At 45.1% G+C, this 144,179-nt stretch overlaps 3 protein-coding genes across 4 annotated transcripts; all 3 read left to right on the top strand.

Annotated features, from left to right (window-relative positions):
- The first annotated feature begins 14,331 nt into the window (after positions 1-14,331).
- LOC138666269 (uncharacterized) lies at positions 14,332-19,183 on the top strand. Its single transcript, XM_069754497.1, has 3 exons — positions 14,332-14,447; positions 14,715-15,390; positions 19,163-19,183. Exons 1-3 carry the CDS (start codon positions 14,332-14,334, stop codon positions 19,181-19,183), a joined length of 813 nt encoding a protein of 270 aa, XP_069610598.1.
- Positions 19,184-24,065: 4,882 nt separating this feature from the next.
- Positions 24,066-48,618, top strand: LOC138666268 (uncharacterized). Its single transcript, XM_069754496.1, has 3 exons — positions 24,066-24,181; positions 24,449-25,124; positions 48,505-48,618. The coding sequence occupies exons 1-3, from the start codon at positions 24,066-24,068 to the stop codon at positions 48,616-48,618; spliced, it is 906 nt and encodes a 301-aa protein (XP_069610597.1).
- ZC3H12B (zinc finger CCCH-type containing 12B) lies at positions 47,368-130,588 on the top strand. Of its 2 annotated transcripts, none has more exons than XM_069747200.1 (6): positions 47,368-47,664; positions 120,775-121,568; positions 126,468-126,607; positions 126,955-127,189; positions 127,858-127,964; positions 128,319-130,588. In XM_069747200.1, the coding sequence occupies exons 2-6, from the start codon at positions 120,922-120,924 to the stop codon at positions 129,749-129,751; spliced, it is 2,562 nt and encodes an 853-aa protein (XP_069603301.1). In that variant the 5' UTR covers positions 47,368-47,664; positions 120,775-120,921; the 3' UTR covers positions 129,752-130,588. The 2 variants fall into 2 exon arrangements, with proteins under 2 accessions (XP_069603301.1, XP_069603300.1); XM_069747199.1 differs by lacking the exon at positions 47,368-47,664 and adding an exon at positions 111,422-111,524.
- The last annotated feature ends 13,591 nt before the right edge of the window (positions 130,589-144,179 follow it).

Genomic DNA, 144,179 nt, shown 5'->3' with positions numbered 1-144,179 from the left:
ATAATAGCAATGACCTGTAGAATCATGTTGTCAGGTAATTTTTATCATAAATAAAAAATTGTGGAACTGTGATTTTTTTGTTGTTGCAATTTTGCTGCATTTGGAATTTTTTTCTCGCTTTCCAGTACATCATATGATAAAATGTTTGATGTCATTCAAAAGCCCAACTCATCATGCCAAAAAAGAAGCACTCATACTGTAACGACTCTGCTGGCATCACGGCATGGCCTCGCATCTCTCACACTATCTTACCCACTGCTCCAGGTCATGATGTGGTTTCTGTTTCATGCCAGCTCCATGTTCTGTGTCTCTGCTGTCTGCATGCTTCATGGCTATGTGTATAGGGGGCCGGCGCCTGAACTCTCTGGTTCTTATAGGAATCAGGTGCATCTGTCTAATCTGTTCCTGACCAATTACCAAGAGGCCTCCAGTATATAGTGCAGCTCCACCCTGTGTTCTGGGCCTATGCAATGTGTTAGCTCAGTTACTGTTTAGCTTCTGAGTTTGCCTGGCCTTGCTCTGAGTTACTCCCTCTCTGGAGGCCTTCTCTGTGCTATTGCCTTGATCTTGTTGTCCACCCTCCAGGAGGCAGAATATCCTGGTCCCTGTGTCTTTGTCCTTGTGTCTTGTTCCAGTGCCTTGTCTGTACTTTATCCTATCTCGGTCTCCTTGTCTGTGGCTTCCTTCCCTGCTGAGTCTTTCCTTGCGTTCTCAGTCTGCTTACGCTCTCCACTCTTGCGGCTCTGCCTGCTCTGTACCTTTTTGGCTTCATCTCTACTCCGCACTCCTGCGGTTCTACTCTGCTCAGCTCCCGTTGCTGCAGAGACCTCTTGCTGCAGCTCCTCTCCGCAATCCTTGCGATTCCACTCTACTTAGCCTCTGCAGTATCTCTTGCTGCAGCTCCTCTCCACATTCCTTGTGGCTCAGCTCTGCTTAGCTTTTGTTGCTACGCTATCTCTTGCTGCTCTTCCGCTCCTATCTGCAGTCTTGCACGTCTCTTCCTGTGTGAACAGGTCCCAACCTGTTCCATCATGCTCTATTCCTTCTGGCTTGTTTCCGTACCTGCATCTCCTGTGTGAACAGGTCCCAACCTGTTTCTTCATACTTCATTCCTTTCTGCTTGTTTCCTTTCCTGCACCTCCTGTGTGAACAGGTCTATTGTGAATTCTGTGGGCAAGCTCCCTCCTGTGGTCGTGAGTGGTACTGCGGCTGGTTCTGTTTTAAGCTTCCTTTGGTGGATGAGAGTGGTACTGTGGCTTCTGAGTTTCCTTCCTCAGGTGATGAGGTTAAGTCGTTAGGTGCTGCTCTATTTAACTCCACCTGGTGCTTTGATCCTGGCCTCCAGTCAATGTTCTAGTATTGGTCTTGCTTCCTCCTGGATCGTTCCTGTGGCCTGTCTATCCTGCATAAGCTAAGTTCTGCTTGTGTTATTTTTTGTTTGCTATATTTTCTGTCCAGCCTGCTATATTGGTTTTTTCTTGCTTGCTGGAAGCTCTGAGACGCAGAGGGAGCACCTCCGTACCGTTAGTCGGTGCGGAGGGTCTTTTTGCCCCTCTGCGTGGTTGTTTGTAGGTTTTTTGTTGTGAATTCTGTGGCAGAGCTCCCTCCTGTGGTCACAAGTGGTACTTCGCCTGATTCTCTCTGTGAGCTTCCGTTGGTGGAGGAAAGTGGTACTGCGGCTTCTGAGTTTCCTTCCTCAGGTGATGTGGTGAAGTCGTTAGGTGCTGCTCTATTTAACTCCACCTAGTGCTTTGATCCTGGCCTCCAGTCAATGTTCTAGTATTGGACCTGTTTCCTCCTGGATCGTTCCTGTGGCCTGCTGCTCTGCATAGCTAAGTTCCGCTATGCTATTTTGTTTGCTGTTTTTTTCTGTCCAGCTTGTCTATTTGTTTTTTCCTGCTTGCTGGAAGCTCTGGGACGCAGAGGGTGTACCTCCGTGCCGTTAGTTCGGTACGGAGGGTCTTTTTGCCCCCTTTGCGTGGTTTTTGTAGGGTTTTGTGTTGACCGCAAAGTTACCTTTCCTATCCTCGCTCTGTTCAGAAAGTCGGGCCTCACTTTGCTAAATCTATTTCATCTCTACGTTTGTCTTTTCATCTTAACTCACAGTCATTATATGTGGGGGCTGCCTTTTCCTTTGGGGTATTTCTCTGAGGCAAGGTAGGCTTATTTTCTATCTTCAGGCTAGCTAGTTTCTCAGGCTGTGCCGAGTTGCATAGGGAGCGTTAGGCGCAATCCACGGCTGCCTCTAGTGTGGTTGGAGAGGATTAGGGATTGCGGTCAGCAGAGTTCCCACGTCTCAGAGCTCGTTCTATGTTTTTGGGTTATTGTCAGGTCACTGTATGTGCTCTGACCTCTATGTCCATTGTGGTACTGAATTACCTTATCATAACAGTACTGGAGGCCAAAAGTACTAATGATTCTCAATAGAGGGAAAAAAGAAGTTCTGAGACCATTTTTTTTTCTCTGCACTGTGTTTTGCCTTTTTTTTCCCCTAGACATTTGGGTGGTTCAGGACACAGGTGTAGCAATGGACATTGAAGGTCTGTCTTCATGTGTGGATCAGCTCACGGCAAGAGTACAAAATATTCAAGACTTTGTGGTTCAGAATTCTATGTTAGAACCGAGAATTCCTATTCCTGATTTGTTTTTTGGAGATAGAACTAAATTTCTGAGTTTCAAAAATAATTGTAAACTATTTCTGGCTTTGAAACCTCGCTCCTCTGGTGACCCAGTTCAACAAGTTAGAATCATTATTTCTTTTTTACGTGGCGACCCTCAGGACTGGGCATTTTCTCTTGCGTCAGGAGATCCTGCATTAAGTAATATCGATGAGTTTTTCCTGGCGCTTGGATTGCTGTACGATGAGCCTAATTCAGTGGATCAGGCAGAGAAGAATTTGCTGGCTCTGTGTCAGGGTCAGGATGAGATAGAGGTATATTGTCAGAAATTTAGAAAGTGGTCCGTACTCACTCAGTGGAATGAAAGTGCGCTCGCAGCTATTTTCAGAAAAGGTCTCTCTGAAGTCCTTAAGGATGTCATGGTGGGATTTCCTATGCCTGCTGGTCTGAATGAGTCTATGTCTTTGGCCATTCAGATCGGTCGACGCTTGCGTGAGCGTAAATCTGTGCACCATTTGGCGGTATTACCTGAGCTTAAACCTGAGCCTATGCAGTGCGATAGGACTTTGACCAGAGTTGAACGGCAAGAACACAGACGTCTGAATGGGCTGTGTTTCTACTGTGGTGATTCCACTCATGCTATCTCTGATTGTCCTAAGCGCACTAAGCGGTTCGCTACGTCTGCCACCATTGGTACGGTACAGTCAAAATGTCTTCTGTCCGTTACCTTGATCTGCTCTTTGTCATCGTATTCTGTCATGGCATTTGTGGATTCAGGCGCTGCCCTGAATTTGATGGACTTGGAGCATGCTAGGCGTTGTGGGTTTTTCTTGGAGCCCTTGCAGTGTCCTATTCCATTGAGAGGAATTGATGCTACGCCTTGGGCCAAGAATAAGCCTCAGTACTGGACCCAGCTGACCATGTGCATGGCTCCTGCACATCAGGAGGTTATTCGCTTTCTGGTGTTGCATAATCTGCATGATGTGGTCGTGTTGGGGTTGCCATGGCTACAAGTCCATAATCCAGTATTAGATTGGAAATCCATGTCTGTGTCCAGCTGGGGTTGTCAGGGGGTACATGGTGATGTCCCATTTCTGACTATTTCGTCATCCACCCCTTCTGAGGTTCCAGAGTTCTTGTCTGATTACCGGGATGTATTTGATGAGCCCAAGTCCGATACCCTACCTCCGCATAGGGATTGTGATTGTGCTATCGATTTGATTCCTGGTAGTAAATTCCCAAAAGGTCGACTGTTTAATTTATCTGTGCCTGAGCACGCCGCTATGCGGAGTTATGTGAAGGAGTCCTTGGAGAAGGGGCATATTCGCCCGCCATCATCGCCATTAGGAGCAGGGTTCTTTTTTGTGGCCAAGAAGGATGGTTCACTGAGACCTTGTATAGATTACCGCCTTCTAAATAAGATCACGGTTAAATTTCAGTACCCCTTGCCGTTGTTATCTGATTTGTTTGCTCGGATTAAGGGGGCTAGTTGGTTCACCAAGATAGATCTTCGTGGTGCGTATAATCTTGTGCGTATTAAGCGAGGCGATGAATGGAAAACTGCATTTAATATGCCCGAGGGCCATTTTGAGTATCTAGTAATGCCATTCGGACTTGCCAATGCTCCATCAGTGTTTCAGTCCTTTATGCATGACATCTTCCGAGAGTACCTGGATAAATTCCTGATTGTGTACTTGGATGACATTTTGATCTTCTCGGATGATTGGGAGTCTCATGTGAAGCAGGTCAGAACGGTGTTTCAGGTCCTGCATGCTAATTCTTTGTTTGTGAAGGGATCAAAGTGTCTCTTTGGTGTTCAGAAGGTTTCATTTTTGGGGTTCATCTTTTCCCCTTCTACTATCGAGATGGACCCTGTTAAGGTCCAAGCCATCCATGATTGGACTCAGCCGACATCTCTGAAAAGTCTGCAAAAGTTCCTGGGCTTTGCTAATTTTTATCGTCGCTTCATCTGCAATTTTTCTAGTATTGCTAAACCATTGACCGATTTGACCAAGAAGGGTGCTGATGTGGTCAATTGGTCTTCTGCTGCTGTGGAAGCTTTTCAGGAGTTGAAGCGTCGTTTTTCTTCTGCCCCTGTGTTGTGTCAACCAGATGTTTCGCTTCCGTTCCAGGTCGAGGTTGATGCTTCTGAGATTGGAGCAGGGGCTGTTTTGTCGCAGAGAAGTTCTGATTGCTCGGTGATGAAACCATGCGCCTTCTTTTCCAGGAAGTTTTCGCCTGCTGAGCGAAATTATGATGTGGGCAATCGAGAGTTGCTGGCCATGAAGTGGGCATTCGAGGAGTGGCGTCATTGGCTTGAAGGAGCTAAGCATCGCGTGGTGGTCTTGACTGATCATAAGAACTTGACTTATCTCGAGTCCGCCAAGCGGTTGAATCCTAGACAGGCTCGTTGGTCGTTGTTTTTTGCCCGTTTTGACTTTGTGATTTCGTACCTTCCGGGCTCTAAAAATGTGCAGGCGGATGCTCTGTCTAGGAGTTTTGTGCCCGACTCTCCGGGTTTATCTGAGCCGGCGGGTATCCTCAAAGAGGGAGTAATTGTGTCTGCCATCTCCTCTGATTTGCGGCGGGTGCTGCAAAAATTTCAGGCTAATAAACCTGATCGTTGCCCAGCGGAGAAACTGTTTGTCCCTGATAGGTGGACGAATAAAGTTATCTCTGAGGTTCATTGTTCGGTTTTGGCTGGTCATCCTGGAATCTTTGGTACCAGAGAGTTAGTGGCTAGATCCTTTTGGTGGCCATCTCTGTCGCGGGATGTACGTACTTTTGTGCAGTCCTGTGGGATTTGTGCTCGGGCTAAGCCCTGCTGTTCTCGTGCCAGTGGGTTGCTTTTGCCCTTGCCGGTCCCGAAGAGGCCTTGGACACATATCTCTATGGATTTTATTTCAGATCTTCCCGTCTCTCAAAAGATGTCAGTCATTTGGGTGGTCTGTGATCGCTTCTCTAAGATGGTCCATTTGGTACCCTTGTCTAAATTACCTTCCTCCTCTGATTTGGTGCCATTGTTCTTCCAGCATGTGGTTCGTTTACATGGCATTCCAGAGAATATCGTTTCTGACAGAGGTTCCCAGTTTGTTTCGAGGTTTTGGCGAGCCTTTTGTGGTAGGATGGGCATTGACTTGTCTTTTTCCTCGGCTTTCCATCCTCAGACTAATGGCCAGACCGAACGAACCAATCAGACCTTGGAAACATATCTGAGATGCTTTGTTTCTGCTGATCAGGATGACTGGGTGTCCTTTTTGCCTTTGGCTGAGTTCACCCTTAATAATCGGGCCAGCTCGGCTACCTTGGTTTCGCCGTTTTTCTGCAACTCTGGGTTCCATCCTCGTTTCTCTTCAGGGCAGGTTGAGTCTTCGGACTGTCCTGGTGTGGATACTGTGGTGGACAGGTTGCAGCAGATTTGGACTCATGTAGTGGACAATTTGACCTTGTCCCAGGAGAAGGCTCAACGTTTCGCTAATCGCAGACGCTGTATGGGTCCCCGACTTTGTGTTGGGGATTTGGTTTGGTTATCTTCTCGTCATATTCCTATGAAGGTTTCCTCTCCTAAGTTTAAACCTCGTTTCATTGGTCCGTATAGGATTTCTGAGGTTCTTAATCCTGTGTCTTTTCGTCTGACCCTCCCAGATTCTTTTTCCATACATAACGTATTCCATAGGTCATTGTTGCGGAGATACGTGGCACCTATGGTTCCATCTGTTGACCCTCCTGCCCCGGTTTTGGTGGAGGGGGAGTTGGAGTATATTGTGGAGAAGATTTTGGATTCTCGTGTTTCAAGACGGAAACTCCAGTATCTGGTTAAGTGGAAGGGTTATGCTCAGGAAGATAATTCCTGGGTCTTTGCCTCTGATGTCCATGCTCCCGATCTTGTTCGTGCCTTTCATATGGCTCATCCTGGTCGTCCTGGGGGCTCTGGTGAGGGTTCGGTGACCCCTCCTCAAGGGGGGGTACTGTTGTGAATTCTGTGGCAGAGCTCCCTCCTGTGGTCACAAGTGGTACTTCGCCTGATTCTCTCTGTGAGCTTCCGTTGGTGGAGGAAAGTGGTACTGCGGCTTCTGAGTTTCCTTCCTCAGGTGATGTGGTGAAGTCGTTAGGTGCTGCTCTATTTAACTCCACCTAGTGCTTTGATCCTGGCCTCCAGTCAATGTTCTAGTATTGGACCTGTTTCCTCCTGGATCGTTCCTGTGGCCTGCTGCTCTGCATAGCTAAGTTCCGCTGTGCTATTTTGTTTGCTGTTTTTTTTCTGTCCAGCTTGTCTATTTGTTTTTTCCTGCTTGCTGGAAGCTCTGGGACGCAGAGGGTGTACCTCCGTGCCGTTAGTTCGGTACGGAGGGTCTTTTTGCCCCCTTTGCGTGGTTTTTGTAGGGTTTTGTGTTGACCGCAAAGTTACCTTTCCTATCCTCGCTCTGTTCAGAAAGTCGGGCCTCACTTTGCTAAATCTATTTCATCTCTACGTTTGTCTTTTCATCTTAACTCACAGTCATTATATGTGGGGGCTGCCTTTTCCTTTGGGGTATTTCTCTGAGGCAAGGTAGGCTTATTTTCTATCTTCAGGCTAGCTAGTTTCTCAGGCTGTGCCGAGTTGCATAGGGAGCATTAGGCGCAATCCACGGCTGCCTCTAGTGTGGTTGGAGAGGATTAGGGATTGCGGTCAGCAGAGTTCCCACGTCTCAGAGCTCGTTCTATGTTTTTGGGTTATTGTCAGGTCACTGTATGTGCTCTGACCTCTATGTCCATTGTGGTACTGAATTACCTTATCATAACAGTTTTTGTGTTGACCGCAAAGCTATCTTTCCTATCCTCGGTCTGTTCAGTAAGTCGGGCCTCACTTTGCTAAATCTGTTTCATCTCTGTGTTTGTATTTCATCTTAACTCACAGTCATTATATGTGGGGGGCTGCCTTTTCCTTTGGGGAATTTCTCTGAGGCAAGGTAGGCTTGTTTTTTCTATCTTCAGGGCTAGTTAGTTTCTCAGGCTGTGCCGAGTTGCATAGGGAGCGTTAGGCGCAATCCACGGCTACCTCTAGTGTGGTGTGTTAGGATTAGGGATTGCGGTCAGCAGAGTTTCCACGTCTCAGAGCTTGTCCAATGTTTTTGTTAAATGTCAGGTCACCTTGTGTGCTCTGAACTTCAAGGTCCATTGTGGTTCTGAATTACCTGTTCATAACAGTACTGGAGGCCCAAAGTACTAATGCTTCTCAATAGAGGGAAAAGAGAAGTTCTGAGACCATTTTTTTTTCTTTGCACTGTGATCTGTCTTTCTTTTCCCCTTTACATCAGGGTGGTTCAGAACACAGGTGTGGACATGGATATTCAGGGTCTGTCCTCTTTGATGGATAATCTCACTATAAGAGTACAGAACATTCAAGATTTAGTGGTTCAGAATCCTATGTTAGAACCTAAAATTCCTATTCTTGAGTTATTTTCTGGAGATAGAGCTAAGTTTTTGAATTTTAAAAATAATTGTAAACTGTTTCTGGCTTTGAAACCCCGCTCCTCTGGTGACCCAGTTCAACAAGTTAAAATCATTATTTCTTTATTACGTGGCGACCCTCAAGACTGGGCATTTTCCCTTGCGCCAGGAGATCCTGCATTATGTAATATTGATGCGTTTTTTTCTGGCGCTCGGATTGCTGTACGACGAACCTAATTCAGTGGATCAGGCAGAGAAAAATTTGCTGGCTCTGTGTCAGGGTCAGGATGAGATAGAGATTTATTGTCAGAAGTTTAGAAAGTGGTCCGTGCTCACTCAATGGAATGAATGTGCTCTGGCAGCTATTTTCAGAAAGGGTCTCTCTGAAGCCCTTAAGGATGTAATGGTGGGATTTCCTATGCCTGCTGGTTTGAATGAGTCTATGTCTTTGGCCATTCAGATCGGTCGACGCTTGCGCGAGCGTAAATCTGTGCACCATTTGGCGGTATTATCTGAGCATAAACCTGAGCCTATGCAGTGCGATAGGACATTGACCAGAGCTGAAAGGCAAGAACACAGACGTCAGAATGGGCTATGTTTCTACTGTGGTGATTCCACTCATGCTATCTTCGATTGTCCTAAGCGCACTAAGCGGTTCGCTAGGTCTGCCACCATTGGTACGGTACAGTCGAAATTTCTTTTGTCCGTTACTTTGATCTCCTCTTTGTCTTCCTATTCTGTCATGGCATTTGTGGATTCAGGCGCTGCCCTGAATTTGATGGACTTGGAGTATGCTAGGCGCTGTGGGTTCGTCTTGGAGCCCTTGCAGTGTCCTATTCCATTGAGAGGAATTGATGCTACGCCTTTGGCCAAGAATAAGCCTCAGTATTGGACCCAGCTGACCATGTGCATGGCTCCTGCGCACCAGGAGGATATTCGCTTTCTGGTGTTGCATAATCTGCATGATGTGGTCGTGTTGGGGTTGCCATGGCTACAAGTCCATAACCCAGTATTAGATTGGAAATCTATGTCTGTGTCCAGCTGGGGTTGTCAGGGGGTACATGGTGATGTTCCATTTCTGTCTATCTCATCATCCACCCCTTCTGAGGTCCCAGAGTTCTTGTCTGATTACCGGGATGTATTCGATGAGCCCAAGTCCAATGCCCTACCTCCGCATAGGGATTGTGATTGTGCTATCGATTTGATTCCTGGTAGTAAGTTTCCTAAGGGTCGACTGTTTAATTTATCTGTACCTGAGCACGCCGCTATGCGGAGTTACGTAAAGGAGTCTTTGGAGATGGGTCATATTCACCCGTCATCGTCGCCATTGGGAGCGGGTTTCTTTTTTGTGGCCAAGAAGGATGGTTCGCTGAGACCTTGTATTGATTACCGCCTTCTAAATAAAATTACGGTCAAATTTCAGTACCCCTTGCCGCTGCTGTCTGATTTGTTTGCTCGGATTAAGGGGGCTAGTTGGTTCACCAAGATAGATCTTCGTGGTGCGTATAATCTTGTGCGTATCAAATGGGGCGATGAATGGAAAACAGCATTTAATACGCCCGAGGGCCATTTTGAGTACCTGGTTATGCCATTCGGACTTTCTAATGCTCCATCAGTGTTTCAGTCCTTTATGCATGACATCTTCCGAGAGTACCTGGATAAATTCCTGATTGTATACTTGGATGATATTTTGGTCTTCTCGGATGATTGGGAGTCTCATGTGAAGCAGGTCAGAATGGTGTTCCAGGTCCTGCATGCTAATTCTTTGTTTGTGAAGGGGTCAAAGTGTCTCTTTGGTGTTCAGAAGATTTCATTTTTGGGGTTAATTTTTTCTCCTTCTACTATCGAGATGGACCCTGTTTAAGTTCAGGCCATTTATGATTGGACTCAGCCAACATCTCTGAAGAGTCTGCAGAAGTTCCTAGGCTTTGCTAATTTTTATCGTCGCTTCATCGCTAATTTTTCTAGCATTGCTAAACCGTTGACTGATTTGACCAAGAAGGGTGCTGATGTGGTCAATTGGTCTTCTGCTGCTGTGGAAGCTTTTCAGGAGTTGAAGCGTCGTTTTTCTTCTGCCCCTGTGTTGTGCCAACCAGATGTTTCGCTTCCGTTCCAGGTCGAGGTTGATGCTTCCGAAATTGGAGCAGGGGCTGTTTTGTCGCAGAGAAGTTCTGATTGCTCGGTGATGAAACCATGCGCCTTCTTTTCCAGGAAATTTTCGCCTGCTGAGCGAAATTATGATGTTGGCAATCGAGAGTTGCTAGCCATGAAGTGGGCATTCGAGGAGTGGCGTCATTGGCTTGAAGGAGCTAAGCATCGCGTGGTGGTCTTGACTGATCACAAAAACTTGACTTATCTCGAGTCTGCCAAACGGTTGAATCCTAGACAGGCTCGTTGGTCGCTGTTTTTCTCCCGTTTTGACTTTGTGGTTTCGTACCTTCCGGGCTCTAAAAATGTGAAGGCGGATGCCCTGTCTAGGACTTTTGTGCCCGATTCTCCGGGTTTGTCTGAGCCGGCGGGTATTCTCAAAGAGGGGGTAATTATGTCTGCCATCTCCCCTGATTTGCGGCGGGTGCTGCAAAAATTTCAGGCTGATAGACCTGACCGTTGCCCAGCGGAGAAACTGTTTGTCCCTGATAGGTGGACGAATAAAGTTATCTCTGAGGTTCATTGTTCGGTGTTGGCTGGTCATCCTGGAATCTTTGGTACCAGAGATTTGGTGGCTAGATCCTTTTGGTGGCCGTCTCTGTCGCGGGATGTGCGTTCTTTTGTGCAGTCCTGTGGGATTTGTGCTCGGGCTAAGCCCTGCTGTTCTCGTGCCAGTGGGTTGCTTTTGCCCTTGCCGGTCCCGAAGAGGCCTTGGACACATATCTCTATGGATTTTATTTCGGATCTCCCCGTCTCTCAAAGAATGTCGGTCATTTGGGTGGTTTGTGATCGCTTCTCTAAGATGGTCCATTTGGTGCCCTTGTCTAAATTGCCTTCCTCCTCTGATTTGGTGCCATTGTTTTTTCAGCATGTGGTTCGTTTACATGGCATTCCAGAGAACATCGTTTCTGACAGAGGTTCCCAGTTTGTTTCGAGGTTTTGGCGAGCTTTTTGTGCTAGGATGGGCATTGATTTGTCTTTTTCCTCGGCTTTCGATCCTCAGACAAATGGCCAGACTGAACGAACCAATCAGACCTTGTAAACATATCTGAGATGTTTTGTTTTTGCTGATCAGGATGACTGGGTGTCCTTTTTGCCTTTGGCTGAGTTCGCCCTTAATAATCGGGCCAGCTCGGCTACTTTGGTTTCGCCATTTTTCTGCAATTCTGGGTTCCACCCTCGTTTCTCTTCAGGGCAGGTTGAGTCTTCGGACTGTCCTGGTGTGGATACTGTGGTGGATAGGTTGCAGCAGATTTGGACTCATGTAGTGGACAATTTGACTTTGTCCCAGGAGAAGGCTCAACGTTTCGCTAATCGCAGGCGCTGTGTGGGTCCCCGACTTCGTGTTGGGGATTTGGTTTGGTTGTCATCTCGTTATATTCCTATGAAGGTTTCCTCTCCTAAATTTAAGCCTCGTTTCATTGGTCCATATAGGATTTCTGAGGTTCTTAATCCTGTGTCTTTTCGTTTGACTCTTCCGGTTTCTTTTTCCATCCTTAACGTGTTCCATAGGTCATTGTTGCGGAGATACGTGGCATCTGTGGTTCCATCTATTGATCCTCCTGCTCCGGTTTTGGTTGAAGGGGAATTGGAGTATATTGTGGAGAAGATTTTGGATTCTCGTGTTTCGAGACGGAAACTCCAGTATCTGGTTAAGTGGAAAGGTTATGGTCAGGAAGATAATTCCTGGGTCTTTGCCTCTGATGTCCATGCTGCCGATCTGGTTCGTGCCTTTCATGTGGCTCATCCTGGTCGGCCTGGGGGCTCTGGTGAGGGTTCGGTGACCCCTCCTCAAGGGGGGGTACTGTTGTGAATTCTGTGGGCAAGCTCCCTCCTGTGGTCGTAAGTGGTACTGCGGCTGGTTCTGTCTATAAGCTTCCTTTGGTGGATGAGAGTGGTACTGCGGCTTCTGAGTTTCCTTCCTCAGGTGATGAGGTTAAGTCGTTAGGTGCTGCTCTATTTAACTCCACCTGGTGCTTTGATCCTGGCCTCCAGTCAATGTTCTAGTATTGGTCTTGCTTCCTCCTGGATCGTTCCTGTGGCCTCTCTATCCTGCATAAGCTAAGTTCTGCTTGTGTTATTTTTTGTTTGCTATATTTTCTGTCCAGCCTGCTATATTGGTTTTTTCTTGCTTGCTGGAAGCTCTGAGACGCAGAGGGAGCACCTCCGTACCGTTAGTCGGTGCGGAGGGTCTTTTTGCCCCTCTGCGTGTTTGTTTGTAGGTTTTTGTGTTGACCGCAAAGCTATCTTTCCTATCCTCGGTCTGTTCAGTAAGTCGGGCCTCACTTTGCTAAATCTGTTTCATCTCTGTGTTTGTATTTCATCTTTACTCACAGTTATTATATGTGGGGGGCTGCCTTTTCCTTTGGGGAATTTCTCTGAGGCAAGGTAGGCTTGTTTTTTCTATCTTCAGGGCTAGTTAGTTTCTCAGGCTGTGCCGAGTTGCATAGGGAGCGTTAGGCGCAATCCACGGCTACCTCTAGTGTGGTGTGTTAGGATTAGGGATTGCGGTCAGCAGAGTTTCCACGTCTCAGAGCTTGTCCTATGTTTTTGGTAAATGTCAGGTCACCTTGTGTGCTCTGAACTTCAAGGTCCATTGTGGTTCTGAATTACCTGTTCAAAACACAGGTCCCTACCTGTTCCTTCATACACCACATCAATCAGTCCTGTGTTCTCTGCCGTGCCTTCCAATCCAGTGGTCCTGCCGTTCTTGCCGTGCCTTCCAGTCCTGTGTCCCTACCGTCCTAGCCAGCCCTGTGTTCTCTGCCGTGTTCCCGCCAGCCCTGTGTTCTCTGCCGTGTTCCTGCCAGCCTTGTGTTCTCTGCCGTGTTCCTGCCAGCCTTGTGTTCTCTGCCGTGTTCCTGCCAGCCCTGTATCCTCTGCCGTGTCTCTACCAGCTCTGTGTCTCAGCCGTGCCAGCCTACTCGTCTGAATCTCATCCGTGCTCATCTGCTAGCCCTGCCTGATGCCCGCACCAATCCTAGTGTTCCCGTCTCCCAAGTGGGATCAGCAACCACAGCCAGACACCACCCTGGAGTAGCACCTGGCAGCTGCCTGCTGCACAAGCCTGACCTCACCATCAGAGGCTCCAGTGAAAACCCAGGCAGCTGTCATAGTCACGCCCTTTCCAGGGTAGTCTGGTTTGTGGCACAGTGGGGCCACAAACCCCCCGAGCTCACGCCCACCAGTCAGGCCGTGAGCGTGACACATACGGCTATGTGGACAGAAAAAATATGAAGGTTAGGATTCTTGGAAGAAGGAGGAAAAAAACAAAAGCAAAAAATAGTCAGGAAGGAGTTAATGTAGCCTCAAAGATTAACAGTCATTACAATTTTTATCACACATTTTTTTTAGCTTCACATTTTTAGTTTGTGTAAGGGCTAATAGGAATAAATGGATCACAAAGTTTCTTGTGCAATTTCTCCTGACTGCTGTTCTCCTACATCTACCAGGAACTACTTTTGAGGCACAGTACAAAGCTCAGAAGGGAAGGAGTGCCACATTACAGTGCAGATTTCACTGTTATGGTGAAATGGTTTCACTGTCACTGTTAGGCCGGCGTCACACTCGGCGTAAGACAATACGGTCCGTATTTTACGGCCGTAATACGCGCGTAATATGCCAAAATGTCCCTGCCAAAATGTCCCTGAAATCTATTTCCGTAGTTAATGCGTTGCCTAGGTGTGGTCACGTATTTTGCTCATGTACTCTTCCGTGTGTAATCCGTATGTGATCCGTATGGCGTATTTTTCACGCAACATGCCAAAATGGACATTTAACGGTTTTCTGGCCTGCAAATCATTTAAATTAGCATTAACCACACTATTTAAGCCCTCGACAACAGGTGGAACCCTCCCATCTGCCCTATTTGTGCTTGCGCTTATTTTGGCTGTGTTGGTATTACCTTACAAACATGTCTGACCATGTGTATTTAAGCACAACTCAGCGGGTGTTGCTTCACTGGCTGTTGTCGCGTCGCTTTGGTCAGCCATATCCGGTGAATGTTGATCCGCGAAGGAGGAGACGAAGATTGTGGGTGCATCCTCTATTGACCCAACGCCAGAGTAAAGGACATTTTCAGAGGCTATATACAGCTTTGAGGTCACATCCTGAAAAGTTCTACCTGTATACTCGCATGACCATCAGGACCTTTGATATGTTGTTGGAGATCATACGTCCAGGTATCACGTATCAGGACACAAGGAGGCGAAAAGCCATCTCTGCTGAGGAGCGTCTTCTCCTAACCTTACGGTATGTTTTCTACATTCTCACAAACTGTATGTTGATGATATTTTTTTTTTGTGTTGTGTTCTAGCATGTTTTTTTTAAGTATAGGTGGACATTATGGCACAAGCACACAAACAAAACTGTGGTTATTGTTTGAGTAAAGTAACCAAGGGAAATTTTACTTTTAATATTTTCAATAATGTGTTTGAAAATATAGTATGCACTTGTGCTTCATCATGTATTATTTTTACTCATTTTTTTTAAATAATGTTATCTTTATTTGTCTTTCAGCTTCCTGTCCACAGGCTTGTCCTATGCGGGACTACACCTTGAATTTCTGATTGGGCGTTCCACAATTTCTGGCATTGTTCGTTCAACCTGTTTGCAAATATGGGAGAAACTTCATGAAATTGTTATGCCTGAGCCCAAACAGGAGGATTGGCTCAAAATCGCCAGTGGATTCAAAAACACTTGTGACTTCCCTAACTGCATTGGAGCTGTGGATGGGAAACATATCAGGGTGCGTAAGCCGCCGAACTCTGGCTCCCAATTCTACAATTACAAGCAGTTTTTCTCTGTAGTTCTGTTAGCTGTTGCTGACAGTAACTACAGGTTTGTAATTGTAGACATTGGGTCCTATGGACGAACTGGAGACTGTAGGGTCTTCAATGCGTCCATTATGGGTCGGCGGCTACGTGACAACCAGTTAAACCTCCCACCACCACGACAACTCCCAGGCTCCAATGCGGAAGCAGTGCCTTTTGTTTTGGTTGGAGATGAGGCTTTTCAACTGACGAGGCACGTCATGAGGCCTTATCCCAGGCGCAACCTGGACCACTGGCGGAGGGTATTTAATATGAGACTTTCCAGGGCGCAGAGACTGGTGGAATGTGCCTTTGGGATTCTTGTTGCCAAATGGCGTGTTCTCCAGTCTGCCATTCAGCTCAGTGAGGCTACAATCAATGAAGTAATAAAAGCCTGTGTTATTTTGCACAATTTTACCCGCATACATGATTGTTCCTCACATAATATTGTTGATCACCTGATGGACAATGTGATTAGGCCTACCCCATATGGCCGTCCTCCGCGGCGTCCCCTTTCTGGCCTCAAAGTTCGTGATGTATTCACAAATTATTTTGTGTCTCCTCAAGGTGCCACTCCCTGGCAAGAATATGCAATTTTTCATGTGTAATGTTCCTTATTTATAAATATTTTTTGAGAAATCAAAAAAATCTTTCTGTTGTATTTAATTAATTTACATATGGTTATGAGCCTAGCATGTGTGTGTGATGTAATAATGATTGATTGACAGACAAGTTTTTTTGGTTTTGGAACGTAGTTTTTACTCAAACTTCTTTTTTTTGTTGAGGTTAGTTTTTGAAACTAAACTTTTTGCCATAACCTCTTGTATGTCAACATTTTAAACTGCCAATATAAGCATTAAATTAAAAAAAACCGCCAAAGTGCTATGTCAGCACAAAGAACATCAAGATAGAGAATAAAATATTATATAAACAAATCAGCAAAATTTACAAAAAAATAAAAAAATCACAAATCTTGATATGTTGGCGGTGGAGATGTCCTCATCAGGTGGCCTTTGTAGGCCCAATTGTCCTTGACCCTGTGAGGATGTGGTACTGGCTGGAGGAACATTAGGCATGTTCTGATGTTGGGCAGTAGGCAAATTTAGAAATGGATTCTGACTAAACCCATGATGTTTCTGAACATATGGCCTGGAATCATACCCCAAACCAAAATGGCCATGTTGTCCAAAGCCAGGTTGGGACCAGCCTCCAGCACTGGGTCTGGACAAGTGGCCATATTGGGATGGTTGATGATATCCAGCCATATGGTACTGAGGTTGCCATGGTGGGTTTTGTGTGGGTTGGGGTTGAGTTGTCGGCTCATGTGGAGGGGGTGCTTCAGATCCCTGTTGAGCATGCACCTGTTGGAATCTTTGAGGCCACAGGATATTTTGTGGTGACATCTGCCACTGTTCTATCATCTCCATAAGCTGGTATGGGTTATTTGGGGGGGTGCATGCATCAATAAGGATCTGAATGCACCCTCTCGCACGAAGCCTCAACTCACGCTCTATGGGCCTCAAATATCGTGCCAGGCTCCTTGTAAAGCCCTCCTCACCATCATCCTCACGGACCCTTGCCAGGTAGCTCAACACCCCAGCATCAATATTTCTCCTACTTTGTAGGAGCTCTCTCCTGCGGCGAGCACGCTGGGTAAACAATCCAGCCTGTGGTGAGCGCTCAAGGGCAACTGTAGGGCTGCTGCTGTTTGCTTGCTCATCCTGGCTCGGTGGTTCTGCTGCTGCTGCTCCTGAAGATGGTGGTGCCTCTTCTTCTTGGGCTGCTGTTGATTCTGGAGCTGCCTGGGCAGATGAGGAGGATCCTGGAGGGATGGAGCCTGAGGGATCCGAAGATGGTTCAGCCACCTCTTCTCCTTCCCCAACTGGGTCAATGAGTAACTCAGAATCTGACCCTGTCTCCCTGTCAGTGAGGTTAGACTGTGTTCTGTAATGTAAAAATATTTTGAGTACAAAATTGCTTTTTAAAAAAGAAAATCAATTTAAAAAAATAAATAAATGTGTTGTGAGGTTTCTACTTACGTCCTGAGGTCCATGCTGGGGTTCAAGAAATATAATCTATCAAAATAGATGTATTTCTTCTTTTCCGGAGGTGCATCTGCCCCACTTTTTTCCTGCTGCTGCCTCTCCCTCCTGTACTGATCGCGGATACTCCGCCATCTTGTTGAAACATCACCCACTGAAACAAAAAACATGAAACAAAGATATTAACCCATTATGCACAGTGGTCACACAAGGTGTAATTGACTACACAGATTTTAGTGTAGCATACGCATATGCATTTGTGGAATACATTTATTAGTAACTTTGTCCAAATAAGACAATTTGAATGTAAGGCCACAAGGACAGAGTCCGCTACCCTCTATCCAAGAAAGAAACATATTAGAAAAACATTGTTAAGGGATAAATGTTAAAAACATTATTGTAATCCGTTTATCATGTACAGCACCATGTACGTACTGGGGGGCTTTCAATTAAGTTATATACTAATTAATAAATTAATGATTACAAATTCAAAGTACTAATGTACTACTGATTCACAATTAAATTACATTACAAACATGAGTGTACTTACTTATTTGCCTCTGTGCCTCACGTGGCTGCTGCTCATAATGTGGGAATAAGGCCCCACACACACTCCTCCATGCTGCCTCTTTTTGGGCCCTGTTGGCATAGTTTGGATCTCTTTGATCCCATAGAACTGGCCTTTCTTGGACCAAAATAAGCAGCATGTCCACATTAATTAGGTGAGACATGGTGGATCTCACTCCGTGGAGGCGTGCAGCAAACTTCCGGGTTCACTGTCTGGGTTTTTGAGCTAATTAGCATGTCTCTGCTTCCTGATTGAGCCATTTGGATAATTCCTGACACCTGCCTGAGTGTAGCGTATTTCTCGCAAGTCACACGCATGGTCCGTACGCATTCCGTATTTTGCGCACACCCATAGACTTTCATTGGCGCTTTTTTTGCGCAATACGCTGACAAACGCAGCATGCTGCGATTTTCTACGGCCGTAGGAAGCCGTATAATACGGATGCGTAATATACGGCTGATAGGACCTGACCCATTGGGAATAATTGGGACGTTTGTTAGGCGTGTTTTACGGACGTATTTTATGCGCTCTTACGTCCGTAAAACTCGCTAGTGTGACGCCGGCCTTATAGTTTAAGAGGCCATAACCCACTGGGAGAGCCCTTGAGGTGTCAGAACAGCAGAATCCCCCCCCCCCCCAATAAGTGACTCCCAGCCAGTGAACCTCTGTTTATCGGTGTCCTTCTTTTCAAAAGTGCACAAAACTGTGGTCGACCGTGCTTTTATGCACGCCTAAAAAAACGGACCTTGCCGAATCATAGGCCAGAAGGCGTCAACAGTTCCTACATTTGCCTAATTATAGGGAATCTTTCGCCCGTTGAACCATCTGAATTTTTAAAAGATTTACACAGAAACCTGGTGTAAGCGCTTAACGTAGAGCTCAGGATAAATGTGTGCCGAGCATTACTGCGATCTTTGGGAGACAGAGTGAAAAAATCAGTAGTAGGACAAGATTTTATTTTTTACGTCTTTCCTCGATTTTATTCTTCTGGTTGGTGTGATTACAGCAATACCAGATTTATATATTTTTTATGTTTGGTTCCTGTCACACATTAAAAAACACTTAAAAAAAACAACAATTTTTTTAATCGCCAAATCTTGAGCTATAATTTTTTCCATACTTCTGTCGAAAATCATGTGAGGGCTTGTTTTTTCCCGTTTTTATTTGCCGTTGTTGCCGTTTTTATTTGGTACCACTTTCGGGCACATAACGTTTTTTTGATCACTTTCTGTTACAAAAAAACAATTCAGGAATTGTTTTCTGTTTTTATATGCCGTTTCACATGTGGTAAAATTGATAAGACAGTACGGTTACAATTCCTCATTTATATAGTTTTTCATGTTTTGCCGCTTTTACACAATAACTTTTATAGAAAAAATAATAATTTTTGAATCATTATATTCTGAGAGCTGGAACTTTTTTATTTTTCCTCTGATGGCGCTGTATGGCGCTTGTTTTTTTTGTGGGACAAGATGATGTTTTCAGCTATGCCATTTTTGTTTACATTTGCCTTTTTGATCACGTTTTATTCCACTTTTTTTCCAGCAGTATGATGCAAAAGCATAGTTTGCCGTATTTTTTTTTTAATGGCGTTCACTAAAGGGGTAAACTAATGTGACACTTTTATAGGTCGGGTCGTACCAGATGCCGCAATACCAAATATGTGTACTTTTATGTTTATATATATATAAAAATGTGTATTTATTAGTGTCATGTACTTTTTTTATTATTTTGTAATTTTTTAAAAATATTTTACAATTTTTTTTACTTTTTTCACTTAGTCCCTCTATGGGACTTTCACTTTGATCTCAGTTATAATGCATTGCAATACAATTTGAGTGTCTGGCCCTGTGGGGTGCACTTACAGTACATAGTGCTGTGCAGCCGTCAGATCTAATAGTATAGGCATCACTAAGCTGTAAGCCAGACGGCTGCCTTTTTTCTCTGTTTTTGTTTTTTCTTAATTGTATGTCTTTATCAGTGAGTTGCTTTATATATGAGTTAATGAGATTACATCACCAAACTCTACACACATAATAAAATAGTTAAAGGCTTATACAAACTTTGTTAGAAATATACCGGTAATAATAAAAAAAACATAAATACATAAACGTGTGTGTGTGTATGTGTATATATATATATATATATATATATATATATATATATATACATATATATATATATACACAGTACAGACCAAAGGTTTGGACACACCTTCTCATTTAAAGATTTTTCTGTATTTTCATGACTATGAAAATTGTACATTCACACTGAAGGCATCAAAACTATGAAATAACACATGTGGAATTATATACTTAACAAAAAAGTGTGAAACAACTGAAAATATGTCTTATATTCTAGGTTCTTCAAAGAAGCCACCTTTTGCTTTGATGACTGCTTTTCACACTCTTGGCATTCTCTTGATGAGCTTCAAGAGGTAGTCACCGGGAATGGTTTTCACTTCACAGGTGTGCCCTGTCAGGTTTAGTAAGTGGGATTTCTTGCCTTATAAATGGGGTTGGGACCCTCAGTTGTGTTGTGCAGAAGTCTGGTGGATACACAGCTGATAGTCCTACTGAATAGACGGTTAGCTGCTTTTTTCTTGCCATAATACAAATTCTAAGTAAAGAAAAATGAGTGGCCATCATTACTTTACGAAATGAAGGTCAGTCAGTCCGAAAAATTGGGAAAACTTTGAAAGTGTCCCCAAGTGCAGTGGCAAAAACCATCAAGAGCTACAAAGAAACTGGCTCACATGAGGACCGCTCCAGGAAAGGAAGACCAAGAGTCACCTCTGCTTCTGATGATAAGTTTATCCAAGTCACCAGCCTCAGAAATCGCAGGTTAACAGCAGCTTAGATTAGAGACCAGGTCAATGCCACACAGAGTTCTAGCAGCAGACACATCTCTACAACAACTGTTAAGAAGAGACTTTGTGCAGCAGGCCTTCATGGTAAAATAACAACTGCTAGGAAACCACTGCTAAGGACAGGCAACAAGCAGAAGAGACTTGTTTGGGCTAAAGAACACAAGGAATGGACATTAGACCAGTGGAAATCTGTGATTTGGTCTGATGAGTCCAAATTTGAGCTCTTTGGTTCCAACCATCGTGTCTTTGTGCGACGTAGAAAAGGTGAACGGATGGACTCTACATGCCTGGTTCCCACCGTGAAGCAGGGAGGAGGAGGTGTGATGGTGTGGGGGTGCTTTGCTGGTGACACTGTTGGGGATTTATTCAAAATTGAAGGCATACTGAACCAGCATGGCTACCACAGCATCTTGCAGCAGCATGCTATTCCATCCGGGTTGCGTTTAGTTGGACCATCATTTATTTTTCAACAGGACAATGACCCCAAACACACCTACAGGCTGTGTAAGGGCTATTTGACAGTGATGGGGTGCTATGCCAGATGACCTGGCCTCCACAGTCACCAGACCTGAACCCAATCGAGATGGTTTGGGGTGAGCTGGACCGCAGAGTGAAGGCAAAAGGGCCAACAAGTGCTAAGCTTCTCTGGGAACTCCTTCAAGATTGTTGGAAGACCAACTTTATAAATGGCCCACCCAGGTGTATCCATATAAATGGCCCACCCTGTATATATATATATATATATATATATATATATATACACAGTATATATATATATATATATATATATATATATATATACAGTATATATATATGCATATATATATATATATATAAACACTACAAAAAATAGAAAATAGTTGGATTATTCACAAAAATAAAAACATATTAGAAATAATTGGTAGCGTGTCCTTTTAACACATTCATTTAACCATTTGGGTGTGAGTATACAGAGCTTATAAATAAAAAAAAATATCTATTTTGGAATATATTCCTGAAATCTCTTTGAATTGCTACCGTAGCGTGAGCAATTGAGAATCCTTTAGAATTTTTAAGCTCTGTACACTCAGTCCCGAAGACCAGTCACCCCTAATACACTGCAGAGGTGTCCGGTAACTTAAAGGGGTTGTGTCATGATCCGTTCCAGGGTTTAATCCTGTCTGCCCTTTTTTCCGGGTGGATCATGTCAAGAGTTAACTTTGCTCTGCCTCATTCTGGGTTCAGGTTTGCTAATTAGCTCCCATGCATTCTGCTGGTGGTGTCAGCTATAGTTCTGCCTTCGGCGTGTGAACCTGACTCTGGTAGCTCTTGGTTTGTCCTGCTGTGATCCCTGACTTGCCCCGTGTCTGTTGACTCCCTCTGTCTGCCTTTTCCCAGCGTTTCCCTGTGTTTCGGTTTTGATTCTTCTGGCTTCTGACTTGGCTTGTATTCGGACACTCTTCTGCCTTCTGACTTTGTCTTATCTGCCTCTGACCTTTGCTGAACCTCCTGGCTTGCTCCTGAACACATGTATTGCTGTTCCCTTTAGTACTTCTGCCTATTGTTGTTTTTTGACTGCTATATTGGTTTTTTCTTGCTTGCTGGAAGCTCTGAGACGCAGAGGGAGCACCTCCGTACCGTTAGTCGGTGCGGAGGGTCTTTTTGCCCCTCTGCGTGTTTGTTTGTAGGTTTTTGTGTTGACCGCAAAGCTATCTTTCCTATCCTCGGTCTGTTCAGTAAGTCGGGCCTCACTTTGCTAAATCTGTTTCATCTCTGTGTTTGTATTTCATCTTTACTCACAGTTATTATATGTGGGGGGCTGCCTTTTCCTTTGGGGAATTTCTCTGAGGCAAGGTAGGCTTGTTTTTTCTATCTTCAGGGCTAGTTAGTTTCTCAGGCTGTGCCGAGTTGCATAGGGAGCGTTAGGCGCAATCCACGGCTACCTCTAGTGTGGTGTGTTAGGATTAGGGATTGCGGTCAGCAGAGTTTCCACGTCTCAGAGCTTGTCCTATGTTTTTGGTAAATGTCAGGTCACCTTGTGTGCTCTGAACTTCAAGGTCCATTGTGGTTCTGAATTACCTGTTCAAAACACAGGTCCCTACCTGTTCCTTCATACACCACATCAATCAGTCCTGTGTTCTCTGCCGTGCCTTCCAATCCAGTGGTCCTGCCGTTCTTGCCGTGCCTTCCAGTCCTGTGTCCCTACCGTCCTAGCCAGCCCTGTGTTCTCTGCCGTGTTCCCGCCAGCCCTGTGTTCTCTGCCGTGTTCCTGCCAGCCTTGTGTTCTCTGCCGTGTTCCTGCCAGCCTTGTGTTCTCTGCCGTGTTCCTGCCAGCCCTGTATCCTCTGCCGTGTCTCTACCAGCTCTGTGTCTCAGCCGTGCCAGCCTACTCGTCTGAATCTCATCCGTGCTCATCTGCTAGCCCTGCCTGATGCCCGCACCAATCCTAGTGTTCCCGTCTCCCAAGTGGGATCAGCAACCACAGCCAGACACCACCCTGGAGTAGCACCTGGCAGCTGCCTGCTGCACAAGCCTGACCTCACCATCAGAGGCTCCAGTGAAAACCCAGGCAGCTGTCATAGTCACGCCCTTTCCAGGGTAGTCTGGTTTGTGGCACAGTGGGGCCACAAACCCCCCGAGCTCACGCCCACCAGTCAGGCCGTGAGCGTGACACATACGGCTATGTGGACAGAAAAAATATGAAGGTTAGGATTCTTGGAAGAAGGAGGAAAAAAACAAAAGCAAAAAATAGTCAGGAAGGAGTTAATGTAGCCTCAAAGATTAACAGTCATTACAATTTTTATCACACATTTTTTTAGCTTCACATTTTTAGTTTGTGTAAGGGCTAATAGGAATAAATGGATCACAAAGTTTCTTGTGCAATTTCTCCTGACTGCTGTTCTCCTACATCTACCAGGAACTACTTTTGAGGCACAGTACAAAGCTCAGAAGGGAAGGAGTGCCACATTACAGTGCAGATTTCACTGTTATGGTGAAATGGTTTCACTGTCACTGTTAGGCCGGCGTCACACTCGGCGTAAGACAATACGGTCCGTATTTTACGGCCGTAATACGCGCGTAATATGCCAAAATGTCCCTGCCAAAATGTCCCTGAAATCTATTTCCGTAGTTAATGCGTTGCCTAGGTGTGGTCACGTATTTTGCTCATGTACTCTTCCGTGTGTAATCCGTATGTGATCCGTATGGCGTATTTTTCACGCAACATGCCAAAATGGACATTTAACGGTTTTCTGGCCTGCAAATCATTTAAATTAGCATTAACCACACTATTTAAGCCCTCGACAACAGGTGGAACCCTCCCATCTGCCCTATTTGTGCTTGCGCTTATTTTGGCTGTGTTGGTATTACCTTACAAACATGTCTGACCATGTGTATTTAAGCACAACTCAGCGGGTGTTGCTTCACTGGCTGTTGTCGCGTCGCTTTGGTCAGCCATATCCGGTGAATGTTGATCCGCGAAGGAGGAGACGAAGATTGTGGGTGCATCCTCTATTGACCCAACGCCAGAGTAAAGGACATTTTCAGAGGCTATATACAGCTTTGAGGTCACATCCTGAAAAGTTCTACCTGTATACTCGCATGACCATCAGGACCTTTGATATGTTGTTGGAGATCATACGTCCAGGTATCACGTATCAGGACACAAGGAGGCGAAAAGCCATCTCTGCTGAGGAGCGTCTTCTCCTAACCTTACGGTATGTTTTCTACATTCTCACAAACTGTATGTTGATGATATTTTTTTTTTGTGTTGTGTTCTAGCATGTTTTTTTTAAGTATAGGTGGACATTATGGCACAAGCACACAAACAAAACTGTGGTTATTGTTTGAGTAAAGTAACCAAGGGAAATTTTACTTTTAATATTTTCAATAATGTGTTTGAAAATATAGTATGCACTTGTGCTTCATCATGTATTATTTTTACTCATTTTTTTTAAATAATGTTATCTTTATTTGTCTTTCAGCTTCCTGTCCACAGGCTTGTCCTATGCGGGACTACACCTTGAATTTCTGATTGGGCGTTCCACAATTTCTGGCATTGTTCGTTCAACCTGTTTGCAAATATGGGAGAAACTTCATGAAATTGTTATGCCTGAGCCCAAACAGGAGGATTGGCTCAAAATCGCCAGTGGATTCAAAAACACTTGTGACTTCCCTAACTGCATTGGAGCTGTGGATGGGAAACATATCAGGGTGCGTAAGCCGCCGAACTCTGGCTCCCAATTCTACAATTACAAGCAGTTTTTCTCTGTAGTTCTGTTAGCTGTTGCTGACAGTAACTACAGGTTTGTAATTGTAGACATTGGGTCCTATGGACGAACTGGAGACTGTAGGGTCTTCAATGCGTCCATTATGGGTCGGCGGCTACGTGACAACCAGTTAAACCTCCCACCACCACGACAACTCCCAGGCTCCAATGCGGAAGCAGTGCCTTTTGTTTTGGTTGGAGATGAGGCTTTTCAACTGACGAGGCACGTCATGAGGCCTTATCCCAGGCGCAACCTGGACCACTGGCGGAGGGTATTTAATATGAGACTTTCCAGGGCGCAGAGACTGGTGGAATGTGCCTTTGGGATTCTTGTTGCCAAATGGCGTGTTCTCCAGTCTGCCATTCAGCTCAGTGAGGCTACAATCAATGAAGTAATAAAAGCCTGTGTTATTTTGCACAATTTTACCCGCATACATGATTGTTCCTCACATAATATTGTTGATCACCTGATGGACAATGTGATTAGGCCTACCCCATATGGCCGTCCTCCGCGGCGTCCCCTTTCTGGCCTCAAAGTTCGTGATGTATTCACAAATTATTTTGTGTCTCCTCAAGGTGCCACTCCCTGGCAAGAATATGCAATTTTTCATGTGTAATGTTCCTTATTTATAAATATTTTTTGAGAAATCAAAAAAATCTTTCTGTTGTATTTAATTAATTTACATATGGTTATGAGCCTAGCATGTGTGTGTGATGTAATAATGATTGATTGACAGACAAGTTTTTTTGGTTTTGGAACGTAGTTTTTACTCAAACTTCTTTTTTTTGTTGAGGTTAGTTTTTGAAACTAAACTTTTTGCCATAACCTCTTGTATGTCAACATTTTAAACTGCCAATATAAGCATTAAATTAAAAAAAAACCGCCAAAGTGCTATGTCAGCACAAAGAACATCAAGATAGAGAATAAAATATTATATAAACAAATCAGCAAAATTTACAAAAAAATAAAAAAATCACAAATCTTGATATGTTGGCGGTGGAGATGTCCTCATCAGGTGGCCTTTGTAGGCCCAATTGTCCTTGACCCTGTGAGGATGTGGTACTGGCTGGAGGAACATTAGGCATGTTCTGATGTTGGGCAGTAGGCAAATTTAGAAATGGATTCTGACTAAACCCATGATGTTTCTGAACATATGGCCTGGAATCATACCCCAAACCAAAATGGCCATGTTGTCCAAAGCCAGGTTGGGACCAGCCTCCAGCACTGGGTCTGGACAAGTGGCCATATTGGGATGGTTGATGATATCCAGCCATATGGTACTGAGGTTGCCATGGTGGGTTTTGTGTGGGTTGGGGTTGAGTTGTCGGCTCATGTGGAGGGGGTGCTTCAGATCCCTGTTGAGCATGCACCTGTTGGAATCTTTGAGGCCACAGGATATTTTGTGGTGACATCTGCCACTGTTCTATCATCTCCATAAGCTGGTATGGGTTATTTGGGGGGGTGCATGCATCAATAAGGATCTGAATGCACCCTCTCGCACGAAGCCTCAACTCACGCTCTATGGGCCTCAAATATCGTGCCAGGCTCCTTGTAAAGCCCTCCTCACCATCATCCTCACGGACCCTTGCCAGGTAGCTCAACACCCCAGCATCAATATTTCTCCTACTTTGTAGGAGCTCTCTCCTGCGGCGAGCACGCTGGGTAAACAATCCAGCCTGTGGTGAGCGCTCAAGGGCAACTGTAGGGCTGCTGCTGTTTGCTTGCTCATCCTGGCTCGGTGGTTCTGCTGCTGCTGCTCCTGAAGATGGTGGTGCCTCTTCTTCTTGGGCTGCTGTTGATTCTGGAGCTGCCTGGGCAGATGAGGAGGATCCTGGAGGGATGGAGCCTGAGGGATCCGAAGATGGTTCAGCCACCTCTTCTCCTTCCCCAACTGGGTCAATGAGTAACTCAGAATCTGACCCTGTCTCCCTGTCAGTGAGGTTAGACTGTGTTCTGTAATGTAAAAATATTTTGAGTACAAAATTGCTTTTTAAAAAAGAAAATCAATTTAAAAAAATAAATAAATGTGTTGTGAGGTTTCTACTTACGTCCTGAGGTCCATGCTGGGGTTCAAGAAATATAATCTATCAAAATAGATGTATTTCTTCTTTTCCGGAGGTGCATCTGCCCCACTTTTTTCCTGCTGCTGCCTCTCCCTCCTGTACTGATCGCGGATACTCCGCCATCTTGTTGAAACATCACCCACTGAAACAAAAAACATGAAACAAAGATATTAACCCATTATGCACAGTGGTCACACAAGGTGTAATTGACTACACAGATTTTAGTGTAGCATACGCATATGCATTTGTGGAATACATTTATTAGTAACTTTGTCCAAATAAGACAATTTGAATGTAAGGCCACAAGGACAGAGTCCGCTACCCTCTATCCAAGAAAGAAACATATTAGAAAAACATTGTTAAGGGATAAATGTTAAAAACATTATTGTAATCCGTTTATCATGTACAGCACCATGTACGTACTGGGGGGCTTTCAATTAAGTTATATACTAATTAATAAATTAATGATTACAAATTCAAAGTACTAATGTACTACTGATTCACAATTAAATTACATTACAAACATGAGTGTACTTACTTATTTGCCTCTGTGCCTCACGTGGCTGCTGCTCATAATGTGGGAATAAGGCCCCACACACACTCCTCCATGCTGCCTCTTTTTGGGCCCTGTTGGCATAGTTTGGATCTCTTTGATCCCATAGAACTGGCCTTTCTTGGACCAAAATAAGCAGCATGTCCACATTAATTAGGTGAGACATGGTGGATCTCACTCCGTGGAGGCGTGCAGCAAACTTCCGGGTTCACTGTCTGGGTTTTTGAGCTAATTAGCATGTCTCTGCTTCCTGATTGAGCCATTTGGATAATTCCTGACACCTGCCTGAGTGTAGCGTATTTCTCGCAAGTCACACGCATGGTCCGTACGCATTCCGTATTTTGCGCACACCCATAGACTTTCATTGGCGCTTTTTTTGCGCAATACGCTGACAAACGCAGCATGCTGCGATTTTCTACGGCCGTAGGAAGCCGTATAATACGGATGCGTAATATACGGCTGATAGGACCTGACCCATTGGGAATAATTGGGACGTTTGTTAGGCGTGTTTTACGGACGTATTTTATGCGCTCTTACGTCCGTAAAACTCGCTAGTGTGACGCCGGCCTTATAGTTTAAGAGGCCATAACCCACTGGGAGAGCCCTTGAGGTGTCAGAACAGCAGAATCCCCCCCCCCCCCAATAAGTGACTCCCAGCCAGTGAACCTCTGTTTATCGGTGTCCTTCTTTTCAAAAGTGCACAAAACTGTGGTCGACCGTGCTTTTATGCACGCCTAAAAAAACGGACCTTGCCGAATCATAGGCCAGAAGGCGTCAACAGTTCCTACATTTGCCTAATTATAGGGAATCTTTCGCCCGTTGAACCATCTGAATTTTTAAAAGATTTACACAGAAACCTGGTGTAAGCGCTTAACGTAGAGCTCAGGATAAATGTGTGCCGAGCATTACTGCGATCTTTGGGAGACAGAGTGAAAAAATCAGTAGTAGGACAAGATTTTATTTTTTACGTCTTTCCTCGATTTTATTCTTCTGGTTGGTGTGATTACAGCAATACCAGATTTATATATTTTTTATGTTTGGTTCCTGTCACACATTAAAAAACACTTAAAAAAAACAACAATTTTTTTAATCGCCAAATCTTGAGCTATAATTTTTTCCATACTTCTGTCGAAAATCATGTGAGGGCTTGTTTTTTCCCGTTTTTATTTGCCGTTGTTGCCGTTTTTATTTGGTACCACTTTCGGGCACATAACGTTTTTTTGATCACTTTCTGTTACAAAAAAACAATTCAGGAATTGTTTTCTGTTTTTATATGCCGTTTCACATGTGGTAAAATTGATAAGACAGTACGGTTACAATTCCTCATTTATATAGTTTTTCATGTTTTGCCGCTTTTACACAATAACTTTTATAGAAAAAATAATAATTTTTGAATCATTATATTCTGAGAGCTGGAACTTTTTTATTTTTCCTCTGATGGCGCTGTATGGCGCTTGTTTTTTTTGTGGGACAAGATGATGTTTTCAGCTATGCCATTTTTGTTTACATTTGCCTTTTTGATCACGTTTTATTCCACTTTTTTTCCAGCAGTATGATGCAAAAGCATAGTTTGCCGTATTTTTTTTTTAATGGCGTTCACTAAAGGGGTAAACTAATGTGACACTTTTATAGGTCGGGTCGTACCAGATGCCGCAATACCAAATATGTGTACTTTTATGTTTATATATATATAAAAATGTGTATTTATTAGTGTCATGTACTTTTTTTATTATTTTGTAATTTTTTAAAAATATTTTACAATTTTTTTTACTTTTTTCACTTAGTCCCTCTATGGGACTTTCACTTTGATCTCAGTTATAATGCATTGCAATACAATTTGAGTGTCTGGCCCTGTGGGGTGCACTTACAGTACATAGTGCTGTGCAGCCGTCAGATCTAATAGTATAGGCATCACTAAGCTGTAAGCCAGACGGCTGCCTTTTTTCTCTGTTTTTGTTTTTTCTTAATTGTATGTCTTTATCAGTGAGTTGCTTTATATATGAGTTAATGAGATTACATCACCAAACTCTACACACATAATAAAATAGTTAAAGGCTTATACAAACTTTGTTAGAAATATACCGGTAATAATAAAAAAAACATAAATACATAAACGTGTGTGTGTGTATGTGTATATATATATATATATATATATATATATATATATATATATATATATATATATATATACATATATATATATATACACAGTACAGACCAAAGGTTTGGACACACCTTCTCATTTAAAGATTTTTCTGTATTTTCATGACTATGAAAATTGTACATTCACACTGAAGGCATCAAAACTATGAAATAACACATGTGGAATTATATACTTAACAAAAAAGTGTGAAACAACTGAAAATATGTCTTATATTCTAGGTTCTTCAAAGAAGCCACCTTTTGCTTTGATGACTGCTTTTCACACTCTTGGCATTCTCTTGATGAGCTTCAAGAGGTAGTCACCGGGAATGGTTTTCACTTCACAGGTGTGCCCTGTCAGGTTTAGTAAGTGGGATTTCTTGCCTTATAAATGGGGTTGGGACCCTCAGTTGTGTTGTGCAGAAGTCTGGTGGATACACAGCTGATAGTCCTACTGAATAGACGGTTAGCTGCTTTTTTCTTGCCATAATACAAATTCTAAGTAAAGAAAAATGAGTGGCCATCATTACTTTACGAAATGAAGGTCAGTCAGTCCGAAAAATTGGGAAAACTTTGAAAGTGTCCCCAAGTGCAGTGGCAAAAACCATCAAGAGCTACAAAGAAACTGGCTCACATGAGGACCGCTCCAGGAAAGGAAGACCAAGAGTCACCTCTGCTTCTGAGGATAAGTTTATCCAAGTCACCAGCCTCAGAAATCGCAGGTTAACAGCAGCTTAGATTAGAGACCAGGTCAATGCCACACAGAGTTCTAGCAGCAGACACATCTCTACAACAACTGTTAAGAAGAGACTTTGTGCAGCAGGCCTTCATGGTAAAATAACAACTGCTAGGAAACCACTGCTAAGGACAGGCAACAAGCAGAAGAGACTTGTTTGGGCTAAAGAACACAAGGAATGGACATTAGACCAGTGGAAATCTGTGATTTGGTCTGATGAGTCCAAATTTGAGCTCTTTGGTTCCAACCATCGTGTCTTTGTGCGACGTAGAAAAGGTGAACGGATGGACTCTACATGCCTGGTTCCCACCGTGAAGCAGGGAGGAGGAGGTGTGATGGTGTGGGGGTGCTTTGCTGGTGACACTGTTGGGGATTTATTCAAAATTGAAGGCATACTGAACCAGCATGGCTACCACAGCATCTTGCAGCAGCATGCTATTCCATCCGGGTTGCGTTTAGTTGGACCATCATTTATTTTTCAACAGGACAATGACCCCAAACACACCTACAGGCTGTGTAAGGGCTATTTGACAGTGATGGGGTGCTATGCCAGATGACCTGGCCTCCACAGTCACCAGACCTGAACCCAATCGAGATGGTTTGGGGTGAGCTGGACCGCAGAGTGAAGGCAAAAGGGCCAACAAGTGCTAAGCTTCTCTGGGAACTCCTTCAAGATTGTTGGAAGACCAACTTTATAAATGGCCCACCCAGGTGTATCCATATAAATGGCCCACCCTGTATATATATATATATATATATATATATATATATATATACACAGTATATATATATATATATATATATATATATATACAGTATATATATATGCATATATATATATATATATATAAACACTACAAAAAATAGAAAATAGTTGGATTATTCACAAAAATAAAAACATATTAGAAATAATTGGTAGCGTGTACTTTTAACACATTCATTTAACCATTTGGGTGTGAGTATACAGAGCTTATAAATAAAAAAAAATATCTATTTTGGAATATATTCCTGAAATCTCTTTGAATTGCTACCGTAGCGTGAGCAATTGAGAATCCTTTAGAATTTTTAAGCTCTGTACACTCAGTCCCGAAGACCAGTCACCCCTAATACACTGCAGAGGTGTCCGGTAACTTAAAGGGGTTGTGTCATGATCCGTTCCAGGGTTTAATCCTGTCTGCCCTTTTTTCCGGGTGGATCATGTCAAGAGTTAACTTTGCTCTGCCTCATTCTGGGTTCAGGTTTGCTAATTAGCTCCCATGCATTCTGCTGGTGGTGTCAGCTATAGTTCTGCCTTCGGCGTGTGAACCTGACTCTGGTAGCTCTTGGTTTGTCCTGCTGTGATCCCTGACTTGCCCCGTGTCTGTTGACTCCCTCTGTCTGCCTTTTCCCAGCGTTTCCCTGTGTTTCGGTTTTGATTCTTCTGGCTTCTGACTTGGCTTGTATTCGGACACTCTTCTGCCTTCTGACTTTGTCTTATCTGCCTCTGACCTTTGCTGAACCTCCTGGCTTGCTCCTGACCACATGTATTGCTGATCCCTTTAGTACTTCTGCCTATTGTTGTTTTTTGACTCAGCTTGTTTGACCACTCTCTCGCCACTTGGTGGTGCCTATGCTGCTGCTCTGTGGTGCGTCTCTGTGTACGCAGTCTCACTTCCCCCTCAAGCTCCCTCTGGTGGAGGATGCGTTATACTGCACTGCAGCAGCATGACAGGTTGTCTGGGACTTTAACATTGATGGCTCATCCATATGATTGGCCATCAATGTCTGATGGGTTGTGGTGCAATACCCGGCACCCCCGCCAATCAGCTGTTATCGGAGTTGGCATCGACTACCAGCCGAAAGTACTCACTTGCTGAGCTGCTCCATATTCCGGCAGTGGCTGGGGTTTGTTACTGCACATCCACCTCCCATTTAAATCAATATAAGGGGGATATGCAGTAACAAGCCCTGGCCACTACTAGTAGATGGGGCGGTGCTGGGTGTCGGACCCCTGACGATCAGACATTGATCACTAATCCTAAGGCCATCAATGAAAAAGTAGTGTATAACCTTTTTAAAAAGATAAAGCAACCCCTTTAACCCCTTCCCGACCTTTGACGCATACGCTGCGTCATGAAAGTCGGTGCCATTCCGACCCATGACGCAGCATATGCGTCATGGAAAGATCGCGTCCCTGCAGGCCGGGTGAAAGGGTTAACTCCCATTTCACCCGGCCTGCAGGGACAGGGGGAGTGGTAGTTTAGCCCAGGGGGGGTGGCTTCACCCCCTCGTGGCTACGATCGCTCTGATTGGCTGTTGAAAGTGAAACTGCCAATCAGAGCGATTTGTAATATTTCACCTAAAAAACTGGTGAAATATTACAATCCAGCCATGGCCGATGCTGCAATATCATCGGCCATGGCTGGACACACTAATGTGCACCCACCCCACCCCTCCGATTGCCCCCCCAGCCCCCGAACTGTGGTCCGCTCCCCTCGGTCCTGTGCTCCGCTCCCCCGTCCTCCTGCCCGCTCCCCCCGTGCTCCAATCACACCCCCCGTGCTCCAAACAAACCCCCCCGCACTCCGATCCCACCCCCCGCACAGCGATCCCCCCCGCACAGCGACCCCCCCCCCGTGCTCCGATCCACCCGCCCGCACAGCGATCCCCCACTCCGTGCTCCAATCCACCCCCCCGTGTTCCGATCCACCCCCCCGTGCTCCGACGCCCCCCCCCCTTGCCCTGATCTCCCCCCCCTTATACTTACCTGGCCTCCCGGGGACCATCCGTCTTCTTTCCTGGGCGCCGCCATCTTCCAAAATGGCGGGCGCATGTGCAGTGCGCCCGCCGAATCTGCCGGCCGGCAGATTCGTTCCAGAGTGAATTTTGATCACTGAGATATAACCTATCTCAGTGATCAAAATAAAAAAAAAAGTAAATGACCCCCCCCCCCCCCCCCTTTGTCACCCCCATAGGTAGGGACAATAAAAAAAATATTTTTTTTTTTATTTCCACTAAGGTTGGGGTAAGAACTAGGGTTAGGGTTAGGGGTAGGGTTAGGGTTAGGGGTAGGGGTAGGGGTAGGGTTAGGGTTAGGGGTAGGGTTAGGGGTAGGGTTAGGAATGTGCACACATATTCTGGTCCTCTGCGGATTTTTCCGCTGCGGATTTGATAAATCCGCAGTGCTAAACCGCTGCGGATTTATCGCAGATTTACCATGTTTTTTCTGCGCATTTCAATGCGGTTTTACAACAGCGATTTTCTATTTGAGCAGTTGTAAAACCGCTGCGGAATCCGCAGAAAGAAGTGACATGCTGCGGAATGTAAACCGCTGCGTTTCCGTGCAGTTTTTCTGCAGCATGTGTACAGCGATTTTTGTTTTCCATAGGTTTGCATTGAACTGTAAACTCATGGGAAACTGCTGCGGATCCGCAGCGTTTTCCGCAGCGTGTGCACATACCGTTAGAATTAGGCTATGTGCACACGGTGCGGATTTGGCTGCGGATCCGCAGCAGTGTTCCATCAGGTTTACAGTACCATGTAAACATATGGAAAGCCAAATCCGCTGTGCTCATGGTGCGGAAAATACCGCACGGGAACGCTGCGTTGTATTTTCCGCAGCATGTCAATTCTTTGTGCGGATTCCGCAGCGTTTTACACCTGTTCCTCAATAGGAATCCGCAGGTGAAATCCGGACAAAAAACACTGGCAATCCGCGGTAAATCCGCAGGTAAAACGCAGTGCCTTTTACCCGCGGATTTTTCAAAAATGATGCTGAAAAATCTCATACGAATCCGCAACGTTGGCACATAGCCTTAGGGCTAGGGTTGGGTTGGAATTAGGGTTGTGGTTAGGGTTAGGGGTGTGTTGGGGTTACGGGTGTGTTGGGGTTAGGGTTGTGATTAGGGTTACGGCTACAGTTGGGATAAGGGTTAGGGGTGTGTTGGGGTTAGTGTTGGAGTTAGAATTGAGGGGTTTCCACTGTTTAGGCACATCAGGGGGTCTCCAAACGCAACATGGCGCCACCATTGATTCCAGCCAATCTTGTATTCAAAAAGTCGAATGGTGCTCCCTCACTTCCGAGCCCCGACGTGCACCCAAACAGTGGTTTACCCCCACATATGGGGTACCAGCATACTCAGGACAAACTGCGCAACAATTATTGGGGTCTAATTTCTCCTGTTACCCTTGTGAAAATAAAGAAATGCTTGCTAAAACATCATTTTTGAGGAAAGAAAAATGATTTATTATTTTCACGGCTCTGCATTATAAACTTCTATGAAGCACTTGGGGGTTCAAAGTGCTCACCACACATCTAGATAAGTTCCTTTCGGGGTCTAGTTTCCAAAATGGGGTCACTTGTGGGGGGTTTCTACTGTTTAGGCACATCAGGGGCTCTGCAAACGCAACGTGACGCCCGCAGAGCATTCCATCAAAGTCTGCATTTCAAAACGTCACTACTTCAATTCCGAGCCCCGGCATGTGCCCAAACAGTAGTTTACCCCCACATATGGGGTATCACCGTACTCAGGAGAAACTGGACAACAAATATTGGGGTCAAATTTCTCCTGTTACCCTTGGGAAAATTAAAAAATTCTGGGCTAAATAATTATTTTTGAGGAAAGAAAACGTATTTATTATTTTCACGGCTCTGCATTATAAACTTCTGTGAAGCACTTGGGGGTTCAAAGTGCTCACCACACATCTAGATAAGTTCCTTTCGGGGTCTAGTTTCCAAAATGGGGTCACTTGTGGGGGGTTTCTACTGTTAAGCCACATCAGGGGCTCTGCAAACGCAACGTGACGCCCACAGAGCATTCTATCAAAGTCTGCATTTCAAAACGTCACTACTTCACTTCCGAGCCTCGACATGTGCCCAAACAGTGGTTTACCCCCACATATGGGGTATCAGCATACTCAGGAGAAACTGGACAACAACTATTGGGATCCAATTTTTCCTGTTACCCTTGGGAAAATAAAAAATTCTGGGCTAAATAATTATTTTTGAGGAAAGAAAACGTATTTATTATTTTCACGGCTCTGCATTATAAACTTCTATGAAGCACTTGGGGGTTCAAAGTGCTCACCACACATCTAGATAAGTTCCTTTCGGGGTCTAGTTTCCAAAATGGGGTCACTTGTGGGGGGTTTCTACTGTTAAGCCACATCAGGGGCTCTGCAAACGCAACGTGACGCCCACAGAGCATTCCATCAAAGTCTGCATTTCAAAATGTCACTACTTCACTTCCGAGCCCCGGCATGTGCCCAAACAGTGGTTTACCCCCAAATATGGGGTATCAGCGTACTCAGGAGAAACTGGACAACAACTTTTGGGGTCAAATTTCTCCTGTTACCCTTTGTAAAATAAAAAATTGCAGGCTAAAAGATCATTTTTGAGAAAATATTTTTTTATTTTTTTTTCATGGCTCTGCGTTATAAACTTCTGTGAAGCACTTGGGGGTTCAAAGTCCTCACCACACATCTAGATTAGTTCCTTTGGGGGTCTAGTTTCCAAAATGGGGTCATTTCTGGGGGATCTCCAATGTTTAGGCACACAGGGGCTCTCCAAACGTGACATGGTGTCCGCTAATGATTGGAGCTAATTTTCCATTTAAAAAGCCAAATGGCGTGCCATCCCTTCCGAGCCCTGCCGTGCGCCCAAACAGTGGTTTACCCCCACATATGGGGTATCAGCGTACTCAGGACAAACTGGACAACAATATTTGAGGTCCAATTTCTCCTATTATCCTTGGCAAAATAGGAAATTCCAGGCTAAAAAATCATTTTTGAGGAAAGAAAAATTATTTTTTATTTTCATGGCTCTGCGTTATAAACTTCTGTGAAGCACCTGGGGGTTTAAAGTGCTGAATATGCATCTAGATAAGTTCCTTGGGGGGTCTAGTTTCCAAAATGGGGTCACTTGTGGGGGAGCTCCAATGCATAGGCACACAGGGGCTCTCCAAACGCGACATGGTGTCCGCTAACAATTGGAGCTAATTTTCCATTCAAAAAGTCAAATGGCGCGCCTTCCCTTCCGAGCCCTGCCGTGTGCCCAAACAGTGGTTTAGCCCCACATATGAGGTATCGGCGTACTCGGGAGAAATTGCCCAACAAATTTTATGATCCATTTTATCCTACTGCCCATGTGAAAATGAAAAAATTGAGGCGAAAAGAATTTTTTTGTGAAAAAAAAGTACTTTTTCATTTTTACAGATCAATTTGTGAAGCACCTGAGGATTTAAAGTGCTCACTAGGCATCTAAATAAGTTCCTTGGGGGGTCTAGTTTCCAAAATGGGGTCACTTGTGGGGGAGCGCCAATGTTTAGGCACACAGGAGCTCTCCAAACGCGACATGGTGTCCGCTAACGATGGAAATAATTTTTCATTCAAAAAGTCAAATGGCGCTCCTTCCCTTCCGAGCCTTAACATGTGCCCAAACAGTGGTTTACCCCCACATATGAGGTATCGGCGTACTCAGGAGAAATTGCCCAACACATTTTAGGATCCATTTTATCCTGTTGCCCATGTGAAAATGAAAAAATTGAGGCTAAAAGAATTTTTTTGTGAAAAAAAAGTACTTTTTCATTTTTACGGATCAATTTGTGAAGCACCTGGGGGTTCAAAGTGCTCACTATGCATCTAGATAAGTTTCTTGGGGCGTCTAGTTTCCAAAATGGGGTCACTTGTGGGGGAGCTCCAATTTTTAGGCACACGGGGGCTCTCCAAACGTGACATGGTGTCCGCTAAAGAGTGCAGCCAATTTTTGATTCAAAAAGTCAAATGGCGCTCCTTCCCTTCCAAGCCCTGCCGTGCGCCCAAACAGTGGTTTACCCCCACATATGAGGTATCAGCGTACTCAGGACAAATTGGACAACAACTTTCGTGGTTCAGTTTCTCCTTTTACCATTGGGAAAATAAAAAAATTGTTGCTAAAAGATAATTTTTGTGACTAAAAAGTTAAATGTTCATTTTTTCCTTCCATGTTGCTTCTGCTGCTGTGAAGCACCTGAAGGGTTAATAAACTTCTTGAATGTGGTTTTGAGTACCTTGAGGGGTGCAGTTTTTAGAATGGTGTCACTTTTGGGTATTTTCAGCCATATAGACCCCTCAAACTGACTTCAAATGTGAGGTGGTCCCTAAAAAAAATGGTTTTGTAAATTTCGTTGTAAAAATGACAAATCGCTGGTCAAATTTTAACCCTTATAACTTCCTAACAAAAAAAAATTTTGTTTCCAAAATTGTGCTGATGTAAAGTAAACATGTGGGAAATGTTATTTATTAACTATTTTGTGTCACATATCTCTCTGGTTTAACAGAATAAAAATTCAAAATGTGAAAATTGCGAAATTTTCAAAATTTTCGCCAAATTTCCGTTTTTATCACAAATAAACGCAGAATTTATTGACCTAAATTTACCACTAACATGAAGCCCAATATGTCACGAAAAAACATTCTCAGAACCGCTAGGATCCGTTGAAGCGTTCCTGAGTTATTACCTCATAAAGGGACACTGGTCAGAATTGCAAAAAACGGCAAGGTCTTTAAGGTCAAAATAGGCTGGGTCATGAAGGGGTTAAATGGAACCTGTCAGCAGGATTGTGCACAGTAACCTACAGTGTCAGGTCGGCGCCGTTACACTGATTAAAATGATACCTGGGTTGATGAAATCCGTCTTGTGGTTGTTGTTTAATCTTTATTTGTAGCTTTCAGTTAATGAGATTCTCATACTTTCCGTTTTTGCATTTCGTTTTTTCCCCCTTCTTCCCAGAGCCATAACTTTTTTATTTTTCTGTCCACATTGACATATGAGGACTTGTTTTTTTTTCCAGGACGAGTTGTACATTTGAATGACACCACATACTGTACTGGAAATCGGGAAAAAAATTCCAAGTGGGGAGAAATTGTGAAAAATAAAAAATTCTGACGTTGTTTGGGAATTGTTTTTATGGTGTACATTTTGTGGTAAGAAATTACCTCGCAATATGATTCTGCTCATCAGTACAATTACAGTGATACCAAAGTGTTTATTTTTTTTTATTATTATTTTAGTGGTGAAAAAAAATTCAGAATTTTTTCCTCAAAAAATGTTTGGGTTGTGTCGCCATATTCCAAAACCTGAAACATTTTTATTGTTTGGTCGATGGAGCTGTGTGAAATTGTTTTCATTTATACCATTTTGAGATAGATGTGACGTTTTTGATTGCTTGTCTCAGTATTTTTTGTGTAATTGCAGAAACCAAAAAAATTAAATTTTGGTGCTCTTGATTTTTTTTTCATTTACTGTTAGAGTTAGTTATTTTTATATTTTTATTGGGCTTTTCTGAATGTGGTGACACCACATTTGTATTTTTTTAAAAATATATTTTTTTTTAATGGGGAAAAGGGTTGACTTGAACTTTTCATGTTTTTTTTTTTTTTTTTTCATATTTTGTAAAACATTTTTTTTTACTGTTCTTAATAGTCCCCTTAATAGACCCCATCACAGTGACTAAAAACCCCAATACTTGATAAACATGGCAGCACTTGGGCTGTGCCTCTCTCTTCTCTCCTTGCAGTTGATCCGGTGTAACAGGCCAGTTTAACCCCCCGCCCAGAATATACCCGGGGTTAAAGTGGCCTAGGCCAGATTATACCCCGGGTATATTCTGGCCTAGCCCAAACTATACCCCGGGGTATAAATTGGACTAGTCCAGATTATAAACCTCCAGGTCAGAATATACCCCAGCTGCTGTAGATCAGGCAGCGCACAGGGCCCCAGGCAGAACACGGGGGCCCAGACAGCGCACAGGGGCCCCAGGCAGCGCACAGGGCCCCAGGCAGCACACGGGCCCCAGGCAGCGCACATGACCCCAGGCAGAGCAGGGGGCTCCAGGCAGCGCACACGGGCCCCAGGCAGTGCACATGGCCCCAGGCAGCGCAGGGGGCCCCAGGCAGCACACGGGGCCCCAGGCAGAGCACAGGGGCCCCAGGCAGAGCACAGGGGCCCCAGGCAGCGCACAGGGCTCCAGGCAGCGCACACGGCCCCGGGCAGCCCACAGGGGGTGCCAGATAGCGCACAGGGGGGCAGAGACAGTGAGCAAGGGGGTAAGAGATAGCGCGCAAGGGGGGGAAATAGACAGAGTGCATGTCCCCTGTGCGCTGTCTGGGCCCCCCTGTGCGCTATCTGGGACCCACTGTATGCTGTCTGAGACCCCCTGTGCGATGTCTGGGGCCCTGCTCTTGAGTATATCACTCAATCCTAGTTTCACATTTGTGTACAGCCGTGCGCATGCGTACGCTCTCAGTGAAGCCTTGACCACTGCTGCGCCCCGCCGGTTAAGCTCCGCCGACGTTCTATTGACAGTGCTGCAACCTGCGGCGAAGGCAACAAGTTGGATTTTCTTGCGTTTACCGAATCGTCAAAACAACGCATGCGGACGCAAATGCAAACATCCGCAGGGCCTGCGCACCCAATGATAAATGATAGGGTACGCAGGCCGCATGCGGCCGCATGTGCACCTGGGCGGAGCTTAATTGGTGGGCATGAAAATGGGTGGGGCTTCACTGAGAGCGTACACAGCCGTGCGCAAATATGAAACTAGCTTAAGATGTCTAGGGCCCCTGTGCGATGTGTGGTGTCTGGGGGCCCCTGTGCTCTGCCTGGGGCCCCATATGCTGCCTTGGGCCCCGTGCTCTGCCTGGGGCCCCGTGTGTTGCCTGGGGCCCCGTGTGTTGCCTGGGACCTGGTGTGTTGCCTGGGGCCCGTGTGCTGCCTGGGGCACCGTGCGCTGTTTGGGGCTCCGTGCGCTGCCTGGGGCCCCTGTGTGCTGCCTGTGGCCCCTGTGTGCTGCCTGTTGCCCTGTGCGCTGCCTGGGGCCCCTGTGGGCTGCCAGGGGTCCTGTGCGCTGCCTGGGGCCCTGTGTTCTGCCAGGGGCCCCATGTGCTGCCTGAGGCCCCTGTGCACTGCCTGGAGCCCTGTCGGCTGTCTGGGCCCCTGTGTGCTGCCTGGGGCCCCTGTGTGCTGCCTGGGGCCTGGTGTGTTGCCTGGGGCCCCGTGTGCTGCCTGGGGCACCGTGCGCTGTTTGGGGCTCCGTGCGCTGCCTGGGGCCCCTGTGTGCTGCCTGTGGCCCCTGTGTGCTGCCTGTTGCCCTGTGCGCTGCCTGGGGCCCCTGTGGGCTGCCAGGGGTCCTGTGTGCTGCCTGGGGCCCTGTGTTCTGCCAGGGGCCCCATGTGCTGCCTGAGGCCCCTGTGCACTGCCTGGAGCCCTGTCGGCTGTCTGGGCCACTGTGTGCTGCCTGGGGCCCCTGTGTGCTGCCTGGGGCCCTGTGCGCTGCCTGGGGCCCCTGTGCGCAGCCTGGGGCCCCTGTGGGCTGCCTGGGCCTTTGTGCGCTGCCTGGGCCCTGTGCGCTGCCTGGGGCCCCTGTGGGCTGCTAGAGGTCCTGTGCGCTGCCTGGGGCCCCTGTGCGCAGCCTGGGGCCCCTGTGGGCTGCCTGGGCCTTTGTGCGCTGCCTGGGCCCTGTGCACTGCCTGGGGCCCCTGTGCGCTGCCTGGGGCCCCTGTGCGCAGCCTGGGGCCCCTGTGTGCTGCCTGGGCCCCTGTGCGCTGCCTGGGGCCCCTGTGCGCAGCCTGGGGCCCCTGTGCGCAGCCTGGGGCCCCTGTGGGCTGCCTGGGGCCCTGTGGGCTGCCTGGGGCCCCTGTGGGCTGCCTGGGGCACTGTGTGCTGTTTGGGGCTCCGTGTGCTGCCTGGGGCCCCTGTGTGCTGTCTGTGGCCCCTGTGTGCTGCCAGGGGCCCCGTGTGCTGCCTGAGGCCCCTGTGCGCTGCCTGGAGCCCTGTGGGCTGCCTGGGGCCCCTGTGGGCTGCCTGATGTCCTGTGCACTGCCTGGGGCGCTGTTTGAGGCTTCCTGCACTGCCTGGGGCCCCTGTGTGCTGCCTGGGGCCCCTGTGTGCTGCCTGGGGCCCCTGTGGGCTGCCTGGGGCCCTGTGCGCTGCCTGGGGCCCTATGCTCTCCCTGGGGCCCTGTACTCTGCCTTGGGCCCTGTGCGCTGCCTGGGGCCCCTGTGTGCTGCCTGGGGCCCTGTGCCCTGCCTGATCTACAGCAGCTGGGGTATATTCTGACCTGGAGGGGTATAATCTGGACTAGTCCAATTTATACCCCGGGGTATAGTTTGGGCTAGGCCAGAATATATCCGGGTATAATCTGGCCTAGGCCACTTTAACCCCGGGTATATTCTGGGCAGGGGGGTTACTCTGGCCTGTTACACCTGGAGAGAATGTCCAAAATGGTGAGATGCAGAGAGAGGGACGAAGGAGCTTACCACGCTGAGAATGTGTAGCTGGAAATTAGCCTGGAGTTCCTCCAGAGAGTGCCGTTCCCACTGGTGATCACAGGAAAGTAGATGAAAAACGGGAAAGGATTCTGGCACAACCATCCAGGGATAAAATTAATTCTTTATTGAAGCGGAGTTAAAACATTAAAAGGTAAGGCCTCGTCTTTTAATCTTTTATCTACGTTTCAATAAAGAATCCATTTTATCCCTGGATGGTTGTGCCGGAATCTTTCCCTGTTTTTCACCTATATTACGTCCAAGTACTGTCCTGTCAGTGAAGAAAAATTCATAAAAAAAAAAAAGTTTCTAGCTCCAGTTCTGTAAATCCGTTCGTAATCTCCTAATCACCCCCCAATTTTTTTTTCAAATAATTTATATTTTCTGTTTAGTGGACCCCAGTAGAGGGGCGTTTTATTAGGTAATAAAAGGGATATTTTTTTTATCATAAAACACATTTTACCCCATTTCACAATTAATTCCTGGACTTGGTCAATCACATACCAAACTATTATTCAGACAAATTCTCGTCCACATACCCACGTCTGTATAAACCAGAATGTGGACCCCACAATGTTCTTGAAAAGTGAGGTCATCTGACAATTAATTCCAGGATCTGATTACTCACATAAACATTTTTGACCATTCATCTTATGACTGTTTTTATGACTATGTTTTGCTAGACAAAACTTTTGTTTCCATTTATATTACTTATATATTTATGTAGGTGATCTGGGCATGATCATTTTATTGGAGGGTCTCTAATGATGAGGCTGTTCCATAATTATACACTATGGGTTTTACTGCATGGTTCTTGCCGAACCTCCTGTACCAGACAATACCTTCAGGACTCTTTTGGGGATTGGTTGTTTTGTGCATATAGCGGTTCCCACTTTGGCGGGCGGGAGCCTGCTATGGTGGACTACGTCTCTCAAATAGGGATTGATGGAGCTAAATGGACGATGTACGACCAGTCTCTGAAAATCTGTCATTCTGGCCCTGCTGGTGTCCTTCATCTTTGGCACAACTCAGCTTTGCCACATAGTTGGCTGCATTTTCCTCCACATTTTGCCCTTCATTCCAGTACAGTTTATTCTTCCTGCTATAATATTTGCAATTACAAGACAAATATTTTGTTAGAAAGACCAAGTTGTATAATCATCAAATGTGTTTTAGGCGCATGCCCCCCCCTGTGGGTCATAATTCCTGGAAGGATTTCCTTCTTTGGTCGCTCCAATGTCTCTAGAAGCTTTGAATGGGTCCTGGAATTCCATCATTTTTACCCGAAAGACCAAATGGTGCACCGTCTATTATTATAGGCACAGCCGTGTGTCCAGTAGTAACATTGGTGCCATATTGGATGTATATCTGAAAACTGGAAAACTAGTGCAATCAAATCTGAGGTGTGTTCCTCAGAACATAAAAATGGTGGTATCGAATTACAGTACTTACTACCTCCCTACATAAATACATTAGAGGGTATGATTTACAAAAAAGACATTTTTATGTAATTTCTGTTGCTCTTGAACCACACAGGCTCTGCAAATATGACAATCTATTCCAAATAGAACTAAATTTGTGCTCCAAAATTGCTGATTTACCACATACGATCAGCCTGGTAACGAGCACTGATTTACCACATACGATCGGCCCGGTAACGAGCGCTGATTTACCACATACTATCGACCCGGTAACGAGCACTGATTTGCCACATACGAACGGCCCGGTAATGAGCGCTGATTTACCACATATGAACGGCCCAGTAACGAGCACTGATTTACCACATACGATCGGCCCGGTAACGAGCGCTGATTTGCCACATACGAATGGCCCGGTAATGAGCGCTGATTTACCACATACGAACGGCCCAGTAACGAGCACTGATTTACCACATACGATCGGCCCGGTAACGAGCGCTGATTTACCACATACGAACGGCCCGGTAACGAGCGCTGATTTACCACATACTATCGGCCCGGTAAGGAGCGCTGAGTTACCACATACTATCGGCCCGGTAACGAGCGCTGATTTGCCACATATTATCGGCCCGATAACCAGCGCTGATTTACCACATACGAACGGCCTGGTAACGAGCACTGATTTACCACATACGAACGGCCCGGTAACGAGCGCTGATTTACCACATACTATCGGCCCGGTAACAAGCGCTGATTTGCCACATACTATCGGCCCGGTAACCAGCGCTGATTTACCACATACGAACGGCCCGGTAATGAGCGCTGATTTACCACATACGAACGGCCCGGTAATGAGCGCTGATTTACCACATACGATCAGCCTGGTAACGAGCACTGATTTACCACATACGATCGGCCCGGTAACGAGCGCTGATTTACCACATACCAACGGCCCGGTAACGAGCGCTGATTTACCACATACTATCGGCCCGGTAAGGAGCGCTGATTTACCACATACTATCGGCCCGGTAACGAGCGCTGATTTACCACATACGAACGGCCCGGTAATGAGCGCTGATTTACCACATACTATCGGCCCGGTAATGAGCGCTGATTTACCACATGCGATCGGCCCGGTAACGAGCGCTGATTTACCACATACGATCAGCCCGGTAACGAGCGCTGATTTACCACACGCGATCGGCCCGGTAATGAGCGCTGATTTACCACATGTGATCGGCCCGGTAACGAGTGCTGATTTACCACATGCAATCGGCCCGGTAACGAGCGCTGATTTACCACATACGAACGGCCCGGTAACGAGTGCCGATTTACCACATGCGATCGGCCCGGTAACGAGTGCTGATTTACCACATGCAATCGGCCCGGTAATGAGCGCTGATTTACCACATACGAACGGCCCGGTAACGAGCGCTGATTTACCACATACGAACGGCCCGGTAACGAGCGCTGATTTACCACATGCAATCGGCCCGGTAATGAGCGCTGATTTACCACATACGAACGGCCCGGTAACGAGCGCTGATTTACCACATGCGATCGGCCCGGTAACGAGTGCTGATTTACCACATGCGATCGGCCCGGTAATGAGCGCTGATTTACCACATGCGATCGGCCCGGTAACGAGCGCTGATTTACCACATGCAATCGGCCCGCGCAAAAAACACGCAAATAAACGCATGCGGATTTCATGTGGAAATCTGGCAGAAATGTACGGATTTCCACAGGAATTTTCTGCATGAATTCCTGAACGTGTGCACATAGCCTTACACCGGCATAGACACAATCACCAGGACAATACAGGCGCAATTGGCGGGTGTTGACATCAGCTGATAAGTGGGTGGCAGGCAGCACTTTTCCCCTGTTATGGGCTCACCGCTGGTCCATAGCTGCCAGGCTCTGCTCCATACAGGTCCTTCTCAAAAAATTAGCATATAGTGTTAAATTTCATTATTTACCATAATGTAATGATTACAATTAAACTTTCATATATTATAGATTCATTATCCACCAACTGAAATTTGTCAGGTGTTTTATTGTTTTAATACTGATGATTTTGGCATACAACTCCTGAAAACCCAAAAAACCTGTCTCAATAAATTAGCATATCAAGAAAAGGTTCTCTAAACGACCTATTACCCTAATCTTCTGAATCAACTAATTAACTCTAAACACATGCAAAAGATACCTGAGGCTTTTATAAACTCCCTGCCTGGTTCATTACTCAAAACCCCCATCATGGGTAAAGGTACCGTCACACATAGCGACGCTGCAGCGATACCGACAACGATCCGGATCGCTGCAGCGTCGCTGTTTGGTCGCTGGAGAGCTGTCACACAGACAGCTCTCCAGCGACCAACGATCCCGAGGTCCCCGGTAACCAGGGTAAACATCGGGTAACTAAGCGCAGGGCCGCGCTTAGTAACCCGATGTTTACCCTGGTTACCATCCTAAAAAGTAAAAAAACAAACGCTACATACTTACCTATCGCTGTCTGTCCTCGGCGCTCTGCTTCTCTGGTCTGGCTGTGAGCGCCGGGCAGCCAGAAAGCAGAGCGGTGACATCACCGCTCTGCTTTCCGGCTGACCGACGCTCACAGCCAGAGCAGGAGGAGAGCAGAGCACAGCGCTGGAGGACAGACGGCTGTAGGTAAGTATGTACTGTTTGTTTTTTTACTTTTAGGATGGTAACCAGGGTAAACATCGGGTTACTAAGCGCGGCCCTGCGCTTAGTTACCCGATGTTTACCCTGGTTACCAGTGAAGACATCGCTGAATCGGTGTCACACACGCCGATTCAGCGATGTCTGCAGGGAGTCCAGCGACGAAATAAAGTTCTGGACTTTCTTCCCCGACCAACGACAGCACAGCAGGGGCCTGATCGCTGCAGCCTGTCACACTGGATGATATCGCTAGCGAGGACGCTGCAACGTCACGGATCGCTAGCGATATCGTCTAGTGTGACAGTACCTTAAGACTAGCGACCTGACAGATGTCAAGAAGGCCATCATTGACACCCTCAAGCAAGAGGGTAAGACCCAGAAAGAAATTTCTCAACAAATAGGCTGTTCCCAGAGTGCTGTATCAAGGCACCTCAATGGTAAGTCTGTTGGAAGGAAACAATGTGGCAGAAAACGCTGTACAACGAGAAGAGGAGACCGGACCCTGAGGAAGATTGTGGAGAAGGACCGATTCCAGACCTTGGGGAACCTGAGGAAGCAGTGGACTGAGTCTGGTGTGGAAACATCCAGAGCCACCGTGCACAGGCGTGTGCAGGAAATGGGCTACAGGTGCCGCATTCCCCAGGTAAAGCCACTTTTGAACCATAAACAGCGGCAGAGGCGCCTGACCTGGGCTACAGAGAAGCAGCACTGGACTGTTGCCAAGTGGTCCCAAGTACTTTTTTCTGATGAAAGCAAATTTTGCATGTCATTCGGAAATCAAGGTGCCAGAGTCTGGAGGAAGACTGGGGAGAAGGAAATGCCAAAATGCCTGAAGTCCAGTGTCAAGTACCCACAGTCAGTGATGGTGTGGGGTGCCATGTCAGCTGCTGGTGTTGGTCCACTGTGTTTCATCAAGGGCAGGGTCAATGCAGCTAGCTATCAGGAGATTTTGGAGCACTTCATGCTTCCATCGGCTGAAATGCTTTATGGAGATGAAGATTTCATTTTTCAGCACGACCTGGCACCTGCTCACAGTGCCAAAACCACTGGTAAATGGTTTACTGACCATGGTATTACTGTGCTCAATTGGCCTGCCAACTCTCCTGACCTGAACCCCATAGAGAATCTGTGGGATATTGTGAAGAGAAAGTTGAGAGACGCAAGACCCAACACTCTGGATGAGCTTAAGGCCGCTATTGAAGCATCCTGGGCCTCCATAACATCTCAGCAGTGTCACAGGCTGATTGCCTCCATGCCACGCCGCATTGAAGCAGTCATTTCTGCCAAAGGATTCCCGACCAAGTATTGAGTGCATAACTGAACATTATTATTTGATGTTTTTTTTGTTTGTTATTAAAAAACACTTTTATTTGATTGGATGGGTGAAATATGCTAATTTATTGAGACAGGTTTTTTGGGTTATCAGGAGTTGTATGCCAAAATCATCAGTATTAAAACAATAAAAGACCTGACAAATTTCAGTTGGTGGATAATGAATCTATAATATATGAAAGTTTAATTGTAATCATTACATTATGGTAAATAATGAAATTTAACACTATATGCTATTTTTTTTTAGAAGGACCTGTACAGTTACATGTGAAGTTTCTGATCTCTGCTGCTGCCCCGCGCCCGCACTGTGCGCTGCTGGCTGGGCAGGAGCAGTTCCCGGAGCCGTGCACTCCCACCTCCCCTCCATAGATGGCGCTGTGCGGCAGGTTTCGCAGGCCCGGCCGCCCGCCGTTGCTAGGAGACCTGGAGCGGGCGGTGAGTGGGCAGCTGCAGGCAGCGCTGGGGAGCTGATGCCGCGGGCTCGGGCTGCTCGCTGAGGTGGAGGAGGGACGGAGGGAGCTGCAGGGCCCGGACCTGGATGAAGGCCGCTCCCGGCGTGTGCCCTCCTCTCCAGGGTCTGGCTGAGGCCTTGCCGGCCTGTGTCGTGCCTCGTAGTGCGCTGGTGGACGATACGGCGCCCTCATGTACAGCCGCCCGGCGCCCCGCACTGGTGTCCGCCGTCCGTCTACACCGGGGATGAGGAGCAGCGCAGACAGGCCGTGGTGAGTGTCAGTGCCGTGTGTGAGAATGCCCTGTGCCCTGCTCTGCCCTGTTTGCTCTGCAGGCTGCCCCACACATGCCTGCTGCTATGCACTAGAGAGGTGACATGCCAGCCGGTGCCAGCAGCAGACCAGTCACCTGAGGTCAGTGGTCCCCTTCCCCTATGACACCTGACCTCTAGGATGAGGCCCATCCCGGTGCCCTCCTCCGTCACATCACACTGGTATAAAGTCAGGTCCGGCCGCTGATGGCGGACAGCGGGGTGCCCCTGTGCAGCTTGTGAGACCCCACATTGCAGAAGGGTAGAAGGAAAAAAGTTTGTTGAAAATATGATCAAGTCTTCAGGTGCTTTCCAATAAACGCATTTCAGCACTCTATCCTCCAGTGCGGCGGGCTCTGGTGGCCCCCAACTGTTCATATACAAGTGTCCAGTGTGCCACCCTAGTGCTGGCATCATGGCACACACGGCGGTACCACACCGTACCAGTGCGGCTGTCACAGGTAAACAGACACTGATTGATGCATGGGTCAGTGGAGGATAACACGGTGATGAATGCTTCTCATTTAGATTTACGGGATGTGTTGGTGATTTAGTTAAAATTTGTAATTGTTTTTTAAAGAAATTTGATACCTAAATTGCCAGTAGCATGATGTTCACCCTCATGGCCATGCTGTGGACTGCTGGTGAGTAGGGATGAGTGGATCTGTGGAAGTTCTGGTCCCTCGCCAAGCTTTAATCCAAAGTTTTGTTCGAGTACCAGAACTGTATCCGAAACCCATTGAAATCAATGGAGATGTAAACTTTGGAGATGCAAAATCTCTCTCTGTCTCTTTCTCTCCAGACTCCCGAACTGCAAAACGGACTTCCAGTAGAAGTGTATGTTCCTTGTTCAGTACTGGTCCGGTCCGGTACGAACCCCGAACTTTACAGTTTGGATTCACTCATCTCTGAATGAGGCCTTACTCCATTTCAAAGACATTCAGACGTCCGTTCTTTTTACATAGGAAAAAAACAGGGATTCAGCAGCAGTTTTCATCAGTGTCATCTGACTTTCATCAGTTTTCTTAAGTTTTTGTCATATGTTGGCACAGTTTTTTTTCCCACTGCGTTAGTAGCAGCCCGTTCAACACACGGGCTGCTGTAACGCAAGTGCCGACGTTTGCATTGCGCTAGCGCAGATAGAGCATCTGCTAGCTCTATCTGCGCTTGCAGTGACGGACCCGGAAACGCTGCAGCCCGTGTCTCAGGGTCCGTCACTCAATGACGGCACATCCCTAGCGCATGCCCATTGTGGGCGTGCGCTAGCGAGGAGTCCGACATTGCTTTCAATGGCGGCATTAACGGACTACGTTACATCGCGTTATGCCGCGGTGTAACGTAGTACATTTAACGGACCACCATAACGCAGTGTGAACCAACAATGCATGAAAATTGCACCGCACTCTCATGGTATCCAAGTCTTGTCCAATTCTTTTCACAGAACCATAAACTTGCATTGTCGATTGTCAGCCGACATTCAGATCAATATCAGACTGGTGTGCGCAGTTTTGCACGGTCCACAAAATATCACATATAGAAAGCAATGAAACGCTCACTGTATTACCCTGGTGCTCAGAAGTAAAAAACGTAGATGAGTAAAATAGCAAACTTCGCACACACAATTAGAATTTTTTTTTTTTAAATTATTTTTATAATTGGTGAGGCAGAAGATGGATGAGTTAGATCCCAATGAATACAGATATAATACGCTCAACGTTTTTACAATTCCTCCATAGGACATTTCATGTAGATCTAATTATGTGGTTCTCCTCCATATTGTTATACACAAATTGCACAATGAGATGACTTTATATGTATAGACACTAGTTTGATTATGATTATTTTTATTCAGTCTACTTTAATATGTTTATGTTTTTTATACACCGATATTTCTTGAAAAAGGCTATGATGGGCCGAAACGTTAAACCTATTAAATCTGTATTTATTTGGGTCTAACTCATCCTACTTCTGTCTCACCAATTATAATAATAACTAGATGGTGGCCCAATTCTAATGCATCGGGTATTCTAGAATATGTATGTATGTATATAGCAGCCACATAGTATATAGCACAGGCCACGTAGTATATAGGAGCCATGTTGTATATAGCAGACAAATACTACGTGGCCTTTGCTATATACTATGTGGCTGCTATATACATACATACATACATACATACATATTGTAGAATACCCAATGCGTTAATACAGGCCACGCAGTATATAACACAGCCCACGCAGTATATAGCAGCCACGCAGTATATAACACAGGCGACGTAGTATATAACACAGGAAATCCGTGACGTCACTACACAGGCACAGCTCTCCGGCACCCCCTTTGTCTCTCAGGCCAATAAGGGAACTGCACCTAGATAAAATGGCCGCAGGGGAGACTGCCCTGTTACCCACGCTGGGTACTCTAAGATTTGCAATCAGAATAAAAGGATCAGCCCAAAATTAATTTATGGTTTAATTGCCTTAAGGGCGCACTAGGTAATTACAAGAAATATACAGTAAAAATATATCAAGACTTACAGTCAGAGTAAAATATAACAATACTAGTACAAGGCTTAGAGGTATAAAGCTGGAGGTCAATTTACCAGGTTGAAGGTCGCTTGTGGAAGCCGGAGGGCTCTGCGTTCCACAGGTACAATACTTAGTTGCCGGGAAGCCCCCAAAAAGCACGTGCTTGCTCCCCTCTGGCTGGCATATGCCCTCTTCCTTAGTTCATCGTCATCTTCTTCTGTTGAGTGTGTCACACTCTCCATGTGTCCTCAGCTCTTAAACCTTCTGTGTCCCTCCCCCCTGAACCTGGGTGGGCTATCTTCACCCCTCAGCTTCCCTACAAGATCTGTATCCAATATCTAATATATGGAATAACTGCGCTCTGGATGATCGGATCAGTACACAGGCGGTACCAGCGCATGAGGTTTGTTCTGCCGGTCGTACAGGGATCAAACCTGGACCCATTCGGTCGCTGTGGGAGGCTGATCTCTATATCTCAGGTTCCAGAACTCCCACAGACCCGGGAGTGGCACCGTCAGATGCGCAATTTCTTTAGGGCGATGAGGATAAGGTCAGACAGACTTCCCTGCACTCCTGACATCCCGGGTGTGGGAAACTCCTGCCCTGGGGTCTTACCTGGTGTCTCCTCTCCCGGGACGCCCCCTCCGCCCATGGCCTTTTCCTCTTCCTGACGGGGCCCTAGACTCAGCAGGCTTGATTCACTTAGGGCCCTACACTGCCCATAGCAGCACCTCCCTCCACCTCTGAGCTCTCCCCTTCAGTCTCCTCACCTGTCCTCACAGAGAGCCCTGTGTGTGGGGTGACAGTGCATGGATTACCATCAGGTTTCACTCCCTCCCCCACTGTTGGAGGCACATTCAACACATCAACATCCACAGTAGAGTCATGACATTCTTGGGGAGCCGAACTTGGGGGTTCAGTGGCCACATACTGAGACACTAGCCGCCCCAAATCGGTCCCAAGTAACACATTGGCAGGAATATTTGGCATTACTCCCACCTCCCGCATTCCCCTCCCGACGCCCCAGTCCAAAAACACCTTTGCGACAGGCAGCGCCGATTCCCCGCCTCCAATTCCGGGGACGGAAAGGGTTTTCCCCGGTACCAAGTCTTGAGGGGACACCACCTCAGGACGTACCAGGGTTCGTTCAGCGCCTGTGTCCCGCAGTCCCATGACCGCTCAGCAGCCGATGGTAACGGGTTGGTAATTGTTCAGGGACCTCCCACACATAAAACAGTGGACGGTTTCTGGGACAGGAATGGGGCCTTATGTCGCTGGGGACACGCAGCTTTGAAGTGTCGCGGCTGGTTGCAGTGATGACAACATCTGGGTTCTGCGCCTGGCCTGGAGAGGGCAGCAGGGGAGTACACCCCTTGCACTCTGGGGGCTGGGGAAATGGGCAGGATTGGGCTTACCCCCTCTCCAGGTGCTGCTGGCAGGCTTCTTCAGCTCAGGCGCCCTATTATTGGCATACTCGTCTGCCATGGCGGCTGTAGCAGAAGCCCCCTTCGGTTTCCGGTCACGGAGGAACTGCTGGAGGTCCTCTCTGCAGTTCCACAAGAACTGCTCCGTGACGAACAGTTCCTGGACCTCCTGGCGGGTGGTGAGCGCTAGACCCGAGGTCCAGTGCTCTGCAGCTCTCAGCAACGCCCGCATGTGGTCGGTCCAGATGTCCTTTGGGCCCCGCTGCAGGCTCCGGACCTTTTTGTGGTAGGACTCTGGGGTGAGGTTGTAGTGCTGGATCAGGGCCCGCTTGATGCTGCTGTAGTCCTGTTCCGCCCCGGCAGGTAAGTCCCCCAAAACTTCCAGGAACTTACCCCTCAAACAGGGGGTCAGGTATCTTGCCCACTGTGATGGGGCCAGATGGTGTTGGAGGCAGGTCCTTTCAAAGGCCAGCAGGAAGGAATCCAGGTCTCCATCCATCTCAAGCAGAGGGAAGTCCTCGGCCTGGACTTTGGAAGCCCTGGACTCTGGTGGTGCTGGGGCGTCCAGCGGGAGCCTATGTTGAGCCATCTCCAGTCGGTGCCGGCGCTCCGCTGCTCTCTCTGCCGCTGCTTGCTCCGCTGCCCACTCTGCAGCTTTCTGTGCCCACTCCGCTGCTTCACGGCGTTCTGCATGCTCGACCTCTGCTGCTCTCTCCGCAGCCGCCATGAGTTTCACATAGGCGTCTTCATTACCCGCCTCGAGACGTGCCACTGCTGCTGCAACAGTGGTCGCTGATGTGGACAGGCTGGGGCGGGTAGGTGGTGGGTAGTCCCTTGCAGGACTAAGCACGGGTGGCTGGCTCCTTGGGGAGTCCTGGCTGAGCTCCCCCTCGCCTTGAACGGTACCGTCCACCACCACCTCATAGACCATAGCACTGGCCTGGTGCCATCCGTCATCTTTGGAACCTCTGGTTACTGACATAGCTGTAACCCTGACCTTTCACACAACTTATTATATCTATATATATCACTGCCCCTTGTAACCAAGCATGCAGCAGCTTTCATTTTGTATTAAAGGAGTTGTCCAAGTGTGCAATATCCCTTACAACTGGCACAATGTGCATTGTCCGGATTCTCCAGGAGTGAGCGGTTATGTCATTACAAGTATGCGATATGCATACTACCCGCCACAATCCGAATAGAAGAGTTATATTTTCTGTATCAGTCTGAAACATTTGTTTCTTTATCAAATAAAAATGTTTTTGGTTACAAAAAAAAGAAAAAGCGGGACATTGCTCAATACAGGTGCTCACGTCTAGTCAGCATGTGGCCAGAAGTATGCATACATGCGGTCACATGACCACCCGTTGCCGATATCAAAGGATCCTGACAGGGAGCAGTGTCTGCTCTGTGAGGACTGACAAGTCTACTGTCCCATAAAGTGACTGGAAACTTTCATGTCGAACCTGGACAACCCTTTTAATACAAAATGAAAGCTGTTGTATGATTGGTTGCTATCAGCAGCAAAGACAGTTTTTCTTTTAGACTGTTTTATAAATCTGCCAATATTCATGCTTTACATAAGAGAACAATGATACAAGATAAAGATTCTGCTATGTACATTCCATACTATACATTGAGACTGCTGTATACATCCCATAGGATGCAATGAGGGCCTACCATATACATCACATAGGAAAAACTAATACTCATCTGGGTACATCCCATAGGATACACTGAGACTGCAGTATACATTACATAGAATACGCTGAGGTCCTGCTGTATACATCACAGAAGATACAATAAAAGCAGACCTTATACATCACATAGGATATACTGAGTACATCTTGTAGGATACACAGACTGTGGTGTGCATCTCATGGGGTACGCTGAGGCTCTGCTGCATGCAGCCCATGGGGTACGCTGAGGCTGTTCTGTGTGTGCAGCTCATGGGGTACGCTGAGGCTGTACTGTGTGTGCACCCCATGGGATACGCTGAGGCTGTTCTGTGTGCACCCCATGGGGTACGCTGAGGCTGTTCTGTGTGCACCCCATGGGGTACGCTGGCGCTCTTCTGCGTGTACACCCCATGGGATATGCTGAGACTGCCTTATACGTTAGGGGGCAGCAGATCTAAGTCACTGATCTATCACATTCTGCCGTTTAAAGAGGAGCAGTCTGATGAGACTTTGCCATTATGGGAGATTAGGAGAACATTATCCGAGTGGAAGGAGTAATCAAGATGGCAACCCAAACCTAGCACATGAGGTAACACAGAAATACACAAGAACCTCTGCCCACCACCTCCACTATCTGCATGCCCATCTTGCCCTTAAACAAATAGAAGCACTTTGCACCGGAGACTGAATCATAGTCACGCTCATTGAATATATAACCCAATTGTGCGAAGTCACAGATTCTTGTCCTCTTACAACTTATGTGGGTGGCAGGGAGGAGGAAGCAGACAGAGAGGGCTGCAATAAGCTGCACAGACTTGAGACCCAGGATGAGACGATTAACTCATTACTTCCTGGGAGGTCAAGCTGCTTTGGACAAAATGGATTAAATGAGTGACAGGTATCTTTATTGTTCTGAGTTATTACGATCTACAAGTTTATTTCTCTCAACTGAAGAAACAAAATATTTTCAATTGGATAACTGAAGTAATAAATTTGATGTGAAACGGCAAGCTTTCCAAGCTATGGTACTTTGGTATCTTTGTCAGGTATGGTGTAACAAAGTATCCAAAGTGATTCACAGGTCATTCAGTAAGAGTAAAGGTACCGTCACATTAAGCGACGCTGCAGCGATATAGACAATGAGCCGATCGCTGCAGTGTCGCTGTTTAGGTCGCTAGGAGACGTCAAACACGGCAACAGCAGAACGATGCAGGAGCGATCCAGTGACGTACTTATCGTTCTCGCTGGTTGTTAGCTCCATGAAAAAACATTGCAGGCATCGTTGCTTTTGCTGTCAAACATGACGAATCACGCCGACCTGACGACCAAATAAAGTTCCTGGACTTCTAGCTCCGACCAGCGATGTCACAGCGGGATCCTGATCGCTGCTGCGTGCCAAACACAACGAGATCGCTATCCAGGACGCTGCAACGTCACGGATCGTTGTCGTTCTCGTTGGAAAGTTGTTCAGTGTGAAGGTACCTTAAGTCCCACATATTTCTGATAAGAGCTTTCTATCACAGAGCAGAGTGGTGGTGCTGCTGTACTTACATCTCCAAGATGGTAAGGCTCTGATGAAGAGTCAATGATCAGCAAGCTTCTGGGAGAATTGGACAAATAGTGTAGGAGAAGAGATGGACTGACTATTTTTAGATAGGGGTCATCATTTAGTTTGGCAGAAGTCAGGGACTGATCAAAGTCTTTTACAGCGTTGTAAGAATTGGCATTACTTGATGTTGCGGCCCAGAAATAGAGAGGAGGATAAGATATCAATATGTAAGGCCTAGACAGTCCCTTTAATAGGGCTTGCATGAATCTTTAGAGCAAGCCAGAGTAATCCTATTAAGATGTATGATACTGATTTTCATTTGTATGAGGTTGCTCTTTCCAAAAGAGCTTGCAAGTGCTGTTCCGAAGTTCACTGGATCTTGTCAGCTTCATTGTTTCTGTGCTCCCACTATGCTACAGAGGGAAGGTTCCCTCCGCTTGTAGTTTTTTCAGAATGCATAGGTTCAATCTATCACTCGTTCAGGAACTCGCTGTTCCCCAGCAATCCGGACGTGTGGAGGAACCTGTGCGCTCCAGAAAATTTAAGCTTGAGACACCCACTTTAAAAAGTTAAGACACTTTTTCACTAGACACTTTTACAAAGAGTCTGGAAAAGAGTTTGTGGCTAAATGTGCCTGTAAAATACAACAGATTTACTAAAGGTATGCTCCAGTTTTTTAGTTCAAAAAGTGATAAAAAATTAAGCCAACTGCTCAGTGATAAACTTGGGCTATACGGTCTGAAAGAATGCACCAGATGTATCCTGCAACATGAGCTACTGTGATAAATGTGGTGTAATAGTCTAAGGCCATATGCACACGTTCAGGATTTTTCGCTATAAAAACGCGAAAAAAACGCTAACATATGCCTCCTATTATTTGCAGGGTATTCCGCATTTTTTGTGCAAATGTTGCATTTTTTTCCGCGAAAAAATCGCATTGCGGAAAAAAAGCAACATGTTCATTAAATATGCGGAATTGCGGGGATTCCGCACACCTAGGAGTGCATTGATCTGCATACTTTCCGCATGGGGCTGTGCACACCATGCGGGAAGTAAGCAGATTATGTGCGGTTGGTACCCAGGGTGGAGGAGAGGAGACTCTCCTCCACGGACTGGGCACCATATAATTGGTTAAAAAAAAAAGAATTAAAATAAAAAATAGTCATATACTTACCCTCTGATGGCCCCAGGAGTGTTCCCGCCTCTCCGGTGCATGCTGCCGGTTCCGTTCCTTTAGATGGTCTGTGTGAAGGACCTGCGATGACGTCGCGGTCTTGTGATTGGTCGCGTGACCGCTCATGTGACCCCTCACGTGACCAATCACAAGCCGCGACGTCATCGAAGGTCCTGCACACACAAACCATCTATAGGAACGGACGCCGCCGAGATCGGCTGTCTGCAGGTAAGTATAACCATTTTTTTTAATTTTTTTTAATTATTTTTAAACATTCTATCTTTTACTATTGATGCTGCATAGGCAGCATCTATAGTAAAAAGTTGGTCACACTTGTCAAACACTGTCAGTCAGTTTTCCAAGCGATGCTACAGATCGCTTGGAAAACTTTAGCATTCTGCAAGCTAATTACGCTTGCAGAATGCTAAAAAAAAAGCGAAAAAAACGGGGAAAAAAACGCAAAAAAAAATGCGGATTTCTTGATGAAAATTTCCGGTTTTCTTCAGGAAATTTCTGCAAGAAATCCGGACGTGTGCACATACCCTAAGGCACATTTTAGATGGCTAATTATTGGGGAACAAGTGTTTAATTATCGACCCATCAAACAGGCCGGTAATCATCTGACAAAATAGCTAATCACTTGTTTATCAGGTGCAATCATTTTTACGCTCGTCCACAGCACATATCCCTCCCCCCATGTAAAAAAAGGTGATGTGCTGCTGATACACGTTAATTCTATGTTCACAAAACCATCATCTGCCATGTAAACAGGCCACTAAACGATAAATGTGAAAGGCTATGTGCACACGTTGCGGATTTTGCTGCGGATCTGCAGCTGTTTTGCATGTGTTGTACAGTACCATGTAAACGTATGGAAAACACAATCCGCAGTGCACATGCTGCGGAAAAAAACGGGCGGAAACGCAGCTGTATTTTTTTCTGCAGCATGCCCATTCTTTGTGCGGATTCCGCAGCAGTTTACACCTGCTCCTCAATAGGAATCCGCAGGTGGAAACCGACGCAAATCCGCAGGTAATCCTCAGTGCGGTTTACCTGCGGATTTTGCAAAAACAGTGCGGAAAAATCCGCACACCAATCCGCAACGTGTTCACATAGCCTTAGGGTATGTGTCCACGGGCCGTATTACATCCGGAATAGCTGCAGATTGAACGCTGTGTAGAGCCGCAGCGTTCAATCCGCAGCGTCCAGATGTTACAGCATAGTGGAGGGGATTTTATGAAATCCCATCTCCACTATGCATGCGAACACACACCCTATGGCCCTGCGTTTCCGGACATGGGGCACGTCTTTTTAGAACGCACCATGTCCGTTTACCTTGTGTCGATGCTGCGCCGCCGCAAGGTAAAACACAGGGCCCTATGTGTGGGGTGCGATGATTCGGATGTGTGCAATGAACACATCCGGAATCACCGCATCTACAGAAGGGGGCGGCGCTTTGGGCAGAGCGAGTTTTCCGCGCCTGCCATCCTGAACGTGGACACATACCGTTACAGGTTTACAGTGACTTAGTATAGTATATTAGTAAATCTGCCCCAGTCTGTGGACAGGTGAGGCACTGTCTTTTGGATAAAACAAATGTAAGGCATATTTACATCAAACTTGTTTTTGCAGCTGATTTTTAGATTCTTTATTTTTAAATAATGTTTGGCTAAAAACACAAAGCAAAGCCAAAGCAATTTATGGTTAAATCTTGTTTGATGCGTTTTTTTAATTATTAACTACAGCTATCGCCACATAATCAAAAAGTATCATGCCCTGTGCAAGTGTTATAAGACTTAGGCCATGTTCACACAGTGCGTTTTTTACTGCGGAACCGCAGCGGTTTTGCCGCTGCGGTTCCGCAGCTGTTTTCCATGCAGGGTACATAACAATGTAACCCTATGGAAAACAGTCACTGCTGTGCACATGATCCGGAATTTCGTTTAAAAAGCCGCGCAGAATAGCTGCTGCAAAAAAGAAGGAGCATGTCACTTCTTTTTCCTGAACCGCAGCGGTTCTGCACCCATAGACCTCCATTGTGAGGTCAAAACCGCAGTAAAACCCGCAGATCAAAAATATATCTGCGGGTTTTACTGCGATTTGATGTGCAGAACCGCTGCAGCAGGAAGTGCGGGGGAGCGGGCGGAAGTGCGTGGGCGGAGTGTGGCTGCCCCCCCGTGCTCCGATCCCCCCCCCCCCCCGTGCTCCGATGCCCCCCCCCCCCAGTGCTCCGATGCCCCCCCCCGTGCCCTAATCTCCCCCCCTTATACTTACCCGGCGTCCCGGTGTCCGTCCGGCCGTCTTCTCCCTGGGCGCCGCCATCTTGCAAAATGGCGGGCGCATGCGCAGTGCGCCCGCCGAATCTGCCGGCCGGCAGATTCGCTCCAAAGTGCATTTTGATCACTGAGATAGGTTATATCTCAGTGATCAAAATAAAAAAATAGTAAATGACACCCCCATTGGTAGGGACAATAAAAAAATTAAGAATTTTTTTTTTTTTTCACTAAGGTTAGAATAGGGTTAGGGGTAGGGTTAGGGTTAGAAAACTGCATAAGAAAAAAGGATCAAAAAACGCATCAAAAAAACGCATCAAAAAAGGACCAAAAAAAGGACCTGCGTTTTCTGCCAAGAGCTGCAGTTTTTTAAAAAAACAGTCCTGAAAACAAAAAGGATGGAAATCCTGAACGTGTGAACATACCCTTACTGTTATCACATGTGGGCTGTCCTTGTGGCACGCCTTTGTTGTTGGGTGTCCCAGGACCAGGGATTCCTTCCCTGTCCGTAACGCTGGGGGTGCCCTAGCTCACCCTGTTCCCCGGATTACTTCTGATGGTGAAGATGCTGGGGCCACGAACCTTGCCTTAGCTTCTGAATACTCCCTCAGTCTGTACCCTTCCCCGCACCCAGGAAAGAGGGGAGTAGTAGTCTACCGTAATACACCAATCAGACTAACAAGGTAACATGGACAGGGATAACAAAAAATACCAAACATACAAATATACTCAGACAACAGCGGAATGCATTGGGAAGTGGAGGATGGGGTTAAGCCAAAGTAGAAGAAAGGGAATTATCACACACTCAACAGTCACAGATAAATCCACCAAACGCCTTCATCAACAACAACCTCCAGCCATGCAGCATAAGCTAACTCTGACAATGACTGCTAGCCAGGGCCCACATTATGTGGGAGACTGTGCATAATGCATAACACTGCGGGGCAGGGATTCAGTAACAGGGTGGCCGCACTGCCCGCACAGGCGCAGTCAGGAACCGGCATCTGAGCTATGACTGCCAATTCTCAATGCGCCTGCCCCAGGCAGGCAGGCACAGCGCAGGCGCCGGATTTAAGAAGAACAGCGCGCAGGGGGCGGGATCATCGCCCCAGAAGAGATGAGTGACGGCAGTTGGGCGCTTCACAGAGGAGGCTTCAGACCCGCCTCCGTGGACAAAGATAGGTATTTTTGAAAAGTTTCAAAGCGCTTTATTTTAGTAACACATGAACACAAAACTAAAAGAGCCACCTTGTTAGAATGCAGCATTACTGCTGCACAAGATGGCTCTTTTAGTTTATAACGGCTGGAGGGGGTGACAGTGGCCCTTTAAACCATTTCATATGAAGGTCAAGTGCTTCTAATCAGTGCAGGAGTAGGAGTAATCGGAGGCTGTGGTCTTCTGGTTCCTCTCTGTTGTGGTAAACCTGTGACACTTTGCTAATCTCCAGGGCTGCTTTTTGGTAAGTTACGTAGCTGAAATAAAAATGCAAGCAAACAATTAGTCTGACTGCATAATACCTATTGGGCGAGGGCTACATAGCAATCTTGACAAAACGCCTGTTGCCTGGCTAAAGTCTTCGATGTGTCATGACTCATTACTGCATTACAGTGCCATACAAGTCAATAGGGGAGGAGGTTGCACTTTTTGTGACTAGTTGCAGTCCACTTAGGACTGCAATGCCACCTCATTGACTTGTATTGCTGTATGATATAGCTGCAAAGATTCATCTAAACTAAAAGCTGAGATCATTAGATCAGAAACAGAACAGACCTTTATAGGACATTTCATAACGTTCCCAAATTCTTATGAAAACATTTACAGCACAAACTGCATTGTACTACTGTACCCAATTTACTATTTATTTTAGGAGTCGGTCCACCAACATGGACTCCGACACCACAGTGCTGGTCACTACTGAGCATGTACATAAAGTGCAGCACAGATTCATCTCAACTAAAACCCTGATCCTTAGAACAGAACAGACATGTATGGACAGTTCATAACTTTCTTAAATTCTTATGAAAAATATTCAGAAGAAACTGCAATGAACTACTGTACCCGATTTATTATATATTTTAGGAGTCAGTCAATTTTATTCCGACACCCACACCATGACTCTGACTTCACAGCCCTGCCTCCAAATATGTATTGACAATTTTGAAGTGTTGGTAGGTCATAGTATGCCGAACTTCATATGTAAAGTGCGCTAATCATGAGAGGGAGTAAGGAAAAGAGTCTTGGGTCAGGTAGTAACTGCACCTGTGCCCACTGATGGGCACCTATTTGTAAGGGGTATGGAAGCCTTGGCATCATCTATCCACCATAGTAATGCACTTTCTATACAGTATAACAAACCACAAGGAGATGCATATCTGCCAGATGGAGGCTAGAAGAACTCACTTTTGGTCTCTCACTGGTGAATAGGGTACCTGTTGGAAATTAAAAATAAATCTTGGGAAAAGCTGATTAATATTGTAGGCTCAGACTCAGGGGGTACTAAGGATAACATGTCTAGTTGAGCCAAATTTTTTAACATGCTCCTTTTATCATTTTTTTTCCATTGATTTTGCCATTTACTGCCTTTTCATTCATCAGTAAGGTTCTTTGGTTATGTTGCCATTTATTTTCTCTGTTTACTTGAGCGAGAAAATTTTTTTTTTTGCAAAGTGTCACTGATTGTATTATAATAACAGCATGTATCTGATAATAGAGAGGATTATCTTAAGGCCATGTTCACACGTTCCTGATTTCCCTGCTGTTTTTTCTGCACTAAAAACCGCAGCTCTTGGCAGAAAACGCAGGTGCGTTTTTTGGTGCTTTTTGATGCGTTTTTTGATGCGGTTTTTAGTGCAGTTTTTTATGCAGTTTTCTCTGCAGAGTCTGTGTGTTTTCTAGGAAGTTTTTTTTAGGGTTAAAATGGCTGAAAATACCCTACCCCTAACCCTACCCCTAACCCTAACCCTAACCCTACCTCTAACCCTAACCCTAGTTCTAACTGTAGTGGGGGAAAAAAAAAAAATCTTTATTTTATTATTGTTAAAACCTATGGGGGTGATAAAGGGGGGGGGGGGGGCATTTACCTTTTTTTAATTTTGATCACTGTGAGGTTATCACAGTGATCAAAATGTGCCTGGAACGAATCTGCCGGCCGGCAGATTCGGCGGGCGCACTGCGCATGCGCCCGCCATTTTGGAAGATGGCGGCGCCCAGGGAGAAGACGGCCGGACGGACACCGGGAGGCCAGGTAAGTATAAGGGGGGGAGATTAGGGCACAGGGGGGGGGGGTGGGGGGGGGCGTCGGAGCATGGGGGGGTGGGATTGGGGCACGGGGGGACAGCCACACTCCGCCCACGCACTTCCTGCTGCAGCGGTTCTGCACCACAAACCGCAGAAAACCCGCAGATATTTTTTTCGTCTGCGGGTTTTACTGCGGGTTTGACCTCACAATGGAGGTCAATGGGTGCAGAACCGCTGCAGTTCCGCAAAAAGAAGTGACATGGTACTTCTTTTTTACCGCAGCTATTCGGGATTTTCCGCAATGTGGCCACAGCAGTTCCTGTTTTCCATAGGGTACATTGTACTGTACCCTGCATGGAAAACAGCTGCGGACCCGCAGCGGCAAAATCGCGGCGGTTCCGCATTAAAAAAAAAGTTGTGTGATCATGGCCTAACACTGTATAATAGCGTTTTTTTTACCAGCTTGTCACAAGTTTAGTGGGCCAGTTGTGTAGCTTATTATTTCATTATCCTCTCCAACAAGACAACACATCTGGGCATGACAAGCCAATATCTGCATTTCTGAGCATCTTCTGTGTGCTGGTGCCAGCATACAAGAGAATGAATGGTGCAATTGTGCAAATGCACTTTGTAATCTATGTAATTCATTTATAGTGCTGAGGCAGTCATACGCTTTTTTTTTTTTTTTTTTTGTGGCTCTTTTGCTGGATTCACACATCTGTAAATCACAATCTGAGGACGGCCTGGCTGTGGGTCTCCTGATCCAAACTCGTCAGCCATGAGGCACTTAGAGATCGGATCAGGAGACCTTCTGCCACTCCGCGGCCAACGGTCTGTACTTTGACCATGATTTGCACATTTACTAAACCTGCCATGTGCATATGTGCGCCACCTTTGGGAGACTACCCCCCAAAAAAAACATTTACCTCAATAGTAATAATTGGAAAAGTGTTGATCAGCAGTGAAATGGTGTACAGCTTTTAAAAACTTTTAATTTTAGACTTTACATAGGAAAGCAAAATCTCAGGAGTAATTCTGTTTGCAATCACCCAGTTTGTGTGGCAGTGGCTCTTTTTGGCCTGGACATGACTATGGACTATTTTCCTCCCCTTATATTGTTGCTGGTTATTTTGTGTTGCTGAGAATCTTCTCCAGCTATCATAGATCCCCAGCACCCCCACACACAGAAATCTCCCAGCATGCAGATAATACTGTGAGTCATCGCCTTGCTGGTCCTTACTACCTGACAGATGACTCATTTCTGCACTGGAGCTCAGGTGGCAGCTTTTTCTGGCACAATAGATATTTTACATGTTTTACCTCCAATGTGTAGGTAAAAAAAAGTACGGTAGTCCTCCATTTCTAGTTACTGTCCTATATGATAAGTAATAAAAATAATCTTCCAAATGCTGATTGTTAAATGTGTTTTTTTTTTTTTTTTTTTAAGAAAATGTCTCAAGCCAAAAAACTAAAGCATGGTGTACCTTGGCTAAAATATAGGAGGGGAGGGAAATTCTATTGTTTAATATCCTAGTAGGAGGAATAGAACCATGGGAAGATTTCAGATTCTCAACTATTACTATGTAGCCAGTGAAGATGCCACATTGTGCTGTGAATGAACAATAATGCACCAGTCTGTACCATTTAGGTATCTAAACCAGGGCAATCCGTCAAAAAAAAAAAAAAGCAACGTACCATAAATAGCCCAAATGAATCCGGAACACGAAGAAATGTCATTGCCAGGGACAGAAGCAATGATAAAGTACCGTAGATCTACTTTTTCAATAAAACTATGCCAACAAAGACAACTATGAAATAAAATCCAGCAGCCGTCCAGCATCAGGACATGTGGAATGGACAGAGTAGGCAAGTAGCCGTGTACAATTACCGTACATCTACAAGTGCATTAGCAATGCAAAAACGAAACAGAAGTTACGGTAGTTTATGTGAAAAACCTCATCTTACCTGAACAAAAAGATATAGGAAAGAAAAGCACAAGACAGGACATAAAATGAAGGTAAAAGACCAGAAGAAAAGGGGCAAGAACAGGAAGATGCGGTATGGTCAATCCTCCTATAAAGATGGAGTTACTCTTACTGTCAACCAGGATGAGAACGCCTGACAGTTTACCTTTAAAGGGAACCTGTCACCCCCAAAATCGAAGGTGAGCTAAGCCCACCGGCATCAGGGGCTTATCTACAGCATTCTGTAATACTGTAGATAAGCCCCCGATGTATCCTGAAAGATGAGAAAAAGAGGTTAGATTACACTCACCCAGGGGCGGTCCCGCTGCAGTCTGGTCCGATGGGCGTCGCGGTCCGGGGCCTCCCATCTTCTTACGATGAAGTCCTCTTCTTGTCTTCAGGATGCGGCTCCTGCGCAGGCGTACTTTACCTGTCCTGTTTAGGGCAGAGCAAAGTACTGCAGTGCGCAGGCGCCGAGAAAGGTCAGAGGGGCCTGGCGCCTGCACACTGCAGTACTTTGCTCTGTCCTTTAATAGGGCTGGCATAGAGATGGATGAGGCCTCCAATTCTTTTTTTTTTTTTTTTAAATTTGCTGGAAGTCCCGTCTCCTCTAATGCTATCATGCTTCTGTTGGTAAAGGAGTGATTCAGGGAATTGCTATATACTGTATTAGGGAACTGCGATAATTGGAATTCTCTTAATGCATAGGAAATGGTTCTGCTGTGATTGCCACCAACATATGTAATGTACCCCTAGACCAGTGTTCCCCAAGTCCGGTCCTCAAGAGCCACCAACAGGTCATCTTTTCAGTATTTCCTTAGTATTGCACAGGTGATGGAATTATTGCCTGTGCAATACTAAGGAAATACTGAAAACATGACCTGTTGGTGGCTCCTGAGGACCGGACTTTGGGAACAATGCCCTAGACTAAAGTGAAGGGATGGAAAATGCTGTCCTTCTGATTTGTAGGTTCAGCTGTTTGTAGTAAGGCTGGCCACTAACCAGTATGGCTGATGTCAGGCGACGCCAATCTAATAAGGCCTCATTCAGACAGCAATGTTTTTTCTCTTACACAAAAGTGGACCAATCTTTCATCACTATGCTAAATCAGATTTTCAGGATAAGAAAGGAGGAGACAACAAGCGCAGTAGGGTCTTATCTAGTAGGCAAGTGACAGGTGAAGGAACATTTATCCTCTCACCTGAGGAATCCAGACAAGAAGCAGCTGCTGCAGCCGCCCAGGAGAGGAAAACCTCACCTGTGTAGCAAATGTGTGGAGGATGGGAGGGGTGATCTGCACTAATGAGATTTCCCAATAACCTCAATTCTTACAGTACGCCCTCTTTATTGAGAATTTCTCCTCGGCAGCACAGGTCACCTCCCCAATCCTCCAAACAAATCAGATTTTCATACATTTTTGGTCAGTGTCTCCTTTTTTTACCATCAGAGCCTTATCAGTTTTCTCATAACCAACAAAGACCGATTGAGGTTTTTCTCAAGCTTCTCCTAGCAAGAAGAAAATGACAGCACTAGGGTACAATGAGGATGGCGTCCAAGTGCTGTACGTTTTAGTTTTTTTTTTTTTGCAGAGCCACAGACTTAAATTTGATCTGCGCCTAGTATTTAAAAAGATATGTCTCTACTAAAACTGTGTCCAGTTTTGGGCACCGGTGCTCAGGAAGGATATAATGGAACTAGAGAGAGTACAAAGGAGGGCAACAAAATTAATAAAGGGGATGGGAGAACTACAATACCCAGATAGATTAGCGAAATTAGGATTATTTAGTCTAGAAAAAAGACGACTGAGGGGCGATCTAATAACCATGTATAAGTATATAAGGGGACAATACAAATATCTCGCTGAGGATCTGTTTATACCAAGGAAGGTGACGGGCACAAGGGGGCATTCTTTGCGTCTGGAGGAGAGAAGGTTTTTCCACCAACATAGAAGAGGATTCTTTACTGTTAGGGCAGTGAGAATCTGGAATTGCTTGCCTGAGGAGGTGGTGATGGCGAACTCAGTCGAGGGGTTCAAGAGAGGCCTGGATGTCTTCCTGGAGCAGAACAATATTGTATCATACAATTATTAGGTTCTGTAGAAGGACGTAGATCTGGGGATTTATTATGATGGAATATAGGCTGAACTGGATGGACAAATGTCTTTTTTCGGCCTTACTAACTATGTTACTATGTTACTATGTTACTAGATGGTGGCCCGATTCTAACGCATGGGGTATTCTAGAATATGCATGTCCACATAGTATATTGCACAGCCCACGTAGTATATTGCACAGTCCACGTAGTATATTGCCCAGCCACGTAGTATACTGCACAGCCCACGTAGTATATTGCCCAGTCACGTAGTATATTGCCCAGTCACGTAGTATATTGCCCAGCCACGTAGTATATTGCCCAGCCACGTAGTATATTGCCCAGCCACGTAGTATATTGCCCAGCTACGTAGTATATTGCCCAGCTACGTAGTATATTGCCCAGCTACGTAGTATATTGCCCAGCTACGTAGTATATTGCCCAGCTACGTAGTATATTGCCCAGCTACGTAGTAACATAGTAACATAGTTAGTAAGGCCGAAAAAAGACATTTGTCCATCCAGTTCAGCCTATATTCCATCATAATAAATCCCCAGATCTACGTCCTTCTACAGAACCTAATTGTATGATACAATATTGTTCTGCTCCAGGAAGACATCCAGGCCTCTCTTGAACCCCTCGACTGAGTTCGCCATCACCACCTCCTCAGGCAAGCAATTCCAGATTCTCACTGCCCTAACAGTAAAGAATCCTCTTCTATGTTGGTGGAAAAACCTTCTCTCCTCCAGACGCAAAGAATGCCCCCTTGTGCCCGTCACCTTCCTTGGTATAAACAGATCCTTAGCGAGATATTTGTATTGTCCCCTTATATACTTATACATGGTTATTAGATCGCCCCTCAGTCGTCTTTTTTCTAGACTAAATAATCCTAATTTTGCTAATCTATCTGGGTATTGTAGTTCTCCCATCCCCTTTATTAATTTTGTTGCCCTCCTTTGTACTCTCTCTAGTTCCATTATATCCTTCCTGAGCACCGGTGCCCAAAACTGGACACAGTACTCCATGTGCCCAGCTACGTAGTATATTGCCCAGCTACGTAGTATATTGCCCAGCTACGTAGTATATTGCCCAGCTACGTAGTATATTGCCCAGCGACGTAGTATATTGCCCAGCGACGTAGTATATTGCCCAGCGACGTAGTATATTTCCCAGACACGTAGTATACAGCACAGACACGTAGTATACAGCACAGACACGTAGTATACAGCACAGACACGTAGTATACAGCACAGACACGTAGTATACAGCACAGACACGTAGTATACAGCACAGACACGTAGTATACAGCACAGACACGTAGTATACAGCACAGACACGTAGTATACAGCACAGACACGTAGTATACAGCACAGACACGTAGTATACAGCACAGACACGTAGTATACAGCACAGACACGTAGTATACAGCACAGACACGTAGTATACAGCACAGACACGTAGTATACAGCACAGACACGTAGTATACAGCACAGACACGTAGTATACAGCACAGACACGTAGTATACAGCACAGACACGTAGTATACAGCACAGACACGTAGTATACAGCACAGACACGTAGTATACAGCACAGACACGTAGTATACAGCACAGACACGTAGTATACAGCACAGACACGTAGTATACAGCACAGACACGTAGTATACAGCACAGACACGTAGTATACAGCACAGACACGTAGTATACAGCACAGACACGTAGTATACAGCACAGACACGTAGTATACAGCACAGACACGTAGTATACAGCACAGACACGTAGTATACAGCACAGACACGTAGTATACAGCACAGACACGTAGTATACAGCACAGACACGTAGTATACAGCACAGACACGTAGTATACAGCACAGACACGTAGTATACAGCACAGACACGTAGTATACAGCACAGACACGTAGTATACTGCCCAGCTGACGTAGTATACAGCACAGAACCACATAGTATACTGCCCAGTCACGTAGTATATAACAGTGGCCACATAGTATATAACACTGCCTATGTAGTATACAGCACAGAGCCACGCGGTATGTAACACAGCCCACATAGTATACCGCAGTGTGGGCACCATATCGGGCGCAGTGGGAGTGTGACACCACAGTTCGTGTAAGGTCACATTTACACCTTTAGTATTTGACTTCAGTATCAGTAGTTGAGCAATTAGAGGAAAATAAATGGATACACGTCACCACTTTTGGATTGCTCACCCACTCCTGGATTTAGCTTACGAATACCGATGTAAACTACTGATCAAATACTGGATGAACGTGGCCTAATTCATGAGAAGCTGTGGCGTTCCCTATTCCAGAAATATCACTCCAGTACCTGACTGGAATGAGAATTCTGGTGAGGCGCACGCAAATCGTCAGGCGCTCACGTTTCATGGCGGGTCACCTCTTCATGAATAAGGAGCATCTGACTCCAGCACGTCCCCACATCAAGACGGGTCTTCATGAATCGGGCCCTAAGTGATTGCAAACTGTAAAATGACTACCGTGGCACACAGGACCACTACGGGTAAAAGCTGCAGCGTGACTGCTGCTTGTGAATGAAGCTTAATAATAAAGGCTATTACTAGGTCTCTGCTGTGGTGCATTTCTTATTACTAGGTCTCTGCTGTGGTGCATTTTTTATTACTAGGTCTCTGCTGTGGTGCATTTTTTATTACTAGGTCTCTGCTGTGGTGCATTTTTTTTATTACTAGGTCTCTGTTGTGGTGTATTTTTTATTACTAGGTCTCTGTTGTGGTGCATTTTTTATTACTAGGTCTCTGCTGTGGTACATTTTTTATTACTAGGTCTCTGCTGTGGTGTATTTTTTATTACTAGGTCTCTGTTGTGGTGTATTTTTTATTACTAGGTCTCTGTTGTGGTGTATTTTTTATTACTAGGTCTCTGTTGTGGTGTATTTTTTATTACTAGGTCTCTGCTGTGGTGCATTTTTTATTACTAGGTCTCTGTTGTGGTGTATTTTTTATTACTAGGTCTCTGTTGTGGTGTATTTTTTATTACTAGGTATCTGCTGTGGTACATTTTTTATTACTAGGTATCTGCTGTGGTACATTTTTTATTACTAGGTCTCTGTTGTGGTGTATTTTTTATTACTAGGTCTCTGTTGTGGTGTATTTTTTATTACTAGGTCTCTGTTGTGGTGTATTTTTTATTACTAGGTCTCTGTTGTGGTGTATTTTTTATTACTTGGTCTCTGCTGTGGTGTATTTTTTATTACTAGGTCTCTGCTGTGGTGCATTTTTTATTACTAGGTCTCTGTTGTGGTGTATTTTTTATTACTAGGTATCTGCTGTGGTACATTTTTTATTACTAGGTCTCTGTTGTGGTGTATTTTTTATTACTAGGTCTCTGTTGTGGTGTATTTTTTATTACTAGGTCTCTGTTGTGGTGTATTTTTTATTACTAGGTCTCTGTTGTGGTGTATTTTTTATTACTTGGTCTCTGCTGTGGTGTATTTTTTATTACTAGGTCTCTGCTGTGGTGCATTTTTTATTACTAGGTCTCTGTTGTGGTGTATTTTTTATTACTAGGTCTCTGTTGTGGTGTATTTTTTATTACTAGGTCTCTGTTGTGGTGTATTTTTTATTACTTGGTCTCTGTTGTGGTGTATTTTTTATTACTTGGTCTCTGTTGTGGTGTATTTTTTATTACTAGGTCTCTGTTGTGGTGTATTTTTTATTACTAGGTCTCTGTTGTGGTGTATTTTTTATTACTTGGTCTCTGCTGTGGTGTATTTTTTATTACTAGGTCTCTGCTGTGGTGCATTTTTTATTACTAGGTCTCTGTTGTGGTGTATTTTTTATTACTAGGTCTCTGTTGTGGTGTATTTTTTATTACTAGGTCTCTGCTGTGGTGCATTTTTTTTTTTCTAAAGAAAATGATTGTGGTGTGGAAATGTAATTATCCCTGGACGTTTATTTTTCTGGTTGTTTAATATAAAAGGACCTTTTGAACTATGATTAATGTTTGATATTTTACTTTTCCTCGCTGAACGTGACCTAAAACTTCTGTTCTTTGTTTTCTTTGGAGATAATTTAATATACACTTAGTCTCTTTATTGCTATGTCATTTCTGCCAGGTAAAACAAGTGATCTGATGACATCAGGAATGTGATTTCTGTAATGATGAGTAATAACCACAAGGTTGTGCTTCAGGATCGCTTCTCGGCAGGGCTGTCCTCTGACAAGGAAATGATAGTAGCTGTCTCTCTCTATTTTTTTTGTTCCCTGGAACCCATGTGTCAGTGTTATCATTATATACTGTAAATTAATGTTTCCTCCAGATAAAAGCATGATAATGAACGATTTTATGTATACAGTGCACTAGACTTGGTAACTTAGAACATGACCACCTTCTTCCTGCACCTCATTCTTCATATCTTCCAGTGTCTCTAGTAGTACCCAGTTAAAAGCATATTCCCATCATCATAAATGAGTCTTGTTGAATAGTGCTTGTAAAAGCATACACTTTTGAAATTTACTCTTTATTAACATTTTTAACTGTTCTTGAGACATTATATTTACTTTTGTATACAGCTCGTTTCTTAGGTGACCGGCCACCACTCTGGTTTAACATCAGTGGCCGAACATGTACAATGGTTTCAAGCCTTTTTTTCTACTGCCCTTGTTAGCACTGCTTTGAAACTGCCAGGTTCACTGGAACGCACTGCTATTTCCTAATTCTGCCCCACTTTAAGTCCACAATGTACAAGCAAGACAACAGCAGTGGTCAGTCTCCTAGGCAACGAGCTGTAAACAACATTTTACTAAATCAAGAACAGTTGCAAATGTTGCCGTCATTCTTGCGGTAGCTTTTCTGCCGGCGTCTTTTACTCTATATTTCCAAGCATGTAAATTTAGGTGGTTCACACCCAAAGAATGAGCAGGTCACTTCTTTTAACCGTTTCAGGGTTTCCGAACTCTGAAGTGGTTAAAAGACGTGACATAAGGAGGAACTTTCACACAGCAGTGTTGTTTTGACATCGCTGTGCATTCTGTTCATTTTAGGGGACGGTTTCTCATAGCTTTTTCAGGCGTGTGCAGACCGCCACAAAGTTGCCTTCTGCACTTACTAAAATGGTAAAAGTAAAAACTTCAGCCCTGTCAAAAAAAACCCCAAACCCTCATATGTTTACAGTATAGTGATGATGGAGGCTATTGGAAATGTTCACACACAATATTGTGGAATTTGCTGTGGAACCGTAGCAATTAGTCTCAAATTCTGTGTGTTTTTGGAATGTGTTGCAGATTTTTCTGTGAATTTGCAGCTGATTGAACTAATGCATAAAAAGGGTGAAATTTGCATTATAACTGAACCCAGTGAATATTGCAGATCCTCTCCACATGTCAGGTTCTGTGCTGTATTACACTTATGCAATATGCTGGACAGAAAATCTGCAGTGCATCCGCTATAGGGTATGTTCACAGAACACACGCACACAAAGGTAGCCATATACTGTATTCCTGCCACTGCAGTGTTTTTTTTTTTAATATTACTACTTTTCACTGTAGATCTTGCTAAAATTATTCTCTAAATTCAATACTTTCCCTGCTCTTAACAGCCAATATTGTAATTTAATCGAGCACACCATCTTACATTATGTCAATAACTGACGACATTTCCATATTGGAAGAAAAATAAATAGGATCGAGCAAGAGAAATCCTTTACTGAGTAAATTGATCCCATCAATTATTAAGCACAAATTCCTTGAGAGTTGTCATCACCTTTAAATCTGCAGAGTTTATTGCCAACTCTTGAAGAATCAGATTAGGTCCCTTCATCCCACACTGGAGACCAGAAATCGATAGTCTTGCTGTATGGACCCGTGTTCCTCCTAAATCCATGGGCAAGCACATGAAAACACTCACGGCACTGTTCCAACAGCTTGTAAATTAAAGCCACACATAAAGGTGGGAGCAGTGGAATTATATTCTTTCCTTTTAAGATTGAATGGACATATAAAGATCAGTAACATAAAGATATTGGCCCACATTTATCAAAAATGGTGTAATTTGTGCAAAATCTCGAGTCTGCCATTGTATATTTCTGAAATGAGATCAATTGTAAGGCTATGTGCACACGTTCAGGTTTTTTCGCGCTAAAAACGCTATAAAAACTCCTTAAAAACGCATGCATTCTATCATTTAGAATGCATTCTGCATGTTTTGTGCACATGGATGCGTTTTTTTCCACGAAAAAAACACATCGCGGTTAAAAAAATGAGCATGTTCATTATTTTTGCGGATTTTCTGCGTTTTTCCCGCAATTCTATGCATTTGGGAAAAACGCACAGAAAACGCGTGAAAATTGTGGTAAAATCGCGGTAAAAACGCATGCGGATTTCTGGCAGAAATGTCAGTTTTTTGTCAGGAAAATTTCTGCAAGAAATCCTGACGTGTGCACAAACCCTAAATGTTGTACAAATTACGCCAATGCAACTTTTTAATCTTGATGGTACACTTCCCAATATTAGAAAAGATTGCGAAGAATTTGCCAAATGTTGCACGTTAATGTTGACTTTTGTGACAATTGCAACTTCTGCATAACTACATCAAAGTCTTTGTTGATGATGGAAGGTAATGAGCGCCTCTTTCTCATTAGTTCCGCTAAAGGTACTTAAAAACGGTGTATTAACCCCTTCATGACCCAGCCTATTTTGACCTTAAAGACCTTGCCGTTTTTTGCAATTCTGACCAGTGTCCCTTTATGAGGTAATAACTCTGGAACGCTTCAACGGATCCTAGCGGTTCTGAGATTGTTTTTTCGTGACATATTGGGCTTCATGTTAGTGGTAAATTTAGGTCAATAAATTCTGCGTTTATTTGTGATAAAAACGGAAATTTGGCGAAAATTTTGAAAATTTCGCAATTTTCACATTTTGAATTTTTAGTCTGTTAAACCAGAGAGTTATGTGACACAAAATAGTTAATAAATAACATTTCCCACATGTATACTTTACATCAGCACAATTTTGGAAACAAAATTTTTATTTGCTGGGAAGTTATAAGGGTTAAAATTTGACCAGCGATTTCTCATTTTTACAACGAAATTTACAAAACCATTTTTTTTAGGGACCACCTCACATTTGAAGTCAGTTTGAGGGGTCTATATGGCTGAAAATACCCAAAAGTGACACCATTCTAAAAACTGCACCCCTCAAGGTACTCAAAACCACATTCAAGAAGTTTATTAACCCTTCAGGTGCTTCACAGCAGCAGAAGCAACATGGAAGGAAAAAATGAACATTTAACTTTTTAGTCACAAAAATTATCTTTTAGCAACAATTTTTTTTATTTTCCCAATGGTAAAAGGAGAAACTGAACCACGAAAGTTGTTGTCCAATTTGTCCTGAGTACGCTGATACCTCATATGTGGGGGTAAACCACTGTTTGGGCGCACGTCAGGGCTTGGAAGGGAAGGAGCGCCATTTGACTTTTTGAATGAAAAATTGGCTCCACTCTTTAGCGGACACCATGTCACGTTTGGAGAGCCCCCGTGTGCCTAAAAATTGGAGCTCCCCTACAAGTGACCCCATTTTGGAAACTAGACCCCCCAAGGAACTTATCTAGATGCATATTGAGCACTTTAAACCCCCAGGTGCTTCACAGAAGTTTATAACGCAGAGCCATGAAAATAAAAAATAATTTTTCTTTCCTCAAAAATGATTTTTTAGCCTGGAATTTCCTATTTTGCCAAGGGTAATAGGAGAAATTGGACCCCAAATGTTGTTGTCCAGTTTGTCCTGAGTACGCTGATACCCCATATGTGGGGGTAAACCACTGTTTGGGCGCACGGCAGGGCTCGGAAGGGAAGGCACGCCATTTGGCTTTTTAAATGGAAAATTAGCTCCAATCATTAGCGGACACCATGTCACGTTTGGAGAGCCCCTGTGTGCCTAAACATTGGAGATCCCCCAGAAATGACCCCATTTTGGAAACTAGACCCCCAAAGGAACTAATCTAGATGTGTGGTGAGGACTTTGAACCCCCAAGTGCTTCACAGAAGTTTATAACGCAGAGCCATGAAAAAAAAAAAAAAATATTTTCTCAAAAATGATCTTTTAGCCTGCAATTTTTTATTTTCCCAAGGGTAACAGGAGAAATTTGACCCCAAAAGTTGTTGTCCAGTTTCTCCTGAGTACGCTGATACCCCATATGTGGGGGTAAACCAGTTTGGGCACATGCCGGGGCTCGGAAGTGAAGTAGTGACGTTTTGAAATGCAGACTTTGATGGAATGCTCTGTGGGCGTCACGTTGCGTTTGCAGAGCCCCTGATGTGGCTTAACAGTAGAAACCCCCCACAAGTGACCCCATTTTGGAAACTAGACCCCGAAAGGAACTTATCTAGATGTGTGGTGAGCACTTTGAACCCCCAAGTGCTTCACAGAAGTTTATAATGCAGAGCCGTGAAAATAATAAATACGTTTTCTTTCCTCAAAAATAATTATTTAGCCCAGAATTTTTTAATTTTCCCAAGGGTAACAGGAGAAATTTGACCCCAATATTTGTTGTCCAGTTTCTCCTGAGTACGGTGATACCCCATATGTGGGGGTAAACCAGTTTGGGCACATGCCGGGGCTCGGAATTGAAGTAGTGACGTTTTGAAATGCAGACTTTGATGAAATGCTCTGCGGGCGTCACGTTGCGTTTGCAGAGCCCCTGATGTGGCTTAACAGTAGAAACCCCCCACAAGTGACCCCATTTTGGAAACTAGACCCCGAAAGGAACTTATCTAGATATGTGGTGAGCACTTTGATCCCCCAAGTGCTTCACAGACGTTTACAACGCAGAGCCGTGAAAATAAAAAATCATTTTTCTTTCCTCAAAAATGATGTTTTAGCAAGCATTTTTTAATTTTCACAAGGGTAACAGGAGAAATTGGACCCCAGTAATTGTTGCGCAGTTTATCCTGAGTATGCTGGTACCCCATATGTGGGGGTAAACCACTGTTTGGGCACACGTCGGGGCTCGGAAGTGAGGGAGCACCATTTGACTTTTTGAATACGAGATTGGCTGGAATCAATGGTGGCGCCATGTTGCGTTTGGAGACCCCTGATGTGCCTAAACAGTGGTAACCCCTCAATTCTACCTCCAACACTAACCCCAACACACCCCTAACTCTAATCCCAACTGTAGCCATAACCCTAATCACACCCCTAACCACAACCCTAATTCCAACCCTAACCCTAAGGCTATGTGCCCACGTTGCGGATTCGTGTGAGATTTTTCAGCATCATTTTTGAAAAATCCGCGGGTAAAAGGCACTACGTTTTACCTGCGGATTTACCGCGGATTTCCAGCGTTTTTTGTGCGGATTTCGCCTGCGGATTCCTATTGAGGAACAGGTGTAAAACGCTGCGGAATCCGCACAAAGAATTGACATGCTGCGGAAAATACAACGCAGCGTTTCCGCGCGGTATTTTCCGCACCATGGGCACAGCGGATTTGGTTTTCCATAGGTTTACATGGTACTGTAAACCTGATGGAACACTGCTGCGAATCCGCAGCGGCCAATCCGCTGCGGATCCGCAGCGGATCCGCAGCCAAATCCGCACCGTGTGCACATAGCCTAATTCTAAAGGTATGTGCACACGCTGCGGATCCGCAGCAGTTTCCCATGAGTTTACAGTTCAATGTAAACCTATGGGAAACAAAAATCGCTGTACACATGCTGCGGAAAAACTGCACGGAAACGCAGCGGTTTACATTCCGCAGCATGTCACTTCTTTGTGCGGATTCCGCAGCGGTTTTACAACTGCTCAAATAGAAAATCGCAGTTGTAAAACCGCAGTGAAATGCGCAGAAAAAACGCGGTAAATCCGCCATAAATCCGCAGCGGTTTAGCACTGCGGATTTATCAAATCCGCAGCGGAAAAATCTGCAGAGGACCAGAATACGTGTGCACATAACGAAACCCTAGCCCTAACCCTAACCCTACCCCTAGCCCTAACCCTATTCTAACATTAGTGGAAAAAAAAAATACTTTATTTTTTTATTGTCCCTACCTATGGGGGTGACAAAGGGGGGGGGGAATCATTTATTATTTTTTTTATTTTGATCACTGAGATAGATTATATCTCAGTGATCAAAATGCAATTGGGAACGAATCTGCCGGCCGGCAGATTCGGCGGGCGCACTGCGCATGCGCCCGCCATTTTGGAAGATGGCGGCGTCCAGGGAGAAGACGGACGGACCCCGGCAGGATCGGTAAGTATGATGGGGTGGGGGGGAGCACGGGGGGGGGGGGGGGGTATCGGAGCTTGGGTTTGTGGATCGGAGCGCGGGAGGGGTGGAACGGAGCACATGGGGGGGGGGGTGGTGGAACGGAGCACGGGGGGGGGGTGGAACGGAGCACGGGGGGGGGGTGGAACGGAGCACGGGGGGGTTGGATCGGAGTGCAGGGGGGGTGATTGGAGCACGGGAAGGGTGATTGGAGCACGGGGGAGCGGACAAGAGCACAGGGGGAGCGGAGCACAGGACGGAGGGGAGCCGGAGCAGTGTACCGGACAGATCGGAGGGCTGGGGGGGTGATCGGTGGGGTGGGGGCACATTAGTGTTTCCAGCCATGGCCGATGATATTGCAGCATCGGCCATGGTTGGATTGTAATATTTCACCAGTTATAATAGGTGAAATATTACAAATTGCTTTGATTGGCAGTTTCACTTTCAACAGCCAATCAGAACGATCGTAGCCACGATCTTTTCATGACGCCACATAGGCGTCATGGGTCGGATTGGCACCGACTTTCATGACGCCTACGTGGCGTCATGGGTCGGGAAGGGGTTAAATGGCAAAAAGAAAAAAAAAATTGCCACAGAAAATTACAAGTGGACATTTTAGGGTGCTTCTGTAATTATAGATGTCTCTCATTATTCTCCACAACAGACAGGCAATGCTAATCGGCAATTTGTGTTAGGAACTGAAAAATAGAATTCATGGGACGACGGATGACAAAAATGCTGCCCGAAGGTCTCAACTAACAATAACGTCACCACTATGGCCCTTATGCATATAATGAAGAGGCTCTGCAGCTTTACAAAACTGATGGCCCATCCTTAAGGCCTCATTGACATGTCAATTTTTCTTGTAAAAGTGCTACAAGTTCTTCACGGATAGCACTCATACCTATGATGGTCTATGGGACTGTTCACAAGTCTGCTTTCTTCCTCAGACTTAGTGGTCCACAAAAAAGCATGGAGACTTGTCCGATATTAATCAGTGTTGCATTCGGATCAAACTTTAATGCAGATCTATGGATGCCAACTGTGCGCTGTCCTTTTTCTCACAGACTGGTTGGTATGAGAAGCTTCGGAAATGTTTTTTTTTTCTTTCATTATTATTATTTTCATTTGAGAAAAAATAATGAAACTCTGACCAAACTGATGGTTAAAACTGACGCATTCACCAAACTGTTAAAATTCATATTAAACACACTGACACTCGGAGCATTTTTTTCATTTTTTGCATATGAGAAAAGTCACTGACCATTTGAATGGGCTCTAGATTGTCATTCAGACATCATTTTTCCTGAAGCAGCTTCATCTGGTAAAACTGTGTGCACAGGCGTCTAAAACACACCATGTGCACGGGCGTCTAAAACACACCATGTGCACGGGCGTCTAAAACACACCATGTGCACGGGCGTCTAAAACACACCATGTGCACATACCCTGTGGAGGAAACATGCGATCTGATTTAACATTTGCAGGGGAGGGGTGTTAACTCACTTTCTTTTTCTCTTGTGGCATTTGTTCTTGTTTTAGAGTCAAATTATTCAAAACTCTGCATGCAGGTTCATGAGTGTTGTTTTTTTCCCCTTTTGACCTTTTTGCATCTTTTTAAAGCAGAAACTCGTCTGAACCACTAAATTGTCGCAAGCAAAAGCTGCCTTAGACTGTGTACCCAAAATTCAGCAGGTAAAAAACGCACATGCTTTTTTAGTGTATTTCCATGGCGAAAATGCCTGAAGAATAAGTTTAATCCACATACGAGTATATCAATAAATTTTTGCCAAAGCCAATACCAGGAAGTATTAAAATCAAAGCAGCTTTTTTTTTTTTTTAAATATGATAAAAATGTTTTTCTAAGACATGACATAACAAAAAGAGACAAAAAAACGCACAGTCAAAAACGCACAAACTAATTTACTAAATGGTGCAGAAAATGTTCCCCATCTAAAACTCAACAAAAGCTCCTCATGTATATATGACCTATCCAAAAATCACTTCCTTTGTGTAAAAAAAAATAAAAATAAAGAAAAAAATCCAAATTTTTTTTTTTTTTAAAGTTTCAAATAATTTATCGCAGAACTCAAGATTATAAAATAAACAGGCTGACGCACAGGAAACAAAAAAAGGAACGACTAGAAAATAAACTGAAAAATAGAACTGAAAAATAGGTGCAACTTGGCACAATGAAACTATCCAGAAAACAGGAAAAACTAGATAAAAAGCAATTGGTCCCTTAATGTATTGATTTTTCCTGTGTTTAGAATGTGAGTGTATGTATGTGTGTATGTGTATATATATATATATATATATATATATATATATATATATATATATATATATATATATATATTGTACAGACCAAAAGTTTGGACACACCTTCTCATTTAAAGATTTTTCTGTATTTTCATGACTATGAAGATTGTACATTCACATTGAAGGCATCAAAACTATGAATTGCAGAAGTCTGGTGCATACACAGCTGATAGTCCTACTGAATAGACTGTTAGAATTTGTATTATGGCAAGAAAAAAGCAGCTAAGTAAAGAAAAACGAGTGACCATTACTTTAAGAAATGAAGGTCAGTCAGTCCGAAAAATTGGGAAAACTTTGAAAGTTTCCCCAAGTGCAGTGGCAAAAACCATCAAGCACTACAAAGAAACTGGCTCAAATGAGGATCGCCCCAGGAAAGGAAGACCAAGAGTCACCTCTGCTTCTGAGGATAAGTTTATCCGTCACCAGCCTCAGAAATCGCAGGTTAACAGCAGCTCAGATTAGAGACCAGGTCAATGCCACACAGTTCTAGCAGCAGACACATCTCTACAACAACTGTTAAGAGGAGACTTTGTGCAGCAGGCCTTTATGGTAAAATAGCTGCTAGGAAACCACTGCTAAGGACAGGCAACAAGCAGAAGAGACCAGTGGAAATCTGTGATTTGGTCTGATGAGTCCAAATTTGAGATCTTTGTTTCCAACCACCGTGTCTTTGTGCGACACAGAAAAGGTGAACGAATGGACTCTACATGCCTGGTTCCCACCATGAAGCATGCAGGAGGAGGTGTGATGGTGTGGGGGTGCTTTGCTGGTGACACTGTTGGGGATTTATTCAAAATTGAAGGCAAACTGAACCAGCATGGCTACCACAGCATCTTGCAGCGGCATGCTATTCCATCCGGTTTGCGTTTAGTTGGACCATCATTTATTTTTCAACAGGACAATGACCCCAAACACACCTACAGGCTGTGTAAGGGCTATTTGACCAAGAAGGAGAGTGATGGGGTGCTATGCCAGATGACCTGGCCTCCACAGTCACCAGACGTAAACCCAATCGAGATGGTTTGGGGTGAGCTGGACCGCAGAGTGAAGGCAAAAGGGCCAACAAGTGCTAAGCATCTCTGGGAACTCCTTCAAGATTGTTGGAAGACCATTTCCGGTGACTACCTCTTGAAGCTCATCAAGAGAATGCCAAGAGTGTGCAAAGCAGTCATCAAAGCAAAAGGTGGCTACTTTGAAGAAACTAGAAGATAGGACATAATTTCAGTTGTTTCACACTTTTTTGTTAAGTATATAATTCCACATGTGTTAATTCATAGTTGTGATGCCTTCAGTGTGAATGTACAATTTTCATAGTCATGAAAATACAGAAAAATCTTTAAATGAGACGGTGTGTCCAAACTTTTGGTCTGTACTATATATATCTCTATATCGCACACACACGTTGCTGATATGCCCCTTTTGAAGAATACTAATCAATATCTCACTGAGCACAATAACCCTTTCCAAAATGTTGACGATGAGTTTTGACAATGATGAGTTTAATAGAACATTTTTAACCCATAACATGAAAGTACGGTTAATAATATAACTTTCATTACAAAATATTCAGTCTCATTCGCATTAGTTGATGCAAAAATGGCTGCTGATTTAATGAATAATTAGACTTGCCTATGGTTGAATACTTGTAAAATATAATTTTGTAGTCTAAACATTTAACTTTGTTCCAAAGGCCACATGCACATTTTAGTTTTTTACTTCAGTATTTGTAAGCCAAAACCAGGAGAGGAACAGTCAAAGTAAAAGTATAATAGAAACAGGTCACCACTTCTGTATTTATCACCCACCCCTGGTTTTCACTTAGAAAGACAGGTAAAAAAACTCAACATGCACATGGCCTAAGACTTTCTTTGTACCTTTATACCTTATTTTACGGTTACTGAAGTGATGTGCATAAGAGGTCTACTCACAGGTGTTATTTTCTATTGGACACTTATATATCCCCCCTTCTATGTTTTGTGCCACTTTGTTGTGTACAATGGGGATCTGTTTGTACTATGGTGTGTGATACTACGATACCTTGCTGTTGCCTTTGTGTTGAGGATTTTTTTTTACCTCTTTAGTGATATGACAATTAGAACAAAAATACATATGATTAGATACATATATGTCATGGAAAATGTATGTAATTGGCTGCCTGTATAATACTATATTGTAAAATTATTATACCCCCGGGTGTACCCACCCAGAATTTTTCTGTATCTGTGTTTTTTGCGTTTTAAAATCTTATATGAAACTAGCTGAAGAGCCCGGCGTTGCCTGGGCATAGTAAATATCTGTGGTTAGTTATAGCACCTCACTTCTCTTATTTTCCCATCACGCCTCTCATTTTCCCAATCACATCTTTCATTTTCCCCCTCACATCTCTCATTTTCTCCCTCACACCTCTCATTTTCTCCCTCACTCCTCTCATTCCCCCCTAACACTTGTCATTTCAACCTCACATCTGTCATTTTCTGATCACTCCACTATTTTTCCTCACTTCTCTCATTTTGCACTCACACCTTTTCATTTTCACCTCATCACCTCAGTATATACATGTTTGTCATCTCCCTTATATATAGTATACATCTGTATGTCATCTCCTGTATATAGTATATACCTGTATGTCATCTCCCCTGTATATAGTATATACCTGCTGTGTGTCATCTCCCCTATATATAGTATATACCTGAATGTCATCTCCTTCTATATATAGTATATACCTGTATGTCATCTCCTCCTGTATATAGTATATACCTGTGTGTCATCTCCCCTGTATATAGTATATACCTGCATGTCATCTTCTATATATAGCATATACCTGTATGTCATCTCCTCCTGTATATAGTATATACCTGTGTCATCTCCCCTGTATACAGTAAATATCTGAGTGTCCTCTCCTCCTGCATATAGTATATACCTGCATGTCATCTTCTATATATAGCATATACCTGTATGTCATCTCCTCCTGTATATAGTATATACCTGTATGTCATCTCCTCCTGTATATATATGTACCTATATGTCATCTCCTCCTCTATATAGTATATACCTGTGTGTCATCTCCCCTGTATATAGTATATACCTGTGTCATCTCCTCCTGTATTAGACCTCGTTCACACGTTTTTTGCTCAGTATTTTTACCTCAGTATTTGTAAGCTAAATTGGCAGCCTGATAAATCCCCAGCCAACAGGAAGCCCTCCCCCTGGCAGTATATATTAGCTCACACATACACATAATAGACAGGTCATGTGACTAACAGCTGCCGTATTTCCTATATGGTACAGTTGTTGCTCTTGTAGTTTGTCTGCTTATTAATCAGATTTTTATTTTTGAAGGATAATACCAGATTTGTGTGTGTTTTAGGGCGAGTTTCGTTTGTCAAGTTGTGTGTGTTGAGTTGCGTGTGGCGACATGCATGTAGCGACTTTTGTGAGATGAGTTTTGTGTAGCAACATGCGTGTAGCAACTTTTTGTGTGTCGAGTTACATGTGACAGCTTAGTGTAGCAAGTTGTGTGCAGCAAGTTTTGCGCATGGCGAGTTTTGCGCGTTGCGAGTATTATGTGTGGTGCCTTTTGAGTATGTGCAAGTTTTGTGTGAGGCAACTTTTGCATGTGTTGCAACTTTTGTGCATGTGGCAATTTTTCCGCGTGTGCAAGCTTTGCGTGTGGCGAGTTTTTCATGAGGAGAATTTTGCACTTGTGGCGAGTTTTGCAAGAGCCTAGTTTTTGCATGTGGCGAGTTCTGCGCGTGGCGAGTTTTGAGTGGCGACTTTTGTGTTTTGACTTTTATGTGGCGAGGTTGGTGTATTTGTGGTGAAATGTGTGCTGAGGGTAATATGTGTTCAAGCACGTGGTAGTGTGTGGCGCATTTTGTGTGTGTTCATATCCCCGTGTGTGGTGAGTATCCCATGTCGAGGCCCCACCTTAGCAACTGTACGGTATATACTCTTTGGCGCCATCGCTCTCATTCCTTGTTCACATCTGGCAGCTGTCAATTTGCCTCAAACACTTTTCCTTTCATTTTTTCCCATTATGTAGATAGGGGCAAAATTGTTTGGTGAATTGGAAAGCGCGGGGCTAAAATTTCACCTCACAATGTAGCCTATGACTCTCTCGGGGTCCAGACGTGTGACTGTGCAAAATTTTGTTGCTGTAGCTGCGACGCTTCCAACACTTTTCCTTTCACTTTTTTCCCCATTATGTAGATAGGGGCAAAATTGTTTGGTGAATTGGAACGCGCGGGGTTAAAATGTCGCCTCACAATATAGCCTATGACGCTCTCGGGGTCCAGACGTGTGACTGTGCAAAATTTTGTTTCTGTAGCTGCGACGCCTCCAACACTTTTCCTTTCACTTTTTTCCCCATTATGTAGATAGGGGCAAAAATGGCGAGTTTTGTGCATGGCGAGTTTTATGTGTGGTGCCTTTTGAGTATGTGCAAGTTTTGTGTGAGGCAACTTTTGCACGTGTTGCAACTTTTGTGCATGTGGCAATTTTTGCGCGTGTGCAAGTTTTGCGTGTGGCGAGTTTTCCATGAGGTGAGTTTTGCACTTGTGGCGAGTTTTGCGTGAGCCTAGTTTTTGCATGCGGCGAGTTTTGCGCGTGGCGAGTTTTGAGCGGCGACTTTTGTGTTTCGACTTTTATGTGGCGAGGTTGGTGTATGTGTGGTGAAATGTGTGCTGAGGGTAATATGTGTTCAAGCACGTGGTAGTGTGTGGCGCATTTTGTGTGTGTGTTCATATCCCCATGTGTGGTGAGTATCCCATGTCGGGGCCCCACCTTAGCAACTGTACGGTATATACTCTTTTGCGCCATCGCTCTCATTCTTTAAGTCCCCCTTGTTCACATCTGGCAGCTGTCAATTTGCCTCCAACACTTTTCCTTTCACTTTTCCCCATTATGTAGATAGGGGCAAAATTGTTTGGTGAATTGAAAAGCGCGGGGTTAAAATTTCACCTCACAATGTAGCCTATGACGCTCTCGGGGTCCAGACGTGTGACTGTGCAAAATTTTGTGGCTGTAGCTGTGACGCCTCCAACACTTTTCCTTTCACTTTTTTCCCCATTATGTAGATAGGGGCAAAATTGTTTGGTGAATTGGAACGCGCGGGGTTAAAATTTCGCTTCACAACATAGCCTATGACGCTCTCGGGGTCCAGACGTGTGACTGTGCAAAATTTTGTGGCTGTAGCTGCGACGGTGCAGATGCCAATCCCGGACACACACACACACACACACACACACACACACACACACACACACACACACACACACACACACACACACACACACACACACACACACACACACACACACACACACACACACACACACACACACACACACACACACATTCAGCTTTATATAGTAGATTGTTCAATAAAAATTGTTTTATCAATACATGGCCGTATATAAGAAGGGCTAGAGACTATAAGATAGTAGAGCATTTGTAGTGTGATGAAAAGTGTTTTATTTATTGTGCAACATTTTTTTTTTTCTATCTGGACTGTTACATATTTATTTCTATACTATAAGGCTATGTGCACACGCTGCAGAATTTGCTGCGGATCCGCAGCGGATTGGCCGCTGCGGATCCGCAGCAGTTTTCCCTGAGTTTACAGTACCATGTAAACCTATGGAAAACACAAAGCGCAGTGCACAAGCTGCGGAAAAAAACGCGCTGAAACGCTGCGTTGTTTATTCCGCAGCATGTCAATTCTTTGTGCGGATTTCGCAGCGGTTAACACCTGCTCCATAATAGGAATCCGCAGGTGTAAAACCGCAGGTGGAATCCGCACAAAAATCGTGGTAATTCCGTGGTAAAGCCGCAGTGCGGATTTACCAAAATCAGTGCGGAAAAATCCACACACCTTTCCGCAACGTGTGCACATACCCTAACGACTTGCTGTTAATATGTTCAGTCTTTTGAGCTTTTTTTTTAAACTTTATAGTTCTGGCATCTTGCACATGTATTTCTATAGAGCTGTCACGCTCAGGGTAGGAGAGCCGACGGCCAGTCCGAGGATTGCGTTGCTATCCTCGCGTGAGTAATATGGCTGTCTGTCTGCGCCTAAACAGAGTGCATAATTTTCTACACTCTGAATGGTCTTATTTTCACTTGATAAAATTGTGGGACAACCCTTTGGGAAGTGGTGACCTGTCTCTTGCTATAATAGACGGATTATGGTAACCACTGGTCATAAAAGCACCGCTCCAGCGTTTTTTTTTTCCCCCGAGCGCTGGTGTGGTGATTCTTTGCCCCTATTATAATACTTATCAGCTGCAGTCTTCAGCTCTGCCCGGCTCTGGTTCCACGCCAACATCTCATGACTATAACTTCTGACTGTTTGGAAGCTCTCAGTGTAAGTCTATGAGACCGCGTTCTAGTTCTCATAAACTTGCATTAAGTTGTGACTTCTGGCTCACTCAGCAAACACTGGAGCCATCCGATACGTCACAACCCGCGCCAAAAACTGAAGATGGCGACTGGTAAGTATATTACTAGGAGCAGGGAATTTATACTAGTGCCACTACTCCAGCGCAGAAATAAAAAATAAAAAAAACCTCTGGAGTGGTGCGTTTTAATTTTTTTTTCCATAGGGTATGTATAGAGACCTTATTGTTTTTAGCATGTTATTACGGAATGAATTGTTAGTTGATTGCTTATGAGTACCGTATATAAGGGATAAGTAGAGAAACTTTAGGGACAGCCTTCTGGTGGCATCCAGACATTTAGGGTGCCAACCTCTGCGGCCTGGTAGGAATTTATAGGTCGAGATTGGGACCCTTTTAGCCTGCTACTTTCACAATGTGTGAGGCCGGCTGCAGATGAGCGTTCATCAAGAAAACTCATTTTCATCCGATTGTTGTGCATTCTTTGCGTCCATGTGCTATCCGTTTTCATACCTTAAAGCAAATGTATGTGATCAAATAGAGTTTCTGTATTTAAAAATGTACGTGATCAAAAGAAATGCATCTGTAAAAATCAGATGCTACACGCTGTTTCGTGTGTGATCCACTTTATTTTTTTTTACGCACGAATAAACTTAAATATAATAGTGCATGCAGCGTTTTTTGTTATCACGGACCTTCGGACCAAGAGAAAATCATTCAAACAGCCCTATCAAATAAAATGCTATAGGATGAAATATTGGACAGCACACGTCATTTGCATGATCTCTTGCCCCTACATTGTAATGTGTCTCATTTATTTGCTATTTATTAAACTTTTTGTATTCAAATTTTTTTTTTTCTATTTTAATAAATACATCCAGCATTTTCACTGCAAAAAAGCAATAATAGGTTGTCTTTATACAGATTGCGCATTCCTGATTTATTTATTATGCTTTGCTTTTATAGCGCTATCTTATTCTGCAGCGCTCTACATACATTATCATCACTGTCCCCAAAGGGGCTCACAATCTAATTTCCCTATCAGTATGTCTTTGGAGTGTGGGAGGAAATCGGAGAACCCAGAGGAAACCCACGCAAACACGGGCAGAACATACAAACTGCTTGCGGGTGTTGTCCTTGGTGGGATTTGAACCTAGGACCCCAGTGCTGCAAGGCTGATGATTGTATAATGTAAAAAGAATGCTGATCGGTTCTAGTTATTGACGACCATCCCTTGTTCTAGCAGCTCATCAGTCTGGGTAAAGCTGCATTAATAGGCAACAGTCATGGTGCAGCTGTAAATCACAGAAGTCCTGTGCTGTCTTTCAACTTTCCCTACACAATCACTTTACTTTGCAAGGGTACAGTGGTTTCACCTGCAGAATTGATAGGTCATTACAGTCAGCCATGCTGCTCTGCAGGTAAGGCTCCCTCCACATGTCAGGGTCTCCAGTACATGTGATGACAGTTTTTACATGTACTGAAGACACTAACGCGCAGACCCATTCAAATCTATGGCTCTGCACATGTCAGTGTGTGATTCCACGGACAGTGTGTAAAATACGTAGATATGTCAGGTTTTTTTTTTTCAAGTAGCACGTTTCGCAATTTTTTGTTAAAAATGATCACAGCTGCCATCAAGCCCTGGGGTTAGTAATGGAGAGGTGTCCATCAGACACCATCATTAGTAACCCCGTACTGAAAATGTCCAGGGGTTAGTAATGGAGAGGTGTCTGTCAGACATCCCCATTACTAACCCCGTAGTCAAAAGTAATACACACAGAGAAAAATCCTTTCATTGTAAAAATACTTTGCTGTCAGTGGACATTACACGGCTGACATCAACCCTAAAATCATTACTCTGATTTCCAACGCACCAGGAAAATTGGGAAGAGCCATGGCTAAGCACTAGAATGGGCACATCTAATGGATGTGCTATTTCTGGGGCGTCAGTGGGCTGATGTTGTTAGTGTTGGAGGGGGCCAATATCCATGGCACCATCCCAGCCTATTAGATGAGCCTATAGCCATCTATTAAGCCTTTACTAGTTATTAAAATGGGGGGGGGGGAGATCCCCCTTCTTAAAGGGAACCTGTCACCCCGTTTTTTCAGTAGGAGATAAAAATACCGTTAAATAGGGCCTGAGCTGTGCTTTACTTTCAGGGTATTTTTTGTCCCCTGATTCCCTACCTATGCTGCCGAAATACCTTACAAAAGTGGCCTTTTTTGCCTGTCAATCAGGCTGGTCAGGTCAGATGGGCGGCCATTTTCCTGAAGCCGAGATTCGAACTCGGCTTCAGGAAAATGGCCGCCGCGATGTCCATCTGCGCACGCGCGGCTTCCCGCGGCCATTTTCCTGAAGCCCCGGGAAGCAGGAGACTCCATCTGCGCACGCGCGGCCTCAGGAAGATGGCCGCGCCCACCGAGAAACCGCTGAATAGCGGTGAGCGCGCTCTTTTTCTACAGCTGCGCAGTGCATTCGGCACTTGCGCATGCGAGAAGCACTACGCCACCAACGGGAACATAAGCAAGATGTGGGGGAAGAAACAGCGCTGTGACCACGCCCATCTGACTTGACCAGCCTGATTGATACTGGAAATATCAGGAAGTGTGAAGGGGGCCTAAAATGGCTATTTCCTTGCAAGATACAGCCGATCAGTGATTGTGCAGGGAAACCGTGGAATGACCACAGTGGCACAGGACTTCTGTGGTTTTGGCTCATTCGTGACTTTTTCAAACCTGCAAACATGAGATCGAAGCACTGAATTCAACAAAAATCTAAGTTTATTACAATCAATGAATGAATTACATGTGGCCTAAAAATTAATACACAGTGAAGGGAGGTTGGTTCAAGAAGGCCATAAAAACATCCCAAGCGAGGTCCAGGCAAGTCTACTATATAATTGTCTAAGGGTCACTTCCGTCAGTCTGTCTGTCTGTCCCGGAAATCCCACGTCGCTGATTGGTCGTGGTCGCCAGGACAGGCAGAGTCCGGACGAGAATTAGTCCCTCCCTACTCCCCAGCCGTCAGCGCCTGCTCCATACTCCCCTCCAGTCAGCACTCACCCAGGGTTAATGGCAGCGTTAGCGGACCGCGTTATGCCGCGGTGTAACGCAGTCCGTTAATGCCGCTATTAACCCTGTGTGACCAACTTTTTACTATTGATGCTGCCTATGCAGCATCAATAGTAAAAAGATCTAATGTTAAAAATAATAAGAAAAATAAAAAATAGTTATATACTCACCGTCCGTCGGCCCCCCCGGATCAGGAACAGGCTTTTCCCGCTCCTCGCGACGCTCCGGTGACCGCTCCATGCTTGGGATCTCGCGAGATGACACTGCACATACACCTGTGACCTGTGTACATACACACACTGCACATATGGTAGATACCATCCTGTCTCCTCTTCAGTTCCTCTAGACTCCTGCATTTAAAGGATCTTTTGATGTCATTATGGTCACATGACCACTATGTCACCATTGGTCCTTAAGCAGTCATAACCTTAGAACCTAAATGCTGGGGGGCCCTGACTAATTGCCCTTTTTGTACCCCTTTCCCCTAATGACGGCCCTGACTGTAACTAGGGCTTATTTTTGGAGTAGGGCTTATGCCTCAACTTTCACGCATACTCCAGAAAACGTGTAAAATAATTTTCAGGGAAACACTTTAGCGGCTGAGTCGGAAAAAGACAAACAGATTTTATACCGACTGCGCAAGTTACAAAAAAAATCAACCCACTTTTCTGGATGAACACCAGACTGATTTGTTATACTGCACATGAGCGTAGACTTAGATTAGTAATGGGTGAGATTGTTCGTACAGGGTGGAGCGCGGTAATTTGCTTTTTTGCACTGCATGCTGTGGCGGCACTGTCTGTCGAAGAGAGGGGAGAGTGGGTGTGGCTTACAGTGGCTGATGGGAGATTTGTATTCCTCTGCCTTTCAGTTGCCATCATGCAGTGGACACGTGAGGAGAGGTCATTTTGTGTTGAAGCGTATTTTTCAAATGCCCACTCGATCATTGCAGTGCAGCGTGCTTTTCGTTTACAATTTGCTGTTCCTCCACGCGGACGTGTTCCTGGACGGCAATCAATTGTAAATTGGGTGAATGCATTCAGAACAGCAGGGAATGTGTCATGTGTACGAAGGGGACCTGAGAGAAGGATTACAACACCACAAAACATCGAGAGAGTTAGAGCAGCAGTACTGCAATCTCCGAAACGCTCTGCTCGGAAGCAATCATTTGCTCTTGGCATTTCAAGACGTTCTCTCCACCAGATTCTTCATGATGAACTGAATTTTCACCCGTATAAAATGTGCGTGGTCCAACATTTGTCAGCATGGGACTATTTGACACGGCGGACCTCTTGTGAAGACATGTTAGCAACGATACCCCGTGACGCAATTGTGTTTTTTTTCTGATGAGGTACATTTTCACCTCATTTTCACTGTGTGGTGCGCCATATCACGAGTAGGCATCATTGGTCCTTACTTTTTTCAGGATAATGGTCGTGCCATAACTGTGAACTCCGAACGGTACTTGTCTATGATACAGGATTATTTTCAGCCGGCTCTTGAGGCAATGTAACTAGAGGATACATGGTTCCAACAGGATGGTGCCACTGCACACACAGCGAGGGTTACCATGAATTGTTTGAGGCAAATGTTTCCTGGACGGCTTATCTCTTTGAGGGGAGATGTGAACTGGCCAGCACGCTCACCAGATTTAGCCCCATGCGATTTTTTCCTTTGGGGTTACCTGAAGTCTAAGGTGTATATCAACCGTCCCAACACCTTGGAAGACCTAAGGAACAATATTGAAGCTGAAATTGGCAGAATACCAGTGGACATGCTTGTTAGAGTTCATGAAAACTTCAGAAAACGTATGCAGCAGTGTGTGGATAGCGAAGGTCGACATTTGCCAGATACACTATTTAAAACCATGTAATTTAAAAATTCCATTACTGTTCAGTATAATTAAAATATAAAATAAATTTTTCTAATGATCATAATTTTTTTATTTCATTCCCAAATCAGCAAATTACCGCGCTCCACCCTGTACAACCAGATCAGGAGGGAATGTCATCTTCCGATCATAAACATGAATACTTCTATTCCCTTAGGCCAATAATGTAAATTTGAGTATTTTTCTTCCTTTCTATTTTTTATAATGTGCAATGTTTTAGCAAGATCACTTTTGGGGGCCCCTGATAGCATGAATTGCCCCCCAAAATTGCGAATGATGTTATGAAGTGGCTAAAGGCTTGTGGATTTTATTGATGTCAACTTTGGACTATAGTGAGAAAAAAATGATGTCCTCTGCATGATGTTATCTGTCCTAGGAGTCAGTCGTGACTCTCATGAAAAGAAGTATTTAGGTAGCAAGGTTTGGTTGCTAAGCGCTGGGCATCTGTGGCTTCCCCCTCCCGACTCCCAGCTAGTAGTATCTATTATTGAGACAACCCTACGTGTTCGTGGAGATGGCGAGCAGGCTGCCTTGCCAGAGCTGTATCATTCATCTTTTTTTTTTCTGCAAAATGAAATTTTGTATTTTTGGGGTGAGAAATATTGTTTATTTACATCACTCTTGCATTCACTGCTTTGGATGTTGACCTTTTCAATTCTGTCACTTTTGTCGACTTGATTGCAATTTTTAGTGCTTGTTGCTGTTATGCTTCAACATGCTATAAGGAAATCATGATATTACAATGTGCGAATAAAGTGCAAAAACTCCTGCTGCAAGAAATCACAACCTCTTGCATAGTCATGATAAACTGTTAATTTCCCTCCAGTATCTTCCATCAGTCCTAATGATGTAATTGTTCAATCTGGTGTAAATGCCGCTGTTCTTCTGAATCTGGCGTTGCATCTCCCTTATTTCTGTGTCTTTCCGGTCCTAAGATTTGGCCCCACTCACCCGTTTATATGTTGTTTTCGGCAACTGGGTGTGGTCCTCACAACAACTCAACGTCAGACGGCCAGAGCTCACTGCGCCTGCCCCACACAGTAGTACAGGGGTGTCAAACTGCATTCCTCGAGGGCTGCAACCAGGTCATGTTTTCAGGATTTCCTTGTACTGCACAGGTGATAATTTAATCACCTACACACAGGGTGGATAAAAATCAATGTTTTTTTTTTTTTTAAATAAAAAAAAAATCAGATTTTTTTTATTTAAATCAGATTTTTTTGATTTAAATCGGATTTTTTTCAATAAACTGCTTTTTGAGGAAAATATTTTACCATCCAAAGGTTCTTCCATCATGAGATAAAGCTGAGTTGTTTAACTTAGTAGAATAAAGGCTGTATATGTGTAACATTCACAATTCCATGCTCTTCCAGAGGTTTCTGTAGGATTAGTGGGCAGTTTCTCTCCTATATTATCATAGACGCTCGCTTTACTTACGCAGTTCTCAAAACTGAATTTGACTCCGCAGAGGTCCCAGCCTCTTCTTCACGGCAAAAATGTTACAACATGAACAGAGTTGAAAAAAAGACCTTAATCCTATTGTTCTATGAGTCATCTTCATCACCGCACTTCTCATGATGTTGCCTCATTCGCGCCACCAGGCCTTGCATCTCTTTGTTGCATCGTTTGCATTTTGCATGCATGCCTGCCTTACCGATAGGCGAAGGAGCTTCATTAAAATATTCCCAAACTGGGTCTCTTTTACGGCCTGCTGCCATCATAAGGAAAGAATGTAATAAACCGCAGATCGTACACACAAACAGATCCAGACTTGTCTGTCTGTGGCTATGCTGCAGTATTGTGCTCAAAGTTTCACTTTCATTTTCTTGTCTGCTTGCCCTTCCTCCTCCTCACACTTAGATTCACATTCTTCTTGTGTTGTGCAGATCTATTCCACTCCAAACAATCAGAAACATATTGTCTAACTTCTTGGACTTGGCACTGAAGGGGTTGATTCTGTATTCATAGGTTTGTAGAACAATAGGATTAAGGTCTTTTTCTCAACTCTGTTCATGTTGTAACATTTTTGCCGTGAAGAAGAGGCTGGGATCTCTGCGGAGTCAAATTCAGTTAGGTAGAAACTTTGATTTAAATCAAGCCTTACTGACTAGTGATTTAAATCGTGATTTAAATCAGTTAGATTTAAATCAAATCCACCCTGCCTACACACATAATGATTGCAGCACCTTGTGCAATGCTAAGGAAATCTTGAAAACACGCATGGTTTGCGGCCCTCGAGGAATGCAGTTTGACACCCCTGCAGTAGTACACAGCGCAGGCGGCGGATTTCAAGCGAAAACAGCGTGGAGGGGGCGGCACCCGGAGCCCCTGAATATTTGAGTGACGGCAGTGTGGCGTTTCAAGCAGGGGGTGAGGACCTGCCTCCCTGGCGAATGACAGGTACTTTGGAGAAGTAATAAAACGCTTTATTTTGGAAATACATGCACCAAAAACTAAAAGAGCCACCTTGTTAGAATGCAGCATTACTGCTGCACAAGGTGGCTCTTTTAGTTTATAACGGTTGGAGGGGGTGAGAGTGGCCCTTTAAAGGGTTGATTGTGACTTGTAGGATCGCTACTTCCAACAGGTGGCGCTATAGAGTTTAAGTCCTCTTTTTCTCGGAAGAGGCAATTTGCATATTATATTTCCCAGAGGAGCATTGCATGGCGAATAAGCCATAAGGAGAAACGATACCCCTTAGACCAGGGGTGTCAAACTGCATTCCTCGAGGGCTGCAACCAGGTCATGTTTTCAGGATTTCCTTGTACTGCACAGGTGATAATTTAATCACCTACACACATAATGATTGCAGCACCTTGTGCAATGCTAAGGAAATCTTGAAAACACGCATGGTTTGCGGCCCTCGAGGAATGCAGTTTGACACCCCTGCCTTAGACCCCAGTCCAGAGCCTCTCACCTAGCCAAATCAGTTCTCATGCTTCGCACTGACGAGGGCCAACAGCCCGAAACACCGTGTCTGCGAATTGAGATACTGATTTGGCTTTTATCCTAAGTCATATTGCACGACTCGTTAAAGGGTTGATTGTGACTTGTAGGATCGCTACTTCCAACAGGTGGCGCTATAGAGTTTAAGTCCTCTTTTTCTCTGAAGAGGCAATTTGCATATAGTTTTTTTTTTACAATCAGTGATTTTCACTGGTGAAAAAAAATCAACTAAAATTTTTTTTCCTATACATTACAGTATTAATCACGGACAGCACAGAAATGCCGTCACTGATTTTCACGGACCCATACACTTGTATGGCTAATTTTCATCTGTGTCTCGGATCCAAAGCGGCATGTCTTTGTGATAATTGTGTTTTGCAGATTATTCAGTCCACAAAAAAATCTCGGACATGTGAATAGCCACATGGGTACGTGCTTTATATGTTAAAAAAATATATGTGCGTGTGTGTTTTCTGAGCTTTTTTGCGGTTTTGGTTTTCCTTTCTTAAATTTAATCCACTTAACGACCTGTGATTTATATATACATCACAGGTCGGGTGCTGGTGTGTGGAGTGGCCTAGGAAATACGCAGTGTAAAAAACTCATCATGGGCACACAGCCTAAGGCCATGTTCACACGATCCTTTTTTTCATGCGGAATTGCCGCGATTTTCCCGCTGCGGGTCCGCAGCTGTTTTCCATGCAGGGTACATTACATTGTACCCTATGGAAAACAGGAACTGCTGTGCCCACAATGCGGAAAATAAAAAAAAAAAGCCGCGCTGAATAGCTGCGGGAAAAAAGAAGTACCATGTCACTTCTTTTTTCGGAGCCGCAGCGGTTCTGCACCCATTGACCTCCATTTTAAGGTCAAACTCGCAGTAAAACCCGCAGATGAAAAAAATATCTGCGGGTTTTACTGCGGTTTGTGGTGCCGAACCGCTGCAGCAGGAAGTGCGGGGAAGCGGGCGGAAGTGCGTGGGCGGAGTGTGGCTGCCCCCCCGTGCTCCGATCCCGCCCCCCCGTGCTCCAATCCCACCGCCCCGTGCTCCGATGCCAGTCCCCAGTGCTCCGATGCCCCCCCCGTGCCCTAATCTCCCCCCCTTATACTTACCCGGCGTCCCGGTGTCCGTCCGGCCGTCTTCTCCCTGGGCGCCGCCATCTTGCAAAATGGCGGGCGCATGCGCAGTGCGCCCGCCGAATCTGCAGGCCGGCAGATTCGTTCCAAAGTGCATTTTGATCACTGAGATATAACCTATCTCAGTGATCAAAATTAAAAAAAATAGTAAATGACCCCCCCCCCCCCCCCTTTGTCACCCCCATAGGTAGGGACAATAAAAAAAAATTAAGAATTTTTTTTTTTTTCCACTAAGGTTAGAATAGGGGTAGGGTTAGGGTTAGGGGTAGGGTTAGGGTATTTTCAGCCATACTGCATAGAAAACTGCATAAAAAAAGGATCAAAAAAAGGATCAAAAAAAGGACCTGCGTTTTCTGCCAAGAGCTGCAGTTTTTTAAAAAACAGTCCTGAAAAAAAAAGGATGGAAATCAGGAACGTGTGAACATACCCTTAGGGTAAGTTCACACAGGGCGCTTTTTTTTTCTGCAGCAAAACCTCATCTTCTTGGCAGGAAAGAAACTGCGTCAAAAACGCAGGTTTAGGGTAAGTTCACACAAGGTGTTTTTGCTGCGTTTTTTAATGCTAATTTTCAGCTGCTTTTTACAGTACCAGGAAAGCCTATGAGATTTCAGAAATCTCATACACACACATTGGCTTTTTGTGTGATCAGGATTTTGTGCTTTGCTGTGTTTTTTGGACATAGATCATGTCACTTCTTTCAGCGTTTTTGCTGCGTTTTTTCACCCATTGGCTTGAATGGGTGTTGAAAAAAAACACAGCAAAAACGCAGATATCATTATTTGCTGTGTTTTTGTTGCTGAAAATCCAATGACATTAGCATGGACAGAGAAAAAAAAAACGCAGCGAAGAAGATCAGGTTTTGCTGCAGAAAAAAAAGCTGCAAAAACGCCCTGTGTGAACTTACCCTTAGGTGCGTATTTGGTGCGTTTTTTGGTGCATTTTTTTTTCTCTTTGTCCATGCTAATGTCCTTGGATTTTCAGCAGCAAAGACGCAGCAAATAATGATACCTGTGGTTTTGCTGCGTTTTTTTCAACACTGTAAAAACAAAACACAAAAAAGTTAGTTTTTTTCCCCTCGTTTTTCAGTACATTTATGTGAAAAAGTGAATAGTGCCATTTATAACTACAACTTGACCTACATAAAAAAAGAACAAGCCATCATACGGCTATGTAGATAGAGAAATTAATTTATGGCTAATATATACAGAAAAAAGTCATGGCTCTTAGAAGAAGAGTAGGGAAAAACAAAGGCGCAGAAACAAATATTAATAATCAGTGTGCTTTCATGCCGGATTGTGGGAACCTATGTAGTATACATTGCATCAGGTTGGTAGAGAATTCGTCTGCCATTGTGGCTACGCATGGACTCTGGTGATAGTTTTTTGCTTCCTATCATTAAGGGGAGTTTTATTCTGAATGTTACATTTTTGTTTCACCGGTCACCTTCTAAATATACATGTGTCACAGTTAAAAGAAAAGTTCATAAAAATTCCCGGCATTTCATGACCACTGTGTTTGTACTGTTTCCAAGGAAGAATGTGACTGTTTCACTTTCATTGACCGAGCAAAAGATTAGAGAAGCTCTCTTTCGAAAACCTAGAATGAATAACTTGGTCCTATAGCGCAGAGCTGCTGCTAAAGGTGTCCCTCGTTATTCATTGCCATCCATACAGTTCTATGCACTGATTTCCACAGGTGGTACACAATCCGTGTGTCCTGGCCTAGAGTGTATGTCCACCTAAGAATATGTGTATATTTTCTTACTATGACCATGATTTTTTTCATTTCTTTCTTGTTTCATCCGACTTTTGTTTTTATGATAGCGTTAATCCCGATTAACCTCAGTATCCAGCAATTTAACCTTAAATGATGGGATTGGGCCCCTTTCACGCATCAGTTTTTTGCTGTCAGTCACAATCCGTTGGATCGACGGATCTGTTGCAGATTGTGAAAAACTGATGCGACGGATCCGTCTCATCAATTTTTCATCCGATTTACGACGATACGTTTTTTTTTTTAAACGCCCAATGGGAGGCTCTCAAACGTTATTGGCTACTGTAAACCTATGTATACAGTGTTTCTACACCCCATCTTTGACAGGCTGTAGAGCAAGTGGCAACAATGGAAGGTGTGATTGTGAAGATCTATGTGATTTTACTTTTGAGGCGAATCGTTTGGAAGCGATCGTTCTCCCCCTGGCTGGATTTCCACTGGCTGAACTCCCGCTGGCTTGCTTGCTGGGACATGGATGAGTGAAGCCCTACCTGGCAGGTTTGTATACCTTTCCTAATTGGGGGCTGGCTACTTGGATCCTGAATAAATCAGAGCATGCTGCGTTTTTTTTTTTTTGACGAACACAAAAAACGTTACTTTGTCCGTTGTCTCTGGCCGCGGACAAACAATTTTCGACGGATCCGGCGAACGACGGATGAAACGTGAGGCCATCCGTTGGAATTCGTCACTAATACAAGTCTATGAGAAAAAACAGATACGGCGGCATTAGTCCGCCGGATTCGTTTTTTTCAAAATTCATCGGATTGCGACTGATAGCAAGAAACTGATGTGTGAAAGGGTCCTTAAAGGGAACCTGTCACCCCCAAAATCGATGGTGAGGTAAGCTCACCGTCATGAGGGGCTTATCTACAGCATTCTGTAATGCTGTAGATAAGCCGCCGATGTTACCTGAAAGAGGAGAAAAAGAGGTTAGATGATACTGACCCAGGGACGGTCCTGCTCCGATGGGTGTCTCAGGTCCGGAACAGTGCCTCCCATCTTCTGCAGTGCGCAGGCGCCGGAAAGGTCAGAGAGGCCCGACGCCTGCGCACTGCAGTACTTTGTCTGCCCTGTTGAGGGCAGAGCAAAGTACGCCTGCGCCGGAGCCGCGGCGTGAAGACCAGAAGAGGACATCATGGAATGAAGATAGGAGGCGCTGGAGCGGACCTGAGACACCCATTTGACCGGACCGCAGTGGGACCGCCCCTGGGTGAGTATAATCTAACCTCTTTTTCTCCTCTTTCAGGTAACATCGGGGGCTTATTTACAGCATTACGGAATGCTGTAGATAAGCCCCTTGATGACGGTGAGCTTACCTCACCATCGATTTTGGGGGTGACAGGTTCCCTTTAATAGTGACAGTCATCTGAGGAGTTTGATGTAGGGAGGAAGCTCTATATTTTTTTCCCATCAACTTCCCTTTAGGTGCCAATTCGTTTCCATGGATACAGGGATCCTGACAAAGATTTCATAGGTCTACTAGGGGCATCTGCCTATTTAGACCATGGCAGGTGCATACCCTAATAGATTATCTGCAGGGTTATAGCCCTCAAAACATTAGATTAAAGGGACACTGTCACCTGAATTTGGAGGGAACAATCTTCAGCCATGGAGGCGGGGTTTTGGGGTGTTTGATTCACCCTTTCCTTACCCGCTGGCTGCATGCTGGCTGCAATATTGGATTGAAATTCATTCTCTGTCCTCCATAGTACACGCCTGCGCAAGGCAAGATTACCTTGTGCAGGCGTGTACTACGGAGGACAGAGAATGAACTTCAATCCAATATTGCAGCCAGCATGCAGCTAGCGGGTAAGGAAAGGGTGAATCAAAAACCCCAAAACCCCGCCTCCGTGGCTGAAGATTGTTCCCTCCAAATTCAGGTGACAGTGTCCCTTTAAAGCTATCTTGCGCTGTATGAAATAATAATATATATACATATATGTGTGTCACTGACATATATATATATACATATACCTATTCTATGTGTACACATTTATTCTACCTATTCTACTGTAAGCTGTCAGTGTGATTTTACTGTACACCGCACTGAATTGCCGGCTTTTCTCGCTAACACCGCTGCGTATTTCTTGCAAGTCACACTGCTGGTCCGTGTGTAATCCGTATTTTTCTGGCTTCCATAAACTTTCATTGGCGATTTTTTTTTTTTTTTTTTTTTGCGCAATACGGTGACAAACGCAGCATGCTGCGATTTTCTACGGCCGTACAAAGCCGTATAATACGGATCAGTAAAATACGGCAGATAGGAGCAGGGGCATAGAGAATAATTGGGCCGTGTGTAATGCGTGTTTTACGGACGTATTTTATGCGCTCATACGTCCGTAAAACTCGCTAGTGTGACGCCGTCCTAAGTGTGTTATTACACTCAAGAGTTTTCCGGTGTTTTTCTGCCACTATTTTTGTACCGTAGTTTTCCTGTTTAGGAATTGCCAGCAGAATTGCTTAAAAAAACCCAACCCTTTAGGGCTCCTTCTCACTTGCGTGAAATACGGCCGAGTCTCGCAGGTTTAAACCCGGCTCTGCCACCGGCACTCCAGAGCAGAGCGTGCGGCTGCACAGCAATAGATGGAGCTGCACACTCCGCTCTGGAGTGCCGGCGGCAGAGCCGGGTTTTAACCTGCGAGATTCGGCCGTATTTTACACAAGTGAGAAGGAGCCCTTATGCTATACATGATTGACGTCAGTAAATAGGTGTATATTGTATATTTACTTGTATAATATATATTTATTTTTTTAAGATGAAAATGAGAGCAGCAACCTTTCTTTTTTTCTGTTCTTCATTTTATAGGAAAACAAAATAGCTTTGTTGATTTATGAGAAAACAATGCCTGCTAAGCAGTCTCTAAAACCACCGATGTTCACAATTTACACAATCTATGGATTTAATACTTGTCTTTTGGATTCTATATAAATTTTGTGATTTGATATGTTACTATTAGGGCTGTTTAGACGGTAAGCCAAACCTATGACTCCTCAATATCCCTGACTCCGACCCCACAGCCCTGGTCACTACTGAGCATGTACATAAAGTGCAGCACAGATTCATCTCATCTATCACTCCACAGCACTGGTCACTACTGAGCATGTACAGTACCTTGCGAAAGTATTCGGCCCCCTGGAACTTTTCAACCTTTTCCCACATATCATGCTTCAAACATAAAGATACCAAATGTAAATTTTTGTTGAAGAATCAACAACAAGTGGAACACACTTGTGAAGTTGAACGAAATTTATTGGTTATTTTAAATTTTTGTGGAAATTCAAAAACTGAGAAGTGGGGCGTGCAATATTATTCGTCCCCTTTAACCTAATACTTTGTTGTGCCACCTTTTGCTGCGATTACAGCTGCATGTCGCTTGGGGTATGTCTCTATCAGTTTTGTACATCGAGAGACTGAAATTCTTGCCCATTCTTCCTTAGCAAACAGCTCGAGCTCAGTGAGGTTTGATGGAGATCGCTTGTGAACAGCAGTTTTCATCTTTCCACAGATTCTTGATTGAATTGAGGTCTGGACTTTGACTTGGCCATTCTAACATCTGGATACGTTTATTTGTGAACCATTCCATTGTAGAGTTTGCTTTATGTTTGGGATAATTGTCTTGTTGGAAGACAAGTCTCAGTCTCAGGTCTTTTGCAGACTCCAACAGGTTTTCTTCAAGAATGGTCCTGTATTTGGCTCCATCCATCTTCCCATCAATTTTAACCATGTTCCCTGTCCCTTCTGAAGAAAAGCAGGCCCAAAACATGATGCTGCCACCACCATGTCTGACAGTGGGAATGGTGTGTTCAGGGTTATGAGCTGTGTTGCCTTTACGCCAAACATATCGTTTGGCATTGTTGCCAAAAAGTTTGATTTTGGTTTCATCTGACCAGAGCACCTTCTTCCACATGTTTGGTGTGTCTACCAGGTGGCTAGTTGCAAACTTTAAACAACACTTTATATGGATATTTTTGAAAAATTGCTTTCTTCTTGCCACTCTTCCATAAAGGCCAGATTTATGCAGCGTACGACTGATTGTTGGCCTATGGGCAGACTGTCCCACCTCAGCTGTAGATCTCTGCAGTTCATCCAGAGTGATCATGGGCCTCTTGGCTGCATCTCTGATCAGTCTTCACCTTGTTTGAGATGAAAGTTTAGAGGGACAACCAGGTCTTGGTAGATTTGCAGTGGTATGATACTCCTTCTATTTCAATATGATCGCTTGCACAGTGCTCCTTGGGATGTTTAAAGTTTTGGAAATCATTTTGTATCCAAATCCGGCTTTAAACTTCTCCACAACAGTATCACGGACCTGCCTGTTGTGTTCCTTGGTCTTCATGATGCCCTCTGTGCTTCAAACAGAACCCTGAGCCTATCACAGAGCAGGTGCATTTATACGGAGACTTGATTATACACAGGTGGATTATATTCATCATCACTCGGCATTTAGGACAACATTGGATCATTCAGAGACCCACAATGAACTTCTGGAGTGAGTTTGCTGCACTGAAAGTAAAGGGGCCGAATTAATATTGCACGCCCCACTTTTCAGTTTTTGAATTTTCACAAAAATTAAAAATAACCAATAAATTTCGTTCAACTTCACAATTGTGTTCCACTTGTTGTTGATTCTTCACCAAAAATTTACATTTGGTATCTTTGTTTGAAGCATGATATGTGGGAAAAGGTTAAAAAGTTCTAAGGACCCGAATACTTTCTCAAGGCACTGTACATAAAGTGCAGCACAGATTCATCTCATCTATGACTCCACAGCACTGGTCACTACTGAGCATGTACATGAAGTGCAACACAGATTCATCTCATCTACGACACAACAGCACTGGTCACTACTGAGCATATACATGAAGTGCAGCACAGATTCATCTCATCTACAACTACACAGCACTGGAAAAAAAGGAAAAAACATGAGGATTGAGATGGGGGTTCAAATAGGGGACAACCCCTTTAAATGCAACCCTTGGGCTACTTTCACACTAGTGTCGGCCCATCGCAGTGCGTCGGGCCGACGTACCAACGCATCCTGTGTCAACGCAGCACAACGGGGGCAGCGGATGCATTATTACAACGCATCCGCTGCCCCATTGTGAGTTGCGGGGAGGAGGGGGCGGAGTTCCGGCCGCGCATGCGCGGTCGGAAATGGCGGACACAACGCACCAAAAAACTTTACAAGCAACGTTTTTTGGTGCCGATGGTCCGCCACAACACGACGCAACCGTCGCAAGACGGTTGCGACGTGTGGTAATGCGTCGCTAATACAAGCCTATGGAGAAGAAACGCATCCTGCAAACAACTTTGCAGGATGCGTTTTTTCTGCAAAACGACGCATTGCGACGTGCGTTGTACAACGCTAGTGTGAAAGTAGCCTAAGAGGTAACAAGCCTGTGAATGTCAGTTCTTGTCGTCTTCGATTTCATGGTAGATTACAGGATCAGTTCTAGCAAGGATTGGGAAATCTCATGGGATGTTGTTTCCTTCATTGGTAGTAAATGAGGCAGAACTCTTTAATGAGAATGTTGTGTGCACTAAAGTCTCCAGAAACGCTGATCAATAACCCGCTAACTGCAGTGTCAATGGAAGCAGATAGTGTTAGTAGCAGGTAGAGGCATCAGGACGCGTCCTTCACACGGGGACGATGTGCTGGACTGTGTCTATAGAAGAATACATGTGTTCCTGTGTCGTATGGACAAACGATTGTGGATGACGGTGGAATGATTTTTTTTTGTTGTTGTTTGGGATATATTGTGTCTGAAAGTTACCGTAGTTACTTTAACCCATTATCTACCAATGTCCTTTTTTTGGGACGCCTAATCTTTAGCTTCTAGCAACTAAGATTTTATAATTTTTATAGTTAGGTCAAATTTTTTGTGTTGTGTTTGTAAAATGAATGTTTTCAAAATAAGAAATCATGTAATTGTCTTTTTTAAATGAATATTGGGACGCCCTTTTCTGAAAAATCCGTACTTGTAAAAATATTAATTTGGCAGGTAATGGGTTAATTCATTTCATAAATGGGAAGTCAAATATAAAGCTAATTTTGTCATAACATTTTAAATGTGGGCATTAATAGAAGTTAGCACTGCATGATATAGCAAAGGCGTCTGTCACCTCTGTGATCCCTGTTTTACAGTCTAGACTCCAAAGAAGCTTCCTCCTTCCTCAGATTCATCCCTGTGACATTATGTAAAGCCACCAATGTGACCGTGCCCGCCACATTGTTTTAGGGTCAGGATTATTGTGTAGAGAACACGCCCCGTGTACTATAAACTACGTAATATGTGACAGACTTGTAATACTACTTGTGATTGTGAAACCTAGAGCCTAGTTCCTTATTGGAGTTGGTCACATGTTCTTTACGGTCTCGAGTTTCCAAAGAACCGATCAAGAGTGATACCATTGACTTAGAACTAGAAAAAAAATTATAAAAAACGTCAGTTAAAGAGTAACCATCATTTTATCATTCTATAAGTCAACATGACAATATGCAATAACTTTTTTGTGTTGTGTGTTTCCATCAGCATAAAGTATGACTGCTTGTTTACAGGGGAATGAGTTGTAATTTTGAATGACCCCATTGGCGCTGTCGGCACTGGGGGAAATTGGGGGTCGGACATATGCACCGACGGGGACCCAGAACAGAGTGAAAGCACCCAAAGGGAAAATGTAAGGAAAAATGACAAGTGCAGACATTTGTTTTTGGGGTTTTATTTGTACGGTTTTAATTGCGCAATGAAAATTATTTGAAGTAGAAATACAATACCAAACATGTCTAATTTTTTAGAAATACGCATCTTTCTAAAAAAAAATTATTTGGTTTGTCACCATGTTTTTCGTCATCCTCATCAGTTGAGTTATATGAGGGCTTGTTTTCTGTGTGGCAAGCTGATGTTTTTATTTGTGCCATTTCTGGGAAGTTATGCCATCTTTAAAGGGACTCTGTCACCTTGGCGGGCTCTGTTTACGGTCCGATGGGCGGTGTTTTCGGTTCTGTCATGCACCCCTTCCCGCTGGCCGCGATATTGTCTTGAATTTGATTAGGTTTTCTCCGTAATACACGTGTACGCAATGCAATCTCGCCTTGCGCACGTGCAGTATGCTTTGCCCAACTGCAGGCAAAGCCGAAAAGCATTAATGCGCATGCGCCGGCGCACTATGTCCCGGAAGTATTTCGCTGTGTTCCGGGACATAGTGCACCGGTGCATGCGCACTAATGCTTTTTGGCTTTGCCCGCAGTTGGGCAAAGCATACTGCGCATGCGCAAGGCGAGATTGCATTGCGCACACGTGTACTACGGAGGAAACCTAATCAAATTCAAGACAATATTGCGGCCAGCGGGAAAGGAAGGGGTGCATGACAGAACCGAAAACACCGCCCATCCGAACGTAAACTGAGCACGCCAAATTCAGGTGACAGGTTCCCTTTAAGGGTAGGTGCACACGGTCAGTAATCAGCAGTGCTTTGGAGGCAGCACATGTCCGCTCCGTCCAAAGCGCTGTCGGCTTTTGAACGCAGGTGATTCCGCGTGTGTTCATTGAACCGTGCAGAATCACTAGATCCAATACATTGTATGGGTGACATTTATATTGCGGAGACTTGCGTCTCCGCAAGATAAATTGACGTGCTGCGGTCTGGAAAGACGAGCTGCATGTCCGTCTCCACATGGAAATTGCAGGCATCGGTGCACACATAGTGGACATGGGATTTCTTGAAATCCCATCCACTATGCTGTAACACCTGGCTGCTGCGGAGGTACGCAGCGTCCAACTCCGTATTTACTGACCGTTTGCACCTACAGTAATAGCTTTTTTTGTGTGTGGTTAAAAAATGAAAAACAGCAATTCTGATTAACTTATATCCCATGTAAACAGGTTTATATTATGTCTCCTGTTAGGTGGGGAACGAACATGTAATAAAGTTGGGTCCATTAATATTTGGACAGTGACGGAATCTTCGTGATTTCATCTCTGCATGCCTAGATTTTTTTTTTTTTATTACAGAAACTGAGATGCAGTTGAAATATAGACTTTCAGGTTTAATTAAAGGGATTGAACAAAATTTTACTTTGAAGCGTTTGGGGAAAAAATGTTGTCAGCAATGACTGTCCAAAGTATGGAAGCCATGGACGTCCCCAAACGCGGGCTTCCTCCTTTGTGATGCTTTCCCAGGCCTTTACTGCAGCAGACTTCAGTTGTTGCTTGTTTGTGGGTCTTTCTGCGTTATTTTTTGTCTTATGCATGTGAAATGCTGCTCGATGGGTTGAGATCTGGTGACTGACACGGCCATTGTAGAATATTCCACTTCGTTACCTTAAACTGGATTATTTTCACACTATGTTTTTATGTCCATCTATATTGTGAAGAGCTTACTGCATTTGGCTGAATCTGAGCAGAAAGCAGGGTGGATAAAAATCAATGTTTTTTTTAAAAAAATCAAAAAAATTGGATTTTTTTTATTTAAATTGGATTTTTTTTATTTAAATCGGATTTTTTTTATTTAAAATTGGATTTTTTTCAATAAACTGCTTTTTGAGGAAAATATTTTACCATCCAAAGGTTCTTCCATCATGAGATAAAGCTGAGTTGTTTAACTCAGTAGAATAAAGGCTGTATATGTGTAACATTCACAATGCCATGCTCTTCCAGAGGTTTCTGTAGGATTAGTGGGCAGTTTCTCTCCTATATTATCACAGACGCTCGCTTTACTTACGCAGTTCTTAAAACTGAATTTGACTCCGCAGAGGTCCCAGCCTCATCTTCATCACCGCACTTCTCATGATGTTGCCTCATTCGCGCCACCAGGCCTTGCATCTCTTTGTTGCATCGTTTGCATTTTGCACGCATGCCTGCCTTACCGATAGGCGAAGGAGCTTCATTAAAATATTCCCAAACTGGGTCTCTTTTACGGCCTGCTGCCATTATAAGGAAAGAATGTAATAAACCTCAGATCGTACACACAAACAGATCCAGACTTGTCTGTCTGTGGCTATGCTGCAGTATTGTGCTCAAAGTTTCACTTTCATTTTCTTGTCTGCTTGCCCTTCCTCCTCCTCACACTTAGATTCACATTCTTCTTGTGTTGTGCAGATCTATTCCACTCCAAACAATCAGAAACATATTGTCTAACTTCTTGGACTTGGCACTGAAGGGGTTGATTCTGTATTCATAGGTTTGTAGAATAGGATTAAGGTCTTTTTCTCAACTCTGTTCATTTTGTAACATTTTTGCCGTGAAGAAGAGGCTGGGACCTCTGCGGAGTCAAATTCAGTTAGGTAGAAACTTTGATTTAAATCACTGATTTAAATCAAGCCTTACTGACTAGTGATTTAAATCAGTTAGATTTAAATCAAATTCACCCTGGCAGAAAGTATCTGTACACTTCAGAATTCACCCTGCTGCTTCTGTCCTCAGTCACATCATCCGTAAACAACTAGTGACCAAGTGCCATTGGCAGCCATGAGATCCGTGGCCCAAAGTCAGTTTAACCTCTTAACTGATGTTTTTACTTATTCAAATCTGTGAAAATCGGCTGTCTGCCCACTTAGATGCCAGTTCTGATGCCCAGAACCCATTTGGGCCAGGCTGGAGGGACCTGTTTTTGATGTGGGGCTCCCTGTTCTATATGTCTGCAGTGCGAGATCAGTGGCCCAAAGGCATTTAACCCTTTCATTAGCGCCCTTCGGTGCCCACTTTGATGCCCATTTTTATCATTTCTGTAGCTGTTTTTAAGTGTATTCACATCAGGGCACCTTGCTGCATTGTATGTTATTTTTGTGATTATTTTTTGTTGTTAAACCTATAAAAAAAAGAAAAAGAAAAGAAAAAATTGCCGAATAAGAAACTGATGAATAAGAAACCAAGTTCACCTGGTCCAGGTTTCTGGCAGAGAATCTCGGCTCCGGTGTACGGCCGGTGTGAGCAAACCCTGCTCCCAGTGTAGTGGGGGGCATATTTTGGGGTGTCGCGGCCTTTGTTTTCTAGCCTGGCTGTGACCTGTGTCGGCCGCACAGGGGAAGGGGGGTTGGGAAACACATCCATAAGCCCTGGGGTGTGCGGACAGCTGGGGTGTGCGGACAGCTGGGGTGTGCGGACAGCTGGGGTGTGCGGACAGCTGGGGTGTGCGGACAGCTGGGGTGTGCGGTCAGGAGTTTCTGTAGCACGGGGGGGACACACATCCATAAGCCCTGGGGTGTGCGGACAGCTGGGGTGTGCGGACAGCTGGGGTGTGCGGACAGCTGGGGTGTGCGGACAGCTGGGGTGTGCGGACAGCTGGGGTGTGCGGACAGCTGGGGTGTGCGGACAGCTGGGGTGTGCGGACCGCTGCGCTGTGGGGTCAGGAGTTTCTGTAGCACGGGGGGACACACGTCCATAAGCCCTGGGGTGTGCGGACCGCTGCGCTGTGGGGTCAGGAGTTTCTGTAGCACGGGGGGACACACGTCCATAAGCCCTGGGGTGTGCGGACCGCTGCGCTGTGGGGTCAGGAGTTTCTGTAGCACGGAGGGGGGGACACGTTTAGAAGCCCTGGGGTGTGCGGACAGCTGCGCTGTGGGGTCAGGAGTTTCTGTAGCACGGAGGGGGGGGGACACGTTTATAAGCCCTGGGGTGTGCGGACAGCTGCGCTGTGGGGTCAGGAGTTTCTGTAGCACGGAGGGGGGGGGGGGGGGGGAGAGACACGTCCATAAGCCCCAGGGTGTGCGGACAGCTGCGCTGTGGGGTCAGGAGTTTCTGTAGCACGGGGGGACACACGTCCATAAGCCCAGGGGTGTGCGGATAGCTAGGCTGTGGGGTCAGGAGTTTCTGTAGCACGGAGGGGGGGGGGGGGGGGGGAGACACGTTTATAAGCCCTGGGGTGTGCGGACAGCTGCACTGTGGGGTCAGGAGTTTCTGTAGCACTGGGGGACACAAGTCCATAAGCCCAGGGGTGTGCGGACAGCTAGGCTGTGGGGTCAGGAGTTTCTGTAGCACGGAGGGGGGGGACACATTTATAAGGCCTGGGGTGTGCGGACAGCTGCTCTGTGGGGTCAGGAGTTTCTGTAGCACGGGGGGACACACGTCCATAAGCCCTGGGGTGTGCGGACCGCTGCGCTGTGGGGTCAGGAGTTTCTGTAGCACGGAGGGGGGGGGGGACACGTTTATAAGCCCTGGGGTGTGCGGACAGCTGCGCTGTGGGGTCAGGAGTTTCTGTAGCATGGAGGGGGGGACACGTTTATAAGCCCTGGGGTGTGCGGACAGCTGCGCTGTGGGGTCAGGAGTTTCTGTAGCACGGGGGGACACACGTCCATAAGCCCTGGGGTGTGCGGACCGCTGCGCTGTGGGGTCAGGAGTTTCTGTAGCACGGAGGGGGGGACACGTTTATAAGCCCTGGGGTGTGCGAACAGCTGCGCTGTGGGGTCAGGAGTTTCTATAGTACGGGGGGGACACACGTCCATAAGCCCTGGGGTGTGCGGACAACTGCGCTGTGGGGTCAGGAGTTTCTGTAGTACGGGGGGGACACACGTCCATAAGCCCTGGGGTGTGCGGACAGCTGCGCTGTGGGGTCAGGAGTTTCTGTAGTGCGGGGGGGGGGGGGGACACACGTCCATAAGCCCTGGGGTGTGCGGACAGCTGCGCTGTGGGGTCAGGAGTTTCTGTAGCACGGAGGGGGGGGGGACACGTTTATAAGCCCTGGGGTGTGCGGACAGCTGCGCTGTGGGGTCAGGAGTTTCTGTAGCACTGGGGGACACACGTCCATAAGCCCAGGGGTGTGCGGACAGCTAGGCTGTGGGGTCAGGAGTTTCTGTAGCACGGAGGGGGGGGACACGTTTATAAGCCCTGGGGTGAGCGGACAGCTGCGCTGTGGGGTCAGGAGTTTCTGTAGCACGGGGGGACACACGTCCATAAGCCCCGGGGTGTGCGGACAGCTGCGCTGTGGGGTCAGGAGTTTCTGTAGCACGGGGGGGGGGGGGGGGACACACACACGTCCATAAGCCCCGGGGTGTGCGGACAGCTGCGCTGTGGGGTCAGGAGTTTCTGTAGCACGGGGGGGACACACGTCCATAAGCCCCGGGGTGTGCGGACAGCTGCGCTGTGGGGTCAGGAGTTTCTGTAGCACGGGGGGACATACGTCCATAAGCCCCGGGGTGTGCGGACAGCTGCGCTGTGGGGTCAGGAGTTTCTGTAGCACGGGGGGGACACACGTCCATGAGCCCTGGGGTGTGCGGACAGCTGCGCTGTGGGGTCAGGAGTTTCTGTAGCACGGGGGGGGGGGACACGCGTCCATAAGCCCCGGGGTGTGCGGACAGCTGCGCTGTGGGGTCAGGAGTTTCTGTAGCATGGGGGGACACACGTCCATAAGCCCTGGGGTGTGCGGACCGCTGCGCTGTGGGGTCAGGAGTTTCTGTAGCATGGGGGGACACACGTCCATAAGCCCTGGGGTGTGCGGACCGCTGCGCTGTGGGGTCAGGAGTTTCTGTAGCACGGGGGGGGGGGGAGGAGGGACACACGTCCATAAGCCCCGGGGTGTGCGGACAGCTGCGCTGTGGGGTCAGGAGTTTCTGTAGCACGGGGGGGACACACGTCCATAAGCCCTGGGGTGTGCGGACCGCTGCGCTGTGGGGTCAGGAGTTTCTGTAGCACGGGGGGGACACACGTCCATAAGCCCTGGGGTGTGCGGACAGCTGCGCTGTGGGGTCAGGAGTTTCTGTAGCACGGGGGGGGGGACACGTCCATAAGCCCCGGGGTGTGCGGACAGCTGCGCTGTGGGGTCAGGAGTTTCTGTAGCGCGGGGGGACACACGTCCATAAGCCCCGGGGTGTGCGGACAGCTGGGCTGTGGGGTCAGGAGTTTCTGTAGCACGGGGGGGACACACGTCCATAAGCCCTGGGGTGTGCGGACCGCTGCGCTGTGGGGTCAGGAGTTTCTGTAGCACGGGGGGACACACGTCCATAAGCCCTGGGGTGTGCGGACAGCTGGGCTGTGGGGTCAGGAGTTTCTGTAGCACGGGGGGGACACACGTCCATAAGCCCTGGGGTGTGCGGACCGCTGCGCTGTGGGGTCAGGAGTTTCTGTAGCACGGGGGGACACACGTCCATAAGCCCTGGGGTGTGCGGACAGCTGGGCTGTGGGGTCAGGAGTTTCTGTAGCACGGGGGGACACACGTCCATAAGCCCCGGGGTGTGCGGACAGCTGCGCTGTGGGGTCAGGAGTTTCTGTAGCACGGGGGAACACACGTCCATAAGCCCTGGGGTGTGCGGACAGCTGCGCTGTGGGGTCAGGAGTTTCTGTAGCGCGGGGGGACACACGTCCATAAGCCCTGGGGTGTGCGGACAGCTGCGCTGTGGGGTCAGGAGTTTCTGTAGCACGGGGGGGACACACGTCCATAAGCCCTGGGGTGTGCGGACAGCTGCGCTGTGGGGTCAGGAGTTTCTGTAGCACGGGGGGGACACACGTCCATAAGCCCCGGGGTGTGCGGACCGCTGCGCTGTGGGGTCAGGAGTTTCTGTAGCACGGGGGGGACACACGTCCATAAGCCCTGGGGTGTGCGGACAGCTGCGCTGTGGGGTCAGGAGTTTCTGTAGCGCGGGGGGACACACGTCCATAAGTCCTGGGGTGTGCGGACAGCTGCGCTGTGGGGTCAGGAGTTTCTGTAGCACGGGGGGGACACACGTCCATAAGCCCTGGGGTGTGCGGACAGCTGCGCTGTGGGGTCAGGAGTTTCTGTAGCACGGGGGGGACACACGTCCATAAGCCCTGGGGTGTGCGGACAGCTGCGCTGTGGGGTCAGGAGTTTCTGTAGCGCGGGGGGACACACGTCCATAAGCCCCGGGGTGTGCGGACAGCTGCGCTGTGGGGTCAGGAGTTTCTGTAGCACGGGGGGGACACACGTCCATAAGCCCTGGGGTGTGCGGACAGCTGCGCTGTGGGGTCAGGAGTTTCTGTAGCATGGGGGGACACACGTCCATAAGCCCTGGGGTGTGCGGACCGCTGCGCTGTGGGGTCAGGAGTTTCTGTAGCACGGGGGGGACACACGTCCATAAGCCCTGGGGTGTGCGGACAGCTGCGCTGTGGGGTCAGGAGTTTCTGTAGCACGGGGGGGACACACGTCCATAAGTCCTGGGGTGTGCGGACAGCTGCGCTGTGGGGTCAGGAGTTTCTGTAGCGCGGGGGGACACACGTCCATAAGCCCCGGGGTGTGCGGACAGCTGCGCTGTGGGGTCAGGAGTTTCTGTAGCGCGGGGGGACAAACGTCCATAAGCCCCGGGGTGTGCGGACAGCTGCGCTGTGGGGTCAGGAGTTTCTGTAGCGCGGGGGGACACACGTCCATAAGCCCTGGGGTGTGCGGACCGCTGCGCTGTGGGGTCAGGAGTTTCTGTAGCACGGGGGGACACACGTCCATAAGCCCTGTGGTGTGCGGACAGCTGCGCTGTGGGGTCAGGAGTTTCTGTAGCGCGGGGGGACACACGTCCATAAGCCCCGGGGTGTGCGGACAGCTGCGCTGTGTGGTCAGGAGTTTCTGTAGCGCGGGGGGACACACGTTCATAAGTCCTGGGGTGTGCGGACAGCTGCGCTGTGGGGTCAGGAGTTTCTGTAGCGCGGGGGGACACACGTCCATAAGCCCCGGGGTGTGCGGACAGCTGCGCTGTGTGGTCAGGAGTTTCTGTAGCGCGGGGGGACACACGTCCATAAGTCCTGGGGTGTGCGGACAGCTGGGCTGTGGGGTCAGGAGTTTCTGTAGCACGGGGGGGACACACGTCCATAAGCCCTGGGGTGTGCGGACAGCTGCGCTGTGGGGTCAGGAGTTTCTGTAGCGCGGGGGGACACACGTCCATAAGTCCTGGGGTGTGCGGACAGCTGCGCTGTGGGGTCAGGAGTTTCTGTAGCGCGGGGGGACACACGTCCATAAGTCCTGGGGTGTGCGGACAGCTGCGCTGTGGGGTCAGGAGTTTCTGTAGCGCGGGGGGACACACGTCCATAAGTCCTGGGGTGTGCGGACAGCTGCGCTGTGGGGTCAGGAGTTTCTGTAGCGCGGGGGGACACACGTCCATAAGCCCCGGGGTGTGCGGACAGCTGCGCTGTGTGGTCAGGAGTTTCTGTAGCGCGGGGGGACACACGTCCATAAGTCCTGGGGTGTGCGGACAGCTGGGCTGTGGGGTCAGGAGTTTCTGTAGCACGGGGGGGACACACGTCCATAAGCCCTGGGGTGTGCGGACAGCTGCGCTGTGGGGTCAGGAGTTTCTGTAGCACGGGGGGACACACGTCCATAAGCCCCGGGGTGTGCGGACAGCTGCGCTGTGGGGTCAGGAGTTTCTGTAGCACGGGGGGACACACGTCCATAAGCCCCGGGGTGTGCGGACAGCTGCGCTGTGGGGTCAGGAGTTTCTGTAGCACGGGGGGGGACACACGTCCATAAGCCCCGGGGTGTGCGGACAGCTGCGCTGTGGGGTCAGGAGTTTCTGTAGCACGGGGGGGGGGGACACACGTCCATAAGTCCTGGGGTGTGCGGACAGCTGCGCTGTGGGGTCAGGAGTTTCTGTAGCACGGGGGGGGGACACACGTCCATAAGCCCCGGGGTGTGCGGACAGCTGCGCTGTGGGGTCGGGAGTTTCTGTAGCACGGGGGGACACACGTCCATAAGCCCTGGGGTGTGCGGACAGCTGCGCTGTGGGGTCAGGAGTTTCTGTAGCACGGGCCCCAGTTTCTGTGCGTTTTTTGCACGGATTTCACCGTGGTGTAGATTCACATCCGCCTATAAACAATGGTCCCGAGTTTCATCCAGAACAGTGGCCGGTTTTCTCCTCCGTGTGCAGTCCGTTTCTTTCCAGCAGCAGCTCTGAATGATGCGGTATGTTGGCAGTAGGCGCTGTAGCTCCAGGGTTGTGGTGCACGGTGATGAGACCGTCCCCTCCCCCGCCATTTCGCCACATGATGCCGGTATCGCTCCGGCTCGGCTTCCCCTCTGAGCGCGGCACTTCCCTGCTCCGTCACGTGCGGGTCACATGACGGTGAATTCCCCTGTCCCGGGAGGCGGAGCCGGGCTCCCTCCACCGATGTCAGGACTGCAGCCCGGACCGGAGGCGCTCACACATGGCCGGCCACTGTCCCCTGCGGCTCCCGGGATCAGCAGGTAAGGCTGCCCGCTCTGTGCGGGGCGGGAAGGACCAGGGAAAAGCCTCCGACTCCTGTGAGTGACGAGTGAGCCCTGACTGATACCGGAGGGTTCATACCGGGGCCCCAGGGGTCCTCCCGGGAACCATCATCCATTGTGGGACCAGCGCGCAGGGACACTGAGATTAGGAGCTGCTGCACACCTCTTGGTACACAGTAGACACATTAGGAGCTGCTGCACACCTCTTGGTACACAGTAGACACATTAGGAGCTGCTGCACACCTCTTGGTACACAGTAGACCCATTAGGAGCTGCTGCACACCTCTTGGTACACAGTAGACACATTAGGAGCTGCTGCACACCTCTTGGTACACAGTAGACACATTAGGAGCTGCTGCACACCTCTTGGTACACAGTAGACACATTAGGAGCTGCTGCACACCTCTTGGTACACAGTAGACACATTAGGAGCTGCTGCACACCTCTTGGTACACAGTAGACACATTATGAGCTGCTGCACACCTCTTGGTACACAGTAGACACATTAGGAGCTGCTGCACACCTCTTGGTACACAGTAGACACATTAGGAGCTGCTGCACACCTCTTGGTACACAGTAGACCCATTAGGAGCTGCTGCACACCTCTTGGTACACAGTAGACACATTAGGAGCTGCTGCACACCTCTTGGTACACAGTAGACACATTAGGAGCTGCTGCACACCTCTTGGTACACAGTAGACACATTAGGAGCTGCTGCACACCTCTTGGTACACAGTAGACACATTAGGAGCTGCTGCACACCTCTTGGTACACAGTAGACACATTAGGAGCTGCTGCACACCTCTTGGTACACAGTAGACACATTAGGAGCTGCTGCACACCTCTTGGTACACAGTAGACACATTAGGAGCTGCTGCACACCTCTTGGTACACAGTAGACACATTAGGAGCTGCTGCACACCTCTTGGTACACAGTAGACACATTAGGAGCTGCTGCACACCTCTTGGTACACAGTAGACACATTAGGAGCTGCTGCACACCTCTTGGTACACAGTAGACACATTAGGAGCTGCTGCACACCTCTTGGTATGACCCTCGCTGATTGCAGAGTGGGCATATCATACTCTTACATTAATATACTCCTGTGAAACCTCTCTGCCTATTATCCAGCATGGTGTAGTGTTTTGTAGTGAACCCTGCTGATCACATCTGCTCCTTATTGATATGAGACTACATTGATATTCAGTGGAAAGGTCCCACCGTGCGCACAGTATAATCCCCCACACCTGGGCAGGTGAAGCCTAACGTGACAGTAATGAGGGCAGGTTTCAGGAAGTCACAAGGAGCCTTAAAAAAGACAACAAAAAAAACCCAAAACAACTTCCATATTGTTGCAATGTCCCAGTGTTTGCATGAGGAGGAATGAGGAATTTTTCCAGCAAATGGCCCAGTGATGGAGCTGTTCTCATGGCCACCGGCGCCCACCGAACCTCTGCCTGGTGCCTACAGGTGCTTTGCCTATTAACTGATTGTGCACCAGGCATTTCATCATGGAAAGGGTATTGTCAAATTGGTGGTTATATATTATTATGGTCACCTAAATGGCTTATTGTTGATGCAGTCACCATGACCTCACCGTTAAAAGATACCATATAATTGGTCATCTTATCACAGGAAATCTAATGTAATGGTGGGGGCTTCTTCTCCGCCATTCTCCTCCGTTCTGTATACTAAATCCACTGTACCTTACTGGAAAAAAAGCGAATCAATGGGGGACGTTTCCAGCTTTCATTTCAAGCATATCCTGTGAATTACCTTTGCAATCACCTATATGGTAAATGTACAATGACATCACAGAGAAAGTCAGGGGACCCGATCTCAGTGAGCGATGATGTCAGCATTCATCTGTGATGCTGGAAGATCTTATGCAATCATGTCCAATAGAAGCTGTGTCTGCGCTCACTGACACTATAAGGCCAAGTTCATACACCACCATTCAGCTGGAAATGCTTGAATTTGGCCTATTCTATCCCCATGCACAGGGCAATGAGCGCATTGTGGGTTTTATTGCAATGAGCGCATTGTGGGTTTTATTGTGTTTTTTTTTTTTTTTTTTTTATTCTGAGGAGTCCTCAGACCAGTTCTGGATTTTTTTATTTAGATTTTTTCTTTCTTTAAATACCCACAGTAAACAAATCCTGGTTTTGCTGAAAACCAGATTACCCGTATATACTCAAGTATCAGCCGACCCGAGTATAAGCCGACCCCCCTAATTTTGCCACAAAAAACTGGGAAAACCTATTGACTCGAGTATAAGCCTAGGGTGGAAATGCAGCAGATACCGGTGAATTTCAAAAATAAAAATAGATCATTATTTCCCCATAGCTGTGCCATATAGTGCTCTGCATGTTCATTATTGCCCCATAGCTGTGCCCCATATAGTGCTCTGCAGCGTTCATATCTCCCCATAGCTGTGCCCCATACAGTGCTCTGCAGCGTTCATATCTCCCCATAGCTGTGCCCCATACAGTGCTCTGCAGCGTTCATATCTCCCCATAGCTGTGCCCCATACAGTGCTCTGCACCGTTCATATCTCCCCATAGCTGTGCCCCATACAGTGCTCTGCAGCGTTCATATCTCCCCATAGCTGTGCCCCATACAGTGCTCTGCAGAGTTCATATCTCCCCATAGCTGTGCCCCATACAGTGCTCTGCAGCGTTCATATCTCCCCATAGCTGTGCCCCATACAGTGCTCTGCAGCGTTCATATCTCCCCATAGCTGTGCCCCATATAGTGCTCTGCAGTGTTCATATCTCCCCATAGCTGTGCCCCATATAGTGCTCTGCACCGTTCATATCTCCCCATAGCTGTGCCCCATACAGTGCTCTGCAGCGTTCATATCTCCCCATAGCTGTGCCCCATACAGTGCTCTGCACCGTTCATATCTCCCCATAGCTGTGCCCCATACAGTGCTCTGCAGCGTTCATATCTCCCCATAGCTGTGCCCCATACAGTGCTCTGCAGCGTTCATATCTCCCCATAGCTGTGCCCCATATAGTGCTCTGCACCGTTCATATCTCCCCATAGCTGTGCCCCATATAGTGCTCTGCAGCGTTCATATCTCCCCATAGCTGTGCCCCATACAGTGCTCTGCACCGTTCATATCTCCCCATAGCTGTGCCCCATATAGTGCTCTGCAGCGTTCATATCTCCCCATAGCTGTGCCCCATACAGTGCTCTGCACCGTTCATATCTCCCCATAGCTGTGCCCCATATAGTGCTCTGCAGCGTTCATATCTCCCCATAGCTGTGCCCCATACAGTGCTCTGCACCGTTCATATCTCCCCATAGCTGTGCCCCATATAGTGCTCTGCAGCGTTCATATCTCCCCATAGCTGTGCCCCATACAGTGCTCTGCAGCGTTCATATCTCCCCATAGCTGTGCCCCATATAGTGCTCTGCAGCGTTCATATCTCCCCATAGCTGTGCCCCATATAGTGCTCTGCTGCGTTCATATCTCCCCATAGCTGTGCCCCATATAGTGCTCTGCTGCGTTCATATATCCCCATAGATGCTCCACATAAATCTGTGTCAAGGCCGCTGCTGCTGCAATAAAAAAAAAAAAGCCATACTCACCTCTCTTGCTTGCAGCTCCCAGCGTCCGGTCCCGGCGTCTCTGCACTGACTGATCAGGCAGAGGGCGCCGCGCACACTATATGCGTCATCGCGCCCTCTGACCTGCACAGTCAGAGCGGAGACGCTGGGAAGATGGAGCGGCGCCCGGCGGCTGGAACGCGGACAGGTGAATATTACATACTTACCTAGTCCCAGCGATCCTGGCGCTCCCCGCCTGTCACAGCTGTCTTCGGTGCCGCAGCTTCTTTCTCTATCAGCGGTCCCTATTACCGCTGATTAGAGAAATGAATAGGCGGCTCCACCCCTATGGGAGTGGAGCCGCTTATTCATTTTTCTAATGAGCGGTCCCACGTGACCGCTGAAGAGGGGAAGAAGCTGCAGCACAGAAGACCGTGGGACGGCAGGGACAGCGCCAGGATTGCTGGGACTAGGTAAGTATACCTCAGCGCCCTCTCCCCCTCACCCGCCGACCCCACCGCTACCGTGACTCGAGTATAAGCCGAGAGGGGCACTTTCAGCCCAAATATTTGGGCTGAAAATCTCGGCTTATACTCGAGTATATACGGTATGTGGATTATATTTGTGTCTACCATTAAATACTAAATCACACATCCACAGGATAAGGAATGAAAGTATGGCGTATCTCCAGTTAACTTGTTATTACTACCTAATATATATATATATATATATACATATATATACATATATATATATATATATATATATATATATATGTATATATATATATATATGTATATATATATATATATATGAGCCATTTACAAGATATTTTATATCTTTACTACTAAATATTTATTGAATGAAACCTTTCCGCAGAGGCTTAAATATACCTACTACACTGCAAACCATTATAACCTACACTACTGCAAATATCCTATACGCTATCCGCATCCTTTCTTTAGTTTTCATATATGACGTGGTCTTATGACATTTTCTTTTTTATTATTTACTTTTTTACTCTTTCATTATGGAAATATTTGCTGCCTTTATAATTTTTTTTGTTCCTCCATAGTTTAATCTCCCTAGAGTGCTTTGTTTCTCTGATTGATTGCTTGTTCACGTCTTGATAACCTATAAATATGATGTGACTATGTATGTAAATCAGACCTGGGGGGCGAAAAAAAAAATCTTCCTAGGAACTCCTCCCCCCCCCCCCCCCCCCCCCAAAAAAAAAAAAAAAATAAAATAAAATAAATAAAAATAAATTACTCTGTGATCTGACTTTATGGCTATGTGCACACGATGCGGATTTGCTGCAGATCCACAGCAGATTCTTCCACGCAGAAACGCTGCAGATCCGCACTGTGATGTGCAGTACAATGTAAATCAGTGGGGTAAAAAAAATAGCTGTGCGGAATTGCTGTGGATTTCAAAAGAGTGCATTCACTTCTTTTGTGCAGATCTGCAGCATTTCTGCACCCCTCCATGATAAAAATCTGCAGTGGCAAAAACCGCATCAATTACGCATGAAAACCGCACAAAATCCGCGGCAAATCCACAGCTGCGGATTCTGCCAGGAGATGCAGATTTTGTGCAGGAAATTCTGCACCACTTTTCCTGCGTGTGCACATAGCCTATGACTCACATTGGAAAGGCAATGTGAATCTGAGCAGTTAAAGGGAACCTGTCACCCCCAAAATCGATGGTGAGGTAAGCTCACCGTCATCAGGGGCTTATCTACAGCATTCTGTAATGCTGTAGATAAGCCCCCGATGTAACATGAAAGAGGAGAAAAAGACGTTAGATGATACTCACCCAGGGACGGTCCTGCTCCGATGGGTGTCTCAGGTCCGGAACAGCGCCTCCCATCTTCATTCCATGACGTCCTCTTCTGGTCTTCACGCTGCGGCTCTGGTGCAGGCGTACTTTGTCTGCCCTGTTGAGGGCAGAGCAAAGTACTGCAGTACGCAGGCGCCGGAAAGGTCAGAGAGGCCCGACGCCTGCGCACTGCAGTACTTTGCTCTGCCCTCAACAGGGCAGACAAAGTACGCCGGAGCCGGAGCCGCGGCGTGAAGACCAGAAGAGGACGTCATGGAATGAAGATAGGAGGCGCGGACCTGAGACACCCATTTGACCGGACCGCAGCAGGACCGCCCCCGGGTGAGTATAATCTAACTTCTTTTTCTCCTCTTTCAGGTTACATCGGGGGCTTATCTACAGCATTACAGAATGCTGTAGATAAGCCCCTGATGACGGTGGGCTTACCTCACCATTGATTTTGGGGGTGACAGGTTCCCTTTAATCACGTGCTTTGTCAGTGTCTCCATAGCTGGTGATAGATATCCACTTATGTATTCTGGGTTGTGTTAGAGAGAATCAGTTAAATTATTGGGGGATAGTGAATGTTGTCACAGGATTGTCTGTGTATACGAGGAAGGATTCCTGATGTAGGATCGTGCCCATTGTACTGACCCACTCTATAGAAAAGCTCAATCTGCTCTTCTTTCCTATAGTGTGATAAAGTTATACCAACATATATCAGGCCACATTGTGTACCTATAGATACATTTCCTGGAAGCTGTTCCTGCCCTATACACTAGATATAGCTCTCTAATGCTCTGAGCTTCTGGAAATTGGAATAAGGAGAAATCGTCTGCAGGAGACGGGCTTTGTTGAAGTAATTGCATGATCCTGCTACGTATAACATGTACTTATTTTCCTGTTTATCAAAGATGTGGCATATACTCAGACGTATAATATGGCTTCCACATATAAACATGCAAATGTGACACTTTGTAGCTCCCCTATCTGATGTCTGCTGTGCCTAGTGCATCATTGTCAAACCTTGTCGAGATGACTAGAAGTGCGCCATTTATAGAGTAAGTAGACGTAGGCTGGATCTGATGTCATCATGCCTCTAGAAGGTGAGGTGATCTGGTTTTCCATCTTCTTCCTTGTTTATCAGACACTTTACCCTGCTTTATTATTGTAATTGAAGTTTTGAAGAGTCCTTTGAGCGTGTAGAGGGACGTTCTTGGGTAAGCGATAATGGATTGCAGGATGTTATTGCCAAGTGGTTAATAGCCAAATGAGAAAGCCCAAGCTTTGGTTCAATAATATCTCTTGTGATGGATGATGACAAAACGTCAAGGGTTTTAATATCTATTTGATGCTAGAAAGCCTTGTTCAACAAAACAATGACACACCAAGTTTGAAGAGGGAGGAACTCATCCATGGGTTTATCTGGTAACTTGTATTTTTACAATTACCGTAGTAAATTTAAAGTCCAGGGCTATGTACATGAGAAGAAGGTTTACATACATATAATCCATGTATAGTATACTAGTACTTGATGTGCTGAGGTATTGATTTCCAGTGGATGAGGGATGCTTTGGATAAATTTTGGAATCTGTTGTGTGAGAACCAAACAGAGGCAGCTGGAAAAAGGAGATGATGTGGGAAGCAGGGCAGTGGAGTCTGCATTTTGGTGGAGTTGGTATTAAATGGACCGACTCCCAAAATAGATAAAAATTGGGTTCAGCAGTTCAGTGCAGGATGTGCTGTCAATTTTTTCATAGTAAGTTGGGAAAGTTATAAAATATCCTATTAATGTCTGTTCTGTTCCTGAACTAAGGATCTGGGCTTTTAGTTGAGATGAATCTGTGTTGCACTTTATGTACAGGCTCAGTAGTGACCAGTGCTGTGGAGTCGTAGATGAGATGAATCTGTGCTGCACTTTATGTACATGCTCAGTAGTGACCAGTGTTGTGGTGTCGTAGATGAGATGAATCTGTGCTGCATTTTATGTACATGCTCAGTAGTGACCAGTGCTGTGGAGTCGTAGAAGAGATGAATCTGTGCTGCACTTTATGTACATTCTCAGTAGTGACCAGTGCTGTGGAGTCGTAGATGAGATGAATCTGTGCTGCACTTCATCTACATGCTCAGTAGTGACCAGTGCTGTGGAGTCGTAGATGAGATCAATCTGTGCTGCACTTTATGTACATGCTCAGTAGTGACCAGTTCTGTGGAGTCGTAGATGAGATGAATCTGTGCTGCACTTTATGTACATGCTCAGTAGTGACCAGTGCTGTGGAGTTGTAGATGAGATGAATCTGTGCTGCACTTTATGTACATGCTCAGTAGTGGCCAGTGCTGTGGTGTCGTAGCTGAGATGAATTGGTGCTGCACTTTATGTACATGCTCAGTAGTGACCAGTGCTGTGGAGTCGTAGATGAGATGAATCTGTGCTGCACTTTATGTACAGGCTCAGTAGTGACCAGTGCTGTGGAGTCGTAGATGAGATGAATCTGTGCTGCACTTTATGTACATGCTCAGTAGTGGCCAGTGCTGTGGTGTCGTAGCTGAGATGAATTGGTGCTGCACTTTATGTACATGCTCAGTAGTGACCAGTGCTGTGGAGTCGTAGATGAGATCAATCTGTACTGCACTTCATGTACATGCTCAGTAGTGACCAGTGCTGTGGAATCGGAGTCAGTCAAGGAAGTTTAGGAGTCGGGGGTCAGTGGTTTGGTTTAAAGACTTCACAGCCCTGGTGGGAAGGTATCAGGAGATTATGTGGGAGATTGGAGGGGACAGATTATGACTATGTAAATCATTGCTAATAATATGGAGTCAGTTACCGTTAAATGATTGGCAGAGAATAGAGGTGTATTAATCAGGCAGCAGATTAATAGGATAGATTGGCGGGGTGTGAGAATGTTAGATAGGAGGATATTGCAGTAGTCCACGAAGGAGATGATGAGGGCATGTAGTGACATTTGTGTTAACTCTGGGTAGAGGAAATTTTCAGGAAATGTTTCTAGTTGGAGGTGGTAAGGGCTTGGATGCGAGGTTTGAAAGAAGGCGCTAATCCTTTTACTGTATGAGGTATATATCTATCTAGTTGCATCCATGTGTTTCATTGGATTTATGGAGATTGAAAATGTTTCAAAGACAGTCTTGATTTTTCAGTTCATACTTTTACATTTCGGGAAATAGGTGACAAATGAATATTACCGTAATAACTTTGGTTTTCACTTTGCTTCTATTTTTTGTTGTTGTTTTTACATCTGTTTTTCTTAGATTATTTTTATTAGATTATTTGTAAATAAATAATAATAATTTGAGGTGTCTGTGAACAGCTCTAGCGTTCTGAGCATGTGCAGCGCTAAAACCAGACCTGTTAACGGACGATGACCATCTGTTATGATGCATTTACAATAGACTTTAACATTAATAAACTTTATTCCTTTCCCAATCCATCTGGTGTCCTTTCTTAATTTGGAAAAAAAAAACTTTGCAGACAGAACAAGTTTTTTACATTCCATTCCAAAATGTTTAGGAGACAAACGAAGAACATTTTTGAGCACTTTAGTACGTTTCATTTCCACTTTAATATTCTCCTATGAACATGGCTCACATGAAATAGAGTAACTGGTTTTTTGTTTTCACACAGTCCAAAGAAAGTTGTGACTTTTTTGTGTGAAAGAAGAGCCCCTGTTGTTTCTTCCATAGCACGGCAGTGATATTGTCAGTTTGTAGTTAGAATGACTTTATAGCAACGTTGTACAAGATTTGGCTTTGCCGTGGGGTCATTCTGTATTGCCATTCTAGCCTCTTATTATTCCTGTGTCCCTTACAGTAATATTGTGTATTCTCTTTTGCAGGAATACATTTGTCATCTGTATCCCAGAGAATACCTTGCAAGACTTTACATCCATAAGCAGTCCCACAGCCTGGAAGATGCCATAAATTACAGCTGTAATTAAGTGAAAGAGGGTAGCTTGAAGATCTTTGATCGTCTGCTAAACGTGATGACGGCCTGGTCCATGGTCAGAAAACTGGAAATGGAAAAGAAGAGGCCGTCCAAAGAAGAAAGGGCGGCTGCAAATGAAATGGACTACTCACAAGACCTTGGAGACTGCAGTGAATCTGACGAATGGACCAGCTCAGAGAGTGAAGCCGAACAGGGAGGCCGCAGTGGAATTGGGAGTTACGTCAATACGCTTTTCCAAGGTATAGACATTGCAAGTAAGCCACACAGACAACTTTGTAGATCACCGTGCTTGGACCGTCCCAGCTTTTCGCAAAGCAGCATTCAAGTTCTGCCGGAGCACCGAGCCAAGCTGGTGGACACTAAAAGTCACCTGGACAAGGAGTATCAAGCTAAGATGGACTTCGCCCTAAAGTTGGGATACAATGGAGATCAAATCCAAGCTGTCCTCAATAAGCTGGGTGCAGACGCCCTTATCAATGATATCCTGGCGGAGCTGGTGAGATTGGGAAATAAGGGAGAGTCAGAAGCACAGGGCACTGGGGACAATGTCACTGCCAGCCTAGTACCAAGAGGCCCTTGCACCAAAGAGATTGCAAGTCCAGAGCTATCTCTAGAAGATGAAGTTGTGGACAACATGGACAACCTCAGACCCATTGTCATCGATGGAAGTAACGTGGCGATGAGGTCGGTTTACAAATCTATTTAAAAGTAAAACAGATTTATTACTTTAGATGGCATGTTTATTGATCACTTGGATAGAAAAACTAAAACATTTCAATCCTAAGTGGTCAATTCTAACTGATCCAGGGGATCCACATTAGCTTAAAGTTGGTCAAACCCACTGGCTATGTATACATATATCTCCCTACTCTCCCCAGACATGTGATATTGCATTAGATTATGATGGTGAATTCAAACCTCCGATTCTTCTGTTTTCCCTGGAGCTCAGCTGCTGTGAGATGTATCCCACTCTCCACATTGAATTCTCCTGAACACTTGGGTTGGGTGTTTGTCTGGGGAGTTGGGAGAAATAGATGTCACCCGCATTAGCTTTTAACCAACAGCTATGTAAGAGGTACACGGGCCCCTTAAAAGGAATCTGTCACTAAGGTTTGGTGACCTAATCTGAAAACTCCATAATGTAGGTACGTAGATCCTGAATTCAGAGATGTATCACTTACACGGCTGCTTTGATAAATCACAGTTTTCTCTGCTGCAGATCTAGCAGTTCTCTAAATGCTGAGCCCTGTATAACCCCACCCACATCACTGATTGGCAGCTTTCTGTGTCTGCTCTGCATAGGCAGTAAGCTGCCAATCAGTGGTGTGGACAGGTTACATAGATCTCATGAATATGGAGGACTTCCTGGCAACAGGTTTGCTAGTCCTCTAGTTATAATCTCCTGCTGATAAAACGGCAAGCATCCCAGTAAGTGATACATTGCTGGAATGTGGGTCTCTGTCTCTACATTATACTGCTCTCAGATTAGGTGGCAAAAACCTGGTGACAGATTCCCTTAGAAATGTTCTTTCACAAATCCATATTATGACTCCTTGCAACCTCCAATCTGTAATATTGCATGAAACTGCATTGAAAAATCTTGAAAAAAAAATAATATTCATGCATGCAGTGCCAGTTACTGAGCTATTCTTTCCTACCAAATTTGAATTCTATCTATCTATCTATCTATCTATCTATCTATCTATCTATCTATCTATCTATCTATCTATCTATCTATTATGTATCTATCTACAAGTTATGTATCTATCTCGTATCTATCTCATATCTGTCTGTCCCTTATTTGCAGTGGTTGTGAGCGATGGCTGTTTATTGTAATTTCCACCCTTCTGATTCTCACTTTTATCCTTCTTTGTCTTATGACCAATTCATCAGTGCCAGTAAAGTTCCCCCCCAGGCGTAATCTCCCACCCAGTGTGACAGTGAGCGTGGAGAGACGCAGCTGCACGCTGGGTGGTAAAGTTTCCATGGCAGCTGTATGACGCCCGGCCGGTATTGTACAATGGTCCTATTGATTAGGATAGAGCCAGTGTATGATTCTTTTTGGGCGTCGTACGGTTGCCTCATTTCCCCTCACAATGTCAGATTAACCTGCATGACAATATATAACAAACTTCATAAATTATTCTGATTTTGTAATGAATTTATAAATGGATGATAAATATCATCATGAAGACACACAAGCAGCGTCCAGTGTTTGTCTTCATGCTCCTAATTCTCCAAGTGGGTTCCTTGGAGCTTTGAACCAGTGGGTGCTTTCAGCCTTTTTTCTTTAACTTTGATTAAATTAGCATCCTGGATAGGACCTGTGCACAGTATATACCGTATGGGAATAAACATACTAGAAATAGGAGGAAACCAATATGGCTAAATAGAGCTGTAAGGGGCGCAGTAAGTGACAAAAAGAAAGCATTTAGAGAATTAAAGGAAGTAGGTAGTGAGAAGGCATTAAATAAATACAGAAAATTAAATAAATTCTGTAAAACGCAAATCAAGGCAGCAAAGATTGAGACAGAGAGACTCATTGCCAGAGAGAGTAAAAATAATCCTAAAATATTCTTTAACTACATAAATAGTAAGAAACTAAAAAATGATAGTGTTGGCCCCCTTAAAAATAGTCTGGGTGAGATGGTGGATGAGGATGAGGAAAAAGCCAATATGCTAAATGACTTTTTTTCATCAGTATTTACACAAGAAAATCCCATGGCAGACAAAATGACTAGTGATAAAAATTCCCAATTAAATGTCACCTGCTTAACCCAGCAGGAAGTGCGGCGGCGTCTAAAAATCACTAAAATTGACAAATCTCCGGGCCCGGATGGGATACACCCTCGAGTACTGCAGGAATTAAGTACAGTCATTGATAGACCATTATTTTTAATCTTTAAAGACTCCATAATAACAGGGTCTGTGCCACAGGACTGGCGTATAGCAAATGTGGTGCCAATATTCAAAAAGGGAACAAAAACTGAACCCGGAAATTATAGGCCAGTAAGCTTAACCTCTACTGTGGGTAAAATCCTGGAGGGCATTCTAAAGGCCCCTTCACATTAAGCGACGCTGCAGCGATACCTACAATGATCCGGATCGCTGCAGCGTCGCTGTTTGGTCGCTGGAGAGCTGTCACACAGACCGCTCTCCAGCGACCAACGATGCCGGTAACCAGGGTAAACATCGGGTAACTAAGCGCAGGGCCGCGCTTAGTAACCCGATGTTTACCCTGGTTACCATGCTAAAAGTAAAAAAAAACAAACACTAGATACTTACCTACAGCCGTCAGTCCTCCAGCGCTGCGCTCTGCTTCTCTGCACTCCTCCTGTACTGGCTGTGAGCCGGAAAGCAGAGCGGTGACGTCACCGCTCTGCTTTCCGGCTCACAGCCAGTACAGGAGGAGTGCAGAGCACAGCGCTGGAGGACAGACGGCTGTAGGTAAGTATCTAGTGTTTGTTTTTTTTTACTTTTAGCATGGTAACCAGGGTAAACATCGGGTTACTAAGCGCGGCCCTGCGCTTAGTTACCCGATGTTTACCCTGGTTACCAGTGAAGACATCGCTGGATCGGTGTCACACACGCCGATCCAGCGATGTCAGCAGGAGTCCAGCGACAAAATAAAGTTCTGGACTTTCTTCAGCGACCAACGATCTCCCAGCAGGGGCCTGATCGTTGGTCGCTGTCACACATAACGATTTCATTAACGATATCATTGCTACGTCACAAATAGCAACGATATCGTTAACAATATCGTTATGTGTGAAGGTACCTTAAGGGATGCTATACTGGAGTATCTGAAGAGGAATAACCTCATGACCCAATATCAGCACGGGTTTACTAGGAACCGTTCATGTCAGACTAATTTGATCAGTTTCTATGAAGAGGTAAGTTCCGGATTGGACCAAGGGAACCCAGTGGATGTAGTGTATATGGACTTTTCAAAAGCTTTTGATACGGTGCCACACAAAAGGTGGATACATAAAATGAGAATAATGGGGATAGGGGAAAATATGTGCAAGTGGGTTGAGAGCTGGCTCAGGGATAGGAAACAAAGGGTGTTTATTAATGGAGCACACTCGGACTGGGTAGCGGTTAGCAGTGGGGTACCACAGGGGTCAGTATTGGGCCCTCTTCTTTTTAACATATTTATTAATGACCTTGTAGGGGGCATTCAGAGTAGAATTTCAATATTTGCAGATGACACTAAACTCTGCAGGGTAATCAATAAAGAGGAGGACAATTTTATATTACAGGATGATTTATGTAAACTAGAAGCTTGGGCTGATAAATGGCAAATGAGATTTAATGGGGATAAATGTAAGGTCATGCACTTGGGTAGAAGTAATAAGATGTATAATTATGTGCTTAATTCTAAAACTCTGGGCAAAACCGTCAATGAAAAAGACCTGGGTGTATGGGTGGATGACAAACTCATATTCAGTGGCCAGTGTCAGGCAGCTGCTACAAAGGCAAATAAAATAATGGGATGCATTAAAAGAGGCATAGATGCTCATGAGGAGAATATAATTTTACCTCTATACAAGTCACTAGTTCGACCACACTTAGAATACTGTGCACAGTTCTGGTCTCCGGTGTTTAAGAAAGACATAGCTGAACTGGAGCGGGTGCAGAGAAGAGCGACCAAGGTTATTAGAGGACTGGGGGGTCTGCAACACCAAGATAGGTTATTACACTTGGGGCTATTTAGTTTGGAAAAACGAAGACTAAGGGGTGATCTTATTTTAATGTATAAATATATGAGGGGACAGTACAATGACCTTTCTGATGATCTTTTTAATCATAGACCTGAAACAGGGACAAGGGGGCATCCTCTACGTTTGGAGGAAAAAAAGTTTAAGCATAATAACAGACATGGATTCTTTACTGTAAGAGCAGTGAGACTATGGAACTCTCTGCCGTATGATGTTGTAATGAGTGATTCATTACTTAAATTTAAGAGGGGACTGGATACCTTTCTGGAAAAGTATAATGTTACAGGGTATATACACTATATTCCTTGATAGGGCGTTGATCCAGGGAACTAGTCTGATTGCCGTATGTGGAGTCGGGAAGGAATTTTTTTCCCCAATGTGGAGCTTACTCTTTGCCACATGGTTTTTTTTTGCCTTCCTCTGGATCAACATGTTAGGGCATGTTAGGTTAGGCTATGGGTTGAACTAGATGGACTTAAAGTCTTCCTTCAACCTTAATAACTATGTAACTATGTAAATAAACTTACATCAAAATCATAAATATCTTCATTCTAAAGTTGGCCATACACATGCAAACATGGAGGTAGAGCCATCTGTCCCGACTGCAACATTCACATGCCAACCCCCGCTGCTGTCTGAAGTCTAATATGTTGCCGTCTCTTTAAAGAAAATATCCAGGTTTCTCCTTTATTGTTCATGCTTATGGCAGGATAAAGTGTAAGTGCAAATACAAAAGAGGAAGAGTAATAAATTGTTAATGACTTTACTGATCATTTACTCAGCAGTGTGCAAGGAATAGCCCTATAATAAAGTGTCATGCTCTGTACATTGCTTATTTCTTTTGTTTCTCATTTTTTTCCAGCCATGGCAATAAAGAAGTTTTTTCTTGTCGAGGAATACAACTGGCTGTAGAGTGGTTTCTTGAGAAAGGGCATAAGGATATTACGGTGTTTGTGCCGGCATGGAGAAAAGAACAGTCCCGCCCTGATGCCCCAATCACTGGTACTTACCCTTATTACATCTGTGTATATCTGTCACCTGTTTGTCATAGATGAGAGTAGTATCACAGAAATAAACCGGGAACATCAGAATAAAAGGAAGTTACGTGTATTGTATTGTCACCGCAACAGGGGTGAAATGTGAATTTTAGGATAGCATACTGCAGAGGTTTGTGTCCTTTTGTCACCTAGAAATTGTTCATCCAAGAGGCCGATATGTATCTTATAATCAAATTTAGTTTCTATTAATTCAAAGAAAGCTAACATTACATAGCGAGATACATGTTCTGTCCAAACATTGTCCACAAATTACATTTTATCAGGTTATTAATATTATTTTGGTCTCCTTAGATCAAGAGGTTCTTCGCAAACTGGAAAAGGAGAAGATTTTGGTCTTCACGCCATCACGCAGGGTGCAGGGCCGCAGAGTGGTTTGCTATGATGACCGCTTTATAGTTAAGCTGTCCTTTGATTCTGACGGCATCATTGTGTCCAATGACAACTACAGAGACCTCCAGAATGAGAAACCTGAATGGAAAAAGTTTATTGAAGAAAGGCTTCTTATGTATTCATTTGTCAATGACAAGTAAGTGCCCTGTAAAGATAAAGAAATCCAATTATTAGCAATTAAACCCTAATAATTGTTGCCTCTAAGGGTACCGTCACACAGTGGCATTTTGATCGCTACGACGGCACGATCCGTGACGCTCCAGCATCGCAACAATATCGCTCCAGCGTCGTAGACTGCTGTCACACTTTGCAATGTACAACGCTGGAGTGATAATTTCATGACGTATGTGCGATGTAGAAGCCGTTGGTTACTATGCGCACATCGTATACAATATCGTGCACACCTTTGTTACACTATGCGATCATGCCGCCACAGCGGGACACTAGACGACGAAAGAAAGTTTCAAACGATCTGCTACGACGTACGATTCTCAGCCGGGTCCCTGATCGCAGGAGCGTGTCAGATACTGCGAGATCGTAACTATATCGCTGGAACGTCACGAATCGTGCCGTCGTAGCGATCAAAATGCCACTGTGTGACGGTACCCTAATACTGAGAGATCTACTGCTTCTTGTATTTTGTAGTATGTTAAAAGAAAAAAAAAAAACGCAGAAATGTACAGTTCCACATAATCGTTAAGCGCCCGGTGGGCATAAGTTTACATGAAATAACATACGCTTTGTTACACGCTGTGAATTTTCTGCAACATGACCTAATGTGTTGTGACTAAATCCAATTTCCAGGTTCATGCCTCCTGACGATCCTCTAGGAAGACATGGCCCCAGCTTGGAAAATTTCCTTCGTAAAAAACCTGTTGTACCGGAGCATAAGAAGCAACCTTGTCCATATGGTAAGTAGATGTTACATGAGTTGGTGTGCTTTTTGCTTTTGTTTTTCTTTCTCCATATGATGTATTTGACATTGTGAGAATAAAAAAGAGATTTTATGCATTCAGTCTTTATTAACTATAGCATAATAAATAATTTAGCCTTCACAGTTAAGCTTGGGATAAAAAAAAATACCATTTTGCGTGGTCAATTTGGAAGGTTTGGTTAGTTTTATCTTTTTGTTAAGAATTGTATGATATTGTCTGTCCTTTAGTTGTTTTGGGCCTTTACCATTATTCTAGACAGAACAGAAATACATCTGAATTTTAATATTTATATTTTGTATATTTACCAATCTGTTCTTTTTTTCCTTTCAGGTAAAAAATGCACCTATGGGCACAAGTGCAAGTACTACCACCCTGAGCGAGCGAACCAGCCCCTGAGGTCTGTGGCCGACGAGCTCCGTATAAGTGCTAAGCTGTCAGCTGTGAAGACAATGAGTGAAGGAGCCCTGGTTAAATGTGGAACTGGCCCATCTATTTCCAAGGCAGACGGGTCAATTGAAGCTAAACGTATAGCTCCTAAAAGACAGTCTGATCCAAGTATTCGTTCTGCAGCGGTTGAACCAGAGCATAGACTTTCAGCAGCCCGTAAGTCAGAGGCTAACTCTGTGCCATCGCTTGTGTCTGCCTTGAGCGTTCCCACTCTGCCGCCTCCCAAGAGCCATGCAGTAAGTGCTTTGAACACTCGCTCAGCAAGTAGTCCTGTTCCAGGGTCATCTCAGTTTTCTCACCAAAAATCCTCTCTAGAACACATGGCAAGCGTGCACTACCCACCGATTTTGGTGACAAACAGCCATGGCAATTCTGTGAGTTACACTGAGGATTATCCAAAATACGAGTCACTTGGAGACCACGGTTATTACTCAATGCTTAGTGACTTCTCCAACCTAAGTATAAGTACTATGCACAGTTCGGACTACTACACCTCTGAACAAGACCGAGCAGGTTTCTCCAGGAACTCCAGCCCATGTCCTGACAGCTGCATAAGCCACACTAGTAGCGATTCTTACTCTTCTTACAGTGACCTCTATTTGGGCATTGCAGACCAAGGCCATGAGGATGCTATAAAACCTCAAAGACCTCCACAGGGTAGGCTACAGCCATTTGTACATGGTTATCATGAAGCGCTAACCCGGGTGCAGAGCTATGGGCAGGAAGAACCCATGCAAACGCCTCGTAAACCGTCATCTTCACATTTGGCTCTTCACATACAACATCCTTTGGTAGGAGCAAGGTCCAGCTGTCCAGGAGATTACCCAGTACCGGAGAGTATGCACCCTGCTGCCAATGCTCAGCCTGGTAGAGCTTTAGTGATGACCAGAATGGATAGCATCTCTGATTCTCGTCTTTATGAGAGTAACCCCATGCGACAAAGGAGGCCACCATTGTGCCGTGAACAGCATGCCAGTTGGGATCCTTTACCATGCCCCACGGACACGTATAGCTACCACTCCTACCCACTGAGCAATAGTCTGATGCAGCCCTGCTATGAGCCCGTGATGGTAAGGAGTATGCCAGAAAAGATGGAGCAGCTCTGGAGGTCGCCACATTGGCCCATTATGAGCAGTGAACCCAGGGAGCAGCACATCATTCCTGAGCATCAGTATCAAACGTACAAGAACTTGTGCAACATCTTTCCTCAAGGGGTGGTGCTGTCAGTCATGGAGAAGAACCCGCACATGACCGATGCACAGCAGCTCGCCGCTGTCATTGTATCCAAGTTGAGATCAGGTCATCAACACTGTTAATCCCACCTATATTGTCTGGACAATAGTATCTATTGATCAAGTTGCCTGAATAAAACCTGGCAGTGTTCTACACATTTTTGCTTACTTGGATGACCTAGCTATTAGTTTTTCTGCCACCAAGTAATCGATGTATGGACACAAGAAACTTTTTCCTGTATTTATTATTTTTTAAGCTACACTTTGTGATCTTTTACAGCATTCCCGGAGGAGTGCATATTTTATTGTATAGGTATATTTATCCCTGATAAACCTGCATGACAGGTTAAACCTCAGTTCCTTGGGGGGTAAGGTCACTCGTTCCTATTCTTAATAAGGAGGATGGAAGGGTCGGTTAAGCTCTCTGATGCTGGAGTTCCCAGCAGATCATCAAAGCACATGAGTTGCTGCATTATGTTGTCTCTTCAGCTGTTCATAGAAGCACCTATTCACATTGTTAGCAATTATATTGCATGCCTAATTGTGTACTTGCAGTTGAATTCAATGTAAATGTTTAGAGATAGATGCTTCCATCTATCTGTGTATAGTTTTATCTAGTGATTTACAGAAAGTGAAAAAAAAAACAATGGGATGTCTTTGCTTGACTGCACAAAGACACCATTCCTGGCCGCTTGGATCTGTTGGTATTTTTTCAGAGACCACATATTTTACAGGTTTTATATGTATAGTATACATGTTATTTTTATTTTTTTCTCTTTTTGTTGCGCATAGGTTTCTGCCGTGACAATGAATCGTCTGTCATACCTCAGTAATAACCATATGCCTCTAAATGCAACCACTAAACGAGTGGTAATAACTACGGCCTACGTATTTAGAGGGGCCAAATGCAAATTATTTTGTAAAAAAAAAAAAAAAAAAAAAGGAAATCTATTCTAAATCTACCAAAAATTTTAAAGTGTAGAATCCCTACAACATGCGAGAACGCATAAAGATTTTGCTCTACGTCATGATGGTATCCACCACTGTGGAGAATTATTATAGATGGTGGATGGATATATTAATAGATGTTGCAGGTCATGACATTGACGCTTATCTGGAAGTTTCCTAAAATATCCATTAGAAACCAGGAACAGCAAGAAACAGACATCTGGGAATGTCTCATTGCAGGACATGTCCTATGATGATGAGGCTCTAAATCTAATTTTCATGTTTAAGCTTTCTGAGATTTATACATGTCCATGATGATTGGGGGTAGCCTCCAGAGAGCGAGGCAGCGTTCAGTGACGGCCATCAGTATGTGACCTTAGCATTGCAGAAGGTACAGCTCTCCTTCCTACTTCTTTCCAGCAGGTACTGGATCACTTTGGAGAAATAGGATTTACCCTCTCAGCAATGAAGGTTGTGTTTGTTTTTATGTGTAATATGTAGTTAAAGGAAAGATACTGCAGATAGCGTTACCTGGCCAGACGTTTTCTCGCTTATCTTTTGCTGCACTCAGGTTGCTGACCCTTAGCACTATCTTATTTAATTTTTTTAAAGGAACCCATTGTATAATATTTTAGAGATGTTGAGGCCGCTTGCAGCCGGAGTCTTGTGCTCTGGACTTTAGTCGGCTTCAGTTTTTTTCATGAAAGCGTAGAAGGGCCAAGCTTAGAGCCCTTTTGTTTCTTCATGAGAAGGTGATAACTGCCTACATGTTTCTTACTGTGAAACAAACGGAACGTCAGGCTGCCGTCAGGGTTTTCTCTGGCTTTCTGAGGATCGGGTCTTCGGCTGCTCTATTAATATTTTCTATTATATTGTTAAGGAGTCCACGTACTCTAATACCCACCCACTTTGTAACTTCCTTCAATTGTGCCCTGCAAAATAGTTATTGTTTGGTAATATGTCAAAATCAGGTGATGGCAGGACAGCGCTGCGCAAGCTCCTCTTCACTCCTGCACACAAAATGCATCCCATAATTTTGTTCAAATGATACTAATCCTATAAATTAATTATGTAAAGGTAAATATCGCTCAGAGTTGAGGCCCCTTCACATTTAGCGACGCTGCAGCGATACCAACAACGATCCGGATCGCTGCAGCGTCGCTGGATAGCTGTCACACAGACCGCTCTCCAGCGACCAACGATGCCGGTAACCAGGGTAAACATCGGGTAACTAAGCGCAGGGCCGCGCTTAGTAACCCGATGTTTACCCTGGTTACCATGCTAAAAGTAAAAAAAAACAAACAGTACATACTTACCTACAGCCGTCTGTCCTCCAGCGCTGCGCTCTGCTTCTGTGCTCTCCTCCTGTACTGGCTGTGAGCCGGAAAGCAGAGCGGTGACATCACCGCTCTGCTTTCCGGCTCACAGCCAGTACAGGAGGAGTGCAGAGCGCAGCGCTGGAGGACAGACAGCGGTAGGTAAGTATCTAGTGTTTGTTTTTTTTTACTTTTAGCATGGTAACCAGGGTAAACATCGGGTTACTAAGCGCGGCCCTGTGCTTAGTTACCCGATGTTTACCCTGGTTACCAGTGAAGACATCGCTGGATCGGTGTCACACACGCCGATCCAGCGATGTCTCCAGGGAGTCCAGCGACGAAATAAAGTTCTGGACTTTATTCAGCGACCAACGATCTCCCAGCAGGGGCCTGATCGTTGGTCGCTGTCACACATAACGATTTCATTAACGATATCGTTGCTACGTCACAAATAGCAACGATATCGTTAACAATATCGTTATGTGTGAAGGTACCTTTGGTGTTACATACTAATATGCCATGCGCAAGGCAGGCCTTTTTACTGCAAAGATGGCCTGAAGTCCACCGGTTACACAGCAGTGATTGAAATCTGCAACACTTAGAGCAAATTCTCTGGTCACATCGTGTATATGGGGTTATAGCTACATTGCTGGCGGGATTTTATAGCAGAATTCAGGAAAATGTGGCTGTTCCTGCCCATCACCTGAGTGAACTAGTCCCCACCATGTTAGTAGCGGTTGTCCCTTTTAGTATATATTGGGGGGGTCTGCATCTCTTCCCAATTGTTGAATCCGAGCACTTCTGCGTTTATCTCCGGAGTGAACTATGAGACTGCCAGTCCGAGTAAGGAGCAGCAGTGTAACAGTGGCCATACACATGAGCTGACCGATCGTCTGCTGAGCAGTGATGCTGATGCATCCATACATATTGCGGTCAATATTGGCCGTCAGTCATTCACTCTGGCCTTACATGTTCAGCCATACTGGGGGGAGAATGAATAAGTCTTTTTGAGAGGATTCTTTTAACCAAAAAGATCATATTTTGAGGAACAGCGTTTGTCTATTTGGCAAAAAAAAAGTCAAACACTGCTGATTTCATCTCTGCAATTTGATGTCTAAAGTGATTGTTTGATTTCAAAGAGTAACTAAAGCTTTGAAAATATTTTTTTCACTTTTCATTGCCTTAATGATCACAAGCAGGTGACGGAATACCCCCACAGATCACTCAAACCCACCCTCCTCTACTTGAGAGGCCCATCGCAGCGAGTCAAGACTGGGGAGAGCGCAGCGAGTCAAGACTGGGGAGGGCAAAGCAAATCAGGACTGGGGAGGACACTGCGAGTCAGGACGGGGAGGGCGCGGTGAATCAAGACTGGGGAGGGAGCAGCGAGTCAAGACTGGGGAGGTAGCGGCGAGTCAAGAACGGGGAGGGCACTGCGAGTCAAGACTGGGGAGGGCGCAGCGAGTCAGGACTGGGGAGGGCGCAGCGAGTCAGGCCTGGGGAGGGCGCAGCGAGTCAGGCCTGGGGAGGGCGCAGCGAGTCAGGCCTGGGGAGGGCGCAGCGAGTCAGGCCTGGGGAGGGCGCAGCGAGTCAGGACTGGGGAGGGCGCAGCGAGTCAGGACTGGGGAGGGCGCAGCGAGTCAGGCCTGGGGAGGGCGCAGCGAATCAAGGCGGGGGAGGGCACGGCGAATCAAGACTATGGGGAGTGCGCAGTGTAGCAGACGGTGAGTGCATAGCCTCCTGATCTGCGCCGTTGAGAGTTGAGCAATTGATGGGGGTCTCAGAATCCAGACTCTCACTGATCTTCTTGTAATTATAGGGCAATAACGTGAAAATAATGTGAAAATTGTATTTACTTTTTACATTTTACCCCATGACTGAAAGTTTTGGTTGATCTTTTCACCAACTAAAGTCTAATGTCTCTGGGCACCGTTATTCTCTCCCATTATTGGGTACTTATGACTCCATTAGACTACACCCAGTGCTGTAGGTCAAGTGAAGTCACTGATCATTAATAGAATACAATAAAAAAAAACACCTTAAACGATAAAGTGATATATATCCATTTCTGCACACCCTTTTAAAGCCCGTTAATGAATAGCATTCTCCGTCTTTATCTAATATTTTAAAAATCCCTAACCATTGACCAGTCTGATTTCAGATTGGATCGTGGGCAGCCGAAATACCCGCCTCACTTACCCAGAATTGACCTTTTGTTTGTTGATACAAATTGTATCTTTTTTTCTTGATTGTATTAAAAAAATGAGGAAAATGTGTGTGTAAATATATAAATGTACATATATGACCTTCTAAGAAAAATAAAAAAAAGAAACTTATATACGGACAGAAGTGTAGAATAGTTAGAACAATGCATTTCCACTGCTATGTCTGTGACACTGTGTGTCACGTTGTTGTAGTCCATGGTGTGGAAGCCACTTCACTGCCATTGTGCCTGCAGCCCTTTATGTGAAGTACAAGGCGTCACAGGAGCGGGCAGCAGTGAGGAGGTGAAATACTCCTCTATGACTGGGCAATGTAGTTTATAAAGAAACAAGACCTTTTCAGATTCACTTTATTACAAGTATATGTATAAGTACCTCTGTACAGATGATGTGCAGGTACCCTGCGCAAACATTACATGACTTGTCTATTCATAAAGTGTCCTGCTCGCCTGCTCTCGGTGGCCGCGTCGGTGGCCATGTTGATGCAGATTATTCCTTCCAGTGTTACTGCTGCATTTTCATGGCGGCCTCCACTGCGGACAGACATCAGGTACACTTTAAATTGATTTTATATTCCTAAGTAGGAATCTTAGTATGGGCACTTGGTGTTTTGTAGTATTTTGTATAATGTGCACTGCAAAGAAAAGCATTATTAAGTCCCACTAGAATGCTTCTGTGGCAGTATTCGCTAGTGTTTGTATTGTGAGACGTACAGCGCTTGTCATTTTCTATTTTTCATGTGTTCGTTGCATGAGATGAAGTATTTTTGGTAAGTACAGTAAGTTACTGGCATTCTTTTCGGCCTACACTGGGCAGGAATCTCCCTGCCATGAATGGGTCGGTTTAGTCGTTTTTTTACACGTCACACTATTTTCTTGGCATTTTCTTAGTTGTGAATATTAATAAAGTAGATAAGGAGTGAATGAGTTAAGAGATGGGTTGAAGCAAAGTGCACCTGAATTCCCTCACTGGTTGTCAGACTGATCCTCCGGCTTGTTAGCAGCAATGGGTTTCACAAGGGGACGTATCGCTATGCTTGTGTCCGTACAGGAACACTAAGGGGCTCCAGTCCATCAGGAATCGCAGCACAGGTGCTGTAAAGGGGGCTCTGGGCCAGGACAATGGCTCTACCTTTCTTTCTTGGAATATAGTGCCATGTGTGCTGATGCGATGGCTCTGGTATGGCAGTTCAGACCCCACTCACTGGAACATACAGATGTGATTACATTTTAAAGGGGAACAAAAAGTGCCATTTTTCATATTCCGGACAAAACCTTTTAATAGTAAGGGTGCTCAGTCATGTAAGAGGTTATCAAAGCCTGATCCATTGGGAGTTCTTTGAGGATTGGATTTTAAGTGGAACCAGATCCAACATGGTTCTTGATATTTAGGGCTGTGTTATAGCACGGCTGAGTGCTCTCCAATGTTTTCTCGGCGAGCACTCAGCCAATGTTATACTATGGGGCAGAGCAGACCTGCGACTTTCTTCTCATGCTGATTCGGCATGCTGCGAATGGCTCCGGAATTCGGATTGCACTCGCCCATACTGTTTGTGTGTGTGTAACATCGGTCTGATATACGCATACAGAGACAATGAAAAAAATGACTTTCTCCATCTTCACACCTATTCTGCGACTGTCTAATGTGAGAAGATCAGATCACACTCAGATGACTCTCAGATCATAATCTGACTGAGCTGAGCCCAGTGTCACTACCATAACTGTCCCGATTCTCTCACATGAGAGAACATATGCTCATGTGACCCCCAGTCTTAAAAGGGTTGTTAGCAATTGATGTAAGAAAGTACATCTGATAAGCGTCACCGTGGCCCACACTCCCTCTAACAGGTGCTGGCTGAGGATTCTCGGCTGATTCACAAATGTATAGTTTCTTTGCCTTGGGCTTTGTTCAGATCTGCGTCAAGTCTTCCGATTATAATGGAGATAAAGCACAGTGCCATCTTTTTCATATGATTGGTTTCGCTGTGCTCAGCAGACCCCAATCTCTCGTGTTTGGCACATTGATGTTCCACGGGAAGAAGGTTGGTACATGCATGGCTGATCTTCTCATCAAATCTGATGGAATTAGTAGAGGAGGCTCTGACGCTCATGTGAACATACCCGGTTAATAAAAGTGTAATCAAGGGGGCGCCACAATACCCCAAACTACACGTCCCCGTTCATACAAATGTATTTTTTGGAGCCACAAAATGTGCTGCTGTACTGAGACTTGATTTTCGGGTGAAGAATACACCAGCCACACAGTGAATGTAATGATGAGGAGTTAGGAAGTTGCCTTTTAGCTAGAAAATAAGTGTATAAATGAGCTTTGTATGACCACTTTATTTATTACATGGGAATGGGTGTATGATATTACTTTATGGTTGAAGCCAAGTTTACTTTTGAATGGTGTTTAGCATTATCGTATGGGCGCCACTACAGGTTCTTGCTTACTTTTAGTACATACGGTGATGGGGCGAGTTTAGATGAGGCTGCGGTTATTATTCTAGCGTTCTGGGGTACCTGCAGGAGATTTGCGTTTCCCACCTCCTCCTCAATGCAGAATATTTAACACCTTAGCTGTTTCATGCCAAATATTTTTTTACAAAGTGACATAACGTTAGAACCCTTTCATATTCTTGGGGTGGGGTGTAATCTTCTGCTTTAATCTGCTGCCGTATCCTTCGTGGGGGCTGGGTACGTGGAGAAGCCTGTACGCTGCTGTAAGTTTCTATACCTGTCCTGTAAGTAAAATATTACCAGGGCTTTTAGTGCAGACAAATATTTGTTCCTATGGAAAAGTGCGATTTATATTGGGTTTTTAACTGTTCCTTTCTTCCCATGATACACCTCTTCAACATATGTATTTACTCTGCTTTTCATTTAGCTAAGTATGCTGTTATTCGAGCATGTCTACCGACCTGTAAATCTCCACTGTAACATATGTTGCAATGTGTATTGTTCCAATGCTTTGTTAATGGCTTATTGCCTTATTTAATTCTGTATATTCTTTGCTTTTGACCATTTTGATCACATGGTTTTCCTGTGTTGATGTGCCTGATGATCCAGGTGTGTTGACACGCATTTACCTGTGTATCTGATTGTGTATAATAAGATGAAGTCTACACTACGCCTGTACACCGTTGGCCTTCGCTAACCACTCTGCTATAGTAATCTGTAGCCAAATGTTTCCTTCAGCTTCAGGCTTGTTTGATGTATCTGCATTTTTAGTAAAGAGTTTTTGGTATTATTTTATTGGTTTAGTCCTGTTACGATTAAAAATTACGTGGTTGTAAATACCCTAAAAAGCTGTTCACAACCATTAAAGTGGGCCTGCTATCCTAGTATGCATCCCTGCTGGAGACTTCATGATATTCTGCCTTCTTGTTAGGAGCCGTATAATATGGGGACAGGAACGCTGCACTATTGGCCCACCATAAACTATGTTGTTGTGTTGCTAATGGTCTATATACACAAGCCAATAATTGCTGAACAAATGTTTGTTCCCAACTATCAGCCCTTCTAAACGCATTATAAACAAGAAAAACACTTGTTCATCAGGTGTGATGACTTTTAAGTTCTCGTCAGTAAACGGGAGATGACTTGCCAATAATTTGGTGGGCATAGAACAATCATATTAGCGATCGTTCTGTGTTCATGGAAGTCTAACCAACCTGATTAAGCAGGCCCGTGAACGACTTTTATATAGCAAATCAGTGGTCCTTTAATGGCCTGCATGGACCAAAGTAAAAAGGGGTGTAATGAGGTGCGCGTCCTTCCAGCCTTTTTGCCTGCGGTCGATGGTTGTTGTGTTTATATGCAGATACACGATAACTAGCGGTTAAAGAACAAGCGGTGAATGCAGCAGAATCCCTATTATTGATCCTCTGGATTTGTTGTTTAGCTTTATTAGCTAAATAACGTGCCTAATCGGGGAATTAAAGGATGTGGTTTGATCCTTTTTGAGGAATAGGTTAAACAATTGAAATTCATATTGACATACCCATGTAAAGTCCTAGATCCCAGAGCAGTGCTCATAATTCTGCAGATGGCTACTGAAAACAATCCACAAGTTTGTAAACCAGCACATTGATGGAAAGAGTTATTTTATTTTTTTTCAGAATGCCGTTGACCAGAGCAAAGTTTTATGTAGACCTCATACAGTAAAAAATGCTGGGACAGTGGTGCTATGAAACCTTCAGGATGGCACATTGGATTGTAATACAGTCATCCAGGAGCGGGCAATCATTAATTTTAATTATTCAGCACTTTTGTATATGAGGACCCAGCACGTTATTAAATATATTCTTGATCTATCATATCCAGGTGATAATGTGTCAATAGCAGGATATTTTTAATGACTAAAATAGCCATCCTTTATCTTCCATAGAGGGTCTCTTAAGAATCTTTGTTAAATCTCATACCTGGTTGTTACAATTATTTACGTTCACACCTATATAAATCATTTTGTATCAGAAAATTATTGTATACCCCATTAAATAACCGGGACAACTATTAAAATTCATGAATAAATTAACACCTGGGTGTCCAAACCATAGGTAGCCCCTCAAGCTTTAGAGGAAGTGTTGTCGGAAAATAACCTGCTGCTTCAATCAGGTTTTTGTCTTACATGTATTTAAATAAAAAAAATATATATACACACAGCTCTGGCAAAAATTAAGAGACCACCACATCAAATCCCTGTCATGGGCAGCCCAATCTCCAGGCCTGAACCCCATTGAAAATCTCTGGAATGTAATCAAGAGGATGATGGATAGTCACAAGCCACCAAAGAACTGCTTAAAGGGAACGGGTCATAGGGCCTATTAAAGTAAAATAGCCACCTTCAGCAGCACTAAGGCTGCATTCTGTGAAGGAGGCTCTTATGTTTATTATCCCTAGGAACACTGAAATAATGACTTTTATAAATTTCCCGCCATACCTCTATTGAGTTAGGGAGGTATGATTTCTCCCCCTGACTCAACCGCCTCGCAGCCGTCCATCATCCAGTTCTATCCTCCGTGCGCCGCCTCTTCTCTTTCTTGTGACATCACTGGTGCCTGCGCTCTGCAATCAGTTCTCGGGCATGCGCCGTGCACGCTGCCCAGGAACTTACATTAGGTGCTTGCCCCTGTGTGTAGCGGAGGCCCCAGATCCCGCCCCGCAGTGTGTTATGAAGTATTCACAGTGCGGGGCTGGGAATCTGATGCGCAGTGGAGCAAGTCACCGTGCTCCTCGATAGAAGTGCTGAAGTCTCGTGAGACTTCGGCACTATCTTGAATGGAGCACGGTGACCCGTTCCACTGCGCAAGCGCCAGATTCCCAGCCCCGCACTGTGAATACATCATAACACACTGCGGGGCGGGATCTGGGGCCTCCGCTACATGCAGGCACCTGATGTAAGTTCACGGGCAGCGCGCACGGTTGAGTTGGGGAGAAAACGTACCTTTCTGCCTCAATAGAGGTATGGTGGGAAATTTATAAAAGTCATTATTTCAGCGTTCCTAGGGATAATAAACATAAGAGCCACCTTCACAGAATGCATCCTTAGTGCTGCTGAAGGTGGCTATTTTACTTAGGCCCTGGGGGGTGCAGGTTCCCTTTAAATTTTTGCTCCAGAAGCAGTGTGAAAGACTGGTGGAAAGCATGCCAAGACACATGAATGCTGTGATTAAAAATCAAGGTTATTCCACAAAATATTGATTTCTGAACTCTTCCTGAGTTAAAACATTAGTATTGTTGTTTCTAAATGATTATGAACTTGTTTTCTTTGCATTATTTGAGGTCTGAAAGCACTGGTCGCTTTTTCTAATTTTGACCATTTCTCCTTTTCAGAAAATAAAACCCACAAAATGTATTGCTTGGATCTTCGGAGACATGTTGTCAGTAGTTTATAGAATAAAAGAACATTTTACTCAAAAATATACCTATAAAGAGAAAAATCAGACAAGCTGAACATTTTGCAGTGGTTTCTTAATTGTTTGCCAGAGCTGTATATATTATATAATAATCTTGCAATTTTCACATTAAAATGTGAAGCTTTTTTACATTAATACCCCCTGTCCTTACATGGCTATTTTTCAGGGCTCTTATCAGAGACAGGATTACAACGTCAGATAACACTTCTAATGCACAACTGATCTCACAGGATCTCCCAATCAAAATAGCTGATGTCACTACTCTTCCTGCTCAAAGATAGGGTCAAGGTATGACTGGAGTGACTATATACATGTGTTGTTTCCTAAAACAGGAAGTTAGTCCAGCCAGTGTGAAAATTGCAGTATTCCTAATTTGTATTTTTAATAAAAAAATTATGACCTGGAAAAAAAAACACTGCCAAAAATTTAGAAAATATACATTTAACACAGAAAATGTAATATAGATTTTCTGATTCTTGGATCCCTGGTGCGGCTTTTGATGATGTGTGCGTCACACTGCAGTGATGATGTCGCGCCAAGGTAAGATTTGCAAGCCTCCCAAATGTCAACCAAAGACTACTGGACCTGATTGATGGACCAGTCTTGCGAATCGATCTGCCCATTTGTACGGTATAGGTATTTTGTAGAGAAGATGGGTTCTTTGCAGTAGTTGTCCAGGTTTTGAAAAAAATAATTAGCTAGATGGGGTGAGGTAAAATAGAGAAGCTGATACTCACCTGGAAACTTCCCCAACCACTCTGATGGTACTGCAAGTCTCATCGTGTCTTTCACTGATTGTGCCAACCACAGGCCTCCATGTCTGCACGTACGGCACGTGAACACTACGGTCAGTGATTGGTGCCATTATTGAAGGACAGGTCAACCAGCCCAGCAAGACCACTGCAGTAGAGGGGATTTGCCTGATGAATAATAGTTTTTGTGTATTTTTTTAAATATATGCACGTTCTCAGCCTCTTTGTTTTTGTGTTTTTTATTTATATAATATCCATCCTTATGACACACTTATGACTGCCTCGCTCACACAGCGCAGGCTTCTAGATCTACATTATTCTTTCTAGACTGTCCTGGTAAAAGCCAGCCTTAATAAACTTGGGCTTTTGTTTCTTCCTAGTTTTGGTCAGCGATACTTTTTATAGGTAGCAGAGCTAGGGAAGAAGTGATCACACATTTGTTCATTTACATAGCAGAAGATGGGGGGAGTATGGTGTTTTGCCGATCTGGAGGGGAAGGGTCTGACACACAGAAGAGTTGGTGACGTAGTTGTCAAAAATAGGGTGCATTCATACATCGGGGTGAAATGTCCATGAGCTGTCTGAAATTTTTATTAGACAGTCCTTGGACTTATTGAGCTGAGTAAGAAAAAAAATCTGGGAAAATCACGGTTCCCGTTTGCAGATCAGACAGGTCAATGGGGATCAGTGAAACATGGATGACAATCATACATTTTCTGCTTTTGTGTCCATGACTTACCGATCTGTAGTGATAAATTATGACTTTCCAGGGGTCTTTTTTTTATTGGCTTAGAAGCAATGAAAAAACCCACAAAGTAGCTAGGATGACACCTGAGGAAAAAAATTGGAAGGTTGATAACATAGATGTGTGATTACAGCTGAAGGAGCAGGTGTAGCATGTCTTTAGGAATTACCAGTACTCATGAAGGGAACGTGCTTCTGTCTGTGGGGGTGATGCTTCACGCTCAAGAAAATCAGCGGTTTGTGCAAGGTCTGATTCAATGACTAGTAAACGTAAAGCCTGAAAGTCGTCTTCTCAGGAAACTAGAGTCTTGTGTATCTTTTTAGCAAATCAAAATTTTGAAGAAAAAAAATAACATTGTGTTTAGTGGAGATAAAGGAGAGATGCCTACAAATAGACCACAAGCCAAGCTTAAAATGCAACAAGCAATCCCCTCAGATGGCGCTACATGAAGCCAGCAGTATGCATAACTCAATATAATGCAGCGAGCCTCAGCGGTAAAACCAAAAATCTTTGGACTATGAACAATATGCCTTTATTACAATGAATGTGACAGGTAGGAACATTTCATTCATAGCTCAGGATGTAGAAGATAATGACATTCTTCATGTCACATTGCCCCATGTACGTACAGTTGCCATTAGGCTTACATCACTTATTGCCAATTACTGATTGTAAAGAAGGACTGAAAAAATGCAGATTTTTCATTGAGGTTCCATTCAGGCAAGCGACTTTGGAAATTGCATTTAATTGTTTGAGTCAAAGGTTCACAAATCTCCATTAATGACCGTCGGTAACATTGGAGTAGCTGGTTTACAAGCAGAACAACGCACGTAACTTCCCATGTCAGCGATGACTTCACAGTATGCCCATGTTGTGTCGTACAGTGGACGCAGTTATTGGGACACTAGGTTAGTCCTCCAAAAAATGAATACAAACTTGAAATGGCATGACTCCAGCAATTTTATGAATCTTAAGTTCACCCCACAATATGGCTGCCATTATGTATAGAAGGTACACATAGGTGATGGTTCCTTACCCAAGGACAAGTACCACATGCACACCAGTCCCACTCCTAGATCACAATGTGACATTGTTCTGGATGATACAGCACCAGAGTGGTTTTCCTCACGTACTGTATATCATGCTGCTCCTATATACTCCATGTCATTGATGTGTTAATCTACGCAGTTATGACGTTTCTGTACTATGGGCATAACTCCTATTTGTTTTTCTTAGGATGAAATGTTACAGCGTAATTGTAAGTTCTTTTTTTTTTTTTTTTGTTTAAACCTCTTTGGGTTTGGTTTTGTGAACCCAAATATAATGTAAGTCGTAATGACAAACATGGACGTTAATAAATATCAAAAACAGAAATTCCTTGGCGGTGTTGGCGTATTTATTTTTTAACTGAATGCAACGGTGCTGGCTGCATGAGTGTTCGAACGTTCTCCAAACTTCGATTTGTACACTAGGACGTGCAGTTTGGCACTCAAGTGAGCCTGTAACGTCTTCACTTCAAAAGATGCAACAGTATAGAGCGTTTCTCAAGACTATGAAGGCCCTTTACATTCAATGATCCCACTCGGTGCTCCACATGTACCTGCAATGTCTTTGTTAGGATGGTAATATGTTTGGGGGTGGAGGTTAAAAAAAAAAAAAAAAGGGAGTAGCTAAAGGGAAAAGTAGACATGCAAAAAGCAACAATACCTTGGGAGCAGCCAAGAAAAATCCTTAAAGGATTAGGTGGGGAACATAGCATAACATGAAAGGGGAGAGTACAATGACTTATGAGTAAAAAGAATCACTCCCTCACCAATAAAAAGGAGGACACAATCTTAGGAAACACTTGCTGGTAAAAGAAAGAGTGAATCTACAACTTTTCGATAGAAATTTATGGAGAACATAACCATATAATAAACATAGAACATTTAATCCAGACGACCCTCATATGTTAAAGGATATCGGTGAACTAAAGGAAATTTTCTGAAACGCTTTTCACATGATCAAACCGAAGTTCACTGGGATCTAGATGACTTAAGATTCCATTGGAAGACCAAATAAAACTTCAGGCAGTTTGGCCGAGGGAAAAGATCTTTAGTGCATGGGTACATGCTATATTTGTGTCTTCTTTCCCTTTGCGGAAGGGAATTTGGGGCGTCCATGGAGAGCCTGTCTGGGACTGCTATGTGGGCAATTCCAAAGAAGCCAAACTAGCTAGGTTGGTCATAATGCTTCTTCAGGAGAAAAACAGAGTCTTCCTTACATACAATAGTGTGGAAAAAGGTGTCCTCAGTTATTTTGTTTTTCACAGACCCATAGATTTTGATCCACACCTCTTGTACATCATACCCTGAAGATACCCTTTAAAAAAAAAAAAGCAAAAAAAAAACCCCTCAGCAACAATTACTATATTAAGAATGAGTTTTGTAAAATCCTATTCGCTTGCTTCATGGGACTGTACAGTAGTGTTCAAAATAATACTACTGTGTTCAAAAACATGAGTTAATCCCAAAATTTTTATACAAATTTTTATTTCCATGCATTGGGAACATTGCACACTATATTTTCTAATCCAAAAACATGAAGAGAAATGTATATAATTTTTAACTTCT

This window comes from Ranitomeya imitator, chromosome 2 (genome assembly GCF_032444005.1).
Source record: "Ranitomeya imitator isolate aRanImi1 chromosome 2, aRanImi1.pri, whole genome shotgun sequence".
NCBI classification, from domain to species: domain Eukaryota; kingdom Metazoa; phylum Chordata; class Amphibia; order Anura; family Dendrobatidae; genus Ranitomeya; species Ranitomeya imitator.
This window is presented reverse-complemented; position numbering and strand designations above follow the sequence as displayed.

What these genes read in the sequence shown, in the direction of transcription:
- LOC138666269 (XM_069754497.1), top strand. Translation starts at nt 14,332, where the DNA reads ATGACCATCAGGACCTTTGATATGTTGTTGGAGATCATACGTCCAGGT. An exon ending in CGTCTTCTCCTAACCTTACG is followed by an intron (nt 14,448 to 14,714) that starts GTATGTTTTCTA and finishes TTTGTCTTTCAG; the next exon opens with CTTCCTGTCCACAGGCTTGT. An exon ending in GTGAGGCTACAATCAATGAA is followed by an intron (nt 15,391 to 19,162) that starts GTAATAAAAGCC and finishes CTTTTTTTCCAG; the next exon opens with CAGTATGATGCAAAAGCATA.
- LOC138666268 (XM_069754496.1), top strand. Translation starts at nt 24,066, where the DNA reads ATGACCATCAGGACCTTTGATATGTTGTTGGAGATCATACGTCCAGGT. An exon ending in CGTCTTCTCCTAACCTTACG is followed by an intron (nt 24,182 to 24,448) that starts GTATGTTTTCTA and finishes TTTGTCTTTCAG; the next exon opens with CTTCCTGTCCACAGGCTTGT. An exon ending in GTGAGGCTACAATCAATGAA is followed by an intron (nt 25,125 to 48,504) that starts GTAATAAAAGCC and finishes CTTTCTCTCCAG; the next exon opens with ACTCCCGAACTGCAAAACGG.
- ZC3H12B (XM_069747200.1), top strand. Translation starts at nt 120,922, where the DNA reads ATGACGGCCTGGTCCATGGTCAGAAAACTGGAAATGGAAAAGAAGAGG. An exon ending in GGAAGTAACGTGGCGATGAG is followed by an intron (nt 121,569 to 126,467) that starts GTCGGTTTACAA and finishes ATTTTTTTCCAG; the next exon opens with CCATGGCAATAAAGAAGTTT. An exon ending in CCCTGATGCCCCAATCACTG is followed by an intron (nt 126,608 to 126,954) that starts GTACTTACCCTT and finishes TGGTCTCCTTAG; the next exon opens with ATCAAGAGGTTCTTCGCAAA.